Source organism: Lytechinus pictus, unplaced genomic scaffold (assembly GCF_037042905.1).
Source record: "Lytechinus pictus isolate F3 Inbred unplaced genomic scaffold, Lp3.0 scaffold_34, whole genome shotgun sequence".
Lineage (NCBI taxonomy): Eukaryota > Metazoa > Echinodermata > Echinoidea > Temnopleuroida > Toxopneustidae > Lytechinus > Lytechinus pictus.
The window spans coordinates 420,220-564,398 of NW_026974154.1; the positions used below are offsets into that span (position 1 = coordinate 420,220).

At 35.7% G+C, this 144,179-nt stretch overlaps 1 protein-coding gene across 1 annotated transcript; it reads left to right on the forward strand.

Moving 5' to 3' along the window:
* The first annotated feature begins 19,580 nt into the window (after positions 1-19,580).
* On the forward strand, positions 19,581-118,903 carry LOC129262742 (gamma-aminobutyric acid type B receptor subunit 2-like). Its single transcript, XM_064115401.1, has 19 exons — positions 19,581-19,743; positions 92,971-93,108; positions 93,625-93,795; positions 95,759-95,860; positions 98,466-98,531; positions 102,406-102,594; positions 103,011-103,244; positions 103,944-104,004; positions 106,422-106,511; positions 106,821-106,971; positions 107,633-107,765; positions 108,175-108,282; positions 108,421-108,543; positions 109,224-109,334; positions 109,873-110,097; positions 111,197-111,361; positions 111,905-112,031; positions 112,835-112,913; positions 116,035-118,903. The coding sequence occupies exons 1-19, from the start codon at positions 19,684-19,686 to the stop codon at positions 116,600-116,602; spliced, it is 2,901 nt and encodes a 966-aa protein (XP_063971471.1). The 5' UTR covers positions 19,581-19,683; the 3' UTR covers positions 116,603-118,903.
* The last annotated feature ends 25,276 nt before the right edge of the window (positions 118,904-144,179 follow it).

The following is a 144,179-nucleotide window of genomic DNA, read 5'->3' on the forward strand; positions in this document are numbered from 1 at the left end:
AAACACTCAATGTGATGTGACACATTTGTAATTCAAAACGATAATGAATTACATCTTCTTTTGATCTAGCCTTATGGAAGGTATGTATTTCCACCTGTATGTATATATCCAGTCCGTCAACCTTGACGAAATATTGAAATCAAAATCATATCTTGATATTTTGCCTTACTTAAAAACTATTGCGATTAAAAGAATGATATCTTGATAATCATCTGTAAGTAAATGTTTTACGATACAGCGATGCGGAAATATTTAGCGAATCATCCGTTAAGTGCTTTAAAACTATGGGGATGACAATAATATCAAATCATCAGACTTTGGGAAAATAATGAGAATTGAAGTTAAATCTTGATATTTATCTTACTTAAAGGTATTGTTTAACTTTGTGAGCAGCCGATTTAAAAAATTCTCAAACCAAGATGAAACATGTGTACAAGTGCATGTATTAGAACTAATAAACCCTGAAAGCAACCATTATTGAGAATGAAAAGCTTAAACTACAAGGCAAACCCATAATTTGTAAATAGGTGTCTTATAGATGCCTAAATAGTACACATAAGTTTATGGGATGGAATTAAGATGGTGTTTTCGGTCACTTTATAGTTCACTTTTTGAAGCACTAAATAATGATTTCTGGACGCGATTTTTTCTGGGCTTCATTTTTGTAACATATCACAGACACAGGTGACAAGTGTGACCTTATAGCTCAGATTTTTTAAAAGTCAAACCAATGTTAACCAATCACTTTAAAATGTAAGTGATTCAAATCACGATGCATCCGTATTGTGGAACTGGAAAACGATAACAATACATTGTTATCATATTTCATTTGTATTTGTTTATATTTATAATGTATGTTTGATTTGTATTTGCTTATAATGTTGATAATGGAAATGGAAAATAAACTTGAACTTGTGTATAAAGCAATAAGTGTTTATGTGACAGGTAGATATAGTTATGATATGCACGCATACTAAACTTAAGAACGACATGGCAATTTGAATGGTGTGTAAATAATGTAATCTCCGTTAAAAAGTATAATTAAACTTGTGTAAGACACATCCATGAGAGCTGCGATATTGATGAATTCAACTGGGAAGTGTTGTCTTGAGATATACCCATGATTTTGAAGGTTCATAAATTGATACGTGATGCATTCAAGGTCAGATTTCATATCATTAATGTCATTTAGCTATAAGTAACCCGATAACAACCATCCTTGCCATTCCAGTCACAGGCATTGTGACGAACCCAAAGCGACACTGCAATAACAAGTATACATGCAAGTGGAATGGTGTGTAAATAATGTAATCTCCGTTGAAATGTATAACTAAACTTTGGTTTAGCAGTCTTTCACCTTTACTCTTACTTTGCCTCATTATTTTAATGTTATCTATGCTTTTTTTACTTAAGATGTTTTTTTTAATGTGTTAAATTTTGGTAATTTATAATAAGTATTATATGCAATTTTGATTAATGAATTAATTAGATATTTAGAATTTATAATGAAATTTATTTTCCTCATAATGTTTGTATGTATATAATGGTATCATGCTATAATTATCTGTATACTGTCTTTTAACTTGAAATGTAATATGTTAGACAATTATTGTATATGTAATCATGCTAAAATTTCAGCCATTTGGCTGCCATGTATGCAATTGAACTTGTCAAATAAATACCATTATTGAATTGAATTGAAGTGGAGGTATGTAAGGGCGGACTAATTTTTTTTTTTTTTTTTTTTTTTTTTTTGGGGGGGGGGGGTGTTTGTTTAGAATGCCCTCCAGCCAAACATTTTTTTTTCCTTTCTCGATGCAAGCACACTCATAGGCTAATTCATTCTCTCTTTTATTACTATTATCTATCTCCAAATGTTATATTTTTAATGACTATCTATTGATAAGACACAGTCAATGAGATACTGCACAAAGTGTTGATCAGTTCGCTCTCAAAGCAAAGCATCGCTCCCTTTCCATCTCATCTAGGTCATGAATGGGTTTTGTTGTGATATCTCATCCCAAATACCCATGCAAGACTAGGTCTAAGTCATTAACAATGTGTGTCGTTAGAGATAATTATGTAATAAAATCGGTCGCTCGTACCGACAGGCGAGGCTGGGTGTCATGAGTTTTAAAAGGGGCGTGATGAAAATTAATGAAGCGTGTGCAGAAAGCGGGAAGCCGGTAAGCAAGGATTTATAGATTGGAATTAAGGTCAAGCTAAGGCATGATGGGAATGATGATATGATAGGTGTGAAGCTGGTAATTGATGGATGATGATAAGCTTTGAGAACATGACGGGCCATTGCATGCTCGGTAAATCATTGTGATATAAGGAGCTTTCGATTTCTCTTCCATGACAACGAATCTTCTCTGGCCCGTAACACAAAGTTTATAGCAATCAATCGCAGAACAATTTTATACGATTGATTGCATTGAATATAACGTACAATCGATTGTAAAAATAAAACATACGATTAATTTTTAACCTCTGTGTTACGGAACACTGATTTAGCATGTTCATATCTACAGTAGATAACAAACATTAATATAGCATCGTCTATTTCTCTCTGTTTGTCCATATAATTTCCTTGACTTTCTTTCTGTCTTCTTCCGTTTTTCCCCTTTCTCTTCCTTTTCCCTCAATCACAAGGGCAGCGGAACGTAATTTTAAAGGGGGGGGGGGAGCTGACCATGGACAAAAAAACCCACAATCAAATGGTCAATTTTACGTTTTTGCACATGGTTTTGGGAAAAAAAAGTAGGGAGGGGGTGAAATTACCACGGTGCTAAGAGTCACTTTTGTCTCAATGTGGCCCCTCTCCATATGTCCCCTCCCTCCCTCTCTCTCTAATTCTGTCTTTCCTCATCTGTCTCAATTTCTCGATCTTCCTTTTCGTTCACTCAACTGGTTCTAAGAACCACCTTTGTCGCAATGTGTTCCTTTTCCATCTGCTTTCTCCCTCTATTGCCATATCTCTCTCTCTTTCACTCTCTTTTCCTCTCTAATTCTGTCTTTCTCTCTCCTCATCTATCTCTATTTCTCTTTCTTCCTTCTAGTTTACTCAACTTGTCACCTTTGTCGCAATGTCAAGCGTTCTCCCCATCTTTCTTATTATATCTTTCTCTCTCCCCACCCCCTCTATATCATTCCCCCCAATTCACTCAACACTAGTTATCAGAGCCACCTACATGTATGTTCCAATGTGGTTTATAACGTCTTTTCTCTCCTTACCCCCACTCTCCCCCTCTGTCCCCATATCTATCTTTTTTTTTCTCTCTCTAGATTACTCTCTCTCTCTCTCTCTCTCCCTTTTCATTCACTCGTCTCATCTCATGAGCCACCTAACCCTCAATGTAATCGCGTATAATGTCTAGATTCTCTGCCTAATGCGCTCTAATTGATAACGCACTAACTTAATTAGACACGTGCAGCTCCTCAGCAGGCTGGTAAATACTCCTGTGTCATACTCAACGTCATGAATCTGTTATAATGGAAGACATAAAAGAAAAGAGAGAGGGAATGAGAGAACCATCTTACCAACACTTGACTATCTACAGCATGCATGAGACCCAAAAACTGTATTCTATATACATCAAATTTTGTTGAGAAAATTTGTTATTTGTTGATTGAGTTGTTATCTATCTTTTAATTTATTTATCTATCTACTCCTATCTATTCTTCCCTTTTATTCCTTATTTATCATGGATTTATATGATTCTATATCTTAGTATTTCATTATTAATTTATTAATTGATTTATTCATTTATCTAATCTTATTCATTTATTTACCGATTATTATTATTTTTTTTTTTGGGGGGGTGGGACGGCTGCAATAAAACGATGTTTTTAGCAAGGTTGTTTTAGACAAAAATAAGATAAGATAGACTAGGAAGGACAAAAACATGAGTAGCGACCCTTCTAAAAGAAACCGAGCCAATCAGATCAGACTATCAATTTAAAAATTAAATTTGATTGTTTTCACCAACTACGGTAACACTATTCTTATAACCATACTTGCTTACAATGTCTGCCAAACCAATTATATAAATCAAGATGGCAGAAATCGTCCACTTTGCTCTGTTCCCAAATCATAAGGAAATCCCCAAACTGCTCCTCGCTTTCATGGGAGGGTTAGAGCAAATTAGGACAACGGTTTCCTCGAAAGCTCATCATAGTACTGATTTCATAATATTACATGTAACATTTTGCGGTGTATTTTAGTGTAAAGAATCACATTTCAGTTCATATTAGAACGAGGTTATTTATACTAGACGATGCGAAGTATTTTGGTAAGAATTGACTAAACGCCCCCAGTATCATAAACCTTGACCATGTAGATAAATGCGGGGAAATATGATAATCATTTTGAGTGGAAACATTTAACGGATTATTATGATTTGGAACAAATATCTAGCGACCTAATCTTGAAAAGGTATGAAATTGCATTATTTATGAGATGGGAATCGGAGAGAAACTTTTTTAAGTCATCAGAAGTTTATATTTTCAGCATATTTAAAGATAAATACCAGTTGTAACGAACTCAAAATGAGTTCGAACAGAATCCAATGAAATTACCACCAAAGTGTTTGTATGTTTAAATAAAAGAATATGAGTCACATGATACCTCTGGAAGAAAATGCGTAATTGCTGAGAAATTAGCAAAAAAGGCACGGAATTTTTTCCAAATAATGTCTGCTACATGTAGTTTTTGAAGCAATATGAATACACTGTCCCACACATGCTTTCCTTTGTTAGCGATCATAAAGATTATCGATCTTTAGCTAAGATTTCATGATTTTAACAAAGATAAGTCTCCATTAATGTGCAAGATCTAGATGTAAGATAGTATCATATCAATTAACCCGATTAAGAAGACATTCTCATGAAATAGTTGTTTGCTGCAATTACTGTATTTTACCTTTATGCTAGTCAATTATCACTGAGCCTGACATACATTCCACGTGTACCAGTGACGTTAGGAGTAAAAAATAATAATAATAAATGAAGGGGCGAAAATTACATATCCATGATATCGGGCAAAATCTATAAAAATAACTGCGAGTGAGCAAAGCGAGAGAGAAAACATTCCACATTTTTATATACAGATCCAATTATGTTCGATTTGACATAATATTCAGAAAATAATATTATATTTCACCCGTCTCTTTTTTCAATCTCTGTCTCTTTCCTTTTCTTGGTCGTTTTTCTTTGTGTTTGTTTTTATTTTGGTGGGAGGGGGGGGGGGGGCTAGGGGGTCAAGCCCCCTGTCTGTTCGCCACTGACGTTACCTCATTGGTATGACTGAAGTTCAATGTTTGTCATCCAATATTACATGATAAACCAAACTGCTATACGTAACGTCTTAACATCTTCCAGATGGTGAATTCTATTAATTGTAGTCCGTTATCTCCAGCCTGTCATGATGAAAGATTTATCATCCACGTGTCTATTTCAATAAGATGTCATTTGTGTGGTATCGTTGAAACTAAATGGGAAGGAGGTCGTGTACTTCCCGAGTAAAAAAAAGGGTTCTTTCGGGATGATATACATTTATTGTATCCATTAATCTGTTTAACTCCCCCTACCTTCATTTCTTTTCTATCTATATATCTATCTATGTGTATATATTGTCTATCTATCTATCTATCTATCTATCTATCTATCTATCTATCTATCTATCTATCTATCTATCTATCTATCTATCTATCTATCTATCTTTCTATCTTTCTATCTATCTATCTATCTATCTATCTATCTATCTATCTATCTATCTATGTGTATATATTGTCTATATATCTATATATCTATCTTTATATATATCTATCTTTCTATCTATCTATCTATCTATCTATCCATCTACTATCTATCTATCTATTATCTATGTATCAAACTCATGTATACCTCTATTTATCTATACCGATATGTATCTGTTGTAATTATTTTACTAGTTTGTTTATTTGTTATTATGCTCAGCGGATTGTTTCTTTTTTATTCGTTTACCCGCTCCAGCCTGCCGTGAGATAGTACTCAGTGCTACCTTATTTATGCTCATTAAATGTTTGACAGTCCCAGCATTTCACCACCCCCCCCCCCCCCCCCCTCTTGAACATGGAAGATGAATTTCTCATGAAAACAGTGAAAGACAGTTTCTCGCCTCTCCGTAATACGTTGATTCACTCTCCAATGCTCGTCTATCAGCTTACAGTATGATCAGAATGATGTTCACATTGATGGCGTTAAAACGGCTGGTTGTTTCATCAAGAGTAATTAGAGTAAACGACTGTTGGCATGAGACTAATTGGTAATCAGTGTCTCAGACATGTCTTAGCATGGCATAAACGTCTTAACCAATCAGAGTATGTATTAAATACTGCCAGGACATAGCATGGTCTTGCAAGTCCTAAACTGTTCTACTGATGTCGCTGCAATCATGATGATATGCATGTTAAACATGGCCCTGGGCAGTGCTGGGAAGCGTGGGTTACCAAAACCTTTTTTGTTTGCTTCTCAAATTTCTCAGGACCAGTTTCACTTCTATTTGTAGTAAAAACCCCATTTTTCTTTTCAATTTTGTCTGGATCAATTTGACTTCCTTTTTTTAGTGAAATTTTTTTTTTTTCAAATTTACATCACCAACCCCACTAAAAGAAAATCGTTCCCAGCGCCCTGATGTTGAAGTGTTATCAAAATATATTCAACATGTAGTTGGCTTATATGCTTTATGATGTTTTAATCAATGTTCTACCCTTAACCCTAACTTATGGGGGTGCCTTTTTAGCCCCTCGACATTTTTCGCGATAAATCCGCTGTGCGATTTTTTTTACGTGCAGCACGCTGATTTTTACCTTCATGTTTCGCGCAACTTCTCAGACCAAATTTGTGATGTCCGGGTATATATGCGATTATATATGCGGAATATATGCGGAAATTACGCAACAGTATGTTAGTGCATGTCGGACCGAAATTGCTCAAAGATGTATATCATGTACAAAGTTAATACAAAATCCGTTTCATCTGAAATTCATAAATGTGTTATTATTCTCACTTTTATTGACAACCGTCATTTCATTATATGCTATTAATGACTAAAGTAATTTTCCCAAATAAATTTGATCGAAAAAACAATACAAAGAAAAAAATATTGAAAAACAGAAACATATATGCAAGATTTGAAGAAAAAAAAAAATATATAAGAAATTAATTTTGTTACCGGTTTTTTTTTCTTCATTATTTTTTATAGTTGTTAGGAAAGCCATAAATAATATTTGCACCAAAATAAGCTTTCTAGGCGGTTTATTAAGTGAATAAGATCAAAAAGTATTATTTCGTGAATTAATTAACATAATTAATTCATAGTTTATTCATATAAAATATATATGTCTTTGTTCGTTTGCAATTTGCCTATGCAGTGTCATAGATCATTCTCTACCTTCGTGCAATTTTTTATTGTCCCGATCGCACGATCCGCGGCCGAGATCTAACAGCCCCCCCCCCCCAGGACTTGCATGTCGCAAAATTTCATTGGTAAGTCGGGGTTAATATCCTATGCCATTTTCATTAACCCTTTGAGTGTTGATGATGCAATTTTGCACATTCGTACAATTAAATTCAATAATCGTAATAATTAGTTTTCTCCCCTACCATCAAATTAGATAAGCTAATAAAAGGTAATAGTTCTTGGATAGCATCTATACAGGCCTAATATTAATAAGTATAAATGGTGCAATATGGATATCTTGAATTAAATAAAATAACATGGAAACAATTGTCATTATTATCCCCCAAATCGATTCAGCGTGCAAAGAGTTAATGAGATGCAGAGAATTTACAGAAAGAACATGTTAAATAAGGACCTTACAGCTAAGATTTTGTAAAGTCTAACGAATCTGTCTTCAGGTAGTGCAGGTCACGTATCTCTATCATGTATAGATCTCTAATGCGATGCTTCAAGGTTCTTGATTGATTTCAACCCTTTACTGTCTACAAGACAGGTGTTTGTATAATCAAACTTTTATGTGCTTCTTTGGCAATCCATAAATCACGGATTTTTTTTAAAGATGTCTACTGACGTAGGCATCTGCTTTATTACGTCATAAGTTTTTTAATGGTACAGAGTATGCAACCTAATCAATCATGAATGTTAATAGTTAATGATATTTGTTAACAATAACGCTTGATTATACACATTCCTCAGCCCTGGCATAGGTTTTATGTCCCCTCTCTATATTTCCACTTCCCTGTATTGATTCCTTCTCATTTTCTCACTTGCTATTTCTTTCAGCATTTCTTTATTTCACAACTCTTCTCAAGCTATATCCCTCCTCCTCCTCCTAAACTCAGTTTCAAGATTATATTTGTATTTACTTTTACAGCCATGAAGGCTAAATTAACATGACATTATATGCAAAACTTATAAATTGCGCGTAAATGAGGATACCATTCTCAATTACAATATTAGTACTAATTTTAATTAATACGATTCAAAATAATAAGTGCAATGTTCAGTAACAATTTCATATAAACAAATATATTTATAATTTATGTTGAGTGTGTAGACAATCCGTAAACACGTTTGTGTTTTCGGTGCAAGAAAGTCTTTACCAAAACATCTATGCGCCACTCCATCAATGCAGAAACGCCCTTGTGGCATTCTCTTATGCATGCTGCTAATGGCGTTTTTGCTCGCATGAGATGCGGTGTTTAGGGTTTTCTATGTGACGTGCTAAGTCTCTCTCTTTCTCCCATTTTTTTACTTCCACCTTTTCTTTCTCCATCTCTAAAGGCTTTCACAGCAGTGATTATATCGTTGGTGTATTTCAGTCTCACCATTTGACCTTCTTTATTTCTAGAAATGATTGTTATTACTACACGTTGTGACTTTAATGGAAGGTCAATAAATAATAAAACAAATAATTAAAGGTTTTTAGAGAACAATTATCTTCATGATTGAAGGAGAATCATTACTATCAACATTGTATCAAGTTAAACGTCGCACGTGGGCGAGTTAAACCAACAAAAACAACGGGAATATCCCTTTGGGTATGTTATTTATTTTCAAGATTTTTCCAACAGCTTCAATTTTTATTCTTTTTTGCAATGTTGAATTTCCTTAATTGATTCGTGATTATCATTTCTGGTATTACGAGTGAAATCTAAGGAAGTATTGAATTAAAAGAGAGGGACAGAGAGAGAGAGGAAGACAGAAAGATTCAAACAAGTAGAGATGGAGAGGAGTGCGCATGCGCAAGCTGAGGTGCAAATTGATCTTTTGAGGAAATGTTTGTGCATGTAACGAGTTAATGATTATAATAACTCTTATTATTTGACAAAATGTAAATATCAAACCCTTGAGAAGAAGATAATGTGAACAATAAAAATATTCGTCTTGTTGCTGGCAGTATACTAGTCAAATTGATCGGGAAAAACCCCGTATAGTTTAGTATCCTCAGCAAGAATAACCTTGTTATTGTTTTCTCCATCTTTATCATGATATTCGGTCGTTGAATCATTGCAATAGCGATGACCTCCGTCATACGATAGGTAATACCAGAAATACACGAAAACCTGACTGACAAACAACGATAAAAGATATCAAGAAAAATCGAAATAGAAAGGTAGGTAGAGTACATTTCAATGAAATTGAATGATTGCATTCTGATGAAGAAGCCAAAATGTGATTTTTAAAGGTTTTTGTCAAGATAAGTGAATTCCCTATTTTTAACGATCCGTTCTCCACTTAAGATTGTTACTAGTTTTGCTTCATATGTTTCTCTTTATATTTTTACTTCTATCTTACCATTAAAAGGATTGAGTAACTTTGAAGAAGCTTCCATAAATCTCGGGCCCGTCTTACAAAGAGTTGCGATTGATTCGATTAATCGCAACTATGGACGACCGGCAACATCAACATCTATCATGCATGTTTGTTAAAAATATATTCTAACTATAATTTATATTCATGCATTCCATGTTTTCCTGAGAAATTCACTGTGCTTCTATTTGTTTACAAAGGACATTGAGCAAATTTCCTGTAGAAAAAAAATATGACACTAATGCATTTCCATAGAGTTGAGATTGATTGGATCAAAGTAACTCTTTGTAAGACGGGGTCCTGGTCTATGGGGTTCTACATGCTGTCGGTGGTTGTAATATTCATTATGAAACCCTGATTTTTTTAAATAATTTTCATAAGCATACTCTTCGCAATTTGTAAGAGAAATTGAACATATTCCTCCATCACCTATCGTTTGACTGAGGCCATCGCTATTGCAATAGTCTCGGGCGATTCATGTCTGATCTTAAGATTTTTAGTTATGATTAAACCATTATTAGCATTAAAAGAAATATCTTTAGATTCTGAATGAGGTTTAAAAAAGTCAATTTATTATATAAACACGATGTTTGTGTGTATGTGTAAGGGTCGGGGTATGTGCGTGAGTGTGGGTGTGTGTGTGAGTGAGTGAGTGTGCGTGTGTAGGGGATAGGGGATGGGTGGATTGCCCCCCCCCCCTCCCCTCCTGTGCTGCCATCCTGTTTACCTCCAATAACAGACCATGAACTTCAGTTGCACACCTCTGCGGTACCAGAAAGGCGCCGCGGCAAACGCCGAAAAGCGTATCTGACGATTGCATTTACACACGCGTCCAACATGGGCGTGACTCGTATATGAAAGTAGGTAGATGAAATAGGGCATTCTTCTCATCTCACACACGACTTCCTTTTTACGTGCAAACTGTGAGAATGAAAGGTAAATGTCAACTTTGTTTGAAGGAGGCGACCAGAAAATAAGAACGGTAATCATCGTATGATGAAAGGAAGATTAAGTTTGGCAAGTATGGAGAGAGTGGGAGCGAAAAAAATATTAAGGTAGTAGACTGGAGGCAGGCGGGTAAAAGGTGATGTGAGCTAAGAGAATGTGACGAAAGCAGTGTGAAGAAAGGACATGGGAAGGATAAGGAAAAATAAAGAGATTGAGGTGGAGAAAATTACTTTAATGAAGGAACAGCGCATTGGAAATGATCTTTTAAAGAATGAAGATGGGCGGGGGGAGACTTATAAAAAAGGATGGAGATTCAGAAGTAAAGAGAGCAGTACGAATAAGAAGAAGAAGAATAAGAAAAAGAAAAAAAGAAGAAGAAAAAAAAGAAGAAGAAGAAAAAGGAGAAGAAAAAAAGAAGAAGAAGAAGAGGAGGAAGAATAAGAAGAAGAAGAAAGAGAAGAAGAAGATCTAGACGAAAAGCTTTCGGCTGTAGGAGGAAGAGAAGATTAAGATGAAGAAGAAGAAGAAGAAAATGAGGAAGGAGGAGGAGGAGGAGAAGAAGAAGACGACGAAGAGAAGCGGGGGGGGGGGCGAGGCAGATCAGTATGACAATGTGTAATTCCAAGGCTATCACTTAAATGTCAAGTCCACCCCAGAAAAATGTTCATTTGATTAAATAGAAAAAAATCAAACTAGCATAATGCTGAAAATTTCATCAAAATCGGTTGTAAAATGAGAAAGTTATGACATTTTAAAGTTTCGCTTATTTTTCACAAAACAGTGATACAAATACAAATACATATGGTCAAACAGCCCCTTCTTTATCTGCCGCTGTACTCTGGAATTCTCTACCTTTAAATATAAGAACTGCACCATCCTTCCCCATCTTTAAATCAATGCTCAAAACTCACTTATTTTCAAAATAGTATTTTTATGATGATAAATATATTATGTTGTTAAATATTGTAAGTTTTCATTTCATTGGTGATGTAACTTTATGTATTGATTAATTTGTTCGAATTTGTATTAAGTATTTTGGGATTAAGGTTTAGGTTTATTGTATAATTCAGATAAGATTTAATGTATTATTTATTAAATATATTTTGTAAAGCGCATAGAGAGTCTTTTGACTATTATGCGCTATATAAATTTCAAATATTATTATTATCATTATATGCACAACTTAGTAATATGTATATGAGACAGTCGATGATGTCCTTCACTCACTATTTCTTTTGTTTTTTATTGTTTGAATAATACAATATTTCATTTTCTTTCAGATTTGACAATAAGGACCAAATTGACTGAACCATATAGTATTAAACAATGTAAATTCCAAATGTTTAGGGAGAAATTAATCGTTGATTCACTTGACAATGAGGGAAAACTTAGAATATTTCATATAATAAAATACAAAATAAATAGTGAGTGAATGACGTCATCAGTAGCCTCATTTGCATGCCGACCAGGATGTGCATTTAACTATTTTGTGAAATTAAGCGAAAATTTCAAATGTCATAACTTTCTTATTTTACATCCGACTTTAATGAAATTTTCAGTGTTATGCTTCGTGGATTTTTCTCTTTTTTATTCAAATAAACTTTTTGTCAGGGTGAAATAGTATCATTATAATACGAAACAACTGAATTGAAAAAAAAATAATACATGTCCTTTACCAAAGAATAAAACACTTATCAAATGTTCTGCACTCTTTACTTTTACCTTAAAGAGGAGAGAATGAAGGGGCTCATGTTCGTGACTTGGTGTTGGTGAAATAATAAGTGAAGATTCGAGGAAGAAATAGCTTTGTGAAGAAAAAGAATGTCTATTGATGGTAGCGCGTAGTGCAAATATTAGGCATATACCATTGAGAATGAAGAGTTAATGTAATATCATGGGGGAGGAATGGAATTGCATGAGTACGTGATGTGATGAAAGTACCGAGGATTGTCACGTGGTCTCCACTCACTTGGTCTACTCCTCGTTTCATCTTATTCATCATAATTTATTCTGATTTATAATTCGTCTATAACCAGGCCGTCAGCTTACTGTTTTGCTTAATAGCCATTCAGTTCATTCACGACTTTATCGAATTTTCAGTAGGCCATCTCCATGCTACATATCCACTTGGTCTAACTCCAGGGGGCCGTTTCATAGAGCTGTTTGTAGGTTAAGAGCAACTTTAAGAACGATTGGTGATCCTTTCTATACGCGCTAAGCCATCGTCAATTCAATATACCACTTACCCCAAGAAGGGATAACCAGTCGCTCTTTTTACAGCCAGTTATTCTACATGATTGGATGATCTATTAATGAACCACAGTTTCATTTGACGAAACACAAAAGAAAGTGAAGTGGAAATTACACCTAGTGAATATAAGAATAAATGAGAATTAGACTGTGTTGGTATGAGAACAAAGAAGTTTAGACCTAATGGCAATTATACAGTGCGTATCAAAATAAAGTTTACACTTAGAAATAATCCTGTAAAATTTAACATTTGTAATATCCTGAAGATTTTTTCCACATTTTAACATTGGTACAGATCCATTTAAGCAAATGACGATATAACTGTCGAAAAATATTTCCGCTTGAGTGAGCACCACTTACTTTTGAAAAGTTAGTGAAAAATTATTTGCGCAGAACTTTGAAATAGTTATGCGAATAAAAGTAGACCTTAATCCTGAAGAACACGTGGAGTTTAGCTAGTAAAATTGATTTGAAGATATCTTTTACATTTTTTTAACTTGTTTCCTTGCCCAACACACTTCGAAGAGTGCATTGCGCCCCACCCCACCCCCCGACACACCGAGGCCATCGTGACGATATTTGCTTTACACTGAGCTGTGATTTACATGAAATGGCTTAGGCTTGATTTTCAATTTGTTAATCATTGTCCAGGTTGGAAAAAGTGTAGAGAAACAAGTATTAAATGAAAAATGAAATGTAAACCCATTTTAAATGATAAAAACTTAGTGAAAAAAAAGCTGGAGATGTCTGATATAAACTTTTGTTCAGATTCAGTTATGTCATCAGATCAAGCTGGCACAAAAAGGGTAAAGGTTGCGCTCACTAAGTGTTGAAAATTTCAATTTGGGTGGCAAAATTGTTACAAAATGCTTGAATGTATCCGTTTTTATTTCAATTGACTAAAAGTGCAAGGAAAATGTATGAGAAATGTTTCGCAGGATAAGTTTGATTACGCCCTTTTCCCCTTGACACAGACGTGAAAACAACCATTTCTGCGCAAACAGATATATGCAAGCTTTACAAAAATGGAGAGTACTCACTCAAGTGTAACATTCTATCAAAACTTTTACTTTCATTGGATAGATGAGACCCAAACCCAAGATTATATGTGAAAAAATTACCCACATGTTGTATATTTTTTAATTCCAAGGGCTTTTTCAAAGTGGTTTTTTTTTTTATACGCACTGTAGACTAAAGAGAAAGTAGGTCAAATGGGTTTTCCAATCAGGTATAGACTATCAGAGAAGTTGACCAAGTACTTATCGACGAAATGAAATTAAAGTCCAGGGCTCCGCAACACAAAGGTTTGCGATTAATTGCAAGTATGAAAAAACGCACTGATTGGTTTCAGGTCAGTATTTTAAACAGAGTGCGCATGTAACGATGATTTTGATTGGTCATTGGTATTTAGCGATTGATTGCAAACCGTCGTGTTACGGAGCCCAGGTCTGTATTCTGAAGTCGGGTTGAACTTAGACCATGGTCTAACTCTGAGCTAAAATTATGGAAAGCCAAAAGTGTCAAAATGTTGATTGCATTGTATGTTTTTTATGTTTACTGTGCTCTTTCCTGGTTCTTTGATTGTAAAGACAATTCATAGTTATTAGACAATTGGGAATGATTGAGAGTCAAATGAGCTAAAATATTATATCTCTACTGCTAGTTATTTATGTCACAATTGGCTTTCCATACTCAAACCACAACTTTAGACCTGAGTTTAAATGAAATCCTACTTCAGAATACGTGCTCCAGGGTTTACTTAAAACAAGGCGATACCACCTCCTGCTTAAGAGCAATAATAAAACAAATAATGCATAAGTATATCTCATCTTTTCGAGAATAACAACACCCCTCTTTTTATACTAGGCTTTATAGATTGATAGGCACATCTTTCCAAAATGACGCCGATCCCTGTTTGGCCATCAAAAACAATTTTGAATAAATCGATTAACTGAACCCCTCCTATTTAATGAAAAGATGTATCTGCCGTGGCATTAACTAGTCAAGATTAGACTGAGAGGGTCAAGATTGGAAGAGACAGAAAAAGAGAGATAATAACAAGTGAGAGAGGGACAGACCGATAGAGAGGGGGAGATAGTAAGAGAGAGAGAAAAAAAAAGAGAGAGATATGTATCGAGGGTTTGCATATGTGAAAGATAATACTGAAGGATATGGAGAGAGGGTGAGAGAGGGAGGGAGGGGGATTGAAAGGTGCATCTCTTGTGCATTTTTTGTGGGTGTATAATTTCATTTTAATTAGTTAAAATTGAGAAGGATCATTGGACAAAATGAAGGATTTGTCTTTTCGATTCGGCCTTAATAACGGGGATATGTAAGTAATCAATATTAATTATATTACAGAGAGAAAGTTGAGTTTAGAAAACAAAAATGAAAATCCAGAATACCAGATATTTAAGTCCTCAAAGTAGATAAAATATGCTGTTCCCTCTTAGAATTTAAAACAACAATTTTAATTGCATTGGTTAGTTTCAAACAGAGTTCAACATTTTAAGGAACATGCTGCCAGGGTGTGCTTACAACTATGTTTTAGCCCTAAATCCTATGATGTTTATTACATTATTATTTCTGAATAAATTTATAATCTCAGTTAACCAGTGATACCAAAATATAATGAATTGTTTTCCTAAAAGTCAGAGCTGAAAAGGAAGTTAAAGCAATATGGGTTTTGCGAAATGCCATCGGTATGGATTGATAAATTAGTAAGTATAATATTGTAGAAAGCTGTATGCAGATTCACTGGCGATTAATCCATGTTTGCTTTATGTCCTATTGACTGTTGATGGAGTTCTTCACATCTTTCTTTGATGTTAATTATTTAAATAAGTATCAAATTAACTAGACAGAATTTAATTGATGATTTCGTCATTCCAATAATTCTTTATCATTTTCTCCTTGTATTTAGGGTTATGATATCTTTAAAAATACGTGCATATATTTGAGTCTCTACCAATGGGGGGGGGGGGTATAATGGTCAATGGATCTTTATAGATTTAAAATACAGCAAGCCTCTTTGAACATGGGAGGGGTATATGGGATTCACAGAGCAAGCTATCCTCTACCAACAGGGATGTGGTATAATAAATTCAATAGAGCAAGCTTTCCTCAACCAATCATCGTCCTATTGACTTGTTATTATCTCAGCCCAATTTGATAGGTATGGAAGTGAATGGAGTTATTGACTGGGAAATAAAGGCGGAGAAAATTGAAGTGAAAGTAGGATCGAAAAAAGGGCTGGAGCCTGCACGTCTACGAACACGGCGAACCTAATCAACTTTCCAAACCCCCCATTTCACATTTAAAAAAGGTTTCTTTCTTTAGTCTCGTTACATACAATAAATGATATCAAACCTTTGTCCATCTTTTAGAATTTGGTGAATAAGGTACTACGGTAGAATTTACTGGAGCTGTTTCATATTATTCATATATATATATTTATGATAATGCTATTTATTTATAATGTAGGCCTATTCATATTACGACTAAGATCGTCATACGGTAACTGTAACCTGGTGGTATCTATCTCATTGCGCATGTGCGCTGGTTCGTGCGCTATGCTGACTTGCATCCACAAATCCATGCCATTTCTTATTATAAGATGTTATTAACACCAAAACTCTGCACTATGATTCAAATTCGGTTTATTGGGATTTTGAGGCAAGGATAAAAAATAATAACTTTGATAAATTATGTAGAAATTGATAATAGGGGAGGGGGGGGGGGGTACCATCACTCAGGTTATTGAAATGTGATACTTTGCAATTTTAAGGAAACAATAAAAAAGATCCCCGCCCTTCACTAAACTTTGAAAGCTTGGCCTGTGACCTTCAGCCGGTTCCGTCGGAAGAATATTTAATGATTGTTTCTGTTATTGGTCTTGTTATGAAATAACGTCATGATGGAAGTGGAGACATGATGTCTGGCATGTTCTGCATATAACAACCTCGTTTATACAAATATTTAATCCGGGTCTATATAATATCATAATACAATGACCAGGTACGTATTATTGATGTTTGGCATATAATAACCTCCTTTAAAGTAATAATCAATCCGGGTCTAGGACCATCTGAAGACACAATAATCGGATACGTATCCTTGATTATCGTCATAATTCTGATAACCTCCTTTACACTGATATCTAATCCGGGTCTAAAACCATTTGGAGAAACTATAAACGACAATAATTGTAGGTATTCTTGATGTTCGTGATAACAGAAACCCGTTCACACTAATATTTAGATCAGGTCTAAGACCGATACAGGGATGTTTGCTCACATGCATCTGTAAGAGGAGAGGAGACCCCGTGGCCTACTTTTTCAGGGTGGTGGATAACATGAATGCATCAAGGGCATACCTAATTAAAGCTAGTTAATAACATGACTAATAAAGTATTTGCTATATTACCATTATATTAACAAGCCTTATATTAGTATTATTATTACTGTTATTATTAATATTATCATTGTTATTACTAATTGTTTTGTTATTGTAATGCTGCTGATGAAGATGATAATGATAATGATGATGATGATGATGATGATGATAATTATCGTTTTCATTACCATTTATGATGCTATCATCACTTTAATTATTTTCATAATTAATATCCTTTTTGCCATTTTCTTTTTTATTCTTATTATTATTAGTATTGTTGTTATTATTTATTTATTTATCTATTATTACTTTTTTTTTTGGGTGGGGGGACTCGATTTATCGGGTTTTTTCGGGGGTGGGGCTCGGCGAATGTGGAAAATAGCAATTTCCAGTGTACTGGGGCCCGTGACACAAAACTTAGCAATGATCGTAGACCATTTTTCTACGATTGATTCCATAGACTACAATGTACAATCAATCGTCAAAATCAATCGCTGTGTTACGGGACCATGGTCTCATCTCAATTGATGATATAAACAATGTCTCCATAGTTCATAGTAGAATATCAAATTGATGAATTCTAATCAGAATATCAAAATTGTATGATTAAATATCAGGTTACATTCCATTTGAATAGAATTAAATATGCGGGAAATAGCAATCATGATTAGCTATATTACTTCGTCAAAATACTATCTGCCTCTGAACCAATCCAAACTTCAGAATACACTTCACCGTTTCATAATTGTATTTTCCCATCGATGCACTAAGGAATAACATATCCATTCAGCCTTACTTTATTGGATTTGTTTGCTGTTGCAAAGTCTCCTGCACAGAGCTTTAGTATGTAATCGGACTGAGAATTTATCCATTGTCATTCAGAAACAAAAGTATTTGATATACCACATAAAATACACCATGACAACCATGCTCAATTAACTGCAAATATGTGAAATACCAATGCACATTTTAGGTTAATAGTCAAATAGTATTTTGCCTAACAGATACAAACACCAAACCTCAATATTATAGGAAAGTAGGTGGCAACACGAATGTATTGAAAAAAATATATGAGAAAAACTAAAGAGCATAAATTTCAAGATTAGACTTCAAGATTAATTAATGTTGTTATTAGATTTTTCTAAAATTATTTCTGACATCAATTGTATCAAACACCAACCCCTACATATTACTCAGAAAAATAAGCTTCTTTAACAATTGTAAAGAGGTTTAAACATCCTTCGTAGGTTACTTGAAAGGTAGACTAAAGGATAGATCTTATATACCCATTTGATGCGTCATCTCAAATGTCATGATAATGATAGCATAACAAATGTTGCAACACAATCTTGCTTATGGTTACAAATTTGAATTGTAACGATTCCTATTCAGTAATCGTTCCTACAACACTACAAAGTTATATGCCCTGATTTATGTTATTTGCATAGCAAATGTTAATAGAATAATTGATTAGTGGAAGGAGCAAAAAAAAAATCAAGGAAAGTTGAAAAATACAAGGTAACCTATATACTTACTGTAACAACTTTCATGACTAATCTGGAATAGTATAGAATAAATAAGAAGTAATAAAGAAGCGAAGCAAAACTCTCTCATACGTTTATGAGATCTAGTACTTTATCACAAAGATGAAGAAATTATAACACAAAAATAATGTCTATGATTGGAATACCTGAACTGAAATGCATAAAATAAAACATTGACGTTGATACCTTGATATGAATGACAGTCGTAATTAATACTCTATATTTTCTTGAAAAATTTAATATTCTGTTTTCTGATTGATATGTTTACGTAAATAGATTACAATTTTACATGATTTTTGAGAGAAAGAGGAAAAACTGGAGAAGAAAAAAAAGCCATTATTGCTTGGTCTTTTGGCGACCTTTCGGCCGCGTAGTTCCCGCCAATTTCAATATTTGGCTAGAATATTTGTTTTAAGTGTGGGGCTTTTAGTCAAGAAGAACTCAACGCCGCAAGCCACTGTCCTTTCTAACCAAAAAAGGAGAATGCATAAACCCTGGTGGTATTTGTAATTCCGTGTTCTTATTTCGATACATTAAGGTAATGGGTTCGGAGGTAGATATGTGCATTTTATGTAAATTATAGCTTCTGATAGAAGCACTTAAATTGCTCGCTGAATACACATTATGATTTGGATTAGCGGTGTTGTGCTGGGAAGCATTTTTTACAGCTTTGCTGAAGAAATAAATGTCATATCAATTTCATATGTCTGCTGTGATTATCTTTAGTGCATGTTGAGTAATGGTGGTTGCAAATGGCGGTCTTTTAACTTTTACCTGAATTTTAGTCGAGTAAGTCTTGATCATATTTTGAAGGGGGTTTTATATGGGAATATTTGATTGATATTTAACCATTAAAGTGTTGAGCATGTAAACACATGTGATTATTTCCAATGACTACTTTTCATTCAAACCATTTCGTTATCGAACGACGAGTAGCATTATGATTTTACACATAATTTCAACCATTTTATGTGTCAGTATATGGCACACCAAACATAATTTATTTTTTACTTAACACTTTCAATTTCAAATAAAAAATAAAATTAATTTTGTTTTTACATTTTTCTCTTCTCTCTTTCTCCCGTCTTTACTCTCATTCTCTCGCGGTCCCTCCCCTTTTCTCTGTGCCCCTCTCTCTTTCTCTCTCTCTCACTCTGCATTATACTTTTTTATGAACTTTCTTAAACCGGAATGAATCTGTGACGGACGTGGTCGCTTCTCATTCTTTATTTGGCCTAAACCAGGTAAGTTGTCATCAATGTTTCCTATTGGTTAATAATTTCACGTGAGTTCAATCAATGTTTCCTATTGGTTAGTACGAAGTTACGTGATACTTGAATATTCAAATTAAGCTGCAATCAATGTTTGATAAAATAATGATGTTTATGAAATTAACGTGATATCTGAATATTTGCGGCGATGTAAAACGAAGTTTGCTTTGAATTTCGACCTTGCAGTAATGTGTCTAGAGGGGCGAGGGGGGCATGTGCGCATTTCTTTAACCTGTCTAGAATCATATTTCTCACCCTTATCCTGAAAAAAAAAATAGGAAAAGGATGCATTTATGCAATATAAAGAGTATTCATTCCTAAGTTTTCAACGGTGCTCGCTCAACCATGAAAGTGTAAAAAGCTCGGAAAGTGTGTGGTCATAAAATGATGAATGATAAAAACAACAGCAAATAAGTCACATTTGAAACGGAATTTGCCGCCATATTTCATTTCATAACCCTTCAAAATAAATCTGTGATGTTAAAAATGCTTTCCCCTTTTGGCGCGTGCTCACTCATTCATAACTTAACAAATCGAATTCATATTTGCACAGAATTCTGCCCATATGTTGATGAACATTTACTGCCAAATTACATTGCTAAAGACAATTTTGAAAAAAAAGATCCACCGTTTTGAATGAGGGGTTACTTATTCTTAAACTTATGCACCCAAAGTGTACATAATATCTGTGAGAGAGAAAGTAAACATGTTAACAAAAGTTTGTGACGGATATCCATAGTAAGAAATTGCATTTTTCGAATAACGTGAAAGAAAGCGATTTATTAATTTTTTGTTGTGTACAGATTATGTTTTCAGACCATGACTTCATCGCAAGCGCCCTGTTTTAGAAAAGGTTATTTTTATGGTAACGTTGCCCTTCAATATTAAAGGTAAAAGAGAGTAGTTGCAGAAAACAGGTATTTCATAAAAAAGTCACTTAAATCAAGGTTTCAATTCAATTCAATTCGGTTTATCATGTATATAACAGAATACGATGCTGTATTCCGAAGACTAATTGTGCGATGTTTACATTGAATATTATTTACATTATTTTGAAGATTGTATATCCACTTAAAAAATTATTCACATTTAAATGAGAAACAATTGGTTGATTGAGTCATGCATAAGTGAGATTTCACTAGCATGGGATTCTGATAATTGTGTATTAATTGGGGGAAAAAACCTGTTTTAAACTTAAAATTATACAACAAAAAGGTCAGAAATATAATTCAAATTTGATTTTCATTATGAAGTCATGAAATAGAGATTTAGAATCAAGTTATTGCAACAGAATTAATCATAGTTATAGAACAATTAAATAAAAAACACAACCTTTGAGATATGAAATCCATTAAGAATGGATCAAAGATTACTTTGAGATGTGGGATTGAAGCTGATAAAATAATTCATAATAATTTAAAGAAAATCAAAATTAACAATTAATGAGAACAAATACATGCATATAAATTAAAAATCATTCACATAGCTAAACATTTACAACTGAGAATTTAACAGTTTGACAGTTTGACAAGGTTAATAGGTTAAAAGTCAAAATATTATCATACATCTAGATCTGGTACATTAATGGAAACTTATCTTTGTAAAATCATGAAATTTCAGCTCAAAATCGATAGTTCTAATGATCCCTATCACAGAAAAGTACATGTGGGACTGGTGGATTCTATTCATTGGATTCCATTCGTACTAATTTTGAGATCGTTACCACTAATTGTATTTATCGTTAACTAATATGGTAATAGGTTGTATCAGCCAATCAAAATCAAGCATGTTCATGTGATTTGTAATATAGTAATAACATACTACAATACCCTTTTACATAACGGACCCATACTTTTTACTGTTCTTCTGCTTAACCCGATTTGACCTTCAACAGGTAAGTTTCTGTACAAAGCATATGAGAATGTCAGAAATCAGTGTTTTAGGGGTTAACTTTCAATCTCTATCCCACTAGATTCACGTGATACAGGTGTATGGCTTAAACTATAGTCAAGACCACGTACAGGTGAAGTGAACGTGTGTTAAGCAATGTGTTCCAACAGTCAACACCATTAGATGTGTTTACACATTACCTATGCGCAAGCAACGTGTATCAATGCTAGGCTCTTAGTGAACGTGACGAGGGTTTTAATATCGTGGTATTAAAGGGGATACGACTGGGGTAAGGTTGGGTTCCAGGGAGGGGGTTCACCGGTTTGTTCTGGAGTGTTAGGGTTTTAGTAGGGGTACGGCTGAGGTTGGGTGGAGATACCAGGGCTGGGGTAGAGGAGTATACGGATGCTTAGCAGTCCTGGTGTTGTTTAACAAATATGACAAATATTTAAGTATGACTTAAGTCGCACTTAAATGCCGACGCGTACATGATATGCAACGCGCGACTTATTGATAGATATGCAGTAGTGCACGTCCTCATGACACGATCTGACCAATGTGGTCAAGCCTTTCATACCTTTCATAATCTTTGTGAAACACCCCTCGGGGGTGTTTCACAAAGATTTAAGTATGACTATGACTTAGAGTCGCACTACAATTCAGAGTTGCTTATGGTATGAAAGGCTTGACAGCATTGGTCAGATCGTGTCATGAGGACGCGCACTACTGCGTATCTATCAATAAGATCGCGTGTTGCATAATCATGTACGCGTCGGCATTTAAGTGCGACTTAAGTCATACTTAAATCTTTGTGAATAACCCCCTGGTATCTTTTGTATTGCAAGGGTTTATGAGAAATTGGTGTGTATACAGGACTGGAAGGGGGGGGGGGGTCAGAACGGAGCTAAACTGGTATGCTGAGGGTGATTAACGGGTATAATTTCTATTACTGCGCAAAGGGATTAACTTATGATACTAAGGGGGTAAATAAGGGGGTGAATACCAGTGCATGGAGGGGTACAAGATGGTTTGCTGAGGGAAGTTAGCACGTGCATGATGTCGTTTGGAGTGATAATTGTTTTAACTTCGCGATTTTAATGGGCAAATTTGTGAATACCAGTGCGAGGGGTTACACGGTGATCTGTTAAGAGAGGGTGGTTGGTAGGCCCTAAATGCAATCATAGTATCTCTTGGAGTTTCACTGTGTTTGAATATAAAGGAGCACAGCTGGGGTTGGGCGAGAAGATCAGGTACGGGATCTGCTAGGAGGAGGTTTAATGGTAGGTAATAAGATAATGACAACATATTGCTTTTGGTGGACTTTACCATTGATTAATTACACTGTTAAATAATTATGTGTCCAACCAAGTTTGGGCAGTATGCGGGAAGTGTATTGTCCTGTAAGGTTATAAATAAGCAGCAATTACTTTAGAATGGGCAAAATTGTAATCACACTGGATAAAAAAGAAATGCCCAATGTTGGCCGGACACACATTAACCCTCATGGAGCTTTAATACCCAATATTCTTTAAAGTGTAAGCGATCCCGAAAAAAAAATAGTGGATTAAATTTTCACGCACTAAGAGATCTAATTAAAACAAGTTAATAATGCTGCAGTAATAAGTCAGCTTCCAGTTTTTAAAGGAGAATGAAACTCTTGGAGCAAGTTAGCTTTTGTGAAAGCAGAAAAATCAAAGAATAAGATCAACAAAAGTTTGAGTAAAATTGGACTAGCAATAGAAGAGTTATGAGCATTTGAATTTCGAGATCACTAATGCTATGGAGATCCTCCCATTGGCAATGCGACCAAGATCTATGATGTCACAGATGAACAACTCTCCCCTTTTGGACACTGAAAATATACCCCAAAACATGTATTTTTGCTCATTCTAATCATATGACAAATGATTCATTAATGATATAATGTTGTGAAACCTCTGTACTTGTCCTCTCATAAAGAGAACACCTCACCTTGTGATACACTCTATAAAAGTGAGAATATAGGTGAAATAAGTACTAAAGTAATGAGGGAGTTGTACGTGTGTGACATCACAGATCTTGGTCGCATTGCCAATGGGAGGATCTACCTGGCATTAGTGATCTCAATATTCAAATACTCATAACTTTCTTATTATTCATTCAATCTTCCTCAAACTTTCAACAATATGTTTCTTTGATTTTTCTCTTTGATATGGATTCAGCTGGTTTCAAGGGTTTCATTCTCCTTTAAGCAGGCTTATCAGGGGCGGATCCAGCTTTCGCCAATAGGGGAGGCCGACGCATATTTTCCCCGATTGGCCGCTCAAATTTGATTGTTATTTGTGAAGGGGTAGTCCTAACAGTCACTTATTAGCTTTATTCTCACAAAACATAAATAAATAATGTCATATAAGCGCTAATTAGATAGTACGAGCGCGAGCTAATTTTTTACGGAAATATCATGTATTTTGTCCTTAAAAATTTAACCTGCTGAGCAATGATTGTGATCGTGAACGAATTGCTAGCAGAAATTTTTAATATACGTTCTGGCCTGAAGGAAAACAGACCGTAAGAACAGTTTGCAGTTACTCATAAAAACAATAAATATTTCAAAAATCAAATAATGCGAGCGCGAAGCGCTAGCTGAAAATCTATGACATTTCGACCTAAAAATTGGACATTCTAAGCACTTTTTGTAATCAAAATATAGATAGAAATAGGAATAGGTATATATAACTAAACATTTCGCGCGAGCGCGAAGCGCGAGCGAACAAAAAAGAAGAGATTTCGTCCTAAAAACGGGACACACTATTCATGTTTCGTAAATCACAAAACTGATGACCAATTGGGTATTTTCCTACATTAATAATGCTAGTGCGAAAACAAAATATTTGATATTCTGATATGAAACTGGATAATTCAAGCACGTTTTGAATTAAGGAACAAACTGCGTGTTTTTGAGACTTAGACCAAGAATCTGCATTCTAGATACATTTCTTTTATTATGAAAATCCATAAAGCGCAAGCGCGAGCTGAAAAAAAATTGAAGGCGCACTGAAGAGGGTAATTTTAAGCACTATTTAAAGCATCGTAGGAAAATTGTGATGTGGATATGGATCGTTCTTGAATGATGCGAACGAGAAGCGCGAGCCGATTAAACAACAAATTATTTATACCAAGCACCCGGGGAAATTGCAAGGACATTTTGTCATCATATGAAAATGACTATTTTACCTATCCTTTTTCCTAATCGCGAGATGAAACTTGTCGATATCGATATTCTTATTCTGAAAAAGGGACAATTTCATGATTAGGAAATCATGAAACTGTAACCTTATTTTTCAATCTTATATTGATGAGAGCTCGAATCTGTTAATATTAAGGCCTGAAAACAGGACATTTAAAGCATTTTTAAATACTGTTTTACAGCCTACTTATGCACATACTTATAGTAATCCTCCTATATGCAGAGCTAATCGGCCGTTGGTGGAGTGCAGGGGGATGTTTTGATGCGTGCAGTGCGGTAGCGTGGTTTACCTACATTTTATGAACTAACAGTAACAGAATGCGGTGCCACTACAAGTAGGTCCGGGATCGGGCCGGCCGTTACGAGGCTGTAAATAAAACATGGGTATAATACCACCTTCGTACTTTTCTTTCTGTTTTTTTTTCAGCGTTTCTATCAAGTTAAAAAGACATTTTTTGGGGGCTGCCAAAAAATAGGGGGGCTGGGGCCGGCTCGGCCCCCCTTGGATCCGCGCCTGCTTATGATGACAAATGATTATTAAACACTAAAGTGCTAATCGAGCTTTTGTCATACTAGGGTAGTACAGACAATGAGAAAAGTACCCGAACTGACTTCATCTCCCCCCTCCATTGAAACATGCAATCGACGTCAATATTATTCAGTTTAACGTCTTGTATTCAAGACTAGATCATAATAGACGTAAGCTGGTTGTGCGTACATAGTTGTTCAAATATTTAATTTATCCGTTTCCTTGCCAGGAAAGCAATACTCAAAGTATCAGGTTTTAATTTACAGCCATATAGCGTAGATATCGAGTTTCATTCTCTAGAGGGGCGATATGCCTAGAGCGGGATAGCATGCCTAAAGGTAGTGTGGATGGAGTCGTTGAATTAAAAGAATGTGTTATGTAGAGAGAGAGGATGGTGTTTCAAAGTGCCAGTCCATTATGTGAGCAAATATTTGGTTTAATCAAGTTTCAATATAATTTATCAGACTCCTCTATCACTTCGTCTTTCAACCAGTGCTCTATCCTTATAATATGACTCTCTTTCTCTCTCTGATTCTTCTACTGCTCTTCCTATCTCTGACTTTCTCTCTAAAGCGCGCACACTATGCGATTCGTTGTCAATTTCAAAGAAACTTGTACATTTGAGATGAAAATTATAAAGTTTTAGCGATCAGAGTTCTGAATAATGGTTAGAACTACTGAAATTCAGTCTAGTTCGAGCCTCCCAGTAGGAATAAAAGCAAAGTCAATTTCAAATCGAAATGACGTCATCATCGGCTGCGACTTGAAGTAGATTTGGACTTTACTCCGATCACAGGGCTTTCCGCAAAGCAAAATTATGATTTTATTTTCCCTAACATAATGCCGACAAATAGAATAATTGTACATCTTTGAACCCTCACATTTAATGCAAAATGCGATTTATCTATAACATAAAAATCGCGTCGTATCGGATCGCATAGTGTGCGCTTGGCTTTACACCCCCCTCCCCCCCCCCCCCGCTCCCACCGTTAAGCGCGCGCACAGTCACCCCTAGTTTTCTCTCCCCTTCTCTTACTTTATAACACTAACTTACACTACATTTCCCATTTCCATTGTCAGTTGTTACCCGCCAAGCTGCTTTTTAAAGATTTATTTGAATGTCTTACTTTTCTTTTCTTTGATTATTCACCCCTCTCCCTAGTTTCCCCCTCTCTCACCCTCCATATGCCCCATCTCTCTTTCCTATGCATATGGCATGTAAATATTTAGTGTAGTATATCAGATGAGAGGAATGATTGAGCTGATTGTAAGTATACTTCCATGGAATATACATGTAATCTAATACTGTAGTTTACTGAAATTCAATAACAATCAGGCTCAATTAAATAATTTGTTATATTTCATTTTCGTTGAAATATAGTACAGAACAATGTAAATCAGATACAAACTAAAATATTAATATTGTACAGAAAATCAAAATCATTCTGAAATAGAGCGTATGAAATTAAGTAGATGGTTCGGAGGGCCTATCTTATAAAATATAACCCTCAATCAAAGTTTGCCAACCCCGAAAATATCACTCAAAAATGTAATTACTAATAAAAATCAATTCTAACATTTTCATTCAGCTATAAAAATCAGCTCCTAAGCTTAAAAATATAAATATGATCAGCAATAACAGACACATGATCTTGATTTAAATTAAGAGGAATTTCAATGGAAGCTTCGAAGAATATGGAAATGAGGTTGATGTTTGCATTTATTTAAACACGACATGTGCATTACAGGCTTCGTTTAACTTCTAACAATCTAGAAAATTAAATTAAAAAAAGAGCCCTGTATTTCGATTTTTTTTTTACAGAAAATTAAAGAAAGAAAGAAAGAAAAACAAATCGTTCATTTTTTCTCCTAATTTTGATTGTTGGTTACCTATTTAGTATTACTTTGGAATTTCTTGTTGGTCTTTAAGATAGAGATTCACAAATGCATTGAAATATAGGTTCTCAAACCACAGATGACGGACAAAATGGCGGACAGGAAACGAAAAATGGTCAAAAGGAAAAACAATCTAAATCTACTCATACCAATACGAAATCATAAGAGAAAAGGGTTTAATAAATGTCATCCTTAAGGCCGCGATGCTTCAACCTATATATCTGTAGTTTAAGCTGGCATATTGAGGAATAACCCCCGGGCGATATACCATTCTATTACACGATATGCGAGGAAATAGAACTAGAACAGAGGTTAAAGATTAATCATTGTTTTATATTAGAAGTTATATCGATTTAGACTTAGCTTGATCGATTTGCATGAGACGATGGGTCTCGCGTTAACTTTATAACATACTTTCACAAGATGAACTATTTTGGAAGCTTAGGCAGAAATAATTACTGAGTAAAGCTTGTTTGTTTATCCTGGAAAAATCTAATGTATGCGCTTGAAAAATCATTCGTTAAAATAGTTAGTGTCCAAATGAAGCGAGCAGAATCCATCGTAATTATGTTTGCATTTGAACCCATAAACTATTGAATTACGTTATTCCCATAGACTTTAGGGTCCTTGGAACGAGTTTTAGTAAGGGATGCTGGTTTGGAAGTACAATTTAACTAGAGTAGAAAAAAGTTTTCACACCAGAATGAAGGTGATTTCGTCAAGGAAGACTTGACAAGAAATATTAAAAAGGAGTTCTTAAAGCAAAATAATGGTTAGCCTAACATTTTGGTTTAGTTTACTTAGAAGTGAATGACGAAGTCATACTTGATTATATTGTTCATTCATTTTGTTTATTGATAAGCACAGTTTGTATTTCCCCCCTCTCATAGGCCTACACTGCAAAAACTCTGGTGTTGATTTAAAACCAGCCCGGAATCTATATTTGTCCACACCAGAGAAGTGTTAAACAACACCAGTTTCGTTTTGGTCGAAAACCAGGAAGGTGTTTATACAACACCAATTACTATTAAAACAGCATCGGTTTGATTCCGAACTGGTGTAGTTTCAATACTTCTCTGGGGTAGACATATATAGATACCGGGCTGGTGTTAAATCAACACCGGATTTTTTTTGCATTGTACTAAAAAAAAGTGGAAGGGGTTTCGAAAGTCAGATTTGTCATCATGTATTTTCCTCTTTTTTTTGCCAGTCGACAACATTCCCGGACTTTTTTTTCGAAAGGTAATTTTGTACAATAAGTGTAGGAGGCGTTTTACCGAATCAGAAATTAAATAGATACATTTACGCATAAACAAATAAATAGCAGTTTGATATACATGTATGATTAAGCAAAACATGTTCGTTTGTGATATTAACTTTAGATTTAATTATTTCAAGACATGATAACGTGAAGGAATCCAAAGAGAAAGGAAAGAACGAAAGAAAGAAAGAAAGAAAGAAAGAGGGAAAGAGAGAATGAAAGAAATAAAGATAAAAAAGAGAGAACCCCCCCCCCCGTTATACTAGAGAGTTATTTGAAAAGATACGGAAATTGATAAATGTAACTAAGAAAACATATTATGAGTCAGAAATGTTCAATATTTCATATGATTTTCCTAAAGGTATGTAAATAAGTATTCCCTTGTATACAATTTTTTTCTAATCCATCACTCTCTCTCTCTCCCTCGCCCTCTGTAAATATTTATTGATATTTATATTCCTCTCTCTCTCTCTCTTTCTCTCGTTCACTTGAAGTATTCATTAATTTTAGGTTTCTTACTTTCTCTCCCTCTTCGTCTCACCATCACGTATATCTATGTATTCATTAATTAATTTTCTGTATCCCTATCTCTTCCTTTCTTCCTTTATTATTATTATTATTTATTCGGCAATTCACACAAAATATAACTTCCTTTCTTTCTTTTTTTTTATTTCTCTATTTCTTTCTTTATTTCTTTCTTTTTCTTTCTCTCTTTTTTTCTTTCTTTCTTTCTTTCTTTCTTTCTTTCTTTCTTTCTTTATTTCTTTCTTTCTTTCTCTATTTCTTTCTTTCTTTCTTTCTTTCTTTCTTTCTTTTTTCTTTCTTTTTTATTTATTTATTTCTTTTTTCTTTCTTGTTTCTTTTTTCTTTCCAATTCTGTGTTAGTTTTGGTGAGGGTGTGTGAGTGCGCGGTAAGTAGTTTGCCAATTTGCTATTTTACAACCGATCCCTCTTCTATTTCATCTCCTCTACTCTCACTCTCCTCTCAACCTTACATGTAAAGCCCCTTTCACAATTGACGTACGACCATTTGCGACCTTTTGGTCGTGCGACAGGCTGCAACAGGCATCAATCGCTAGTCATCTCATAAGATCGCACAGAGGCTTTCACAGTTGCAACAGCTGTCGTACCACAAAAACAACCAGTAAACCCCGTTGCACGAGTAAGTCGCATATGCTCTTATTGTGCTCGTACGATCACATGCGAGTGTTGCACGAGGGATTGCGAGTGGAACGGTCGCATACATGCGAATGAAACGGTAGTGCAATGTTGTAAGCCGTTGCGATCGGTCTTGCAACAGTCTTATGGCCCATATTATTATCGCAACCAGTCGCAAGACAGGTCTCTGTACATGTAGGTCGCTTGCATATGTGCAAGTGTTGCACGACCTCCAGTCAAGTAAATGCGACTACTTAGTTGTGCCACCTCTCGCACCAAGTCGTACAACGTTGAACAACACTCGCACGATGATCGCCCGACCGATGGTACGACCCCGGGTACGGCCTGATGCGAGTGAATCGATCGTGTTTGATCGCGTTCGGATTTTGAACATGTTCAAAGTTCAGATGTGACCAGTCACGACCACCTCGAGTTCGTGCGACCGTCTACAACGACTGCGAGTGCTCGCAAGACACCAAGAGATCGATCGTGCAACAACAAGAAAAAAACTGTTGCAGGCGGTCGTAAACTGGTCGGACGTCAATTGTGAAAGGGGCTGAACGGTCGCATACATGCGAATGCAACGGTAGTGGAATGTAGTAAGCCGTAATTTCGATCGGTCTTGCAACAGTCTCATATTATCGCACCCAGTCGCAAGACTGGTCTCTGTAGGTCTCCAGCACATGTGCAAGTGTTGTACGACCTCCAGTCGACTAAATGCGACTATACTTAGTTGTGCCACCTCTCGCACCAAGTCGTACAACGTTGAACAACACTCACACGATGATCGCCCGACCGATGGTACGACCTGTTAGGAGTGAATCAATCGTATTTGATCGCGTTTGGATTTTGAACATGTTCAAAGTTCAGATGCGACCAGTCACGATCACCTCCGACCACCTCGAGTTTGTGCGATCGTCTACAACGACTGCGAGTGCTCGCAAGACACGAAGGGATCGATCGTGCAACAACAAGAAAAAACTGTTGCAGGTGGTCGTAAACAGGTCGTACGTCAATTGTGAAAGGGGCTTAACCTACTTTATAATCCACTCGACCTAGTTATGTTCATTTACGTCGAACACGAGTTGGTTTAGCGCTTTCTTTGTAATGCCCGACTTATATCCCTTCAAATAACTTGACGACCTTCATAAAAACAATTCTTATCAGATTTTTCTTCAATTTATGCGATGATATAGTCCCGAACCCAATTCATACTAATGAAACTTCAAACAACATTACAATAAACCGCCAAGCTTCATAATTTAACATGGATTTCTCTTTAAAAAAACAACAGACGATACATGTATGCTTTCCATTTTTTGGATGTAGAAACGAATAATAAATGAAGTGATTAATACAATACTCCATTTAGCAATGGTTTCTGAAAAAAAGGTATTACAATATAAATAGGAAGAAGAAATCATGATGCATAGACATATGGAGAAAGAGGGTAACGAGGGAGAGAGGAAAAGACCGAGAGAGAAAAAAAGAGATGGCGGGTGGGGGGGGGGGGTTCAACCTCAAATCTGACATGCAAATATGGTTTCAATCAAAATAAAATTTGGTCGAAATTCAAGATTGAAGAAAAGAATAACATAGGTAAGCTTGCCTTACATTGGCAAGCTATTCAAACCTGAAATATAAACAAAACTAAAACTACGAGGTAAGGGATGTGGAAATATAGGCTAATACATTTGGTGACGGAGGAAAACGGTTTTAATCAACTTTAAGTGAAGCAGGAGTTACCATTCATAGCAAGCCCCGAGGGGAAATACATTTATGGTTATTAACAAACATGTTCGGTCACAACAGAAATGTCGATACATCGGACTACAACAAACTATTCCCAGTTCGACGTACAAAGATTGATGTTGGTTGGAGTTTTTGATGAATTACTTTGCTTTACTGTTATCCCCTCCCAAGGGAAATCACATTTAGTTGAGCTCGGCTCAGCCACTATGCAAAGACAGGAGATTGCACTGATCGAGGAAACAGATTATTCCAAATATTTGCTTTTCATTTGACTAAGATGTCCAGTGAGATGAATCTGTAAGCTCGTTGAAGAAACAATTCTGTGGATCAAGTGTTTTCGAGCGCTTTCTCGGGCCAGGCATGAAATCTTTGTAAACACAAAGAGATCTTATCAGAGATAGGAACTCAGATGGGAAGATATCAGCCAAGTTTGTCTTATAAAAGCATGAGAATGATTTAAAGAGTGAATATTACACAGTTTAATGATAATCGTATCAGACTATGCTGATAGCGTGATAAAATTAATTTGTTATTTGACTATATAATAATAATAAATAATATAGGGTATTTATATTACGCACATATCCACCTTGTTAGGTGCTCAAGGCGCTCCTATATTACCCGGCTAAGCTAGGCGTTCACAGCGCACACAGCTTCTTGAGGAATTACTTCCTACCGGTACCCATTTACCTCACCTGGGTTGAGTGCAGCACATTGTGGATCAGTTTCTTGCTGAAGGAAATTACGCCATGGCTGGGATTCGAACCCACGACCCTCTGTTTCAAAGTCCGGAGACTAATCCACTTATATCCATTTTCTCCAAACAAAACAGAAAGAAAAACGAAACAAATAATAATAAAAAATCACTAATGTTTTACAAAATATTTGATAAAGTGGTGTTGCCTGAAATACCCAACTTTTACCAATGGTATGTTATTTAAGCAAACTTTATTATAAAGTGTTTTCAATGATTGAAATTCTTTAATATTATTATTTTCGTTAAAAGTGTACTATACAATGACCATCACTTTTTTCCTTACCACATTGTTGTCATTGTTGTCATTTCTGGTCGTGTGTGAGGTAGTTGAGCTTTGTTAACATGACCAAGAGAGAGAGAGAGAGAACTAATTTCAAATCAACATTAACAAGATAATGCAACATCGGTAAGTATAAACGAATGCAAAACCGTGTTGTAAATTTACAATTGATCTTAAATCGTTGACTGACGGGGGACTCACTCATGACTTTAACAATGTCTTGTGATAACCATGTCATGTTTGCTGAGATATAGCACGTCCTATGGATATAGCTTGTCCTACGATGGATTTAAAGTGTTGCTGATTGGCTGTTCAATTCTGACATACTTAATCTCATCTTATCAAACGTCCAGTCCTCCCTCTCTCTCCCTCATTTTGTGTACACACACACACACACACCGTCTAACAAACACACACATATATATATATATATTTATATATATATATATATACATATATATATATACATATATATATATATATATACATGTATATATATATATATATATATATATATATATATATATATATATATGTATATATATATATATATATATACTGTATATGAAGAGTTTTGTTAAAAAAAGGAGCTACAAATCCACTCTTGGTATTTTTCTGTAAATCAGGTTTTTTAATTCACCACCTTCCCCACTGCTGTTCTATTTTGATATAGATGATAGTACTACCATATTAGAGTAGTTATACCATGATTTCAAAATCTGGCATTCATTATCAATTTTTTAAGATTTTTTGAAATCTTATTTTTCATGGATTTAGCTCCTTTAGAACAAAACTCTAGTTAAATGTCAATTTTTACCAATTTTGATATTGGAAATTGAACACGAAACACAAACATATGGCTAGCAGAGTACATTTCACATCTTTTCCGATGTTTATCCATTGAAAATTACAAAGAGAAAAAAGTAATATTTTGTCATCTTTTCTAAGGACGTGGACTTTTCGATATCTAATTCCAAAAGGAGCTAAATCCAGAAATATTAATAACAAAAGTAACATTATATTAGAACATCTAGTTGATTTATCTCTTCAAACCTCCCTTTCTCTGTCTCTCTCATTCCTTCATTACATTAAAAACGAAATTATAATAATGCATCGTATTCCTAGACCACTATACATATATGTGTATATATATGTATATATATATATATATATATATATATATATATATATATATATATATATATATATATAAATATTAAGCAAAGCATGACGTAAACCTTGAAATTATTTATTTGGTCACGTTGGTGAATAGTACCGTTGAATATGGAAGAAAACACACGCTTTTTTAGAAAAACGAATTACCAAAAACATTTTGGTGTGTTTGACAAAAAAATCTAAAATTGAAAATAATTTCAATCCCTTAAGACAACACCAACTTTTAAGACACGATAATATGATTATAGTAATGTTCAGTTCTCTACCAATAACGTGGCTGTACGCTTGCTAAAATACTTATTTTAATGTTTGTTAAGCATGAAATAAAACACGAATGGTGACCAGGTCTTTGGTACCACAAACTTGAAACTAAAATCCGATATTTGTTGACATAAACCTGTTTTGTAATCGTCGTTCTTCCCCTTGTCATGCTTGTGAACTGGTATTTTGGACATCGCGATAGACATGATAGCGGGATAGAGACAGGGAGAGAGAGCGCGCGAAAATAACTTATGAATATAGTTAGAACAATATTAATGTGAAGTGGTTGGTTGCGCCTGTGTGTGCGTGTGTATGTGTGAGGGAGTGCAAATGTGTCCAGTGTTTCAGCATTAATCTACGCTCGTGACTCCTACATCCGATGTCAAAAATGTGTATTTAGACAGCGGGTTTGTGTATCTTAGTTATTAATGTACGTCAAACATTGTTAAGACTATGACATTGATGGATTAGTCAGGAATTCCAGTGCGTCTATCTCATCTGATCTTTTCTATGGTTGCCATCGGGAAACGGAGGATTGACAGGGGGAGGGGGGGTGCGCACTCGCGTAAAATTTGACTTTATCATATGAGTTAATAATAAAAACATTTTTTAAAGGAAAATATATCGTTATGGACATACCTTTAAAAATACCACATTTTAAAGTCACCAGGCCCCTCTCATTTTCCTTTAAGAATTCCCCGGAGCTTCACTTGGCTAAATATAATTCACTAGATGTTCCATGTAGTGTAATTACTTATTTGTAAAAAATGAATGAGTGAAACTAAACAGACGGTTTGTAAAAGTAACCTGTTAAAAAATGAGCAAGACTGTTGAGATTAATCCAATGCTCCAAGGAAATTCTTAAAAATGATTTTATTGGTGATATTAATGTTTTCTTGTCACTATAAAAGACAGAAGGTTTATAAAGGTATCAGGATGGGGGGTACAGGCAGGTCGTCCGAGAACCACTATATCTGTACCTTCACATGAGTAAATTTGGCGGTTCTTGAAAATAAAACCCCAAATCCTCAGGGTTTTCCATGCAGCACCTTACATCACATATGTTCAAAGGAGAAGACATTTTCTTAATTGTGATTTAGCTTTCACATGTTTTAAAAAATCCTTTTGAGAAGGATCTGAACAGCTCGCAATGAAAAACTTATCGATATTCATATTTCTTTTCAGATCAAAATCAACTACTGCTTTTTACATTTATTTCTACCGGTTGAAATATATCGATTCTAATGTGCCTCAAGCAGTAATTTATAATAATATTCTTCATGCTATACCAGACCGTTATCATACAAGTTATGATGAGCACTAGTAGACCCTAAGGAAAGAAAAGCAATCATTTATTAAAGCGGCTTTGTGAGCTCGTAGGATTAGAATTTTTCATCCCGGATATTAAAAACATGGCACTCTTCTTAATAGCGATGATGAATTATTCCTTGACTTTAAAAGAAGGCAGTTGCTTTTAATAGCTCGTCTCAGTTGACCAGTAGCCGCGTTCCATCCCTTTGAAAACTGCGTGTTTCTCCTTTCTTCTGTTTTTTGTGTTTACAATTCTTTGCTATTTTGGAATCAAAAGCTCTCTTTAATAAATTATTTCCTCCAGACATTAATATTGTTGTCTTATTTCTTTTTTTACCAGTTTCTGCCTATCATTTCTAAAGAGATATACACCATTTAATCATCACAATCATCGTCAGTCGTGTACAGAAAGTACATTATGTATTTCCTGATATATTTCATAAAATACCGAATGAAATACGATTCCCGTGTTATAGTACGTAGTTTACCTCACCGCATTATTCACGTATTCACCACATTGGAGACAAACCGTCTTCTCAGGGAACATACAAACAGTGGCGTTATGAGCAAACTGAAATTGAGGTAAAATCAAAAACTGAAATGAAACTTTGCAAATACAGCGAAAATGTTGACGATTTAAAAAAACAGGTAATATTTTGAACCAGATTAAGCAAATATTCACAAAATGAAAGCAAATCGTACAACTAGTTTCTCCTTCAATTTTCTCCTCTTGTCCATGGCACTTTTGAGGGTCATATGCTCCAATTGATGCGAGTATATCATCTTGAAACCCTTAAATGCAGGACACTGGGAACGATTTTCTTTTAGGAAGCTGATGTAAATTTGAAAAAAAAAACATAGGTTTCATTACAAAATATAGTTTACTTTGCTAACATTCTCATTTTTTTAACACCTATCGAAATTGCTGGGTGTATACACGCAACACCCCCAGGCCCATACACGCAACACCCCCAGGCCCAAGCACGCAACACCCCAGGCCCATACACGCAACACCCCCAGGCCCATACACGCAACACCCCCAGGCCCAAGCACGCAACACCCCCAGGCCCATACACGCAACACCCCCAGGCCCAAGCACGCAACACCCCCAGGCCCATACACGCAACACCCCCAGGCCCAAGCACGCAACACCCCCAGGCCCAAGCACCCTTGCTTCTCAGGACCATGCTCAAATCCATCCAAATGTCCCCTAAAACCCTGGAATAATGCATGATAAAAGAAAACTTTTAGAAATGCAATTGGTCGAGCACATTATGGTTTCGTGAAATCAAAACGATGACGCCTGATGCGACCCATATGTAAAAAAAAACATAACGAAGACAAAGTGGTATCGCTTCTGTTTCTACCGCCTAGATGTCTGTTTTTTGCTCCTTTTACCAGATGACTGCTCCTGAAATGTAATTCCCTAAAGCAAAGCGGAAAATGATTAATGATATTTAGATATTTTCACACATTTGTATTTCATGATAATAATCGCTGTTCACACGTAAGGGTTTAATATCCCCTTTCCGAGAAATCAATCAGTTAATAGCACATTAGACGCTAATTTCAGATACAGATACAGGTATTAATGGACACATGGTGAAATCAAAACACGGTTCTTTGACAAAAAATACCTTCCTGTTTTTAGCATCTCCCTCTCACTGTCGGTGTTTTTCGTCATATAGTTTGTTCCCTAACGCTATCTTACAATATCATGATGCATAAGACTAGTGTGCGATTATAATCTATGTGTAGACTACCTTCAATAAAAATGGTTTATGGAAAGTCCTTAAGGCATATGCCATGTTTCGCTAAACATTAAAATTTGGGAATACATGTATAACCGATCAAACTACATTAAATTATGTAAAAAATATCTTAATAATGAATGTGAACTAGCAGGTTTCATCAGGTCATCAAGTCTGGCAAAGATCCTTAGCCATAATGCAACATTATTTTCCTTTTCTGCATTAATTATTCAAATAATATGTTATTTTATTTGGGTAGGCCGTACATAAGGTTGATTTCTTTTTGGCTGCTACCCTTTCAGTATAATACTTTATTTATGCTATGTCTCATTTATTTCATGTTCATACTATATATATTGTTCTTTTTTTAATACTAAGACAGCTTTCTTTCTCAAGAAAGCTAGTCCAAAAATCCATTTTACCTTTGAAACCAGCAAATGGAATATGAGAATGTCTGGAGCAGGGATTGTGATTTCATTTGCATCACGAAAGCATGACTATGGCCTTCAGTACAGACACAATACCCCATGTTTGCTTCTTCAATTACACACCAATTTCATTGGCCTGACTTCGTTGCATCCCTTTGCTCCCTAAATTGGCATCTGCTCTCCACTCGTTAGCCCTCAGGCGATAAATTCATACCGCTTATCCGGTTGGGATTGTACATGGTTCTGCAGTGAAAATAGGAGGACAATTTCCAATCTAAAGGATGATAGCAATGTCTGTAATTCTTGGAGATGCCTGGGAGGGGATTAAAAGCAAATGGTTAGGGCAAGGATAGTGCAACCTGCAATGGAGAAATAAATAGAGGAAAGGATTCGATGTTTTTTTATTTAGAGTGGGACTATGTTTTTCCGCCAATGATACATTTAGCCCCTTAGGCGATTGAAGAACTATATCTTAGTTTGAACATTTATTTCAAGACAAATGCTCGCCTTACTTTAGAAACGATTTCTTTGTCCTCATTTTCCATTTTAAAATCTTTATAATATCAAAATGTCATATTGGCTGTAATTTGGCTGGTATGGGCAAAAGTATTTCTTTCGTATATCAACTTTGTCCTGTTATTACTCACATATGTATAATATTTTTTTTACATGGTTAAATAACACACTATATTAAAAACAATATTGATCTCTTCATGCCCATATTTATTTTTTCTTCGTTTGCCTTCTACTTTCAACATATGAGTATTTGTCTTTGTTATTATCAAATGATTTTTACAACTAAGTTAGCCATTGAAATGAGTCCTTTTTAAAAATAGAATGTCAATTTCCTTGGTTAGGTAATTGCTCTTTTAAAGAGAAGTAATTATTGTATTTCGCATACGCCCCCTGCCGTTGTTAAGTGGGTAGCAATCATTAAAGCTGTGTGTCATCTAGACTCTCTCACCAGGCTATTTACCTGTAATTGCTTCACTGCAAATGAGTTTTAAAGAAATCAAGGACAGAAATAAAATGGTAAAAAAGACAGGATCAGTTGACTATTTCATTTATAATACAATGATTGTAAACGACTGTTATGACCGGTTTGACATATGCTCTAAGCATTGTTAACGGGAACACGCAAGGAATGATAATGATCATCATGTTTGTGTGTGTGGGGGTGGGGGTGTGCGTGAGTGAGTTTATGTACGGGTATAGGGGATGAGTGGGCGGGGGTGTGTGTGTCTATGTACGGGTATAGTGAGTGAGTGGGTGTGTGTATAGTGTGTATGGTGCGATTGGCCCACCAATGTGATGACTGAGGAAAATTGTGATCTTTCTAAAATTATCTGACTGATATCATTAAATAATTTATTCATTTTGTTCATTTATATTATTGTTATTATCACTAATTACTATTATTATTATTCTTATTACTATTATTATTATTATAACTCATAAGATGCAAACCATAATAAACTAGGTTACTAGCTATAAGATTGGAAGGCGAATATCCAGGAAGGCTTCTTGTTTCAAGTAACTCGCTTGTCTGCCAGTTCGTGAAACAAGTGATGAAATTAGGCATCCCTTTATAGCTTTTCTTAATGATTTGTAGTGCTTTTTTATGTAGAAAGGGGTTTAACACACATCTGGGCTTAGATCTCCTCTTGATAAAACCTGAAACCGACACTGCTTGTATTTTCGTAAAATGATTTATGATTTCTGTGCTGACGAGATTACCATGATTTATATCGAATTACAAGACTGATATATGCTATAAGCAATGTTTCTTCTTCTTCCTAATTCCTTACCTTATACTACGCATTATATCTGCGGGTATATTTCATATTGTTTTAAACTGTGTCATTCTTACCACGCTGTGATTTATCGAGCTCTAAATTATTGGCATAAAAGTCAATTGAGGGCTAACAGGAATAGACCGCCATAATTCGCTGGGTCATATGCTTCTAAGCAAAGGTGATAAATGGTATGTGATCTAGTTAGCTACTGCATACCAGCGAAACTTGATTAGCTGCTATGTCGAGGAGAGAATAGATCCAACGTCACGGAACAGCTTAATGGATCACTATGCCACATAATTTACATATGGTGGAAAAGTAGAAATAGAGGTAGCAAAGCGACCAAGTTTATAAAAGGACAGAGGGTAATGTCCTTTCATTGAAAATAAACTAGGGGTTGAACCTTTAGTAGTTCGTGAACGGACCTAAAATAACCTTTCCGTGAATCCATAGTTCCTCTTCAAAGACACCATGCATAACTTGGCAATACATCTATCATGTTATTTCCCCTGACCTTCCTTTCTATATATATTTGTCAGTGCGCTATAAATCTCTGGAGGTACCAACCAATCCTAAACGTCTGATAGATGGCCCTTGTCATCAATAAAATGAGCTGAATCTATCACACTACCTATGGTTATTACACCAATCATAGAAATGGATGCTGTAAGATACAATAAACTATTCAACCTAATACCAAGGTTAAAGGTCAGTCGATGGTGACCAGCCAGAGTAAATTGAATTGAATATGTGGACTTAATGATTTACCGATATCTAAAAATGCTTTTCTCATAAATATATTTTATTTCGTGGCCAAGTACTTTGGAATTCTTTGCCGGTTTGTAACATCTTGTTCATTTAATATTTTTCAAACGTAACTTTAGAAATGTCATAATTGATAATTAAACTTGTTTGTAAATAATCTAAATTTTACCACTTATGTCTCTGTGCCTTTGTAATGTCTTCTATTTTTATATATATTTTGAAACTTTTTATATTTCAAATAATTGTCATTATATTTAAAGTAAGTTTGGACGGCCGTTTTAGGATATTTGTTTCCTTTTTGGCTGCTTTCCTCTCAATGCTTTTTGTAAACTTTTGTGTATTTGATGTTATGTTAACTTTGATCCCCTGTATTTTATCACAATTATGCTCATTTTATGCAGAGAGCAAAATAAACTTGAATTGAAATTGAAATTAATGCAATGTTAAAATCATAGATTTATATGTATCATAAGCAATGATATGAAAATCAACGCTTAAGTCAGTTAAATCATACCGGGAAGAACACGTTGTACCACAGTTTGATTTACATTGGTCAATATGTGAATATGTTCCGATTTAGCTGGTTAAATGGCCCGAACACCATGTTTGCCCCCTTCAAAATGGTTGGTTCTTTGTTTACCATTGTTACTGATTAAGCAATATAAACTGCACGGCTGTGATAACTGCCCTAGAGAAACCATTGAGCATTTGGTTATAGTTCTCGTTAGGGTATGTCTGTCTAGACAGGCAAGGGCAACTAATTGTGCAGGGTTAAGGTTATTAAACTGTCACGTGATACGCTCACCTTAACAGATCACGTGATTACCAGAACCTAATTTTGAAAAAAAATGAATATTGCTAAAATGTGAAATATGATGAAAAATAAAAAAATCCCTCTTTGATATTTTTGGTGATCTTTTGGGAGAGAAAAAACAACTTTTACCAGTGATTAACAGACACATAAATGTTACATTAAACTAATCAAACTATAATAACTGTACAACCATTACAAATAACGTTTGTTTTGTTAGCACGTAATAATATGACATCAAGAGGACATTGGGTGAAAGAACTGTATCCCTACAATAATACAATAAGGAATGATAAATAGCTTGAAAATACGCATGACCAGCCATCTGTGAACTTTAAACATGTCATCTTGTTAGTTTGTGGGTATACATCAAAACCTTTTAGAATGACTTACGAGAGCAATTTAAATATATGATATATAATCGATCACATTCGGATGCATTCATTTTAAGGAAGGAGTCTGTACTTTTATTATAGTACACAGATGACCGGTTAACGGCAGGAGCTTGGATAGATATATTGCTTGGAAGATGTCTGGAAATTTAGATACTGCATCAATCATTTACATAGATGACTGGTCTGGTAGGATGGGGCGTAGGGAATGTAGGGGGGGGGGGGTTCAATATATCTAATATAGACTACAAATGACAATTTTATTTTCTTTCAAGGTGATTTCCCCATTGTTATTTTTACATGATTTTTTTATGGATGTCGTTTATTTCAACACTATATATGCACCAATATATTTGTCTATTATCCATGTGTCTATACATTCAATTCATTAATTTGTTTTAATGATTTGTGTCTATTATTGTTGGTGTAAAGTTTGTAACGTAGATGGGGTATCAAATGATTGCTTATACTTACAAATCCTATCACAGCTTCACTTGTTTACGTTCTTTCCCTTTGCATTGATTTTCTTTTATTATTTTCCCTTCAACTTTACCTGGCTCTTGTTTTACTCTTTTCCATTCCCTCTCTCCCAAATTAAAGACATTATTGAGTTTTTCATGTCTTATGATTACGTTTTTTTTTTCTTCTCAACCATATCACCAAAGTCAAATCCTCCTACTCCTCCTGCCACATTCAAGGTAACTTGAAATATAATGTTTTGATTTGTTCACTTTCCATTATACTTGGCCATTTGTTATTCTTCATCGTTTTTTTTTTTTACTATTTACGTCTGTGTTAACGTTACAATGATGTGTTCATCTTTTCATCTTTTTATTATTTGCTTTCGATATGTTTTTTTTAATTATTTTCCTTATCATATTTTTTTCTCTCCGTTTGTTTCGATATGTCTCTCTCATCTTGTCTCTTCATTCTTTATTTATTCATCTGTCTCTTCATATATTCTTCCTCACTTCACTTTGATTTTATTCAAATTCGCATTCCCCAGTGTGTTGATGATGCACATGAAAACGTGAGAAATGCTTGGTATCCATGGCAACAAGAGATGTGGTATTAGGACCATAAACCCAGGAGACTATGGAGGAAATTAAAGCGCTTTGAGGTTTGCAAAGGGGTAATATTTGACTTTTTAGTCCCGATTGCACATATTTGTGTAGGCAACTAACGCGAGTACCTGACTAAAAATAGACCCGAGTCTTTCATTTATCTCAACTCTCTTTCACAATCTCTTTTGAATACATTCTCTTTCCCTGGTCTCTGGTTATTTAATTACACCCCTTCTGTATCTCTCTCGCTGGTTTTTTCTTCTCTCTTTCTCTATCTTATGTTTGTTATTCTGTCACAGACTCTCCAATCATTTTACGGACTCGCTAATTTGGTTCTAAGTTAATCAAGTTATCAAGTCGTCCATTCACCTAGACAATATCAAATTTCAGGACCCATTTTTTTTTATTTCTCCATCAATTCAAATATCAACGTTATAAACATGAAAATATTCACATACAAAGGGCAACTTCGAGGAGACAGAAAAAATATCTGCGATATCAAAGATGCTTTGTTAAGAAATGAAACGGAATTAACATATGGATTACGCTAAAAAACCTGTGTGAATCTAAAAAATGTATTGATTAAAGGTTATTATTTTCCAAAGAATTGCACATAATTCATTGACATAAGGAATTTAGAAGACGTATTCCGTGTCTTAGGCATAAAAAAACCCTTCTCACTGATGCTCAAATCACACTAACAAGAACAACTAAACCCGGCCGATGGTTTCCAATAGCAAGGAGCTTTTAACACAAAGCTCCTATGCGAATAGGAAATATCGTACTAAGCTTTGATCGGATTACAAAGGGTTTGGCCGATGTGACTAAGGCATCGCTGACTGTAAAAAACATCACGGCAGTGACAGGTAGGCTGGCGTACGCATCGACCACCATCACGCGACTACCGCCCCGTCACGTGTCAAAAGTAACACCCATGTTCCCCGCCATTTAGGCCTTTAGTCATTGCACTTTCTCATGTCATTCCCAATAGTAGGATGACGTCATATGATACGCGTCTCAAACTGTCATGTGTGGAATCAATGATGGACGGATGCTGCTAAATCTCTGTTCCAAGTTTCCACTACTTGCATCGTATATACCCCCTTTAAGTGCTGAAAATACATTTCGTAAAGTAAGGATTCATTAATAGTTGTCCATTTTATACATCATACACAGTTTACAGTTCAAAGTATAAATAATCGGAAGGGAAGACTTCAGAGTTATAGTTTTTTTTTTCCAGGAAGATTTGTGACTGCGGTTAAGGGAGTTTTAAATAGATGATAAATGGATTATAGGGGTGGTGCCAAAGCGGGGGAGGGGGCAAGGATCAATATGATTTAAAAAAGGGCGTTGTGTGTGTGGGGGGATAGGACCATCTTTAGTTGTGTAATTCATGCTATTCAGAATACATGACGTCACCTTTGAGTCAGCTTGCTCCCTAGCAGAACAACCCAGCTTCGCCCCGGAATAATGGTGATGCCAAGAAAAAATATTGGATAGAGCATGCTGTAAGATTTTTTTTGGGAAAACGTGTACAATATATTGCAGTCATCAAGAGACATGACGCGCAAAGGGCTTCAAATTAATCAATTCGCGCTTCTTTTATTACCACACAACTGAAACTGAAGCTAGCGCTCAATTTTAGAGGTAGGGTGGTCACGTGATGGGGTTTAATGTTGACTGACGCACTGCAGGGGGTCTTATGTTTCATTCATTAAATCGATATTCAGGTTTTGATGCTGTTTATAGAAACCTTCCACAGACACCCTTCATCATCACCAATGGGGGATCTGCACTTTGCGTCTCCGTGATTTTATATATTTTAAGAATGGACATTCGAATGAGCAGTTTTAGTTTCCTATAAGTTTCGGTTTATTTATTTATTTATATTTTCAAATAAAAAACATAAAAAAGTGTTTATGATTATGCAAAACACAATCAACGTCATGAAATATTTCAATTATAACTATAATAGGAGCATGATCGGAGTATAAACAAAGTTATTTTGAACACAATAAACGTCATAAAATTAGCCAATTATGAAAAAGATCTGAATTTAGATAAAGTGTAGCTAAAATATACCTATAGATTATCAAACTAGTTACAAATCCAATTATCTTGGAAAATGATAATTGGGGCCTTTTCACACTTGAATCTTGAATCATCATTGTAATGACATGAATGATGATTGCTATTGTTATCGTGACTGTGATTAGCGTTTGTGATTCTCATCATGTTCTAGTTTGGTCTTACACTGTACATGTGCTACATATTCGTGATTAGCCGTATTCTTTACTGAAATCATCATTCAAATTACGATTTTTTTTTACCGTGAGAAAGGGCGGCAAGTCATTTATTTAAAAACAGAGCTTATATTTGCATGCCCATTTGGACATAATCCTAGTCATTGGTATTTGATTACAGTCGATCGTCATCATAAATAGAAAAAGAGATAGTTAAGTGTTTGATAATAGAGAAAAAAGACAATTGACCCCGTAATTGATCGATTGAATTTATTCTTCTTCATTTCAAACAAATTGACAAGGTAAGAACGAAAAAAGACAGAATATGAATTATAGAAATAAAAAAGGGGAACTCACTGCCAAAACTTTTGAAGAAAAGTATATTAATAAACATAAGGGTACAGACGCTTGAGAAATTGGGAAGGTAAAATCAAACCACATCTACCAAATTGACGGAATTCGAAAAACATTTTTCACATTTTGAAAGAAATAAGAATGATTTTAGCGTTTATTATTTTCAGGGCTTTATTTTCATAACATCTCAGATTCCCAAGCGACTTTACAGCTCAGATTATAAAAGTTAAATAAATGCTAACCAATGCCTTTAAGACTTAAGATTTGAAGCTACACATATGAGTCAGTGTGGTGTAGGTTGACGATCGTGCGTGTAATGGAATGTGAAATTATAGAACGCGCAAGTGAGTGTTGAAGAGGAGGGGTGAAGAGGTTGAAAGAATTCAAGGAGGCATATTAAGACGCTCATTAATGTGGATAGACACGATCTATTCTTGAGTGGGAGGTACCGGGTAAGGTGATGGGTGTTTAGAATCTTATTAAACAGTGGATGAGATAATTCCTGAAAGCGGGTTATTATTATTATAATGATAATTTCTTGTTATAGTCCATTGTCTATTACTCTACTCTGCGGGTAAGGTAAATGTGCAATGCATGTGGAATTATAAAATTATTAGTGTTTAATTACATAGCAAATTCAACAAATGGACAATGCAACTCTATAACTGTTATATTTACCAATCAAAGTCTAGTCATTTGTTATTTAGTTGTTTGCATCCTATCACCGAATCTTGTATGTGACATAGAGGCTGATGAGAAATTTGAAAAAAAGACTTGACATAATCCCGATTCTGATGCAGATTTCTAGTAAATGTTAATTTCTTTTACAGAAATTAAAAAGTCTCAGACTCTAGTTGAAAATTATGATTAGGCACACTTAGACCATGGATAGGTTCATGCTTAGACTAAATCAATGAAATATGTTAGAACTATGTTTGCAGTAAGCGAACTCTGCTACGGCCACAAAAATAGAACCATATCCAGACCAATTAAATCAAATATGTTATGTAGACTGGCATACCTTTTGGTAAGTTTGGAGTGGGTTCAGTTGATGAGACTGTGGCCTATTAAAGGAGCGGACCAGTGCCCTGTCTTACAACGAATTGCGATTGATTCAATTAATCTCAACTGTATGGAAATCCATCCATATCATATTTCCTTTTTTCTACAGGAAATTTACACAAAACCCTTAAAAACAAGAAGAATTTCACCGAATCTTCCAGAGAACGACGAATGTATGAATATACATTTTATCTAGAAAATATTTTAACAAATTTACATTTTAGAAGTTGACATTGCTGGCCGTCCATACTTGTGATTGATCGAATCAAACTCAAATCTTTGTAAGACGGGGCCCATGTGTAAGTTATACGTGAAGAAGATAATAATACGACCAATCTGATCGATCAACAACGATTCTCGACGATCGCGAGTGGTAAGTGTATCGTCCATTCCCCGCCATTTCACAGCGTGACAAGTGTGATGAAGATGATCGTGTTTCGTGTTGAATCTAATACAAGAAGTCATTCAGAGAAGGAGAAGAGTTCTTAACCTTCATTGGAGAGGAGTGTACCATATTAGGTTCAACTTTTCAAATGTTAACTGTTCATGGGGAAAAGGGAACATGTAGCTTTCGGTGTAAAATCGTATAAACTAGTGGCCTAATAAAGCTGAGGGGCAAATCGTGGTGTATGGGCAAAATATCTAAGAAGGAGCGAGCGATCTACGCGGGCGACTGGAATCTTTGACCTTTAAAGATTAAAAATCTAATTTTGTGATTAAAATTGACATAATTTTCATAACAAATAATTTATATCTATACAGCGGAATAGATGTTTGGAGATCGGGCTTATTTTGATGAGTTTTATGCATCTCATCAAATAAAAAAAAAACCTCTTGGCCGAGAATATAGGAGTTTGTGCGCATGCTTGAATTATGTCAGTGATTTCCCTACATAAGCAACAAGCATCAAGGCAATTTTTTTTGGCAGCCTATCACATATTTCGCACCGTTTGTTATTTTACCTTATATTTTGTTTTGTTTGATTAAGTTGTATGTTCATTCTTGTGGTTTCTCTTCAAAAGTTAAAGACAGTCGAAAAGTTTTGATCAACGGTTTATTTTCAGCGACATATCAAATTATTAATTTTGCTTTAGAAAGAAGGGTATAGTTAGCTCAGCAAGTTTCTTCTTCTCTACTTGTTCATTGTGCATTTTTCAGGTAGTTCAAAATATGTAAATGACATGTACAGTGTAGATAACACTATTCCTCAAAATGGTAACATTTCTATGGCGGAATGGATATATTAACATAATTATTTATTCATTTGTTTAACTTAACAAATACTGTTTTTAAGAAAGATCTGCTGGCTTAAGATGACCAAGATGAAATTTATGACACTATTCCATTGGTAGAAAAGGCAAAACATCTCGTAAAGTCCTTTAGCGTAAACATAATTCAGCAAGTACAAGTACTTCTCTCGGTTTATGACCCTCTTCTATCGCCTAAGCAATAAGGTGTAAAACCCTCAGGCAAACTACTCATTTTTTGCAATTGACTGATCAGGGGTGCGTCACAAAAAGAGTTGCCTTTTAAACACATTTCATAATTTAAGTTCAGAAAAAATGAGTCTCTAATGCGTGCGTTTGATTGGTCGAAAATCAAGTTAAATTTGAATTATGGAGTCGCTTTTGATCGTAACTCTTCGTGCAATGGGCTCCAATGAATTAACGGTACCGCTAGGTATACAGCCGTTATATTGGCTCCTGCAAAGTGGCGTCAATATATAATTACACGTTCATATATTGTAAAATTTCATCAGATAATATGTACTTACACGTTTAGCAATTGTTTATGGGTTTATCTACGATGATCTATTTCTATTAATGAATTTATTGGTAAGAGCTTTCTCAATTCTTATTCATTTTTTTTAAATATCTATTTAGTTATTTATATATTCATATTTTTGTTATTATTATCATCATCATTATTAATATAAGTATTACTGTAATTTTGTGTTTTATTATAACTATTATTGTTATCATTATCATTATCATCATCATTATTTTTATCATTAATATTATTATTACTATAAGTATTATTATCATTATTATTCCATTCAATTCAATTCAAAATGGTTTATTAAAAATACTTTCTTTGCGGCAAAAGCCGAATTGCAAAAGTTTACATTTCAAACAAAATCATCAATAAGAAGGTAAAAATAACTTATAGTACTACGAACAAATTTCAATATAGACATATATGTATCAAAGTATATTATAAATGAATTTAAATCGATACTCACTGATTAAATAGGAAAATATGCAAAATACATGTAAATATACCTAATGTGTAACAATGAACATTTCATATTTTCTCGTTTGTAAGAAATATGTCAATTTAAACCTGATGTTAGATTATAATATGATACTATTATCATCGTTATTGTTATTTTTACTTTTTGGTTGTAGACGGGATGTGGGATGATACAAATAGAGAATTCATCTTCAAAGGTCAAGTCCACCCTAGAAAATTGTTGATTTGAATGGATAGAGAAAAATCAAATGAACATAACACTGAAAATTTCATCAAAATCGGATTTAAAATAAGAAAGTTATGACATTTTAAAGTTTTGCTTATTTTTCACAAAACAGTTATATGCACAACTCACTGATGTGCAAATGAGAGAGTCGTTGATGTCACTCACTCACTATTTCTTTTGTTTTTTATTGTTTGAATTATGCAATATTTCAATTTTTACAGATTTGACAATTGGGACCAACTTGATTTACCCACAAACTGTTAAGATAATGGTAATTGCACATGTTCAGGGAGGAATAAAAGTTTGTTCCATACGACGATGAGTAGAAAATTGGAATTTTTCATACTTCATATAATAAAATACAAAAGTAATAGTGAGTGGGTGACGTCATCTGTCTGCTCATTTGCATACCGACCAGGATGTGAATATAACTGTTTTGGGAAATTAGGCAAAAATTTAAAATGTCATAACTTTCTTATTTTACAACCGATATTGGTGAAACTTTCAGTAGTGTGTTTGTTGGATTTTTCTCCTTTATTCAAACCTACTTTTAATTGGGGTGGACTTGTCCTTTAAATAAATCTTGAAGTTTATTACACAGTAACACAATGAAGTGCATACACTTTGGGGCTATGTTCTAAAATTTTCAGATATAGTATTTTAATTTCACCCTTTCAATTATCCCAAACACACTCACACTCTTTACCCTCCTATTTTATTAGGAATATTCTAATAATATCAGACGTGAATACGCCCGGGGTAGGACAACTCGGACGATAACAATTCTTAATTGCATATTTCAAACAAATTTTGAGTAATGTGAGACATACACATGTATGAATGAAGTGATAAACATATCGATCATTCAGGTAAACTAACATTTTCCTCATCCATCAACCCCCGTGTTTGTGTTTAGATTAATGAATAAGACAGGATCACAAAGGTTTTGGTAAAGATGGATAATCATGTATGAAATGATACAGATCCTCCTCTAATGGAGTGTTGCAAAGAACTTGCGATTAATTGCACGTCCAGTTTAGGTTCTAAAATCAATTTAAAATCATGCATTTCAGTGCAAATTTGCAATTGATTGATGGTCTTGTCCTTAGATTAACATGTATTAATCCATTTGCTTTGAGTTAACATTTATTTATCAAAAGTAATTTTGCATCTGAAATTTGCAATTGATTACAAATATTTTATTGCAACACCCCTAACACTCCCATCAACACCATTTCAGTCTCGGACGTAAATGTAGCCTTTACGTCTGTTTTAAAAGCGAACATTATGTGCATATATATATAGAAATACGGCTCCTCCAGTAAATTCCCTCCAACCATCCCTCCACTCAACCATCTGACATTCCACAACCCATTACAACCAATGAACCACAATCTAATGCTCCTTACCAACAAACTCACTCTCACACAAATTGAAAGTCAAATTAAATTAGCAAGATCTCAATGACTTCGAATTTCTGCGCTGCTTGAGAGGGAATAGGAGAGAGGGAGGGGAATCAGTGAGAGAAAGGGAGCGAGTGAGACACTGAGAGAGAGAGCGAGAGAGAAAGAGTGTGGATGTGTATGTGCGTGTGTGTGTGGAGGAGGGATAAAGTGAGAGCGAGAGAAAGAAGCGCAGTTAAAAACATGGGTGGTTTTTAATGGACTCTTTACCTAAGTGTTTTCTTTTCAACGAAGTGTTTACGACCTGCACTTTATACTTATTTTGATAAAGATAGAGTAATTTAGTTAGAGAGCGCGAAATCATTTTACATTTTCAGAAAGTGATGATGGTAGAAAACACTTGATCATTTTATTCGTCATTATAAGTTTTCGCTTTGAACTTGTTACGGCATTGCCGACTGGTCTATATTATCTATACTGTCGGTCGAATCGACCGATGTATGTATGTACATGTACATTTTGTTTGGTCTCCTTCCACACAGTCTAGTTATCGTTATTCTTCAACTGGTTAGGATATTTTTATAATTTAGTTTACTTACATTTAAGCCATTTATCATTTTGTCTTGGTCCATTTAGGCTACACCACATTCTTTAATATCATCTTGGTATAAGACCATTTAGTGTATATAGTTATATTTACTCTTTATGAACCTGATTTTCATCTGACAAAGTAAAAATTAGGTTGACTAGGTGGAAATAAGACCAACTAGGTATTAAATAAATGTAAATTATTCTACTCTGTAGAAAATATTGGGGAAATTTAACCACTACAAGCCTGACTATGTGTCTAACCAAGTTGGGGCAGTATTCTACCAAATGCGGGAAGCATATTGTCAAATAAGATACATTGGAATGGGCAAAATTTTTCATCAAACTGGAACAATAAAAATGCCCAAAAGAAATGTGGAATGTTGTTTGGACACATAATTACCCTCATGAAGCACTTTCGCCCAATATTCTTTAGAGTGTAAGTGGTATTAGACCAAGTAAAGTACGTAGGTATTGGACAGGGTTAATTGTAGACCAAAACTGCATCTAAACCAAATTGATATCATAATAATTATGCAAATTGTACAACCTATGTGTTATTAGTCGTTACGACATATCTGCGATTACACTTTAAGTATTGACATGCGTCTATCTTCCGAAGAAGTGTAAAAAAAATTATGTTTCATGAGTCATCAAAATCATGTATTAGATTCTTGGGGACAGTAAATGTATTAAGTTAACATGAATGTCATTTTAAATTACCAACTGAATGGCATGACTGTTATGACGATATCGAGTACTGCGTTTCAAGAAACGGTGTGAGATTTCAAACTACAGAAACTGCAATTCATGTTTTTCCAATTATTTGTGAAAATTTAGTATTTCGGTCTTTTAACTCATCTTGTTTTAAAGAGTTAAGTTTGTTTGTCCAGGATAAATAATAAACGATTGCTTGAAATATCAACCAAGACATTTAAAGCTATTTCTACGTGGCATCAGTATTTTAAAAGTAATAACCTTCAGAGAACAGTCTATAGATTCCCTTATACATCATGGTCACCATTGTATCAATTTAACAGCCACGTCGATCACACCGACTCTGGATCGACCGATGCTATTACCTTATTACCTATGTCATATCACTAATCGATTTGAATAAACTTCTTTGGTGTGACTGTAGTAATATGAATTCAATATTCCATGACGTCATTGCAGACATAGGGCCACTTGAGAGATGTTATATTCATATGTGCATTATTCAGAGGAAGAGTCGACATTGGGCGTCCCCAGGGTCCATCAAAACAAGTCGCTGATTTCAGCTCATGGCCTCAACGCCACCTTATATAGTTCAGTGCCCGTTCAACTAGCTAGCTTCAAATTTATTATGGCAAAGGCGCACACTCCGGAACTGTGCATTGAATAATCCTTATAAGATGCTACTCATTTCCAAATTATATGTGTTAGAACTTGATACATCCATGGTATTCATACGATTGCATTTGGTCGATTTCTTGAAATGTATGCAATCTTTCGAAAAAAAAAAATATCAACCTTTTTCTTACGATTGTATTACCCCCAATGAACGATCAATAAATATCCTTTAGAATGTGCATGGTATGGTTTTGGAGATGGATGGGAGATTACGCACGATTGACGATAGTCTCAACACGTACAGAATAAACAACACTTCGAGAAGGATAACAATCATATTTGGAGATGGAACAACTCCAAAACCTGTTAATTACAGTAATTGTTATATTTTTTGCAATGAGCCTTGAACATTGAGCAGTTCCCGAACCCTGGGTCCTGTAACACAAAGGTTAGCGATTAATCGTACGCTTGATTTTCACGATTAATTGTACATTGTAGTCAATGCGATCAATCGCAGAAAAATGTTCTACAATCATTGCTATAAACTTTGTATTACGGGCCTCTGGTAAAAAAACGTCAATAGTTCGCCATGTTCATGTTATTCAACAGGCATGTCCATCTCTTTTATATTTGCCTGTTTGTATGTTCTAACCATATATTATTCTGTTGTTCTGTTCAACTTACCATGTCTTACCCAATACGGCAACACCTGAAATATGTCTTAAAAGGACAATCAAAATATATTAATCTACATGGCATTTCTTAGATTTACCATGACATTTGTGAATTGAAGGCTAATGTCGGATTTTTTTTTCATTCTTTCTCTCCCTCTTCTACCTCGATGAACCGATAAATGACGTCATCTTAGGTGAGTAATCAAGCCTCTTATCTTCGTTTAACTCACATTTCAAATGAAAATGATTTTGTACCATTAACAAACCGTTACAACCTACATAAACAGAAGGACCTTTAAAATGTAAATGCATCATAAAAAATATCCCACTTTTGCTCAGGCGAATTTGATGGAAGACAGCAATATTAGTATATCACGTGACAACATCATTTAAACCAAAAACACTTACAATATAGTGATCTATTACGCGGCTAATAGCAATATCACCCCGGACTATGAAAGAATAATGGTAACCGCGGTGTATGTTTCAATATTGAAATGGGAATTGGCGCCTCGATGCTTTTAGTCAAAAGAACAAGAGTTCTTAGCGCGTAACTTATTGAGGTAAACCTCGCCGATCATTTACTTAGCTTTTTATTTTTTAACGAAATGTAAACAGATTGAGTGCTAGGGCCTTTTATTTTGTTTCTTTAATGCTTTTTTTTTGTTTGAGCTGCTCTTCCACACCACAATACTTTATCATATTTACGGACACCCTCAAAAGCGTGCAGGTCTATTATTTTAGCCGATTACTTTTCATAAAACGAGGACAACATCATACGAAAATGTTCTCAATTACCCTATTCAGTATTATTGAAATGCAGCCAATGGGTGTGACCCTTTCCCTAAATGCTAACATGATCAATGCCAAACGAAATTATTCTTATCGCTCTCATCATCATTACAGCGAATGCATTAACAACGTACAAGTAAATCAAATCACAAGAATTCTATGTGGAGGGCCGGCCAATCGGAAAAGAAGTTTCGTCCAACGTTTCAAAGCTGACGAAAAATCGCTAATAAGTCCCGTCTAGACTTAAGGACGAAACTGCAGTTTCTATTCACCGAGCCTTGCCAAAATACTTCATTGTCCTAAAGGGCATATGACAATAGGTTCACTACGTTCCAGAAAGCGTTTGCGTTTCTGCTGTGATAACTCCCTTGTGACTAAATCTAAGTCGACAGTTTCTTGAGGTCCAGTCGTATAGAATGAGGTCGTTGTCCCCCTAAGTTCGCCTGGTTTTATTCTATCTCTACATAGAGTCAAGTATTACGTCTTATAATCATTAAGGTTGATGGATCACACCTAAACGTTTTGAAAAAAAAAGCTCTTAGCTGATAGTTGTTATTAGCTCATTGCCTATACATCCGTGTCTGGTGATATCTGCATCTACCATCGGTAAACCAGTTAGTAATAGTGTCTTACTCTTGAGGTAAAAAGATAATAATAATAATAATAATAGCGGTATATTTACCCAGGGTAGCCGCTTCAGTTCCGAAAACTGTTCTCCCAGCGGGCCCTGCTATTATTATATACAGTTTCAGTCCACTTGATACTATCCCCCCTCCTCTCTCCCCTCCATCTTTATGCATGTCTCTCCGTTCTTTTTTTCTTTATTTATTTCTTTCTTTCTTTCTTTTCTTTATGTCTTTCTTTCTTTCTTTTTTCTCTCTCTTCTTTCTTTATTTCTTTCTTTCTGTTCTTTCTTTCTTTAGGTCTTTCTTTCTTTCTTTCTTTTTCTCTCTCTTCTTTCTTTATTTCTTTCTTTCGTTCTTTCTTTCTTTCTTTTTGTCTGTCTTTCATTCTTTCTTTCTTTTTTTCTTAATTTCTTTCTTTCTTTCTTGTTTTCTTTATATCTTTATTTTTTTCTTTCTTTTTTTCTCTCTTCTTTTTTTTTAAATTTCTTTCTTTACTTTTATATTTTTTTCTTTCTTCCTTCTTTCTTTTTTTTTTCTATTTTTCTTTCTTCCTTCCTTATTTCTTCTCAATTTTTTCTTTCTTTCTTTCTTTCTTTCTTTCTTTCTTTCTTTCTTTCTTTCTTTCTTTCTTTCTTTTTTTCTTTCTTTCTTTCGTTCTTTCTTTCTTTCATTATTTATTCCTTACGTCCTTCTTTAACTTTTTTTTTTATTTATCAGTCTTTCTCTCTTTCTTTCCCCTTTTTCTCTCAGCCCCCCCCCCCCTCTCTGTCTCTTCATCTTTCCAAATAATAATTTAGGTTCAACAATGGAATCGACCGATTTATTTAAGTACTTTTTTTTTAATTTTGAGTTTCGAGTTTCGTTTTATTTCAATTTCAACTTCATTTCAATTCAACAACATTCATGCACATGAATAAACAGTGTATTTCATTTATTTTTTTTATTTTAAATTATGGTAAGATCATGATAAATACATTGAAGATATATATAGAACGAACTCTATAAATACAGAAAATAAAGAGGAAGAAAGGTAACTCTCTTTTTTACTGAAGACTGCAAGGGATCCTTATAAGTCTAGTTTCTAGTCTGGATTATCAATCCAGGTAAGAGTGATACACCTTGTTTTTAATTTTGAGGTAATTTAGAAAACAAATATCACACCGCTAGTCAGGTAAGGAAACATATTGAGAATTAGTTCAAGAATTAGGGCAATGATTATACCACTGTGTGTACTTCGAAATCTGGGGCCGGTTTCAGATAGAGACACAACTTTAAGAATCAATCACAAGTATCTAATACAAGCATTCCATTGTTTATAAGGCAATTTGCATTTAATCCCAAATGTTTGTGCAATAGACCCCTGCCACTGAATGGTATGATAAGATAATTATCTTGCTCAAACCTAATTTTCGAAATACGCTAAAAGTGGTTAGGATTGAAGCATAACTCCTGTTAGTAGCATTATATTGGCTAGCTAAGTTTCATGCCGTGATTAAAAAATGACTGCGATTTTAACTTAATAATAAAATATAAAAAAACGGCAACAACAATAATCACCATCTAATTCGCTGGTAATTCTTGCAAAATAATAGTTTCAACATCATTTATGGGACCTTGCAAGAAAATTTTAGCAATAAATTGCAAATCTTAGTCGCGAATTAATAAAAGAGCGATAACCTAATTCCAACCAAAGCAAATCAAATTTATTATTGATAATTCAAGAAGTAGACCAGGGGCTCATTTAACAAAGAGTTCGATTAATGTGATCCATCGCAATTATGGAAAGTCAGCAAAGTCTACATACAAAATGCATGTTTGTTCCAGAAAAAAATTCTAGATATGAATGCATATCCATAAATTCATTGATTTCTTGACAATTTGGTGTGTTTTCCCTTGGTTACAAAGGACATTTTGCAAATTTCCTGCGGAAAAAATTATGACACTTATATATTTCTAAAGAGTTACGATTAATTGGATCAATCGTAACTCTTTGTAAGACGGGGTCCTGAAATCAATTAAAATATATAAGATTGACTTGATATCGATTGTTATTAAGGGGTAAAGCTGAAGAATTGGGTGATTAGATAGACACTGACTCTCACCTCTTCATCATCAGACATTAAACCATTATATTCATCAGGGGCCCGTTGCAGAAAGAGTTGCAATGAATCGCAACTAGAATCATGCGTAACTTGATTTTCAACCAATCAACAGCGCGCATTTGGGACTTGCAATTGATTTTTTAAACTGCGTTTAAACGCAACACTTTCTGCAACGGACCCCAGGACAAGAAAACAGAAGATCAACCCAAATACTCTACCTCAGAATTGATTTCCCCAATCTTACACACCTGCTATTACTTGCATAGGAAATAAAGAAATTTGTACATTTCAGCATTAGAAGCTTTATTATGGCGACACTGAGAACATTATGAAACCTGACAAAGATGTCAAAAGAGGAGATGAGCAAACATTGAAGCATTGGTCTCTGCCTTTTAATACAAATGCTTGTACATGACTGTATTTTTTAGATTAATTGTATTTATAGATTCATGCTTACAAGTGATTTTTTTCATATCAGTTCGTGATTTAGTGTTACACCCCTCCCCCTCCCCCCCCCCCCCTCTCCCTCTCTCTCTCACTCTTTCTCTCCGATGACTATTTGTTTTCCTCCAAAACCGTATAGGGTTACCCTTTTGGTCAAAGTTGTTAATTATAGGGTCATTTCATAATGAGCACGAAGGATATGATGACAGTATTATGGACTATATACTTAAGGAGCGTTTGGAATCAGGACAGTATCGATGAGGACTGCACACGAGATGACGTCACTATGGGCACAGTACACACAGCGCACTTATTTCATATATATCATAGAAGTACATAGCGACATGAAATATATGCGACAAGTCGTTGAGATGTCGGCTGATGCCTACAGTCACACCAACGATATAGACTGAGTACCTGCAGTAGCCACATTATCTTATGCATGTGCATAAATAATTGCATTTAACATGTTTAAGCACAAGTGAAAAAAGTCAAGCGAGATTGATGATCTTTGGAAGTCTAGTTTCAAGTCTGGATTATCAATCCAGGTGAGAGCGAGACACCTCGTCTTTAATCTCGAGGTAATTTAGAAAACAAATATCACACTACGAGTCAGGTGAAACAATATATTGAGAATTAGGGCAATGATTATAACACCTTGCATACTGCGAAATCGGGAGCCCTTGTCAGGAAGAGATGTGTGTAATGCAACCTAAAAAGAACAAGCGCAAATCTCTCATACACGCATTTGATTGGTTGAAAAAAGTTGTGAATGGCTTTTAGAGTTGCGATTGATGGCAATCCTTTATGAAACTGGCCATGCGATTATCTTACTTTCAGAGTCACTCACACTCCGTAAATCAATCTTTTCTGACGTTCGTTCATGTTCCCCTTGGGTTTGAATTCAATTTACATGTAAATCAGAATGTCTGCACCTTGTCATCGCTTTGAAGAATGAGGCTTGTTTTTAGCTTTAATGTTGTAGCCTCTATAGATCTCATAATAGATAGTATTTTCTAACAAGTTCGGGTTATCAGGAAGAGCGACTATGAAGCGTTGCTATCCAGGAAAAAAAATGTAATTCTGTATGCATTCGAAGATCGCCTCAAGTAAGGCTGCATTTAAACGCTTTACAATTTACCATGTGCACAAATGCTAAAAGTACATTTAAAAATGTATGAATGGTTTGAAATTAAAAAAAAGGGGGAAAGAAAATTGGACATTAAACGAAACGAGAAAGCTATTTCAAGAGTCAGGTACGAACCCATCTGAAAAAGTAGGGATCGACTTCAACATGAGATGTGGAACTTTTCTTCTCTCAGTTCTATCAGTCTATCGTCAGTGTCACATGGTATGACGTCATTCCATCCTTGCTTTAGGCTGTCATGTCATTGGGGGTGTTGATATAACCCTCCTATGCCTGTCACATAAGAGTGCGTCCATATAATACGAGTGCGTCCATACGATGGAAACATTCCTGATTTTGAAGAAGCGAAATTCCAAGCGGAAATGCTGTTGAAATTTGTTGTACGTGGATTTATCACATTTTTCCTAATTTCAAAGATACCTTCAAAAAAGTGTCTACCCCTCTGAAATTATCGAACAGGGGCTGCGGAACCAGGAGGGGGGAGGTGGGTCCAAAAACGTCACAACGTAGAAATTTCCGTCTAATTGTTATGTTCTGCATGCTCAACCCGACCCCTGGTTAAAACTTATCAAAACTTATCCATTACAAGAGCAAATACTTGATAGCTTGCAAATGACATTATCAATGATATGCATTTTGTATAGAGTCATCTGGTTTTTTTTTCATGGATGTCAAAACGCTGTATTTCTCCTCGTTTAATTGCTGTGCAATATATTGTATTGGAATGGGCATTTGATTTTATCATTTAGAGCATAGTGAGATATTGGTCAATATCAAATTCACAGTTATGATCATCATTATCATTATCTACAAACTGGCATCACAAACTCGATAGAATGAAAATTAGCTCAATAAAAAATTCAATTCAATTTTGACATCTGGTTTTGGTTTTGGTTTTGGGTGGCATGTGACCCATGTCACATATACATGTAGTCTAGTACAGCGCGATATGAAAACCTGAATATATCTCTGTATGGACGCACTCTATCCTAGCTTTAGGAGATGGATGTTAACATACCGCAGGTTATCACTAGAAGGTATGCTGTAAGGCATGATAATATAAACAGGTTGAGAGATGACAGATATACAAACAAACATACTTTATCCTATGCATCCTCTTCCTTTTATCAAACTCGTAGTCTTGTCTGGAACCTTGTCCGCCCTTCTACACTGCAAAAACGCCGGTGTAGATTTAACACCAGCCCGGTATCTATATCGGAAAACACCAGAGAAGTGTTGAAACAACACCAGTTTATAATCAAACCGATATTGTTTTAACACTAACTGGTGTTGCTTTGATGCCTATCTGGTGTTGGGCTAACGCCGAACTGGTGTTGTTTCAACACCGGCGATTTTGTAGTGCAGAGGTAGGGCAATCCGGACTTCTTAATGTATTTTATTTTTCATCTTTCATTTGTTCATTTATTCATTCGTTTCCATCCACTTTAAAACACAGAAAGTAGTATAACTAGCTCAAAGATAGGAGAGACTGCAAGAAAAGCGACCGAGCTTTATCATGTTTATATACATTTATATACGGCTACAGAACAAATAAGATGCGTATATAAAAGCTCATAAGGAATGGATGAAATAATCTATTTTACTATGTAAATTCTAAGGCATTGACATTTTGTTACAAAATGATAATAATGATGATGATGACGACAAATACTACTACTACTAATAATAATAATGAAAATAATGATATTAATAATACTGATAATAATAATAACAACAGTAGTAGTAATAATAATGATAATGATAATAATAAAATAATGATACTATAGCAATAGTAAAAATGAAAATAATAACAATGATAATAATAATGATAATAGAGATAACGCTAATTGTTCTCTGCATTTCAATTTAAATGTCAATTTTGGAAATTACAAGAAACGAGAAGTGTCCATTTGTGTACACACAAATGAATAAACCAAACCTGTATCACTATCTTCATCATAAAAAAATGACCATGTTGTCTATCTAACGCATTTGGCCTGTACACGTTTCAACATCTGAAATTGATATTGAAAGTTTACATGACTGATATATTCATGTAATTGTGAAATTACAACTGAAATACTATTACTTTTTTTTATACATTTAATGAATAACTTTTAAATGTAACCTACTGTTAGATTTTGTCTTCACTGTACAGTTGAAATTTCTTTTTAATGTAGACCTCATCTTTTCATTGACGTTTCAACTCTCAGCACCATTTTGTATTGACGGCGTCTTATTTTCAATTTCCGTCTAATACAGCCGACTCTCTTTGATTAGGTTAATATACCCATTTTATACTGTAAGTCACTTGGTAAGGAGTCAGTCATCGGTGTATGAATTAAGAAATTGCCCCCAATAAGGTTAATAGCCATTAGAGTTAAGTGGATCCGGAGACCTTTCACACGGCATTTAATATCATTTGTGTATATCGCTCAGATTTGTTTGGCGGCATTTGACTTTTCAAAGTGATTGCTGATTCTAAACCGTCGAGGTAGATAGCTTTATGACCGTATTCTGGAATCCAGTTTTACTCAAGCAAAGATCAAAACTCCGTGCGAAAATAATGGGAAGCCGAAAATATCAATTTTCTTTTTAGATTGTGCAGCATGCATGTTTGTGATGTTCACTGTTGTCACATAGTGAGTAGGCATAAAAAAGCTTGACCCCATTAGTATTTTTTTTTCATTGTACAAACCTTTTTGATTTGCGATTTGAATGTCATTGATAAAATTGATTTCATTAACTAATTATTGCAGGGAACCCATACTAACAAGCTCTGCTTTCTAGTGTGTTTCCTTTTTCTCATTTCTGTATAAATTAGATTTTTGTGTTTTGCCTTACATTGTAATTTTTGTTGAATTTTGGAATGAAAAAAAGAATAAATGCAATCAATCAATCTCTTTCCTCACTTTGTTGTGTGTCAAATAAGTTGTACAATTAAACCTGAAATGCTATAGATTAAATAAATCTTTGGTTATTCAGACCATAGATTGTGTGTCTACATTCAATACGGGCTCAATTCGTCACTTTCAAAATTCAAAATCATGAATATAAGTATAATTGATGGGTAATGATAATAATAATACCAACATGCTTACATGTATATAGCGCATATCACTGCCAAATGCGTCCCTATGCGCTTAATTGGATATTATTACTCTTGCTTTAGCCCCGCAGCCTTTTACAGCGCGGTGGCATTTCAAGGAATAAATTCCTGCCAGGTACCCATATACCTCACCTGGGTCGAGTGCAGCACAATGTGGATACATTTCTTTCCGAGGGAAATTACTTCATGGCTGGGATTCGAACTCACGACCATCTGTTTCAAACTCCGAAGACTAATCCACTGGTCCACAACGCTCCACAATAATAATAATAATAATAATAATTGGATTTATATAGCGCTTTTTCCAGAGGATACAAAGCGCTGTTGGTTGCATAAGACAAGTTAAGGTTTATGGTTATATAAGTGTGTTTTGAGATGTTTTTTGAAGAGGTCAAGAGAAGAGAGGTTTCGAAGAGATGGAGGGAGTTTGTTCCACAGACGGGGGGCAAGAGATTGAAAGGAGTTGAAACCGGCCTGTTTTCTGGATTTTGGAATGACATAGGAAGGAGCAGCTGCAGAACGAAGAGAGTATGTAGATCTTTGTTGATGAAATAACGAAGAAATGTAAGAAGGTAGTGTGGTTGACAGAGATTTATAGGTTTGAACAAGTATTCGATAATGTATTCTATCAGAAACAGGTAGCCAATGTAGTTCATTTAGAAGAGGGGTAGCATGACACCATTTAGGTTTTTGACAGATTAATCGTGCACATTTGTTCTGAAGGCGTTGAAGTCTTCCAAGATCCTGTTTACTAATACCCCCAAGCAAGCAACCACCATAGTCGAGCCTGGAGAGCACAAGAGCCCTAACAACATTATGACACGTGTCCTTATCCAGGAAACTTCTAATGCGATTGAGATTATATATTTGCCAGTTGAGAGTGCGACACAAGTATGTTACATGTTCGGTCATTTTCATTTCACTATCAAAAACAACTCCTAAATCCTTAATGGTTGAAGATAATGGAATATCTATGTCATTAAAAGAAAAAGAAAGGTCAAGGAACCTATTAAGGTGTGCAGGAGATGCAGCAACAAAGAACTCTGTTTTACAAGAATTTAATTTCAATTTATTGTCAACAAGCCACGATTGAATGTCAGACAAACATTTTGAAATCCGAAAATACGCGCAGGCTGCATCTCCAGGCTTGGTAGGATCAAAGGTGGTGAACATCTGAATGTCATCGGCATAAACATGATACTGAATTGAGTGCCGACTGATGATCTTCCCAATATTACCGATGTAGTAAGTAAACAACTGAGGCCCGATAATTGACCCTTGCGGTATACCATATTCCGATGGTTTCTCACTTGAAAATGACCCTTTTATGTGTACTCGACTAGACCTGTTACTAAGATACGACTTGAACCAGGAAAGAGCATTATTACCTAGGCCAAAGTCATCAGCCAACCTTTGCAAAAGGATTTTGTGATCTACCGTATCAAAGGCAGATGAGAGGTCAAGCATTAATAAGAAAACAGCTTGCTTATTGTCAATTGCACAATTCAAATCATTCTGTAGACTAATCAATGCAGTTTCAGTGCTATGTGCCTCACGATATGCAGACTGCATTGGATCCAGTAAATTATTCTGTGTAACAAAAGTAGATACCTGTTTGGAAACAGCCTTTTCAATCACTTTGCCTACAAATTGCATGTTAGAAACAGGTCTATAACTACCTAAACTATCTTTGTCCAGAGTAGACTTCTTGAAAACCGGTGTTATAATGGACGATCTAAGACTCTCTGGGAAAACACCAGTGGACATTGACATATTCAGGATACGTGTAAGTACTGGGAGTAAAACAGACAAATGCTTCTTAACCAGCCATGTAGGCATGGGATCCAAAATGCAAGATTTTGAGGAACACTTAGAAATCATACGTTGTAAGACATTTTCACTCACAGTATCAAATTTATCAAGAGTTAAATCAAGTTTACATGCATTTGAAGATACGTTAGATACACTACAATCAGTTGAAACAGTGCCCTCTATATCATCCCTAATTTTAGAAACTTTACTGGCAAAATGATCTGAGAAACTTTCAGCAAGATCTGGAGAGCTGGGAGACACAGGAAGGACATTACTACTGACATTGAGCAATTCGTTGACAGTCTTATACATGTCCTTAGTATTACACGAAGAAAGTTTGTTACGATAATAGTCTTTCTTAGCGGAAACAACAACATCGACTACATTCTGCTGGGCCTCAATATAAAGTCTGTAATTAGCATCTGACTTTGCTTTGCGCCAGCGTCTCTCAGCACGTCGTCTGGTACGTCGGGCTTCATTCACTTCATCGGTGTACCAGCTAGGCTTCACCCGAACAGACATTGACCTTGTTGATGCAGGGGCATGGGTGTCCAGGACTTCACGACAAGCTTTGTTGTACTGTAGCACAAGATCATCTATGTCACTACTATCACATTCCATGATTGAGTTCATCCTTTTAGAAAGATCCTTGGAGAACAGATCATGATCTATGGACTTAAACTTTCTGAGAACACGAACGTCACTAGAAGTAACTGGCTTCTTTAGATCAAGATCAAACGTTATCATAGAGTGATCAGAGTGGATGATCTGATCAACGAAGCATGTCTGGATGATAGTGTCACTGTCCTTAACGATGAGGAGGTCAAGGGTATGTCCAAAACGATGAGTGGATCCTTGAACTAGCTGCTTGAAGTTAAGTGAGGTAAGCAACAAGTTGAAGTTTCTGACCTCAGGCTTGCTTGGACAGTCCATGTGAAAGTTAAAATCTCCCATGACCACAAGTCTGTTCGGTAGCAGATCTGCACAGCTGAGTACTTCCTCGAATTCTTCACAAAATGTTGATGATGGCAGAGATCCAGAAGGAGGCCTGTAGATAACAAGAAAATTGACTTGTGGGTTTCTGAATAGAGCAAACTCAAAAGAGCTTACTTCAGGGAGGGCATCAGAACAATCCTGCAGCTTTACATTGCTGTCATACACTGCAGCGATACCTCCACCACGACAAGAAGTTTTTCGAGGAACACTAAGAACGGAGAAGCCAGGTGGACAAATCTCACCTAGGATGACCCGGTCATCCTGTTGAAGCCAAGTCTCTGTTAGGAAGGCGATGTCAAAGTCATTGTCGATGATCAAGTCGCACAGTAGAACACTCTTGTTGCGAACTGACTGACTATTCCAAAGGCATGCTTTCACAGATCCACACCTACTCGTATTACCTCGATGATTTCCGGCGGCTCTCTCTGAACGATGCTCAGCCTTGTTCTTGTCCTTCCTCCTACCAGCCCTTGTTCCACGCCTAGTAATAGGCTTCCTGTGTATTCCCAATTCCTTGATATGTGACCATACATCACAAGGCAGCTTAAAATCACAGTTCAGTTCAAGAATTTGAGATCGAGTAAGACCCATTATGTTAGTATCCACTGAGAACAATGGATGAATAGGTTTACTTGACCATGTATAACAAAGAAACAAGATTAACAGGGATATATACAATAAAAGTGTTCTGGTATAAGCCAAAGGCTTCTCAATAGAACATGTGTACAATGCATACATGGAAGCCATGGGCATAGCAAATTAAACCAAACTAGACATACAAACATTAAAATATCTATCACAGAAATACATCGATTCTAGAGCACAAAACCTTACCAAAGTGGTCCTGTAAGATCAGTGATATATAATAAACAGGATGTCACAATTTATAAACAATAGAGATAGAGATAAACACACAAATAAACCAAAACTTGCAGAGCAAAATACAAGTGCTGCCTGTGAGGCGCTCTAATGTATTACACAATGCGGTATTAATGCGGTGAACTCACATCTGAAAAGCTTTTTACTTTCATCCCATCATCCCAGCCGACTTTCATGATTGATATTACGAGAAAAAAAAATCAATATTTATCGGAACGGTTTCGGAGATTTTTTTGTCTTGTTTTGTTTAGTTTTCTCCAGATTTTAGGTTTGGTATTGAAATGAAAATGCAATATAATGACTACCATATTGCAAAAAGATGTATCTGAACTTAAAAATAAGAGACTGAAACACGATGTTAAAACGGGAATGCACCAATCTAGGACACCATATAAGTGTAACTGACGTGTGTATATAAAAATATTGGTTACAAACATATAAATAATTGAAACATAACGAGTAATTTGATTCATATTGAAATCATTAATATACATCATCAATATCGCTATCTATGAATTCTTCATTTCCATGAATACACCACTGAATGTTTTTCTTTGATTAACATTTTCCAAACATAACTTTGTCATGCTGAATATCACACATGGAGAATGAGAAATAATACTTCTGTGTCTATTAGATTTTACCTCAAATTTTCCCTTTTAAACTATTGTTAATGGAATATGACCTAATGCCTTAACAACTAAAACTAATGTTTCACTTATCATGATCATTGTCATATGAATTCAACTTCGACTAATTTTATGCGTTCCGAAAAAAATTTGCCATGATTTTGCTTTCCATTCGTATTTCAGGAAAAGTGGCCAAACGACTGACCACGTATTTCTCTTTCCCACCATACACACATCCAAACACACCCTCCCACACACACATACTTCCGGCACTCTCTCTCTCTTTCTCTCTCATGTCATGCCTCTGTCTTGTATCGCTACATTTCCCTCTTCATCTCTCTCCCCCTCTCTCTCGCTCTCTTTCCATTTCTTTAAATATTCCATATATTCTCTCTATATATCTGTGTTTAAGCCGGTATTGTCGGTTTGTTTCATGTTGTTTTTATAGACAAGTGTCAGTCTCCTTGCATTCAAAGTTGACTCGAATGTCATGTGGGATAACAGTCTAGGAGATATTCTGTCCACTCGTCATGAAAACTTTGAAAATCAGAAAAAAAATGCATTGCACCCGCGATTTACTCTAAGTTCAAACAAAAATGATTTTCACACCAATTGAAAATACTTGATTATGCACAAATCCTCACCAACGTATAAACATAAAACACGAAATACAAACGCACCATAGCGATAATTTGAAAATCTGATCATCAAGAAATGATGTTTAATTAAAGGAACGAAGGAATGTATTCAATTTAATTTAGTTCATACTCATTTAACCATTTACTTTACAATGTATATTTACGAGGGAAACGCATACAAACAACTGGAAATTAACACTAAAGTTCAGTTTTTCCTACTGAATTGAAAAATTTGTGTAAATTATAATATTTGGAATATTACTTAGATTCATTGTGTGAGTATCTCGTTCTAGAGTCAACATCTGAATCAAAATGAGATTAGCTTGACAATAATGAATTAGTATTAATCTGCTTTATAATAAATAATCTGTGGAAGTAATTACATTTTTTCCTTCAAATTATTGTGAACAGTGCGGTAAAACGGTGATATTTTGTATGAGCGCTATGTTAATTCATATATTATTATGATAATTATTATCATTATAATTATGATTATAAACATCATCATTATTCCTATTTATACATGGATGCAATACACATTCATATCTGAGCATAGCGGAGTTTGCTTATCATGCCGGACGAGAAACTGTATTTTGAGACAGAATTTTCCATGACATTGGCGAGACAAGTGACCTATATCAATATCTGAACATAGTAGCTAAATTCTAAGTTAATATCCAGTTCACAAAAAGCGGTTCCGCTTTCGAATGTAACTTTGATAATCCTTTTCCCTAAGGCTAACTATTTCTCATCTCTTACTACCTCTCTCACCCCTATATCAATCCATTATGCAGTTATGTGTATCATCTGACATTTACTGTGATGCGATCTTTGTTGAATTTCGAAAATTCATTGTTTTATTTATACTATTTTTGAGCATTCTGCTTGTCTTTTTCTTCACCTCTTTTTTATTTCTGGTTAATCATGGTCTTTCTCTATACGTTTTTTGTTTCCGCTTTCATTCTCTGTATTTTACTTACCCTACTTATTCTACTTACCCTATTATTTTCTACAGTTTTTTCTTTTCTCTCTCGTACCCTTTCTCCTCGTTTTGATTCGTCTTCATATTGATCTAGTTGATATTGGTGTCTTGGTTGCGTGCAATTACATTATTTGAAATGAGCGGGCATTATTAACCAATCATTTCTGCCCTCCCCTTCTCTGCATTTTCCCTTTTTACATAATCATTTGCTTATTTTGATGTCTCTTCTTTCTCGTATCCTTTCTTTTCGTTTTCGTCTTCAAATTGAACTCGGATTCGTAGTTGCACGCAGACTGACTTTATTTGAAATGAGCGCGCACATTATCCATCAACCAGATTAAGCGTTAAACATTCTGTGCGCGTAAGCATACATTCAAGTCAAACTCATCTTTTTTTTATGAGCAGCACTCGTACGAGGTACACTATTACTTCATCGCCGTTCACGTTGTTTAGCTTATTGTTTCTACTAATACCCACTGAGAGAATTAGTCCTGCACGAGGTAGGTCTTCAATTAGCGAACCTACTCACTCTTCTTGATAAAATATGAATAAACACTTCTACCACTGGTCGTCACGTTCTTTTAAAGAGTCTGCGATGATTGATCTCTAATAAAACCCACACGTTAAAATGTTTAACACCTCCATTCCACGTGGCCTCCTAATAGCTTCCACTCGATACATCTCTCACCAATGTGCACTTACTCTTGAGATGGAAACAGAAAAGATCAATTACCATGGCAACTGTCACATCCTTTTATTTGATGATAGACATGGAGAGGAAGCTTTAAACCAGTAGATAGTGAAGTGATAATTTACATTATTCTATGCCTGTTAGACTCTGCTTAAGACAAAGGACGTATACTCCTAAAATATACCTTGTTATCACGCTCTTTGATCTTCGGTTACCGCAGTAGCGCAAATGTGTCATCTACCGTAGATGTTAACCCAGTATTTATTATACCTCAAAACATTACATCCTTATACATCATATTTATTTCTATAAATTATGTTTTACCTTCTTATTGATATTTAGAACTAAAAACGACAGATTTAAAGGAGGCAACCGGAATACTATGTTTCAATGGTTACATGATACTATCTTATGAAGATATGAACAGAGTTGTCTGGGTTTTTTTTTATTCATTGTATTAATCAGAACGGCAATGGATTGTTGATTAATCAACCATTTCATATTGATTATCTAATTAATTAATTGACTAATTTTGTATTATCATTTCTTTTTTTGAGGGTGAGGTGCCGATTAAAAGCATCTTATTAAATAAATTAAATAATCCCTACTGAAAATCTGTCACAACAGCGTCACTGGTAAGAAATTTCCCTTGGAATTGCAAGAATTCATCTAAGAATGAAATTAAATCTCTCTCAAAGACATACATCTTTCGATGTTGTGTGCTTGTGTCCGTTAGTGCATATTGGGTGGGGTGTCCTTAGGGGTTCTATGACATATGATGCGGCGACAAATGCTCCGCTGCAAATTCCACACATGAACGGAATGAGCATGTCAACCCTTAATTTACCATTATATCATTTTCCTAATCTAATCCTAAACATGACATAAAACCTTGATACAACCCTAATCCTATATCTCATATTAAATAAAGCTCGAAGCAATTGTCGCCGGAGCAAGTGTCGTGTCATTGTGATTCGGGTCGGGACTTTCGAACTTTCTTCTTTTGTTGTTGTTGTTGTTTCGGGGGGGGGGGGCGCGAAAATGCATACATGGGATAATGTTAAAGAAAGAGGCATCCATAGCTAGTAAACAAGGCATTGGTTACCCCGTAGGGTCGGCAGGGGCAAGGCTCGGGAAGCCGCTGGGAAGGAAAGCGCGTCGTATTTCTGAAGTGGTCTCAGAAACTAAGAAGAGCATTACGTTAATACATGAGTAGCGTTTAAGAGGAGGGCATGAGAAATCGTATATGTATTTTCTTGCTCAAAGTCTACTTTAACTTGAGGTTCTCTATAGGATGAAGGTGTAACAGAATAGATTCTGAGAATGTGCTCTTGGAAATAACGAGTGTAATAGATAACGCATGCAAAAACAAAGCAAGTGACAATTGTCAGCAGTTTTTTATCTTCCAAATGGTCTTAGTATTTAAATATAGCCAAATACAGATTCGGATTTCCAACGTCAAGTTTATTCCTTCTATTCAGCTTCATAAATATGCAATAGAATCGGCAAATACGAATTAATCGCATAAAATACGAAAGCACTACAAATATACTGTATTCTTTTTAGTGGATAAGAATTATCTAGACGTATTCTTGTTTTCTTCTTGGCGATTTGTCGGAGGCATTAGTTTACTATAGACCACATTGTACTCGTCGTTCAATACAGTACCGAGGGCAGTGAAACCTAGCACATCCTTTAACACTATCACACCTGTAACATATCACAGGACATGCGTTTGTAGAAACAATGACAGGCTGTGGGTTAAATGCAAAGGCGTCCTAGTTTGTGATAGCCAACCGTTTGTTGAAAAGCCCTGGTGTATATGTAACATTGTATACTCCGTGTAAGGCTTCAGGCTTGAGAAGGGGTAGGTTTCTTTGAACAATCCCAATGATACTGTTTTGTAATAATAGTTGTCGCTCGATCTACTTAAGAACTAACCGAGCTTCTTTCACACGTGATATATTCTCATCGGGATTTAAGGGATCTTTTTTATTGTTTTAAGGATGTTTTATTGCATTCTCTCAAATCAAAATACACATTCCATTTACAAATTTTACAAATGATTTGAAATACGATTATAAATTATACAATAAATCCATATCTCATATATTATAATTATAGAAATTATACATCAAACTTCAGAGATACTGGAAATCAATATTTTATTGATTATTTCGTATCATCGATAGAATAATTATAATGAAAGGCATAATTCTGACGTTACCCTACTTAAATGGGATATTACAGATGATGGTCATTAACAAGAAAGAAAAGAGGATCAACCTATTTACTGATGTTCCTCAAAAGTAAAATAAGTAAAATGTTAAATCGTCCTGTAAGTTTTAATTAAAAAAAAAATGAGCTGTTGGGGCTAGTGAAACCTGGACATCTGTTCAGTGATACTGATACATCCTGTAATTTAATTTGAGGGGAAAATGATACTGCTTATCGATTGCTCGATACTGTCTATCGATTGCTCGATAACATGAATTGGGCTTGTTCCCTATTGCAGCCGATAGTGAGAGGACAATAAACTATGTCTGAAAGTACCCCCTTAAACGAAGACACCGCTCGCTGTATTGCTTCAGGGATGATCAAATTACATGTAGGTTATGATCGATATTCATTTAAATACAAGGGATTGAAAGAAGGCACGACTGGGTACGTATTGTGTGAAAGATTTTACACTTCTGGAAGATTGTACTTGTCCGCTTATTAGGGGCCATTTTTCACAATAAATAACTTTCAGATGTATACATTTACAGCATTAGGTTCATTCAGCTTAGAAATATTATAACGTTAATTCTGCCGATGATTTTATTTCGGTTATGTAAATTAAACGTTTTGAAGGCGTCTCTAAGGGATGCCCGATAGGACCCGACTAATTTGTTGTAGTCTTGTTGTTCTGAATCTCGTATTTAAAACAGAGGGTTGTGGGTTCGAATCCCAGCCATGGCGCTACTTCCTTCAGCAATAAATTGATCCACATGGTGATGCACCCAAGGAAGATGAAATAGTACCTGCTAAAATTATTTCCAAAAGCTGCATTTCCCAGTTAAAGCCGGGGTAACATATTACACTATTGATAGGAAAAAGGAGAGTTGGCACTTCATAAATGCGATATTTACATGGCTGTTAAGAAAATATATAACAATATAATGCTGAAAAGAGTCAGCTTTTGGTCCTGTCTCATTTTCTACTTATTTTCATTTTTTTTTTTTTTTTTTTTTTACTTATTTTCATTTTTTAACTCTGGTGCAACTGTTTAGATTTCCGACGCACACCAAATTGATTAAAATAACAATCGCCAGTCGTTATCGATTTAAAATGTTATCAATCCAAAGAGAGAGAGAGAGAGAGAGAGAGAGAGAAAGAAAACAAATCTTAAAATCTTACTCAGTACTTTTTAAAATCTCATCCGTACTATATTTGATGAAGAGAACGTGCATGTTTATTGTGGGACAGCTATACCTTCTTTTACTGCCTGGCAGGGTAACAAGTCAAAACATATCGAATACGTATTGATTTTGTAATGAAAACTGAAACTTGAGGGCGCTATACAAGGTCAAGTCAAGTGTCTATTACTCCAGCCAATCGATTATTACTGTCCCTCAAGATTTGCCTGAGATTGTTTATCAGGAGTCCGTTTCACAAATTTATGCGATAGATTCTACTAATGACTTGTACTTCTGATTACACATAATTACAATCGTATGGAAACGATTAGTTGCTAAATAGACTTAGATTGACCTGATTTTAGAATGTTGGTTGTATTTAACTCCGTATTATTATGAGTTCGAGGTCATCCTTGATTGATTTAGATCTAAACGCCGACCAAAACGACAAAAAATAAACAAAATCAACCACTCGTAAAAGTAGGGCAATATAAATGGCGTACGGCTGGTGAGTGTGCCCGTATTTGTCACAAATCGGTTAGCATTTGTTAAAAAAATTAACGTCTAGGTAAACATTTTTCTATGTTTTAGAATGGAATTTCTGCCAGTTGTTTCCTCTAGATAAAAACAGAGTAGAGTTGTACCCATGGGAATTTCCTTTAGTTGTCTTCTGAAAGGGCTACATGAATTGTATGAAGAGTGACAGCTGTTTCTTATGTTTAATTAATGCTTAATTATTGAAGTCCATTTGGTCGAAAATAATATTCATGACGTCATAATTAGAGTGTGTGGGCTGTGTGCGTGTGTGCTTACTTGTGTTATATTTGGTGTATGGTGTTTTATTTGGCGTATAATGTGGATAAAAAGACTTTTGTATGGAGAAAAAAATCTGGGGTGGAAGTTGTTTTTTCATTATTTCCTAAGTTCAGTTGGGGGAGGTTAATTTTTTTATGAGATTATGAAATGAAAAAGATAAAAAGTAAGTTGAAGATTCCATCGTATTATTTGGAAATGCTAGATGCTTGGCAAGAGATCGATAATTTAAGACATTTTAATGGTTCTAAAATCCAATCATTTTCAATAATAAGAATATTTGTATAGAAAATAAGATGATATTTGATATAGATTTATTAGAACGAGGGTTAATTAAGGTGGAACATATCATTGACAATGGACATGTTAAACCAGTCGCATACTTTTTTAACATTGGTATGGGAAGTGATCATTTGTTTACAATAGGTGAAATATATCATGCAATTCAAAGTGATTGGAGAACTGATTTAGGTTCGATACAATTTTGTGAGATAGACTTAATTAACTATAATATAAACTTGCTTCTGTTGGGGAGGGAAATTAGCTTTAAGGAAGTACCATCAAGAAAAATATATGATTATTTTATTAAAGAATTGCAAAAGTCATATGATTTACAGATAAGAGATGGACAAAATAATTATAATTATACAGAGAAAGAAATTGGTGAACGTTTTTTTAGACCAAGAATAACATTATTGATTGGGAGACAGAGAGAATTTCAATTTAAGCTACTGCATGGGGCAATTTACACTAAAGTTAATTTGTTTAGATTTTGATTTGTTGAAGATAATCTCTGTTCGTACTGTAAACGGAAACGTAAACATATTCACATATATTTTTGTCTTGCTTAAAGGTTACTGATATGGTAAACTTTGATACAGCGATTTGAATTAGAAGAAATAAAGGACTTGAATTGGCGGGATATATTTGTTGGTCTGTCAGGCAATACAAATAGAATAAAAAGTTGTTATACTATTATCTTTATGGTAATTATATATATTTAGAAAGGAGGGGGTATTACCAACCATTGACGATATACATACACGTATTTTAGAATATAAGGATCAAGAAAAAAAATAGCTATTAAAATGGGGAAATTAGGGCGGCACTTGCAAAAATGGAAAACAGTAAAATTATGACAAGGTTAAGTTTGTAAGTCTTTATTTACTTTCAATATATGTAATGCTTCTCCCGTGAGCTTGTTATATTCAAAATTGTTCATCGAATTGTTTGTACTTATAGATATATATGATTCATGATTATATTAAGTTAGTGAAAAAAGTGAAAATATGAAATGTAAAGTATATGTGATTTGAAATGTTAAATTGTTATGTAACTATTTGTTCATGAAATCAGAATGAAAAAAAGTATTTAAAAAAAAGTATGGTTGTATCGAGTGCTATCTATCGTAAGGATGCCCACGTATTGATATTATTTTACTAACCTTATTTTTTCATTAAAGGTAATTGGATAATTATGACACAGGTTTGCGGAGACAACTTTGGTTTTACTAAACAATAAGGAAGACTTTGAAGATTTTATTTTTTCTTCCTAATCTCTTGGTTGATGTTATAAGGGTAAAATCTGTTTCATCCTTTTTAAATGGCCTTAAGTGAAACGCCCAGACCGGATATTAACTCTAAAAATGGAAGCGCTGTGGACATTGAAAAGTTCATCACCTTTCTCCTTGTTACTCTCATTATAATTTTATTTCGTTATATAATGCTTCTTCTTTGATGCATTGTCAGTTATTCTGCCCCTCATCTTTCCTTTTCTCACTTACTAGCTTGCCTTAATCTTTCCCCTCATTATTCCGCTGAAGCTCCCCGTCATTCTTTTTTTGTCTTTGTTCTTTTGATTTATTCCTCTTTAATTCCGTTTTCCCTTCTTCTTCTCACTCGTTTAATCTTATTCTTCTTTATTTGTCCTCATTTTTTAAATCTTCTTTTCTTCTTTTTTCCCCGGTAGTTACCTCAGTTCTTTCCCTTTTCATTTCTTCATTTCTCGGTTACTCTTGTTATAAGACTCCTTCCATTCTCTTCTTATTGCCTCCTTATTCCTTCGAAAAAAACTGTATGCGCACTCCTCCTTATTAGACTGAAGACAGTCATGTGATCCGCCATAGCGTACTTGAGGCAGACGGCAGTGCGCACTTGACTTTTTGTCATCACTTATCGCGCGCTTTTGACTTTTTTCGTTGCATGCCTCTCGAGTAGGTCTCCCATAATTAATGGAGCGTTTACCTCCTATACACTCTCGGCGAAATTACGAAAACGAACCTAGTTACATTCACCCAACACATTCATTTACGACAACCCTCCAGGAAATCGCTATGAAATGAAATATTAAAGAGATAATTAAATGCTTCATTCACTATTGGGGCTTAAATTACACATGTGGACCGTAACACAAAGCTTAGCGATGATTGAAGATTTTTTTTCTACGATTGATTCCATTGACTAAAATGTACAATAAATCGTGAAAATCAAGCCTACGATTAATTGCTAACCTATGTTTGACGGGACCCAGGTGGTCTTTTGTGTGGACCGCACCATTTCTAATTCTATCCTGTACTTTTATCATCCTATTTTGTTATCAGTATTTGTTGTTTGTTATTAACAGTTTTGAATTATATGAATAAAAAAATGATCGAAAAAAATAATCATATGTTGACATGGCAAAGTATAATCATTAAAAATTACAATTCTCTCTTTATTTCAGATTTCTCTTTCGAACTATTTGATATCAATTTTTAAATTAGTGAATGGTTTCAAATAATTTATTGTTGTGAATCCGCTGAGTAAACACCAAGTTAGTGCAGACACCAACTGGAGCAGGAAACATTGTCCTTTAATAAACATCAAGTTAATGTCTTCACTCAATTTACAACTTGCTGATTAAAATCGACTGCCTCTTATACAAGATTGTTTTAGCAAGCAATAAACCAATAAAGTGGTTCATTTAATCAAAACCCTGACTGGGTAAGAATTAAGATTGCCATTCCATCTTACCTAGACTGGATAATATTGACTTCAGCTGATACTTCTCCCACGTTCTGACTCAGAGACGATATAAGCTTCATCTGGTCGTACAGTTTATTTCCAATTCGTCTTATGCTAATTCGTCCAATTGCCAACACGTCTATTATCATTTGGTTTACCATCAGTTCGTCAACTATCCAAATGGTCTAATTGCCAATTCGTCCACTCACTATTTTGTCTAATAACCAGTTGGTCCAATAGCCATTTAGTCCATATACCATAATTGGACTCAGTGTTTATTGCGCAAAATGAATAAAAATGAAATGGATATTAGACCAACTGGTTATGAGACGAATTGGTCATAGCCGAAATGGTGATTAGATAAAGTGATAATTGGACCAAATGGTTATTGGACCAAAGGGTTGTTAGACGAAATGTTGATGGACGGAATGGCATTAGACTAAATGACCGTAGACCATTTGGTGAGTGGACGAGTTGGCAATATACGAATCGGCAATTTACCGGTCGGGTTCGTATGTCGCATACAAGATGATGCAAACTTCAGCAAAATTAATTTGAATATATCATTTATTTGTTTTTTATTTTTATTTCATTTTTAGCGCAATAACGGCAAGTTAAATATAGCTTTTACAACTCAAAATCAATTAGAAAAAATATGGTTTGAAATTACGTTTAAAATAAACATGAACAAAATCCAATAAGTATAAAGAAAGTAGTTTAATCATTATTACCGATCAGAAAACTTAACAAAAAGCTGTATTGCCAAAAAAAAATTGCGAAAGTACCCTTTTTTTAGTCAGGTCACCTGAAAAATGTAAACTTTTAAATCTGCCATACCAAGGTGAAAGAACAACATAATAATGCAGACCTGATTTCAAGTATGGTTATGCACAGTTTTGTATTGGGCTCGTTGAACCAGATACATGTATTTTTTAATAGAAATATTTGATATTTGGATATTTTGTGTTACCTTCATCCTTTCTGTATTATTATTGTTATTATTGTCAATATTATTATATTTGTTGTTATTATTATTATTATTATTATCATCATCATCATCATTATTATTATTATCATTGATATTATTATTATTATCATCATTATTATTAGTTATTATTGTTATTAGTATTTTTACTATTATCATTATCATCATTATATCTATGTTTTGTTGTTCCATTATGGCTGTGGTAGTGTCAGCATGTTTGATTTATCATCATTATATCTTTACAACAAATCGATTGTCTCTTCAAAAAGGAGCTTTTGCTCCAGAAGGTACGGCAGATACAATTACATAGAAAATGCCCTTCATGACAATGAACAACTAAGAGGTCTGTCGAAAATCGGTGAATCAAAAGAGCAGTTTCGTCCTGTGGACCCCTTACCAACATGACCAACGGTAAATTTGCATTTTTTTGTTAGTGCCAAAACGTAGGATGAAACTGCTGTTCCGGTACACCAATTTTCGACAAAGACCTCCTAGCTGTTTATTGTCATTTGATGGGCGTTTCAATACATTTACGGAGTTCTTGAATCCGTCATGCGTCTCGGAGCAAAAATTCGTTATCATTGCCTAAGTTATCGTCCGACTTGAAGGACCACAATGCCACAGTGCGCTGACATAGTAGACTATCTGATTCGAACTGATAAAAGACACCAATTTAGCAATGTTAAGATAATTTACACAGTGCTCTACACTGTGGGCACTATTTATGCTCAGTTCCTATGATGATGATGATGATGATGCACAGCATTTATATAGCGCCATATATTTGTCAAAGACATTCAAAGGTGCATTGGAGGAGCCAGCCAATCTGGGTCGCCTATACAAGGGCGCGCACACAAAACTGTGACCCGCATATCTCTCCTCCCGATAACTGGTTGGGGGAATGCAGGTGGACCACTACGCCGGGGTTTCCCCCTACTCTTATTCGAATAGTGCAATGGGTTCTTAACGTGCAAAGGTGGTGATTCTCCTCTACACGGGGCCTCCATTTAACGTCCTATCCGAGGGACGGAGTGTTTTCCACTGTAACATAGCCTGCATCTATGAAACAGGGGAGAGACGTTTACACACAACGCACTGGCTTCAGTCATCCGCCCGGGGTGGACTCGAACCCACGATCTTTGGTTCGACGGGCAGACGCTTTACCGACTAAGCCAACTTCGCTCTCTATTGTATTCTATTGTATAGTATAATGATAATTATTCTCAATGTAACATTATATTCTGTCAATTTATTTATTTGGTTTTATGCATGGTGAAAAAGAAAACAAACAGTGTGGAAATCATCTTGCACTGTACCATAAACTATCAATAATTATTACGGTTATGGTAGTTATCCCCATCCTAGCTTCATGTTTTATAATGCATTTATTAGGCCTAATCGTGGCTAATTCAAATTACATGAATTAAGACAATAAATGTACACGAAACAGGCCTTTGATATTATGTTCTGAGCACTTAGGTGTATTGCCAAGTAAGTATTCACTATTTCATCCTATCTGGCCTCTCAGTGCAATGTGCATTGTAGAGTGAAATGGTGTAGGGCAACGGTATCAATTATTCATTGATTGCATGAAGGCGAGGAAGAAGAAAGTGATCACAGTCTCACCCATCAGATTACACACAGTCCATAGGTTGGGGATTAAGGAAGGGGTACTAAGGGGTGAGAGATTATCCACTGCACCGCTCTTCATTGCATACTACATACCGTAAGACAGCTGTCTGGGCAGATAAACAAATCAAACAAACAAGCAAAATATACAGTGAAAAATCATTTCTTCCATAATATGTTCATTTTATATTGATTGGGAAACGGAATTGTTTTTTTATTGTTTTACTTGCTTTATGTATGTGTAAAACATAAATTTAAAAAGATCAGTAAACAGCGAATTTAAAGGTAAATGCTAGTTTTGGTAACGATATCAAAATGAGTTCGTACAGAATCCATCGAAATGACCACCAAAGTGTATGTTTGTATAAATAAAACGTATGTGCCAAAGGATTCTGGAAGAAATTGTGTAATTGCTGAGAAATCAGCAAATAAGCACAGGATTCGGGTAGAGCGTCGGGCCCGACATTCGAAGCAATAATTATACACTGTCCCACGTGCGCTTATCTGTGTTGGGGATCTTCAGTCTGAACATTTTTCAGCGTAGATTTCAAGATTTCACAAAGTTAAGTTTATATAACTGTACCAGATCTAGACCCTCGATGATATACTGACAATTAAGCCTTGTTTTACAGACTTTCTCATGAAATCAGTGTTTACTGCAAATACTGGAATTTCTCTTTAGGACCTAACATGAAACATAATACAAATCGAACTTGCATATACGTGTAAATGCAAGAGGGTGGGGCCAACGCGAACTTTTAAACTTTGAATAATTTCAAATTAATGCATTTTATTCAATTAAATAGATTCTTGTATATTTTGATATCATGAAAGTGGGTGAAAATAGTTACTGATAAATACATATATTATGTGATATTTTGCTCACGACCCATCAAAATCGCCTTCTCATTATCTTACTGCCTGCATGGTATGCCTTGTAATTGAACTTTTATCAACAATCCAACAATTCACGATAGGGAAATTAGCACCCCGCCGAGTTTTTTTTATTGATTGTTTTTATTTTATTTCTGCATTCTAGATAAATATGCAACATAACATCTAGGTTAAACATTTAAGTTTTACAAAACAATAAAGCAATAGTCATAATAAAGCAATGAAAAATAAATATCAATAAGAAGCAATATTCAATTAAAAGAAAATAACAGTTTAACGAATGCAGGAGACCGCCATCGTGAGCGATTAAGCTTGAAAATGATGGCGGCCTCGTAAAAATGGTACATAAATTTCTTTCTTCATTGATCAAGTGGGTGCAATTCAGGTGCAGGTGCGGGTGAAGTAAAAGGCAGTTGATTAATTAACTTGAAGAGGTGGATGAATATGATTCGATGGTTTTTCTTTTAATAGTAGCTTAAAATGAGTATATTGTTGAACATGACTTAATATTGTCTGGAAAGTTGTTCCAAATATGAGGACCATAATGTCGATTTGATTTATGAGTTATTAATAACTTAGGGTCGGTGAGATGGAGGTTTCCTGATGTGCGGGTTGGGTAAGAATGAACAGACCTGTTAAACCTAAACATATTATTAAAGGACGGAGGAAGTTGATAATTAAGATATTTGAACATAAAGATAGCCACTTGAATCGTATTGATTCAAGTAGCCATATTACAACTTTTCAAAACTGAATTTGCGATTTCATTGTAGCGAGATTCAGAAACAGGTTTCCAGCCCTATGCACGCTAGGGTAGAGAAGTCTGTAACCGCCACTTGTATTACTGGCAAGATGAGGAGGGGGGGGGGGGGAGTCATTCTGCTCGATCGTGTTCTAATCAAGCTGAAACTGAGATGAACCGTTTAGTAAATGCCACCCTTATCATAACTGTTATCCCACAAGTCAGGATAGGTAGGACCTACTTTGTAAATTGAGTGATGATTAATGCCATAAAGCCACATGCCCATTCAACTTATCACTAAATATTGAAGCTATATCTTATCCTTCAATGAATATACATATATGATATGAAGCCTACCTAACGCGGTTTGTAAATCAAATACTATAAAAGTTCGTCTTGCTTCAATTGGGCATTTTACTGTTTCAAAAATATTAGAAAGAAGTATCATTTTGAATATTGGTGGTTTTACGACCATTTTCCTATCAAGGCCCAAACGCATTACTAAATTGATCGATCTCATGATTGACAAGCACTCATGCATTGCAATCATCCAGAAAGGTAATGGCGTGAAACAGATATCAAGAAAGAATTATTATTATTAGTATTATTATTATTTATTTGACCAATATAAAAAGTACATTCACATTACATTAGAATACAAAAATACAGTACACGAACATGCAAAGAAATACGGGAACGACATGTGGGTCAGGGGGCACAAAAGCGAAATCCATCACTGTTGCCCGAAGGCATGAGCCCCCACACATGCCGCTCCCAAGACATAAATAAAATATATAAATACTCTTACACAAAATATTGCACGTTAAAAAAGGTAATACTGAAAAGGGTGCCAAAATAATTAATTAGATAGTCTTGAGATGCATTAAAAAAATACCACTGCAAAATTGTAAAAATATAACATAGTAAAAAATTAACACCTCGGTGCTGAACAGTAATATGAAAAGGGCATTCTAAATAAACTTGCAATAGAAATTGGAAATTCAATTAACATCGTGATACTTCAATCCGACAGCCTCTCTTTCTATTTTGTCCATGTATTCAACTAAATAATCATTAATCGATGCACTTACTAATATACAGTGCGTCCCAAAAAAAACTATACACTTTTGAAATGGCTGCCAAATAAAAAATGTAGCACTTTGGGGAAAAAGACTTACATATATGGAAAGCCAATAAAGTCAACTTTCAAATGACACCAAAAAGTTGGAAAACTATTCATGCTTGAGCGAGCACTGCCCACTGAAACAAAGGGTATGAAAATTAGGGTGGGCTGGAATTAGCCTTCCGATTTATGTAAGTTTTTGAGAGGCAAATCCTTTCGAACTTGCAAAGTTAAGGGCGATGTGATAAATTAATGATCAACCATGACCAGTTTTGGTTGCTCAAGCAAATTTTATAAATTATTAAATTGAACTTTAATGCATGAGTGAACACAAGTTACACTTTTTGGGGAGCATTTAAACTTTATAATTTGGATCTCTTTTTGGGCAGCATTTCAAATTTATCATGTGGATCTCAGCAATGTGTTCATGGGCGTCGGGAGAATAGGGGGTGAGATAGGACTTAAGTCAGAGAAGTAGGTTGATGGAATAAGGGTCAACAGAACATTCAGCCCCCGCCCCCTCCCTCTCTCCCGCCCTCCCTCCTGTTGAGAGACTGATGGCTATTGTCATGTACGCGTGAAGTCCAGAGCAGAATGTTGATTTAATGATTAATTCTGAATTGGGACATCAACTTTTTCCGATCAATCATTTAATCAACAATTTATCAGTAAATCAACTTATTCAATGTGCAATGTGATCAATCAAACATTCAGTTTTTTTCAATTAATTATTTCATTAATCATCATAATCATTAAATTTCTTGGTAATCATTAAAAAAAAAACTGACCATCAGCCACCGGTCACTTGGCAGTTAAGTTTTGAATAGGCTACAAATGATGCAGGAAGTGAGACAGAGAGAGGGGGGGCTGGGAAATGGAGGTGGAGAGGGGAGGGTACATATGACTTTTAATTTGTAAAAGGAAAAAAAAGAAGAGGAATGCCCTTTTAACCAAGTCTTAGCATATATCGCCCTCTTGCTTGTAACGGGTACCATCACATTACTCTGACTCTCACGAACACACTTCTGAGGTTCACAAGATGAATATGCAACAATAAAATTACAATTCCTGTTCACTCATGCATTAAATTTCAATTTAGTAACTCATGAAATTTGCCTAAGAAACCAAAACTTATCTCACTCATTAATTTAGCTTAACAAGTTCCAAAGGACTAACCACTCAAAAAAACTGTAAGGCTAATTCCTGCCCATCCTACTTTAGCTGAGCTTAGTCTCTCAGGAGGAGATAAGCGGGGGGGGGTGAGATTGAGAGAGGGGTTGCTAAATGTTCTGTTGACCTTTATCCCATCAACGTACTTCACCTACCTAAGTCATATTACCCCCTCTTCTCCTGACTGTCGTGAACACATTGTTGAGACCCACATGATAAGACAAAATGCTGCACCCAATTCATGATCACTCATGCATTAAATTTCAATTTAATAACGCATTAAATTTTCACAAACAACAAACTGATCACAACTGATCTTTAATTCACCAAATAACAATCAACTTTGCAAGTACCAAACAAAAAAAACTGAAAGAAATTGGAAGGCTAATTCCAGCCCACCCTAATTTTCATACCCTTTGTTTCAGTGGGCAGTGCTCGCTCAAGCATGAATAGTTTTCCAACTTTTTGGTGTCATTTGAAAGTTGACTTTATAGGCTTTCCATATCTATACGTCTTTTCCCCCAAAGTGGTACATTTTTTTATTTGGCAGCCATTTCAAAAGTGTATAGTTTTTTTTGGGACGCACTGTATATCATTCTCTACATGAATTTTACATTCATCTCCCTTTTCATTCATCTTTTTTTATGTTTCGTATTAAGGGCGGATCCAGGATTTTCCAAAGGGGGGGTACATTTTCCGAAGAAAAATATGACAAGCCCCAAAAACATAAAAATAAAGATTTTTAATAAAAAATTGCGGAGATTTCGTCCCAGAAAAAAATTACACGCAAAAAAGGTCTTCACTTTCAAGGGGGGGGGGGGGGGGGGCACGGGCCGGCTGTGCCCCGTTGGATCCGCCAGTATTTCGTATATTTCTTGACTTACTAAGATATCTTTTTATGAATGCATTTTCTCTGTTCTATCTCCCTCCGCCATCACTCTCTCGATCCCTGTCTCACGTTCTCGAATTTGATATTAATAGTACAGGTAGATGTTTGTGTCTGAGCGTTTTTTTTTTCACTATTTTTGTTTCTTACCCCCCCCCCCCCCCCCCTTTCGTTATTTCTTTCTGCCTATTTTTTTTTTCTTCCTTCTTTCTTTATTTCTTTCTATTGTGTTTTATTAGTATTTGTGTCTGAGCGGGGTTTTTTCACTATTTTTTGTTATTTCTTACCCCCCCCCCCCCCCGTTTCGTTCTTTCTTTCTGCCTATTTTGTTTTTTGTTTGTTTGATTTTTTTCTTTCTTTCTTTCTTTCGTTCCTTCGTTCCTTCCTTTTTTTTTTCTTTCTTTCTTTTTTCTTTCTTTCTTTCCTTTTCTTTCTTTCTTTCTTTCTTTCTTTCTTTCTTTCTTTCTTTCTTTCTTTCTTTCTTTCTTTCTTTCTTTCTTTCTTTCTTTCTTTCTTTCTTTTTGTGTCCCTTCTCTTCTCTCTTTGTTTACATGTATGTTTCTTTCTCTTTCCTTTTTGTTTTCTTATATATATGCTTCTTTCTTTGTATTTGTTCTTTCTCTCTATTTTAGCACTGTTATAGGTGTATAAGCCATATCGTATCGTAATGTCTCCTGTATCTTTGAATTTTGTTGATTACATAATATGTAGGGATACAAATAATTTGAAACATAATTTACCAACTCTCATGTCAGATTGCGAAGCCTGGCTTACCATTGTTGATTCATTATCGGATGCGTCCGATTTGTAGTGCGTTGAAGTATCTTTGTTCTTAATGTCTTTAATCTGCAGAAGAAGCAAGACTAGTAACTACCACCACTGCTACTGCTTCCACTACTAGTATTATTCTACCCCCTCCCTCTCTTCCTCTCTCTATCTCAAATTCAAACTCACATAATCCAACCTTCTATCTATTCCACCCTTACCTGTTGCAAAATGTCGTTTAGGTAATAAAGTTATGTCATTGATTTCATCCATTGAGTGGTCGGTGAGTGCTCGATCGATAAGGTTCAATGTTCTTCGCTTCTTGCATGTTATTAACCTATCACATACCCCACGGGTCCACGCGCACACATCGTCATCACTCACATCTACGCACGCGCACACTCACCCATGTTCAATGTTCTTCTTATTTGCACATTATGAGCCGATTACGCACCCCAAAGGTCCAAACGCACATATCATCACACACACACACCCTCTCTCTCTCACACACACACAAACACCCTCACCCTTATATCTCCACACTCACTCAAGTTCAGTGCTCTTCCAATCTTGCTCATTACTAGCTCATCACACACCTCACGGATCTACATGCGCCCATACACTCAACCCTACGCACCCCTCTTACGCACATCTGAAATACCATTATCTTCCCTATTTCAAAATTTACACTGAGAATAGAATGATGGTTTACAATGCATAGTATTGTATTAGTTTTATTATCGTGTTGCGACTGTGTAGCTTAAATGTATTAAAGTAGAATATAAAAAAGCCCACGCATCGACAAAAAGTTGCTCTCTTCAAAATCCATCTAGCCATGTTTTCGTTATTTTCTTCCTCCTCCTACTTCTTTTCCTTTATGCCATAAAACACGCTTCTGAAAGTTTTCGTTCCGTTTATTTTTTATTTTTTTATTTCACTACGTTTCTTAGGTGGTTTGGCGTTTTATTTATGAAGGAAAAGCACAAGGGGCAACTTTCAGGATAAAGTCAATGATAAGGATTAAGCTTCAGACGGAATTGATGCTGAACGAAGTCTATACAATGATCTTATCATGCGCATGAAATAATAAAAAAAATAAACGGAACGAAAACTTTTAGAAGCGTGTTTTATGGCATAAAGGAAAAGAAGTAGGAGGAGGAAGAAAATAACGAAAACATGGCTTAAAGAGACAGTGTAAATTAAAGCAAAAAAACGTAGCTTCTTGAATAGTGAAGAGGGGGGGGGGGGCACGAAGAGAAAGGGTGATAGGCATGATATGGGATAAGGCACAGTGCGTGTGTCGGGGGGGGGGGGGTGTCAGCGTCCTTGGCTTGATACATCGACAATCAGTATTCCAATCCCAGAGGCGAAATTCGACCAAAATAACTGCGGAAAACTATAAGTCTTATTCCTGCATCAAATAATTCATGAAAGGGGCCTCTACTCCAAACCTCATGTTCACTCACATGACGTTAAGTCTTTCAATCTCAAGCGTCCGGTGACCATGGGAAGTATCACAAAGTGATTGCGGATTTCCAGTGTATGGGTTAATGCTCCATGAATTAAGCACGGCAGATGTTTTTGAGGTTGGTGATATAAGTCCATGGGGCCTTTTAAAGGAATGTATTAATCATCTAGAGGCAGGGATAGTTGCAGTCAAACGTAGTTTTAGAAATCAAACAAAAATTGATTTCGTCTAATCAATTTGGAACCTCTGCTTGTTTTTATACTTGCGTTAAAACGCGACGCTTTCTGTAACTTGCTCTATATGATCGCTAATAGGGATGATAGTATGTTCTTGAATAGAACATGCGTGTAAGTCTATTGGACGTGGTGAACACGACTTAAAGGTCCGAGTCCATCCCAGAAAAAAATGTTAATCTATAGAGAAAAATCAAACAAGCAAAATGCTAACAATTTCATCACAATCGGATGTAAAAAAAAAAATTGGCATTTTTAAGTTTCGCTTATTTTTCACAAAACATATGCAAATGAGAGAGTCGAATAAATCCCTCCCTCACTAGTTCTTTTGTTTCTATTGTTTGAAATATACAATATCTCATTTTTTCTACAGATTTGACAATAAGTCCAACTTGACTGAACCTTAAAATGTTGAAACAATGGTAATTCCACATGTTCAGTTGGGAAAACTTTCTGTTTCATAGGACAATAATAATAATAATAGCTGGATTTATATAGCGCTTTTGCCTAAAATTCAAAGCGCTTGCTATTATTACCCCGGCTTTAGCTCGAGCTACCATCACCGGCGATCAGTGCATGCAAGGAATTAATCCTACCAGGTACCCATTCACCTCACCTGGGTCGAATGCAGCACAGAGTGGATATATGTCTTGCTGAAGGAAAACACGCATGGCTACGATTCGAACCCTTGACTTTAAATATTTGCATGTATAACATACAATTCCATGAAATAATAATAATGATAGTAATAAAAATGATACTAATAATATATGCTTATATAGCACATAATATTCGACAAAATCTCTATGCGCTTTACATGTACATAAAAAGTAACAAGTATATTTACCTAGAATAACAAAAATAATAAATGAAAAAAAAAACATTGTAACGGATACATACAAAATAATTTATTCCTTGCAGAACTACTAGATCATTGCTAGAAATTAATGCATTTTTTCTTTTCTTATATTCTTTTCCTGGTGATTGTCTGGAAATATTAACGACAGATTTTGCAACTCCCTCATGATGATTTAAGTAATTATATTATCTTCAGAGATTACGTTGTATTGTTTTCAATTTCCTATCTGCAAATTTTGGATTCCATTTCTCCTTTTTTTAATACAATCAATACATGTACTTTTTTTTCATGAACGTTTTTTTATTTAATTTTGTAATGAATGTTTTCTTCTTTTAATTTCATATTTTAGCCTGGTACATTATTTGCCTCCCTTCTCTGTCCCTGTCTCTATATCACTCTTTCTGCCTGTCTCCATATCTCTAAAAAGATAGAGGTACAGAGTAACTGAATATGTGATAATATACGTTTGTGGTGACGTTGTCATGCATTACAAATTTCTATTCTCTATACATTATGTCATTCTGGTGTTCATAAAATCGAACACCTTATTTTAACAAGTTGACGGACATTTTTGAAAAAAAGATAATAATTTATATTCCCTGCTCTTTCTTTCTGCATCCATTTATCACCTCTTCATAATATCTTCATAACTTCCATGTTTTCTGAACCTTCAGATTATACATTACAAAGAAAATGTATAAGTATATTTATTGCTCTTTATGCATGTTTTACGTGGATTAAAAACATTCGCAATACATTTTCGTTTGAATTTTACTTGTACAGGCAAAACGCATCCCTGTGTATAGGTATTCATCCTGATTGTCTTATTAATCACACGTAAAGAATACAGTATTTGAATTTCACGACATAAAAGTAATGCGATGTTTCTTTTGAAAGATAAAATGACAAAATTAATCACTTATTCTCCATGGTACTGATGTGTAAGATTCAAACACTACACCGCGTTCTTACAAGTCTTAAGCGTTAGTGAAACCGCGTTCTTATCATCTTAAGCGTTAGTGAAACCGCGTTCCTATCAGTCTTAAGCGTTAGTGAAACCGCGTTCTTATCAGTCTTAAGCGTTAGTGAAACCGCGTTCCTATCAGTCTTAAGCGTTAGTGAAACCGCGTTCCTATCAGTCTTAAACGTTAGTGAAACCGCGTTCCTATCAGTCTTAAGCGTTAGTGAAACCGCGTTCTTATCAGTCTTAAGCGTTAGTGAAGCCGACATCCACCTTAGCCTTTCAAGAAATAGCAAATATTGGATTGAAATTCAGCCGGCCAAAGAGATTTAAAATAATCCGTTGAATTGGATATGTGCCTCAGACTCATACCAATAGGATTACATGTGTAATGCAGTATGGGTTGTGAGATAAGGTGATTAAACTCAAAACGAGAATATTCCAATATACTCTCGCTCTCAAAAAGGGGGAGGGATTTATCATCTTTAAAGTAAGAATGAAGTTATCTTATAAGGCTTCCTGGGAAGGCTAATAATGAACATCTTTAAAGTTTCATTATTTCAGAAAATTGAATTTCTGTGAAATAATTCAAAGAAAATATCATACAGGTAAAATACAGGTTTTGTGAAAGGCTCGATCTTACATTTTTGACATTGGTTATATTTTTACCAGTTAACATTGTTAAGGACAAGATGTGAGGTTTTCAGAATGGTATCACTAGTCTTTAAGCAATAAAGGCGGTGAATTGGGGTATATTATGCAAATGTTATATTCTACTTTATTACTCCCGTATTTAAAATATGGCATTCTAGCCTGGGGAAATTCTAGTAAGCTTCAACTTGATAAAATTTTGGTTATCCAAAAGAGAGCAATTCGTATGATTTCCAATGCCCATATTCGGGCTCATACAGGTCCTCTCTTTTTAGAAAAGGATGTTTTAAGAGTTTCTGATATTTTCTATCTGCAGTTGGGTTCTTTTATGTTTCAATTGAACAATAATGACTTGCCTCCGGCACTTAATTATATGTTCATAAAGAAACAACCAGTTGCATGACTATCCAACACGCCAAGCATTTTCATTTCATCTTCCAAAAACCAGAACAAAATTTGCCCAAAATACTATTATTTATTCAGGTCCCAAATATTGGAATTCTCTTAATCTCGATATAAAAAGATCTGTTAGCTTAACTGCATTTAAAAGAAAATTGAAAACGTCTCTTTTGAGACAATATTACCTCTCGTAGAACCCAACTGTACGCTTTAAATACACAATATATATTTATCCATTTGTACTCATTTGTGCATTACTTTTAGGACGATCGGAGAGTGGATTGGGCACCTGGTAGTCAGGGAAGCTCTTTTATCAACCTCATACCTCTTCTAAGTTTTGCTTCCTTTGATACTTTTTTTCACCTAGCAACTATCAAGTTTTTTTTCTTTTCCTCGTCTGCCAGGTGCTCCATCCCCTCACTATGTCCGTATGTGTTTGTCACTGTAAATAAATTACATGTATTCATATTTACAGCTGCAGATACCCTTACAAAGGACCCGCCTACTATTTTCTATTTCATTGGCATACGACCAATTCTGTCAAAATATTTCATGTCATCCTTAAAGCTGTGGTCACATCCCGTCGTACTTGCACGTGCGCGCAGTCTACGTGCGAAAACGTGGGCAAAAATGGGGAAATTCGTACGTCACGCACGTGGTGAGTACCGACTCGGTACGGATTTGGCAGTGCGCAGACACGACGCAGAACTTTTAGTGCAGGAGGAACTTTCGCTGCGTGCAGGCTACGTTTGAGCTATGGATTTGCCCCACGTGCGCGCACGCACGCTCTCGGTACTGCCAAAGTACGCACAACGCACCGACTCCGTGAGACTTTTTAGATATTCGCCGCGGCCACTTCCTGTACCGAAGGTGCACTTAGCAAGTGCGCGTTGCCGCACGGATAATTGCGTGGCCCGTGCTTACTCGGCACTTTCCCAATCTAATTATTCAAATGAACGTGAAGAACTCACGTGCACGTGCGGAGTAAGCATGTGATCAGCACTTACAACGCACGTTGTGCTAAAATATAAACAAGAAAACACAAAGTCATATTCTATTACCATGTTCCACATAATGACCTTATTCTTATTTATTCACACACTATATAATACATGAATTTCATGAACTATGTCCAAAATTTATTATCATGAGTGCTTGAAGAGGTCGTAGAATGTAAAAAATGAAATCGAATCGTGTATCATGAGTTCAAACAAAGACAGTGGGAAACTGTATTAGTCCGCCAAATAAAATAAAAACAAGAATGAAAAAAAATGATTTTTCATAGATTTCTATGAAATGAAATAATCCTTATTACGAGTTCCTGCGTTCACACAACGAGATCCTGCCATGGTATTCGTCCGCGCGGGGAACTGTAATAGTTCGCGAAGTAGTTCCTTAGGGGTTTTCCTTCCCTCGCGGCCCGTTGGCCGACCATCTGGTCGGGTTCGGTCATCTGTACATCATTCCTCCAGGCCCCGGGGATTACCTTGCCATCCGCATCCTCACGGTCCACATTCACGTCAGTTTGTCCGGGCCGGTGCTTTCGAAGCAAATTGTGAAGGATGATACAACCCAACAGGACGCAAATTCCGTTGTTAGGCTCCATCTGCAAGGTAGTCAAGAGACATCGCCATCGATGAGCCAATATCCCGAAACCGTACGACACGATGAGCCCGAGAGGTCCGATAGTTCATTACCCTCTCTTTGTGTATCAGGGCATGGCGACAATATGGCTTCATCAGCCACTTTCGAAGGGGAAACGCGTCGTCACCCGCTAGGAAATTAGGAAAATTCTGGTCGTCACCTGGCAGTGGATCCGGTGGTGGAAATCCAATGGTGGTTCCCTCAAGTGCTCCCGGAATTTTCCCCAAAACGTGGACTGGTTGAACACGCCTGCATCTGAAGAGGAGCCGTTGGCCCCAATATTGCACCACAAGCATGACAAGAAGGAATAGTTAGAATCCACGATTGCCATGAGCACCACAGAGCAGAACCACTTATAAGAGCGATCCACTCATCCTGGGTAGAGGGCATGGTGCGCATCTATCTCCTTATATTCCTCGTATAGGGCGGTGCAAACTTCCGATACGAACATGGATATACTATTGTGTGCCACCCGGAAGTCATATGCAAGGGACCTGCTTCCCGTTGCCAAAAAAGCGAAGAGTGATGGCGAGTTTCAGGCCAGGTTCCAAGGCGCGGCGACTCCTGAAACATTGAAAGTATCTACACCATTGATATATAGTCAATATGTGTAATCACACGTAAAGACAATTCCTCCTTTTTTCTAAAAGGAAAGGCAATCCCCCTCCCCATAATGGAGAATATAAGTTTTAATTGGCATTATAATTGCAGTTAGTTTTGCCCAAACCTTTCTAATAGTACATGGACCTTTTCTATTCAAGAAGGATTGCTTCAAAACTGTCAATATTCTTTATTACAAAATTAAGGAGTTAGAAGTAGCGAATGAAATAATTGTTTATAACACGTCAAGTAATATTTGCCGTCCAAGTTATCGATTTTTATAAAGGTGCCACGTCTTGCTCATGCCCTGCCACTTGAAGCTGCTCTTGCAGTATCAGAAGTATTTGGAGTCTCTGTGGTAGAAGAGGCGGCATTTTAAAGGACGTCAGAAGATCAATCTCTATAAATATACCCCACCACATAGGGGGGGGGGGCTTACGTTCATCGCAAGTGCATGCAGTTGCAACCTGCGCGTAAGTAAGGACGGCGTACGTGAGCAGCACGTGTAAGTACGGCCTCCGTTCCAAAATGTGTCGAACGCACGGAGATCGTACGTTGTAAGCAGGTACAACTCACTCCACACGTGCGCGACGTACATTGCACGCAATCGCTCACTGCAAGGCGTGACACGCGGGCAGCGCACGCACTACGTACTTACACCTTGCGTAGTCGTACGAGTGACGTGCGTCGATGCACTTGCTCCCTGCGTTCGCCACTTTTCCCTACGTTTTCAGAAAAACGCAGCGACCGTAGCCTCCCCCAAAAAACGTACGGCCAAAGAAACCGTACGGCGGCTTGTGACCAGGGCTTAAACGTCGCAATCGTGAACAGCAATATAATAGACGGGTCTTCTTTCCTTTTTTCTTTCTTTTATGTTTTGCTTTGTCTTCCTTGTCTTGTCTAGTAACCTGTATGTCCCTGTTCTTTGTAACGTTCTCTGTTTTCGTCCTTGTCCATTTCTGTAACTTTCTCCGAGCTCAGCTCTATTTTTTCTGTAACTATTTTTAGCTATCAATGATTACACATTAATTATTTGTTAAGGGCCTATCCACAACAAGCTTTTGCTTTACTTTAGGTCCATCCACTTTGAATCTACATTTATATTGTAATTATGCATACTATTTCGGAATGAGTTATATGTTTTTGTATTTTGAATGATTTGTGGAAAATAAATGCAATGAAAATGAAATTTTCAAGGATACATTCTTTTTGTATTGCGGGCAAAGAGTTTGAACGATCATTATTTAGAAAATATATACATTTCTAAAAATCTGGTGAATGGAAAATTTCGAACTGAAAATCATTTCATGGAAGACATGCAAGGGTTGTTAGCCTTTTATAGGCAAATATATATATATTCTCATAAATGAATCATTATGAAAGCTTTAGACAGGATTTAAAACCAGCCTCGTGTTATAAGAGCAGTAAAACTTCGTTTTTTGTGTTCTATAAAGAGCCATTAGTCTTAAGGTTTTAGATATGGAACAAAATGCTTATGTAAATCAAATGCAATACTGATAATAAATTTCATTTTTCGAAAAATGAAATTATTGGTCTTTCTTTCGACATGGGTACTAGGAAGAAATAAACCTATACTAATTGTCATTTGCGTCTCCAAGAAGAGTATGTGATATATCTGACCTACTTGAAAGTTGCACTGGAACACCAAGATTGATATCTGATATATCAATTAGTCTGCATATAGAAACCCCCAAGATATCTCAGAATGCAAAGGATGTTAATAGTAGTATGTTATATAAATTTGGATTTGGCCGTAAAACAGTAACGACATTTATTGAAAATGCTATTACAAATTTTCTGAAGGAGACATGTGTTGAATCAAATGGCTGTCAAGTCCTATAATATAGTCCATTTTATCCTGGCGAATTTGCTTTACGAACTAAAATCAGGCAGGCATTCCGAAGTTAACGTTTGAACCACTTCATATCATGTATTTGAGATTCATAATTTTATTTGTAAAAAGGTCAGTATTTTTACCTGACTTAGGAGCTATTTGTTTGGCATTTCCAGGGCTCCGTAACACAAATGTTTGCAATCAATCGCTGAATACCAACGACCAATCAAGATCGTCGTTGCACGCGCACTCGGTTTAAAATATTGTCCGGGAACCAATCGATGCGGTTCTTTCATACTTGTAATTCATCGCAAACCTTTGTGTTACGGGGCCCAGTTCTATTCATTTGAAAATATCACCTAGTTGACGTGAAAATGGGGAAACCTCGTTTCGCGTGATACTGTTACAGGAGTAGTCTTTAATACCTTCAGGGATTTAATGATATTTTAGCTTATCAGCTGATAAAATGCATTTCGTAAAAACCATTATACAATACACGTCACCGTCATCAATATTTCAACGAAAACTCTACATTGTTGATTGTTGGAATCCCAATTCACCACATTTTCTTTTACACATGTCTCCAAACATTACTTATGATGAATTGCCCGCGGTTATCCTACGTTTTATATTACCACCCTGTACATCAATGGTGAAATAGGATCCTACGTTTTGAAACCTTAGAATGTCATTCATAGTAATGTCACAACACGTAGGTTGGTTTACACGGGTCCATATTCATTCTTCTAAACTACCTCGTGATGAACACACCGAATTGTCAACACTGCCAATTATCCTATTAAAAGTAAGGACACAAAATTGAAATACGTGACGGGGTATTGACATTGTTGAGCAGTGAGTTTTTGGATCATTGATATAAACATAATAATATATCCCTAACGTTAGTAAAGCACTCTCTGAAACTCAAAAGCAGGTGGCACTATTTAGAAATGATAAACAGTGCTATTTAATTAGTCTCATTCTGTCTCACATGTTGAATTTTAACATCTTTATGCATTGTTTTTTGTTATGATTTTCAAAATTTTGCCTTTTGCACTCATTTCGTGTATTTTGATTGTTGAACATTTAAATGTTTCATTTTAGTGAGGTATTCCAGTGGATAATAGTGCGCCAACTGTTCGTAAAGAAATATTTTATTTAATATTTTATCTTTACACACAGTGTGACATGGCCACAGGCCTGAAGGCTTTCTTTGAATCTCTGGCAAGACCACCGAGGAAATTCATGGTGTTCGGAGGGGCGTGTCCTAGTGTGACGTCACCAATTGCAACGTCCGTTCATTGGTGGAATCTTGTACAGGTAAACGTTTCTATTCAGTGACTGTCATTTCAGTGACTGTCATTGAATGAGAGTAGTAGCCGTAAAAGTAGTAGTATTTGTAGTAGTAGGAGGAGGAGGAGAAGTAGTAGTAGTGGTAGTAGAAGAAGAACAAGAACAATAAAAAAGGAAAAGAATTGAACAAAAACAAGAAGAAGAAGAAGAAGGAGAATAAGAAAAAGGAGAAGAAGAAGAAGATAAGGAAAAAGAAGGAGAAGAAGGAGGAGGAGGAGAAGAAAAAGAAGAAGAAGACTGAAGAAGTATGAAGAAGTAAAAAATAGCTAAATATAAAGGACAGCGGAAAAAAGGAGAAACATATCAGTGGAAACAGAAAGAGGAGCCAATAGTTTTTTATAGAAATTGTTTTACTTTGGCATTGTTTGAGATGGACCGGTATATAGTAATATCAATTAAATACTTCCATAAAAACGACAACCAATGTACGCTTTCTTCATATACTCACTTTACATGTCTCATGTATTTCTCTCTCCCATCCAGTTATCGTATGCTGATACCACCCCGTCTCTCTCTCAGCGGGATAAATACCCACATTTCTTTAGGACCGTTCCGTCAGAGAATGATATCGGTGCTGCTAGGGTCAAACTCTTCCAGCTGTTTAACTGGACTAAGATTGCTACCCTTCATCAGGACTATCCTCGTTTTTCATATGTAAGTAGGTCTATATCATACCCTCGATTCGTGGACCCTTTGCCACGCCACCGGAACCATAAAACAGCCGACGAAGCCATTCCGCAGCACGAATGTTTAAACTGCGCTGCTCGCCCCTGCTTTACTTTTACTTTTACTGATCAAACTCAATGTACGACCTTGTATCATTAAATGGATAATAAGTTTTTTGGAAAATCGTCAACAATGTGTAAAATACCAAGGCACTTTGTCTAATTACTTACCCAATCACGCTGGCGTGCCCCAAAGGACTAAACTAGGTCCTATCCTCTTCCTGATTATGATTAATGATGCTTGTGAAAACACATCAGTCGATTGCTATAAATATGTAGACGATCTTACTTTGTTGGAATGTCATAAAGAAAATTATCCTTCTGACATACAATCTACATTATACAATCTGGATCAGTGGTCCTCCCTAAACCACATGAAGTTGAACCCTTCAAAATGTTATTCACTAGTTGTGACATTCTCCAAATATCCTCCTGCTGAGCCAAGATTTTATATTGATAACTTACCTCTACAAAAACTTCAATCTGTTAAAATTCTCGGTGTAATCGTCCAATCCAATCTAAAATGGGACCTACATATCATAGAAATCATCAAAAAATGTAACAGGAAGTTGTACATGTTTAGGCTTTTGAAGCGATATGGGCTGTCTCTATCAGATCTGAAATTGGTATACATGGGCTACATTCGTCCTGTTATGGAATATTGCACCCCAGTTTTTAATGGTGGGCTTACAAAGAAACATGTAAGAAGTTTAGAGCAAATTCAAATACGAGCTTGTAGAATCATGTTGGGCCCAAACTACACAGATTATGCCAGTGCTTGCCTATCATGTGAAATTCCTACTCTGGAATACAGAAGGGAGAAACTCAGCCTGGATTTCGCAATGTCTTTAACCAAACATCCAACATTCAGTACCTGGTTACCTCCTCCAAAAAACTTAACCATCAATCTCCGACATACTCCTAGATATCAGCAATACAAATGTAAGACAAATCGATTTCGCAATAGCCCCATACCATATTTCATAGATCTCCTGAATAAAGACATGCCCAATCAATAAACCCATTGCTCATTTGAAAGAAATACCAGCCTACTTGCAATATCAAGTTTTTTATGAATGAGGAAATCAACTCTTTTTATTGATCTTTTACAGCTTACTTATTTTGTTTTTATTATTCTTAATTTACCTTTTCCTCATTATCTTATGTACATGTATGTAAATTTTCATTGCCTAAGTATTCTTGCCTATACACATATTTCTCATGTCAGTTTTTACAAAGGTGTACTGCTTTTTAATGTTTGAAATATGTAATGAGTCTTTTAATTGTTTTTACTTTGTATACATGACCAATTCAGCCATTTGGCTGCGACTCATGTTTTTAATAAACCTTGAATTGATTGAAAGTCTTGCACAACTTTTGAGACAAAATTGTTAAAAAAACCATATGCCTGTATACAGAGGATAACTTCGTATAACACTGAACTTTAGGGGGGGTGGGGGATCTGATGTAAATTACAAAAAAGTACTGCATTTTAGTGGCGTAAATAGGCCAAAATGTTTAGGGGGCGAGGAAATGTGTATTTGGCAAAATATATAAAAAGCAAAATCGAATAATGATGACATCTTTACAGCTTGGTTAAATTTTTTAGGTAACATGACAAGTCCTATTGTTTAGTTCATTTGAAATTACGTTAAAGATTCGTTATCATGAAAGTTATCGAAATAGCTCACACTAGGTTATTAAGCCATACAAAATAGATCATCCTAAATAGAAATCGTTGTTCTGTAACACAAAAGATGGAACGTGCATTTAACCTTTTTTATGAAAAAAAATCTGTCTGACATCACCCCCCCCCCCCTCCTTCCTTACCTTGAATCACTATTAGATTCATTCGCATTATCTTGATCGTTTTCATGTCTCACCTGTCACAGGCCCAGAGTAAGCAGGTCAAGATGGCGGAAGAAAACGGTATAACGACAATAGTTGAAGCGACATTCGCTGATGATCCGCGACCAGCCTTAGATCAACTGAAGGTAAGGGTGATACATGTTAAAAATCATGGTATTAAATAAAACAATGATTGAAACCACTTTATATTTTTAAGTGAATTTGCAAGTCAAGCGAATAATAATATATTTAATTTCGTTCACAAGAATATCAAAAATATACCATTGTCTTTCATTAATATTGCATTTAAGTGTATCTCAAATCATTTGAAGCAAATTACCTAAATGTATTTTGTAAATAAAATACACTGGAACAAAAAATAATGATTGTGTATTTATTGTCATTATTTTTTTTCTTTTAGTATATATCAAATTTATACGTGTATAATTGTATATACACTACTCAAAAAAAGTTAAGGACCACTTTTTAAAACGTACATAAAGATTTTATACAAGGTGTTTTATTTCTGGAAATACCTCAGTACAACTGTCCTAAATGTCCTTAAACACGCTGTAATCAATTTCACGCATGGGTGGTTTCAGTTGTTGCACAATGTCTCTCGCATCACTGCACATCCTGAAAAGTGGGCCCCGAGGGGTATCAGCTACCGACATGAAGTGGTAAAAACGAATGTCTGAGTGTCTTTCAGGCAGTTCAGTAACGAGTGTGACCACCTCCTGCAGCAATAACGGCTTCACAGCGCTGTCTCATGGAGCTGATGAGGCGATTGATGTCTCTGACGTCCAGTGCATCCCATGCAGCCTCCAGAGCCACACCCAGCTGCTGCAGTCCAAGTGGATGGGCTTCGAGCTGCTCGAGACTCCTCCCCATCATGTCCCAGACGTGCTCTATCGGGTTTAAGTCCGGGGACCTCGCTGGCCACTCCATACGCTCAATCCCCTGGCCCTCAAGGAACTCGGTCACCACCCTAGCTCGGTGGGCACGGGCATTGTCATCCATGAAAATGATGTTTTGTCCCACATTTTCTGCAAATGGCACCACTATAGGTTCAAGGACCTCATCCCTGTACCTCACTCCTGTCATTGCTCCCCCTGGGACCACGTAGAGACGAGTACGGTTGGCGTAGGTGATGCCTCCCCACACCATGACGCTGCCTCCCCCATAACGGTCATGTTCTGCAATACAGGGGTCTGCAAATCTCTTTCCTGGTCGCCTCCAGACTCTCGAACGTCCATCATTGTGGTCAAGGGAAAATCTGCTCTCATCTGTGAACAGAACTCTACGCCATTGCTGTCTGGTCCATCTGACATGCTCCCGGGCCCAGTTGAGACGAATTCTTCTGTGAGCAGGGGTGAGTGGGACACACTGAGCTGGCCGTCTGGCATGCATATTGGCTCTGTGAAGTCGGTTACGGATTGTTTGAGTGGAAACAATCACTCCAGTTGCTGCAGCGAAGTCATTGTTGAGGCGGCGTGCACTGTGAAAGCGGTTGCGGAGGCTGAGATTCGTCAAGTAGCGATCATCTCTAGGGGTTGTCGAAACTGGTCGGCCACTGCGGGGTCTCTCGGAGTATAGCCCTGTCTCTCGGTGTCTTTGATTTGCTCTGCTAATGACACTGTGTGACACGCCCATCATTCTGGCTACTCTTCGCTGACTGAGGCCAGCTTCCAGCATCCCTAGGGCTCTGGCTACATCTGTTTCACTTAGGTGGTGTCTTGGCATTGCTGTTGTAGGCAAGTTGTTGATTGTACAGACTAAAGACGGAAAATGCTTTGGAAGACACTTGTCTTATGGCCCACTGCAATGATGCCAGAGACATCATGAAAGAACTGCATGTGTGAAATTGATGTCATTGTGTTTGATGGCATTCTGGACAGCTGTATCTTGGCATTGCTATTGTCAGCAAGTTGTTGATTGTAGAGACTAAAGACAGAAAATGCTTTGGAAGCCACTTTTGTACGGGCACATTGCAATGATGCAAGAGACATGAAAGAACTGCAGGTGTGAAATTGATTTCATTGTGTTTGATGGCATCCTGGACAGCTGTATCTTGGCATTGCTGTTGTCAGCAATTTGTTGATTGTAGAGACTAAAGACAGAAAATGCATTTGAATCCACATTTGTACCACTTCACAATGGGCCCACTTTTCAGGATATGCAATAATGCGAGAGACATCATGCAACAACTGAAACCACCCATGTGTGAAATTGTTACAGGGTGTTTGAGGAGATTCAAGACAGCCATATTCGGGTATTTCTAGAAATACAACACCCGGTTTGAAAATTGTATACACACATTAAAAAGTGGTCCTTAACTTTTTTTGAGTAGTGTATTATTTATGTTTCACATGGCATGCATGCAAAAAATATTAATTTTCAATGTAAAATGTATTGGGTAATATTTTAACCTACATGAGGGTAATTGTGTATCCAACCAATTTTGGGCAGTATTTTACCCGATACCGGAAGCAACTTGTCCAGTAAGGTTAAGTATAAGGAGCAATTACTTTAGAATGGGCAAAATTTTAATCACACTGGATAAATAAAAATGCCTTAAGTTGGTTGGACACATATTTAACCTCATGGAGCATTTTTATCTAATATTTCTTAGACATGTTAGAGTATACATCAAGACACACGAGCTCGATCATCCCAACACACACTCACACTCTATCATACATACAGACTTAATCGTGTGTTCATCCTTTCTCTCTCTCTCTCTCTTTCTAGGAGAAAGGAGCTCGTATCGTGATGGGTTTCTTTGATGAGGATATGGCACGAAGAGTATTCTGTCAGGTGAGTTCATTGTACGTCTAAATAAACTGATGGTCCTGTGTGAAAGCTTGAAACGTACGTACATTCTTCTTATTTTCCAGCAAGCCTGAAAGTATTTCAACGAGACTTAAGTGTTGTTGCTTGGAAGAAATCAAGTCCATTTAGGAAAAAAAAAATATCTCAATCCATGACCATTATGAACCTGTGACGGCCACACACACCATTGTTAGCCCAACCAGGGGCGTGTTATACCTTGGTCACATTATCTACGGCGGCCGTACGGCGAGTCGAAAACAGCCGTTGTAACATTTATTTGTCCAACTACATATAGGTGGTTTGAATTAAAATTAATAAAACGGCTGTTTTCGACTCGCCGTACGGCCGCCGTAGAGCAAATGTGACCAAGGTATTAGGAAGGATAGGAAACTCAAACACAATGCATTTGAAATCTATCAGAATACAAAGGCATTTTAATCACTAACAAAACATTCCACGTAGGATTGATATCCCATGTGGTGTGCCGATGTTAACCCTTCTGATCCGACTGGCTTCTGCAGAAGCAAAATATAAGTAATTACTACTTTTGCCTCGAGAACAGTTGGTTTGGATCAATTTCTTTTGCAAATTTCATATAAGTTATGGACAACAAAATAAAAAAAAACTGTGATATATGCATGCCAAAATAATACAAAACATTCGTTAAAAAGACATATAATTTTTTTAAACTACTTGTACAATAATGTCAGCATCTTCTGACAATTTGGGCTATTTTACAGCTCACTAATTATGAAAGATGTATAAGCATAAGTTTGAACATAATTTGTACAGTAGTTTATGCGTGTTCTTGCGTGAATCTGGAATAATTAACTTTTGATATTACTTGAATTTTTGTTCTTTCTGTTGGCTGATACTCATTATGCCATTAACGTAATTAAGAACTGGACAAGCCAATTCGAATCTGACTTTATCCTGTTGCTCCGAGAAACTGTCGCCTGAAAAAAAAGTCCTATTATTGAAATATCAGTTTGACAAACATTTTATTGTCGTCGGCTCGCCACATAGGGTTAAAGCAGGCTGGTACATTCCTATCCTTCTATCACATCCCTAGACAACAGAGCGCTAACAGTAAGTCCAGTCAGATCTTTCGGATTATCAATTCATACCTTTTATTTATATGTGTAAGTAATGCATTGTTGTATCTTCTTCTTCTTCTTCTTCTTCTGGAAACAGTACAGTCCACCGTCTGGTGTATTGTCGTACTGGTGAAGTGCAGCGTGCAAGTGTATGTACATTATTCGATAAAAAATTGCTTACAGCGTGCAAGTAAAAACAACCACCGTTATTAACGGAGCTGGGTCTGTTGTACCTCTTGTTTAAAGATGTATAGAGAGGTACAATTAACTGTGCTGTTGGGGAGGGAGTTCCAAAGTCTTATCGAATCTGGGAAGAAGCTCCTCTGGTAGACAAGTGTTCTGGCAAAGGGAACAAAGATCTTCTGAGAATGACCTCTATGCATGGATGTGGATGGAGTGAGGAAGGTAGGTGGGATGTCAATGAGTGAGTTGGTAATACAGTAGATCATCACCACCTTGGCCTGTGCCCTACGCTCTTGTAAAGTTGGCCATTTGAGCTGGTTCAGCATGGCTGCTACACTGCTTGTTCTGCGGTGGTCATTACAGACGAAGCGTGCATAGCGTCGCTGCACCATTTCAAGCTTTTTTATATTTGCTTGAGTGTGAGGGTCCCATATTATGCTGGCATACTCCATGATTGGTTGCAGGAGAGCTTTGTAGCACAGTTCCTTGACCTTTCTTGGACATGGCCGGATATTTCTCTGGAGGATGGCACGTGTGGAGTTGGCCTTTTTGGTTACAGCATTTATATGTTGATTCCAGCTGAGGTTCCTCTGCAGCTCAACTCCAAGATACTTTGCTGTATTTTTATCAGATATAGTCTGTCCATGGATGAAGTAAGGCTTGATGATAGGTTTGCGCTTATTTGTGACATGAAGTACTTGACACTTCTGTGGATTGAATTCCATCAGCCAATCATGCTCCCATCGTTGCAAGGAGTCAATGTCCTCTTGGAGACGAATGGCATCTTCCTCTGTCTTGACGTTGGCATAAACCATGCAATCATCAGCAAAGAGCCTTACTGTTGAGTTGTTGGAGAGATACTCTGGCAGGTCATTGATGAAGATGAGAAAGAGCATTGGCCCGAGGACACTGCCTTGTGGAACGCCTGATGTTACTTGGCTGGTGTTGGAGATGGATCGGTCCAATACAACGCGTTGGGTCCTATTACTCAGAAAGTCAGCTATCCAATGGTGAGTGTGATCTCGGATTCCATAAAATTGAAGCTTGTGTAACAGGCGTCCGTGCGGTACTTTGTCAAATGCTTTAGAGAAGTCAAGGAGTATCATATCCAGTTGACCCTTGTCATCAATGCTTCTAGCAAGATCTTGGACGGCAAGAATCAGCTGAGAAATACAGGATCGTTTCTTGCGAAAACCGTGTTGAGCATCAGACAATACATTGTGATCTTCAAGGTGGGTCATGACGTCACTAAGAACGATGTGCTCTAGAATCTTACAGGTCACAGATGTCAGAGAGATAGGACTGTAGTTCTCTGGTTTACTACGGTCGCCTTTCTTGAAGATGGGGACAATGTTAGCCGTCTTCCATTCAGCAGGGATGATACCTTGATCTAGGGAGGCTTGAAAGAATATGGAGAATATTGGTGTCAATTCGGTGGCAAGTCCCCTCAAAAGTCTGGCAGGAATTTCGTCAGGACCAGATGCCTTATGGATATCAAGCTCAGACAGAATCTTATGGACCCCTGGGGAGAGATGATTATATGATCCATTGATGGGTAAGCACTAGGCCCTTTGTCTCTCAGGATGGTCATATCTTCATCATGGTTGAATACCGATGAGAATTGTTGGCTTAAGATGTTGGCCTTAGAGAGACTGTCAGCAGTAGTCAGACCATCATGAGACTTTAATGGTGCTACACCTGAGGCATCATGGCGCTTGCTGTTTACAAAACTCCAGAAACGCTTTGGATTACTTGTGGTGTCTGGACTGACAATATCTGTCAAGTACTTGTTGTAAGCTTGTTTGCAGGCAATTCTGGAATGTCTCTTGACCTGCTGGTACTTCTCAAGGTCAGCTTGGTCATTGCTGGTCTTCGCTCTGTTATAGTACTTGTTTTTTTTTCTTGAGAGCCGTTTGACAGAGCGAGTTATCCAGGGCTGGTTGTATCTAGTTGATGACATCTTTGAAGGTACATGCTTATCCAGCAGCTTTGTCAGAGTTGTTTTGATGTCAAGCCACATGTCTTGTACAGAGCTAGAAGTACAGTATTGACCAGTAAAGCTGTTCTGGAATACAAGGCAATCCTTCTTCAGGTTCTCTAAGTCTGCCTGCTTCTAAAGGTAGATCTTTCTCTTCACGGGTTTGCGTCTGCTAGCTTTAATAGAGGACACCACAGACACAATATCGTGATCACCAAGCAGCGTATCATCAGGCAGCGCAGGTTGCTTGCCGTTTATAACAGGGCATCTGTTTTTTAGCGCATTGTTAGCGCTAACAACGTTTTGGTGCGATCAGTAGTGATGCATAGTAACCTATTCCTCTCTCAATATACTAAAACCTCTGTATACCACAATTGTATGTCACTAACACCTCGGTCACATTTGCTCTACGGCGGCCGTGCGGTGAGTTGAAAACAGCCGTTTTTAAATTTTATATGAGCTACATATAGGTGGTTTGTTTAAGAATGAATAAAACGGCTGTTTTCGACTCACCGTACGGCCGCCGTAGAGCAAATGTGACCGAGGTATTAGTTAGAGGGTTATTTACATACCATCTTGGATTTCTTTGGTTTATATGCAGGTTTATAAAGCCAAACTCTATGGTTCTCGTCATGTATGGATCCTTCCTGCTTATCAACAAGGCTGGTGGAAGAAAACTGATAATTCAACAGAATGTAACGCTGATCAACTTGGACGAGCTCTGAAAGGTTACATAGCAACTGATATCCTCACACTGAGTGCCAATGAAGAACAAACGATATCCGGCAGGGTACGTTTTAAAACGATTATCATTTCAGTTCTATACCCATGGACCTGGCCACGGAGAATTATATATTGTTATTGGAGGTGCTGTGACAATGCTCAGCACCCCAAGTAACAATACAATAATCCTCCGAGGCCAGGTCCCTGACTATATATACTCCTAGTTCTATCAATCTAGATGTTAGTGTAGCATGTTGAGTAGAAAGCGGAGATAACCGTTGTGTAATCAATTGTCAGTGACTTATCTACGGAGGATTAGTCTATTGTAACTGGAGGTACTGAGCATTGTTACAGCACCCCCAGTAACAATAGATAATCCTTCGCGGACAGGTCCAGGTCAATCGTGTGTTTCATTGATCTAGTTAACACAATTATTAAAGCTAATTACTTAAATAACAATAAAAAATATGCATTTCTATGCAGACACCGGCAGAGTATGAAGCCCTCTATGACGCAGCAAGGAAAGGAGATTACTCTGATTACCATGGCTACGCATACGATGGTATCTGGGTGATGGCTCTAGCTATTAATCACGTGATTAAGATGTTTGAGAAGGAGAATAATCTTGATGCCTTCTTTGATTTCAAGTATGATGATCAGAAGATGTTGGATCATTTTAGTAAAGCTATGAACGAGACAAACTTCCCTGGAGTGACGGTGAGGATTATTATTTTCTTATCTTATTATTAATATCTCATTTATAAAGCGTCTGTGACACCTCAATGAAGATTATACACCTTGCCTAAAAGGACCCGCGTAAGTGCCAGGGTGAATTTTAAACCTAAAGGGGGTTTCACACCGAGATCTGCGTAGAGTTGCGTAGAGACTACGCAACACTACGCCAAAATAATGGTTCTCATTTTTTATTCTGAATGGAAGGTATGGAATGCCTGAAAATCATATATCAATAAATCGAGTGAACTTGTTAAATAACGATGGGCTGTTAAAATGCAAAAAAAAAGAGAAAACTGTAAAAAAAAAAAAAAACGACACCATTTTAACATTCATTTAACATGAACATCGCCATTGATTTACACGAACCCTATTTATATGATAGATGCACTGCAATCAACGTAAAAACACGACATTTCCATTGGTATTTTTACAAAGATTATTATATTCTACTTTAATTTTTCTCAATTTGTCGGTATAATATTTTTGCCAGCCTGGAGAACCCCTTTAAATTTGGTGTACTCATGCTTGATCATACTGTTTCTTATCGGTTTTTGTCTTGTCATTTTACAGCCGGTTAAAAATGACTTATAACGACATAGTAATATCAGAGGACTATTATGCAATATTTCGATTTATGGTATGACAATAATGAATATATTACGTTTGTTTCGTTTATTACAGGGAGTAGTTCAATTCAGAGAGGGAGAACGGCTTGGATGTACCATGCATAAACAGTTACAAGGTTTGTACCCCCCGCCCGACCTTGTGGGCATATCGGTGATATTATTCGTTTTAATATCGTTGATACCCTTGTTCCTCATCCAGATGACAGCCCTATATGGCATCTCACCGACGATTTCTAATTTTGATAAACGGGCTAGAAATAAGTGGATGGGGTTACTTGGATACACGGAGGGAAGGGGCGGGGGTGACATTATACAGTGCGTCCCAAAAAAAACTATACACTTTTGAAATGGCTGCCAAATAAAAAATGTAGCACTTTGGGGAAAAAGACTTACATATATGGAAAGCCAATAAAGTCAACTTTCAAATGACACCAAAAAGTTGGAAAACTATTCAGGCTTGAGCGAGCACTGCCCACTGAAACAAAGGGTATGAAAATTAGGGTGGGCTGGAATTAGCCTTCCAATTTATGTCAGTTTTTGAGAGGCAGCAAATCCTCTCGATCTTGCAAAGTTAAGGGCGTTGTGATAAATTAATGATCAACCGTGACCAGTTTTGGTTGCATAAGCAAATTTTTCAAATCATTAAATTGAACTTTAATGCATGAGTGAACACTTATTACACTTTTTGGGCAGTATTTCAACTTTATCATGTGGATTTCAGCAATGTGTTCATGGGAGTCGGGAGAATAGGGGGTGAGATAGGACTTAAGTGGGAGAAGTAGGTTGATGGAATAAGGCTCAACAGAACATTCAGCCCCTGCCCCCTCCCTCTTTCCCGCCCTCCCCTACTCTTGAGAGACTAATGGCTATTGCCATGTACGCGTGAAGTCCAGAGCAGAATGTTGATTTAATGATTAATTCTGAATTGGGGCATCAACTTTTTCCTATCAATCATTTAATCAACAATTTATCAGTAAATCAACTCATTCAATGTGCAATGTGATCAATCAAACATTCATTTTTTTTCAATAAATTATTTCATTAATCATCATAATCATTAAATTTCTTGGTAATCATTCAATAACAAAACTGACCATCAGCCACCGGTCACTTGGCAGTTATAAGTTTTGAATACGCTACAATCCATGCAGGAAGTGAGACAGAGAGAGAGAGGGGGGGAGGGCTGGGAAATGGTGGTGGAGAGGGGAGGGTACATATGACTTTTAATTTGTAATTTGTAAAGGACAAAAAGAAGAGGAATGCCCTTTTAACCAAGTCTTAGCATATCTCGCCCTCTTGCTTGTAACAGGTACCATCACATTACTCTGACTCTCACGAACACACTTCTGAGGTCCACAAGATGAATATGCTACACTAAAATTACAATTGCTGTTCACTCATGATTAAATTTCAATTTAGTAACTCATGCAATTTAGTAACTCATGAAATTTGCCTAAGAAACCAAAACTTTTCTCACTCATTAATTTAGCTTAGCAAGTTCCAAAGGACTAACCACTAAAAAAAACTGTAAGGCTAATTCCTGCCCAGCCTAGCCGAGCTTAGTCTCTCAGGAGAGAAGCGGGGGGGGGGGGTTGAGATGGAGAGAGGGGTTGCTAAATGTTCTGTTGACCTTTATCCCATCAACGTACTTCACCTACCTAAGTCATATTACCCCCTATTCTCCTGACTGTCATGAACACATTGTTGAGAGCCACATGATAAAGACAAAATGCTGCACTAAAAATTGCAATTCATGATCACTCATGCTTTAAATTTCAATTTAATAACCCATTAAATTTTCACAAACAATAAACTGATCACAACTGATCTTTAATTCACCAAATAACCCTCAACTTTGCATGTACCAAACAAAAAACCTGAAAGAAATTGGAAGGCTAATTCCGGCCCACCCTAATTTTCATACCCTTTGTTTCAGTGGGCAGTGCTCGCTCGAGCATGAATAGTTTTCCAACTTTTTGGTGTCATCTGAAAGTTGACTTTATTGGCTTTCCATATCTATAAATCTTTTCCCCCAAAGTGCTATATTTTTTATTTGGCAGCCATTTCAAAAGTGTATAGTTTTTTTTGGGACGCACTGTAGTGTATCTCATGGCCAAACTCCTTTGCTGATTCAAAGTCCTATATTTCCATGCGTTCTTACAATAGATTAAAAATTAGATCAAAATAATAGTTTTTAATCTGCTATGATATGCTGACCCCAAATGCATTAAAATTATCCATACTTTTTACCAAAAAAATATGAATTAGAAATTTAGGATGCTTCTTTCTTCGTTTTACTGTTTTACTGAAAGCTTCAGATAGTACAATAGTAAAGCAATGGCATGATTATTCTATCGAGCTCTACCATGTCTGCATGTTTAAGGAAACAATCAGTCAGTTCATACAGTGGAACACTTTCGTGCATGTTCTCTTTACTAAAATTTGTGACAGACAGTTATTTCATCCGCAGATGTGAATTAATTTGTTTCGTTTAGCTCGTTTTGCTTTTGATTTCAAACTTTATTTTTGATAGATGGAGAAATGTTAAAGGTAGCCGAGTATTACGCAATCACCGACTCTCTAAATCTGTCTACTAGATCAGGAAACAACTTCAAGTGGGAAGGTAATCTATGGATGTAATTGTATATAAACAACTCCATACATTAATTACTTTGTTAGGTTTGTTGCTGTTGTGTCCCCCCCCCAAAAAAAAAAAAAAAAAAAAAAAAAAAAATCCCTTTGTGATTTCCTTCTGTTAATTGAGTCTAAAAGAAAAGATAGACCTGTTCTAGTTACCAAAATTATTTGAATGATTTAGTCTTTTTCATGAGACGCAAACTAAATTATGATTTTTTTTTGTAATCAATGCGTATGAATTCATGATTATTCCAAAAGTAATCCATTCTCTTTTTTTTTTTTTTCGGAAATAAAGGTGATGGCCCGCCCTCTGACGTCCAGATGCAGGAGATCCTAAACCTTCGTGTATCTCGGATAGTATTTGCTGTACTCGCTACCATAGCAACGGCTGGTATCATCATGGCATTTGGTTTTCTAATATTTAACATGAAGAGCAGAAATCAGAGGTATTTTATCTATAGTTAAATGTTATTATTTCAACACGAAAAAAAATCTCTCTCCCAGGAGATCACTTACATTGATACTTCCTGCTTTTTAAATTCCATACATTTTAAAATTCCATAAATCTTAATAATAAACCATCCCATTCAGTAGATGTATGAATGAACTGTCACTCCTCCCTGGCGACGCCCCTTTATATTTTGTTGTAGGTTAGTGAGGGGCGGTTATGAAAACATTAGAAATTCCACTTTCAACGCAATTTGCGTCTTCTAAAAGCTAAGATTTTATCTTTCATGCACGACTCTACACATCACGGAATGATAGTTTTCGACACTTCTTTTAGTAAGAGTGTGTCATATCGAATGCATACTAAAGTCAAGAGTTATATTATGTAATTGATTTAAATATACACGATGACCTTTACAATTACAGGTTTTCGTAAAATAACTTTAAAACGGACATACGCTTTTCGATATGCACTCATCGGAGTAAACGCTAGAGCTAAACGATATAATTATTACAAAACCGAAACTAGACAATGGACAATGATGGACCGAAATTAGACATGCGATTTTACTCCGTTGAGTGCATGTGGTAAAGCTTCAGTATTTCCGTTTCTAAAGCTATTTTACGATTTTGCGGTACCAAACACTTATTTAATTTCAGGTTTATAAAGATGTCTAGTCCATTCTTGAATAATCTTATCATCATGGGTGGTATATTGACCTATGGAAGTATCTTTCTTCTTGGTCTTGATCATGGAATGGTCGGTGATTACTCATTCAAAGCTGTCTGCACGGTAATTATTATTACATATCTTGTAAAATTACCATTGTCTTGTGTTCTTACTACTATATTGAACAAATTGAAAAGTAGTTTCTGAAAACTTAACAATTTATTATGAATATATTCTTATTCTATTGAGCTTTAAATAAAAAAGACGTATAATGTTTATTCACAACTGAATTGATTAGCAAAATTTCTTTATCTTGATCTTGACATCCAGCAGGACTACCAGTTTAAGATTAAAAAAAGCCTCCCCAAAATGCAAATAAATGGGTAGGTACAAACAGATAAATTTAACAAATACATGTAGTAATCAAACTATTATTATTATTCTTAGTTTCAATATAAACGTGTACGAATTGCTCTTTATTTTAGTATTAATGTGTATGAATATTGTTAGCAAATATCATTTTTTATTTCAGGCCCGTGGCTGGTTTCTGTGTATCGGATTTACTTTAGCATTTGGAGCTATGTTTAGTAAAACATGGAGAGTACATAGGATCTTCACTAATATCAAAATGAAGAAAAAGGTAAGTCATTGGTGTATTGTGTGAAGTTCGGATCTTATATGTAAAACAGTCCATCATTAAGACATTTTGCTTGGCAAGGATTACGAATAACTGATCATGCTGATAGTTCATTTTTATTACCTCTTGTAATCGTTTCAGGTAATTCGAGACAATCAGTTGTATGCTATTGTAGGCGTGATGCTCGTTGTCGATCTCATTATCCTCATCACGTGGCAAGTCGTTGACCCCGTCGAACCAAGAGAAGAAAGACTCGATGAAAGGGTAGGATTATTTTGTGATTCAGTTGATAAACTTGAAGGTCTCCTACCCTCAAGTTTGTTCAGACACACCTTTTAATTAATGTCACACTGTCATAGTAGCATTAAGCTTACAAGACATTGCAACATCGTACTTTGGTAGTTGGGGTTTTCTTAACCAATTCGATCCATGTTGTTGCATTATCTTCTTCTCGACATTTGTTGATATTTCATATATTTTAAACACTGTTGCCTGTTAGAGAGCCAATAGTTAGCTCTGCATGTACGTGTCCCTCTCAAATGTTGACAGTATGAAGAAAGGGTCGTGTGATCAGCATTGAACTCATGATCACAAGTTTGTGAGTTCGAATCCGAACTCTGACATTTTCTCTCCACTTTGATAAAAAAAAATACCCTAGACTAATATCTGTCTATTACATCAGTCACTATGACTGATATTAAAAGGACTATGACTGATATTAAAAGGTTTCCTATGGTAATTTTCTATATACCATATTGGCGTTTACTAGCAAAATTGTACTGCCGAGTTCATACGGGAGTTACCACAAATAGAAACAGAATTACTTTTCCAACATTGCTATTTTGTCAATCATTTCTATATAAATAGAACCTTCTCTGGATCTCGGTGTTGATATCGGGTGGCAGGTTACACCGTTTATGATATTACTTTTCTTCTGATTACAGCAAGATCCCAATGGCCGTGACGTCATCTTGATACCAGTGATGTTAAACTGTAAGAGTAGGAAGACAATGATCTGGCTTTCAATCATCTATATCTATAAAGGAGTTCTCATGGTAACTAATATTTTAGTATTCTTGGATTGCCCTAAAAATAAGTTTGAATTCATTCAGAGTTTTGAAATATGTTAACATCTCTCTGGCATAGCTGTTCAAAAGATTGACCGTTTTCCATATATTATTATTATTTTGTATGGAATTTTTAAGGTTGTGTCGGTTGTTGTTAAAAGTCGTTAAAAAGCATTTACATACATTTTTTTTTCTTGGTCCAAGGGGTGAATTGTGCTTGATACCCCCTCCCTTTGTCAACTTTGCTGTCGAATGGGCGTTTGTGATGGGAAAACGGCACTCACGAAGTAGTGTTTACAAATTAATGCAGTTAATGGAAAATGTGTTCTAGTTCACTAAGGCATATTCAACGACAAAAAATAACATTTAAGAGTTTATGTGCTGAATTAAGTAATTTTGGCATAATGTGCCTTTTTCAAGAAATATAGTATTTATCTGTTTATATGCGTAAGAGTTCATGTGATTCATATTGAAGGAATACATTACTATATTCATTTTATTTTCTTACCATTTAAATTTCATTCAGATTTTCGGGCTTTTCTTGGCATGGGAAACTCGTCATGTGAGCATACCCGCCCTCAACGACAGCAAATACATAGGGATGAGCGTATACAACGTAGTAATCATGTGTGTATTGGGTGTATCTCTATCATTTGTAATCAATGATAATCCCAATGCTTCATATGGTCTTGTATCAACCTTCATACTCTTCTGTACGACCATCACGCTTTGTCTCGTATTCGTACCAAAGGTAAGAAATAAGAGTGCCGTCTGAATACCACCTAATTAACAACCCCTATACTTTCAGCAAGAAGAATAAATTGTATACCTCATCCATAATGGAAGAGTCAAAACCTATGTATATGACTTATATGTCGCAAGAAATTACATTTTGCACCCCGAAAAAATATATATCATTTGCTTTAGGTAATATGCCATTATTATAGCCAGCAATTGTGGGACAAAAAACACATGTTATGATTAGACCGTCATAAATATATTGTTTTAAGTTCCCTTTTCCCCACAGTAGAGTGTTTTATTCGATAAAGCTTCAGTTTACATTTGCTTTCACAGTCATCAGACACTCTAAAATATTGGGTAAAAGTGCTCCATGAGGGTAATTATGTGTCCAACTAACATTGGACAATTCTTTTGGGCATTTTTATTTATCCATTGTTGTGAAAATTTTGCCCATTGCTGCTTTTTTTTTTTTTTTGCCTTACTGAACAATATGCTTCCCGCATTAGGTAAAATCCTGCCCCTTATTGGTTGGACACAAAATTACCCCCTCATGGTGGAAGAAATTTCACCCAATATTTTGTGATAGTATGCAAAATACAAAAAGTGTTTAACAGTATCATTAGAATAACTGATACAGTCTTGCCATGATATAAAATATTTACACTACCAAAAAAAAGGGAAAACAGACCAAAACATAAATACAATTTATGTAGAGGACCAGAGATAAAGATGCAAAATCGCATGTAGCATTAGCAAACCGATTAAAATATTTCCGACATTAGTTGAAAAGATTAATGAAATTTGACCAACTTTTTGCAAAAAATACCTGCTTCAAATTATTACATGAAATGCTCTCTCGTACAAAGAAATAATTATATTTAAAAATAATTCATATTTTTAGAAACAATCCTTAGCAACTGATAACGATTAAAATGCAGCTAAAAATGTAATTTTACAATAAGAGTTTGTAATTTTCGCACATTAAGTTGTTTGGAAAGAGGCCCATAGGCACTCCCTTTCCGATTATTAAGTGAAGTTCGGAAGAATCCTAATGCTAACATTAAGATGCAGGTTGCCGTAAATTTAATGACATTTGAAATTCACTTCAGGTTGTCGAACTCCGAATAAACCCGAATGCCAACGAGAGGATCCGAGTTGTAGGAGCTTTGGATAAAACCCGAACCTGTTCTACTAATGCTGGCACTATGGATTCAGATTGCAGGTTACGAGGCCTTGCTATCGAGAAGAATGAACTCGCTAAGAAACTCTCAGATGTAAGTAAACCTTTGTCATATTTTCCATACCTTTTTCATGGATATGAAAAATACATAGAGCACGTTCAATAGTTGATATAAGTTTTAAAGATCCTCAAGAAATTTAAGGTAATTTCTGCAATATTTGGTTCGCGTCCCAGATAATCACTCTTACAAGCCTTGCTATACCTTATCGGGCTGTAACTTGTGAGGTGTGAATTTACCTCCTGATAACACTTCTTGGCAGAACTATCCACTACTCTGCAATAAAGTTACACTCTAAACAACGAAATGCTAATATAGGTCGTAAGGAGCAGTGACTGCAATTCGGAGTGCTGATTTGTCTAGTTCAAATTCGAACGAGAAAAATCAGCACTCCGAAGTGCAATCACGATACACGCTCTTTAAGAGCTAAATTAGCTCTTTGTTTTTAGACTGAGCTCCCTTTTAATATGTTTTAATTTTGAAAGCAATGAGGTCGGCCATTTTCTCTTTTCCATCGTAGATAACCCCTAATTGAGACAATCGCAATAACTTTATATTCAAAATACTTTCAACTTACAGCAAACCAAGATAGTTCAAGATCTGGAGACACAGTATACAAAGATCGCCCCAGAGGACGCACCATTGCTGTTTAGTGAGGAATGGTCGTCAGGCATTGATAACTCTACATTGTCAGCAAGATCAAGAGGTATTTTGCTTTAAAATAGTCAAGATTGATTTGCTAGCAATCAATTGATGATTGATTAATTAATTTATTATTTGAATGATTGACTGATACATTCATTTAATGGTTTAATAGATTATTTGATCAATGTATTTCTGTATTGATTGATAGTTCGGCGATCGATTAATGGGTTGACTGAGCAATTAATTAATTGTACGATAGTTCGATATATCTATTGGTTGATTAATTGACTAATTTGAATGAATGGCTCATTGATTTCCTGATTGATGGACCGATTGATAGTTCTATCAATCAATCAATCAATGAATTGATTGATTCTTTGATCGATGGATAGATTGACGGGTGAATTGGAATGATTAAGTAATAACCTGAAGAGATCCGTTCAGTGACAAGTTGTTTTCGTATGCAGATGTGTCGGCATTGTCAGCTGTGGATATAATATAAAGTATCCTGTACGGTGCTTTTTAATTTATTTATTTATTGATTTATTGATTTATTTATTGATTGATTGATTTATTTATTAGAACGTACTAATTCAGGTCCAAAAGATCAGCATAAAACTTTTTTTCATCAATGACATGATGAAAACCAAGAACAGCAAAAATCATCATATCATACATGAAAATAATGTAAAAATCTGAGTCAAAGATAACATTGCTTGGTAACATAAATAAATATATTTTACTTCAATGATAATATGACTGAAAAGTATATGTATTACATTGATTAGTTTGTTGATTGAAGGATTTTGTTTGACTATTGAAATACATGTAAGATATTTCACCCTTTTTTTAATATCTGTACAGCTGAAAGTAATAGAACAGCGACATCTCCAGTCAGTGTGACGTTTAATGTTCATTCGTCAAAAATCAACCACACAAAAGAGTAGGTCATATTTTCTTCTCTTTTTTTTTTTTTGGGGGGGGGGGTGTTCCGGGGTTTGGATTGGGTTAATTATATTTCCATGTATTGAGTATTTTATGATAAAATATTTACTAAATTTCAATAGATGCTATTCAGATATTTTGGAAAATGTGATCTTTTTCATACTTGTTCCGATAGAAGTGGGAAATTATATTTAGCTGGTCAAATCTTTCCTTCTACATGTTATTAAATCGTCTATCCAGACAAAAAATAAGTTAGGCTTAGAAAGGATGAAATGGACCAAAATTAATCGCGTTTAGTCTGCTCTAGAATTTAATTATTATATTTAATTGTTCAATTATAAACACTAAATACGTATTCCAAACAAAATATTATGTTTATAGTTGTGTTTATAGTTGTGTAGCTGATATGTTTGTTATTCACTTTGGAAAATATAATTGTATTATTAGTGATTATATCCCTGTATTTCGTTTACCTTATATCTTTTGTCCAAAATTTATTATATTTGTTTTTATGTTATAATTTCTTTCTCGTTTGCGAATTATGTTTCAATGTTGTTCTCTTTAAATCCAATTTATTACTTTATTGATTTATTCTGAGAATTGAATGTAAATGTAGATTATTTGCCTGTTTTATAAACTAAGCAATCTTCGGTGAACAGACACAAAAAAATAAACGTTCGGTGACTAAACTTGCCCCTCCTACCTTGCCAGGAATACGTGTTGTTTCTTATTGTTCTAACTCTGTGACTGCCTAATTACTTAACCCATTTGCTATGCAGGGGCGGCGGAACGGGGGGGGGGGTGCATGCGCGGGGCACTTGCCCCCCCCCAAAAAAAAAAAAAAAAAAAAAAATAATAATAATAATAATAATAATAATAATAAAATTAGAGATAAAGATAAAAATAAATAAATAGAAAAAAAATAAAAATAAAATAATCCCCGTAAAAAGGCCCTTTTTCAAAATGAAATGTGCCCTTCTACAAAATAAAATACCCTTTTCAAAGTAAAACATAATACGTTTTAGGTTAAAACAAAATCACATATTGTTTGGCTCGCGTTTTGCCCTCGCAACATTGTTTTGTATTTTATTTCATTTTGTATATAATTTGTATAATGAAAATATTTGTTATATGTATATGAAGTTATGAAAATAAAAAGTAAAACATTGAAAGAGAGAAAAAAAGCTTAGAATGTCCAGTTTTCAGGTTGAAATGTCACAAATTTTCAGCTCGCGCGCCGCACTCGCATTATTTGATTGGTGAAATATGTATCCTATTCATGAGTCACTAAATGTAGTTTACAGATTCCTTTTCTGGTCATCATATCCAGAATTTCGGCTTGCATTTTGCGCTCGTGTTAATTCCTTAGCAAGATACACATATGTTTCATGATAACAAAACCTGCTCGGAACGTTTAATTTTTATGTCTTTTTTTTCATGTCTTATTGCATGAAATGTCCTAAGATTGGGAGCTCACGATTCGCGCTCGTAACATCTTGTGAGGATGCACTTTAACAGAATTTGGCGCTATAATTGACCAAAAGGCGAGTTTTACAAGTTTAGAGTTGAAAATACGCTCTCTTGCACAAACAAATAAAACGTAAATATTTATCTTATCAATAAAAAATAACTTCAAAAATGCTAAGGTTTGCTCAACTCAATTAATACAAAACACACAAATACTTCACGCAGATGATAATCTCATGGTGAAAATATCTGCTTGCACCAAAATGCCCATTTTGACATATATATATATTTTTTTTGCTTTGTCCCCCCCTAACGAAAATACGTTCCGCCGCCTTTGGTCTGCTATTACATTGGTCTCATTGCGTTTTGGTTAAAGATTTACTAAGAGTCAGGTCGAATATAATACGTATTTTCACCAATTCATAGTTTAATTGCCAAGCTGTCGCCCCCCCACCCTCTTACTTATTTAGTTTACTTGCCAATTTGTTCATGACTGGTTTTTCATGTATAAAAATAAGCCTATATTTCTAGAAATCATTTTTGAAATTGAGTATAAATTATCATAAAAACTATGCTAGCTTTAATTTCACCGAACAAACAAAAAGCCGCATAAGCGATAAGCAAAATAAAGTGAGTGCGAAGCGCGAGCTGAATATTGCAATTATTCAATGTATTAGACCTAAAATTGAACATTCTAAAAAAAAGTTTCCTAAATGAAAATTATTTTAAGACTTCAGATTATATGAGACAAAAATGACAGTTGGCAAATAGACTTAAGACCAAGTGAAAATGTTCCGCTTTTATTTCCATTGCTTTTGTGCTGCTGATATTGAACTCTTGTGATATAAGAAAGTTTGAGCGAACAAAACTACTCAGTCAAGAGAAGCATGACAATAAATCAATATCTTGGATTTTCCTGCGTAATTATGATAAAGAAAAACAAAATGTCATGTAATACATGTAAAATAGTGATCCCTATCGATAAAAGCTAGCAAATGTTTTATCTTGATTTTTTTTTCTTCAATAATTCAATCTGCCCTTTTCCCCAATACTGAAGGAGGTATTTTTCGACTGTTACCCAACACTTCCATGGCAATGATGATGAATTTGTCAGAACGATTGATTGCTTTAGTCATTGTATTGTTTCCTTACATATCTGGACGATTATAATTAAACTGGCAACATTCATTAAAAAAAAACATTGAAAACTAAAGAAAGAGAAGGAAAGGAAGAAAAAAAAGAAGACAGAAATGTTGGTTTGCACTTTTCTTCTTAATTATGTTGACTCCTGAATTCTGTTTGTGCAGGGATCATCAAGTTCCAGTAGACAATTATTAGAGTGCATTGTATGCAAAGCTGACTTCCGTAAAATGCTTACCAATTGTGTTTTCATATTTTCATGTTTGTAACGTGTCTACTAAGGAGCACAGATACGAGATTACGTCAAAAATACCTGTCTTACGCTAATCATATACTGTCTTTATCACCTCTACCTTCATCGGTTTATTCTGGTTTTATAGTCTTGCTCTCAAATATTTGCTAGTTTTTATTGATAACGGACATTGTGTTATCGTGTCATTTGTGAGTTGATTGTATTGTCTGTTTGTTTGTTAAAACCCCTGTCTTCCCTTAATTACTGTAAATCATTGCAGAGCAGTGGTAACACCAGCTGTGACGTCATCACTAAGCCCCGCCCCTCCCTTGATCCCTCGCTGGTCTGAAGAGATTAATGATGATGAGGAAGATCACGAATCTGATTCTATGGATCTGTATGCTAACTTTGGGGGCGTCTACATCGGCCCACCGGATAAACAAGAAGACCCACTTACTGATCCACTGACCTCTGACATCACTTCCGCTGGAAACACAAATTCATTGGATACAATGTGCACTGATGGAATTGCGGAGATTCATCGTCCATTTGATGACGTCATGGGATATAACGATTCCATGGATATCGGTTTGATCGATACTCATATTCCTAAACATTCAGCTGATGTTTTCGATAAATTATCACCTGTTCAAAGTGTGAACGAAAAATTCTCTTCGTCTGGTAGTGTGAACGATACGTTTGGTATGAACGCTCTTCTTTCGTCAAATAGTGGTATGAACGATACTTTTAATGGTTTGAATAAAAAGACATCGTCAAATTGCAGTGTTTCTAATGGTGGGAATGCACCTTCTGTTCAAAACTATCAATATTCTCATTTATTAGATTAAACATGTGCTCCTTTTTCGTAATCGGTTTGTGAAACATCACTTCTTGCGCCATATTCATATTACCGCGTGTTATTGGTATTATTTGGATGAAATTTACAAACATACATCTGTGCACTGAACAATTCATATGATAATCATTTTTCGAGAAAATGACCATCATAACCATCCAAACTATCAATCTATGGGATCCGGTCTGATTGAAGAGTTGCGGTCATTAAGAGATGAATTAATGGTCAGCAAGGGATAGTCAAGAAATTGTCAACAAATATGACATAGTTTGGAAAAGTTATTCGGCAAGAACATTGTAGATCATGGCATGCCCGGAATATATACATGCATAAAAAAATACTTTGTGAAATATTAGCTTCCCGACAATACATGTAATAATACAGGTAAGTTATGCAAAGTAGGAATAAAATCCGATATTTGTTGTCAAAACTCGCAATGTTTTTCTTATGATGTCAAGATTTACAAGTGAGCAGAATTACTAGACATACTAGAACTACTGAAATTTACGAGAACATTTTCCTCATAGAGTTCAGTGCTATTTTAATGTATTACGAAGCGATTTCAAATAAAGCTTCCGGCATGTCCGGGGCGATGCAATATTGATTATCCGCATAAACCAAAAAAAAAACATCCTAAACGAGGATTTTTAAAAAATGCGTGAACCTATTTCCTAATAGACAAAGAAGCCAACTAAAATTTCACTGCTTTTGAAGTTAATCATGGATTTCATCGTTCATGATTTGGATTATCATCTACAAATATTGTGCTCTTTCATCATATTTTCCTTTGTTTACCTTAATTTGATAACCCTTTAGAACTTTTCGTGTTTTGCTTCATGCTATGCGAATAAACTCAAACTCGAAAGTAATTATTAGTTTTCAAGAAGTGTATCGCAATACACAAAGTTATGTTGCACATTGCTAGACGTATATTTACGTATGTTTTTCCGACCCAATCAAATTTTTCAATATTTTAAAGTAATTTCCCGATCAAATTGGGGGTATTCCCAGAGAGTATAAAGTATGAATACTGATTAAATGTTAAACGGGGACTCCATGCTGAACATAGTTATATCTAAATTACAATAGCAAAACTCATTGAACAAAACGCTTCGTTATAAATCAATGAAATTATTACATTTTGAACTTTAGCAATGGTTTGAAAAAAAGGGGGAGTCTGAACACCGTAATGAATACGCAATAAGTTGGCTGATGATATTATGTCCCCAGTTTTCTTTTTCTTATGTTATTACATGAAATTATAATTTTATCATTTTTCTACATGTCTGCATGGTGAGTGTCCATAATGATTTGCATCATTGATTATCTTACACGTTTAATAGGTCAATCATTTCTTTTTATTTTTGGAATACAAAATCGGAGTAAATATAATTTCAGATAATAAATACACATAAATAAGTGGGGATGTGATATCAGCATGCTCACTACATTTTCATAAAGACAGGCATATCGATGTTTCACCGAAATAATATCACGCCTAAAAATGCCATAGCCCTGTGATTCAATGTCCTATTTTGATGAAATTATCGGTGTTCTGTTTGTCAGGTTTTAGTTTTATTTTGAGCCTGGAGTACTCATGCAACTTTTGAAGAAATACCCCCAACTATTATTTTGCTATTCAAACAACCATTTTATATAAATATTGTGTGTCTGATCGTTATTTAGTCTTATCGTTATTCGTCAAGTCACTAAGATCGATTTGTTATTTGGGACTGATTTTGCCATTATTAAATGATGAAAACTAGCTTAGCAAAATAAGTTTTCCAATGGGTGTCCGCGATTAAAATCCGGTTAGTTTAAGATGACGTTTTTACTCATTTCAAATGATGCCGGTCGTGGAACAATCACAAACCAGATACCGTTGAACCAAAATACATTTTGGGGGAGAACCAGAAATGCTTACAAGATGGGGTACACAAGCTCATGATTTTACAAGCAAAAGAGACCTATTTTTCCCCAAAGGTGGAGGGACACTTTTCCATTGTTGGAAGGTACAATAACATAATTTATACCTGTTGGGATGTAGTTTTCGTGAATGCAATTATAAACATCTGAATCTAAAATGTTATATTCAATGTATTCAGCGTAAACAAAATGCATGTGTGCTGAAACATATATTATAACAGACTAAGAATTATTTGACCTACATTGTTGTGGTGTACATGTACTGTATATAATAAGGTAATAAATATATTATTCAGACTGTCATGATGTTAAGATTATATATATTGTCTATATCTTATTGATGATAATAAACTGTCTTTAAAGCTACAAAATATTTTAATGTTTTCATTATTTGTTCCTTTTATATTTCACTTGGTCTGTTTGACGGCTTACCAGCGCACGTGTCTTTGATCATAATATCACAAATACGTGTTTACATCTTTCAGAGTACACTAGTAATGCCATTTTATGGAATTCCACCTATATATTTCCTTTTTGGTTTCCAGAATCCACAAGGTCTACACTATACTTACAAATATGTTATAAGTATATCTAACCAGCAGTTCTCATTTGATTTAGTCTAGCGTGATTTTCATCTACCATCCGTGCTCTCTACCGAACGTGAGTGCTTGTTGCAGCCAGTAATGGGGATTTTTTTTCTCTCAAACACTTCATAGACACTTAAAGGAACGCTTATAATTTGGCTGTAAAAATGTTACACGCTAATAAAACGTGTGGATGTTAAAAGAATCACCGGCTAAATATTCGTGTTAACTTCGCGGCTTCTCCGAGACATTTGTAAAACGTTAGCGATCTGAGTTTGCAACCATAACGTACACGCAGGTATAGTGCATACAATTTGTGAAATGTGATTTATGGATATGTTTTTACATTTTCCTCCGCACAAAAAGTTTCGTAACGCACCCCCCCCCCCTTAAAAAAATGCATCGTACCAGCAGAGAACAATTAAAACACTATTGATTCAGGGAAATCATGATGCTTACAGAATTTGAAGACGCCTATATTTTTAATCATTACTTATCAAATGATTATGGTAGGTCTCGTTGGCAGATATGAGACTCCTCTAAAGTCTGGACACGTGTCATTCAATCAAACCTTTATCGTGCATGTTTTGCAGCCTATCTTCTTTATTCACAATGCCTTTTATCTCAAACTGAATCACGGAAAATATCACGCATAGCTAATCTTTGGACGTGGCATCTCTGACATGTGCTATCAGGCAGAAGCAAACAATACATATCAATTTTAATGTAGTTTAAAGTTCTTTCAGCAACGGAAAAACATGCCAAAGCAAGTGATACAAAAATTGTCAATATTTAATGTAGATTAAAGTTCTTTCAACAAAGATCGGCTAAAGGAATAAAAATAATCATATAGTATATTTGATGTAACTTAAATTTCGTTCAGCCAAGAGATGAATTGCAAAATGGAAGGAGCAACAACTAAATATTCAAATAAATGAATCGTTTATTCATTCCGACTGACATTTCATCGAATTTCATCTAAAATATGCAAACTAATAATACGATAATCAAACAAATAAATGTGAATGCAAAATTTCATTTATGTACATGGAAGTCGTAGAAAAACAGAAAGCAGATGCTTGTGTAGGGCTACGCCTATAAAACGTATAACTATTAACAATTAATATAGAAAAGGGCTAAGAGAAGGAAAGGGAATGGAAGAGAGGGGTAGAGACGCGAGCACGTAAAAAAGGAACGGGCATGTTTTACTTTGCATGATACAAAATGTATTAACATGATTAAATAGTTTTACAGTAGGCAACTATGATACATAAAGTAGCAACTTCAAATATATAGTTATTGTATTATTATACATCTTTTATAACATCATGTTAAGCAGGGCCCGCTGACAGAACAGCTTTCAGATCTGAAGTGGCTTCTTTGGGTATAACATGACGTTATCATTGTTTATTTTTATTATCATGTAATGTTGTATTTGATTTTGATTTATTTATTTACCAACAGCATTCCCATGTTTACAGATCACGAAACAAATTGCATAATAGTTCCACTTACATGTAAGAAGCATACAATGATAAAAGGGACTAGAAAATAGCACAAGTGCTAGTCGAGTCATCCCCACAATACTAAAATGCATACATGTATTCAAGAAGAAAAAAACATTGTAAAGGGTTTTCGGTAACATACATCTTTTTAACGGACAAGTCCCCAACAAAAACTTGATTCGAATAAAAACTCACTCACTATTTCTTTTGTACTTTATTATGTGAAATATGAAATTTTCAAATTTTATCCCTGTTGTAATTGAAACAACGATCAATTCCTCCCTAAACATGTGCAATTAGCATTGTTTAATGCCAAAATGGTTCAATCAAGTTGGTCCTTATTGTCAAATCTGTAAAAATGAAATAGTGTATAATTCAGACAATAAAAAGCAAAAGAAATAGTGAGTGAGGGAACACCATGGACTGTCTCATTTGCATGTCACTGAGTTGTGCATATCAATGTTTTGTTATAAATATGCGAAACTTTAAAATGTCATAACTTTCTTATTTTACATCCGATTTTGACTAATTTTTCAGCACAACGCTTGCTTGATTTTTCTCTATTTAAATCACAATTTTTCTGGGATGGACTTGACCTTTAAGTTTCATCGATTCGGTAATTAAATACTGTAAAGTACATGTAGCGGTATGAATTTATGATAACAATTTTTTTTGGATAATTCCTAAACCCCTTTTTTCAGTTTGAATTCAACAGGTACTTTATTCCAGAAGAACCCGAAAAAGACATCAAAACTTGACCCTGTTCTTAGTCTTGGAAAAACTACTAAACTGTATTTATATAGAAATGTCATTATAGAAATAATCGTTGCACTGTAGGCTTGGTACCGAAATTCTACTAAGGGGGTTTGGTAAAGATCTGTTAATTTAGAAGAAAGAGCTTGAGGAAAAGGCCAAACACGCTTTAAGTGAATGGAGTTTTTAAACCTTAAAGGAGAATGAAACTCTTGGAGCAAGTTAGCTTTTGTGAAAGCAGAAAAATCAAAGAATAAGATCAACAAAAGTAAAATAGGACTAGCAATAAAAGAGTTATGAGCATTTGAATGTCAAGATCACTAATGCTATGGAGATCCTCCAATTGGCAATGCGACCAGGATATATGATGTCACAGATGAACAACTCTCCCCTTTTGGACACTGAAAATATACCCCAAACATTTCTTTTTGCTCATTCTAATCATATGACAAAAGATTCATCAATGATATAATGTTGTGAAACCTCTGTACTTGTCCTTTCATAAAGAGAACACCTCACCTTGTGATAGACTCTATAAAAGTGAGAATATAAGTGAAAAAGGTACTAAAGTAATGAGGGAGTTGTACGTGTGTGACATCACAGATCTTGGTCGCATTGCCAATGGGAGGATCTACATGGCATTAGTGATCTCAATATTCAAATGCTCATAACTTTCTTATTATTCATTCAATCTTCCTCAAACTGTCAACAATATGTTTCTTTGATTTTTCTCTTTGATATGGATTCAGCTGGTTTCAAGGGTTTCATTCTCCTTTAATTGTACATAAGTACCGCATTGTTCATTATCCTCTAGAAAACAGAATCATGATGGGAAAACCGTATTTACATTTATCATTAAAATAATGAGTATGTACCGTAGAATGCATAATTTACTCTTATGAATATGTTTCGAGGAATAAGACATATATTCTGTACATAATTACCATCAAGTTCATTTTCATCTTTAAGAAAATCATGATGGAAAAACAAGAACAAATTTACACGTATCATTAACATAAGGTACAGGCCACTGTTAAGCAATTTCATTCAATTATTGCTTGAATCGTCTGGAACACGTGATGGTAAATCACGTGGAGGCTCTGACTGCAAAGAATGTTGTTGGAACTGATGTGGCAATGATTGTAAAGGGGTATGGTGTGGATACTGCTGCTGGACATTGTGATGTTCTGTGTAGGGATGTCCATATGGGTGTGATACTCCAAAATAGGATTGCTCTCTTTGTTGCTCGTACGTGGGCTGACCTTGTCTTCTTGTTTGTGGAGGTAGCTGCTGTGAATTTTGTCGGGGCGACAATGTGAAACATTTGCCCGAGGGTGCTGAAAGATCTGCTGTTGACTTTGCTGTTGGTAGATGTTAACTGACGACGGAAATGATGAATGAGCGGGTCTGGCATACAAAGGGTAACTACCGTCTGATCGGACTGGTGCCCCTGATCGTGTCCATTGGGTTTGTGAATACAAATGTGCCATTTCTTGATGTGGCTGGGTGGGCTGTGATGAGTGCATTATCGTATCATTTCCCCATTGCCTATTGTTACCATGTTCGGTGAATAGTTGCGAGTTGATTTGTCCTGCTGATGATTGTAAGTAGGATGCAGTAATTGATTCTCCGAGTGTTGGTGATAATTGAGTGGTATGTTGATACTGGTTGATAGTGAAGTGTGATGTACCCTGCAATGCTGTTGCGCCGTATATTGAATGTCCTTGTGATGAAATTGGCTGATAAGCGTAAGTTGAGTTTTGTGATGACATGAATGGGTATTGTGGTCTTTCATCTGTATGAAATTGTAGATTTGGATCAGTAGCATGTACACCATACGCAGTAGACATTATACATTGTCTTGCGATTTGCTGAGAGGCCTCGTTCGGTGGCGCACTCTGTATGATATACCTACCCTGTGTAATGTCTCCTTGATTTTGACTAGCCGATGATTGTCGCTGAATAAACGGTTGAACGAATCTGCTTTGGTGTGCAAATTGCCCTGTATCTACTGGAAAATTAGTGTAACAAGGAACCTGTTGGTATGCGTGCGCTGGCGTGCGCTGGCATTTGCGACTGGAGGAAAGCACATTGTACTTGCACTGACCCCGATGATGGGAACCAATTACTAGGTTGGTTTCCTGACTGCGTGGCCGTCCACTGTGGATCAGCCAGAGAGTTCGGATCTCCGGTTGTGGATTGCACTGATAGCTGAAGAGAGTGCTGCTCACCTGTTCTGAATCCATGAGCTTGATGATAATAATGCAACACTGATGGTCCCGTCTGATTCGTGTATGATTGCAAATGGAATAAACCCTGGTCCTTTGCGTTGGTCATGTGAGAAGGACAAGCCTGGTATGATACATCAGTATGGGTTGGTTCTATGGCAAAATGAGTAACTGGCACTAGAGGTGATTGATAATTCAGCAAGGGGGACATTTACTCTGGAGGAACTGGGGGTATTCCGTACCAAGTAGCTTCTTCGAACTGGGATGGGGATATTTCACCAACTCTTGTTGAGGGCAATGTTGGAGGAGCTACCTTCTCGTAGTATGGCAACTGCCTGTGTTCCTCTGGCAATGCTTTCCAATTAGAATTGTTAGTGAAGAAAGGGTTCTGGAGTGGAGACAAAACAATAAAACATCACAATAAATGACAGTAATTCTGGATACGCACAATAATGCAAATATACAGAGTGAGTCAGAAAAAATGTCCCACTTCGGTAAAGTTAAATTGTTTAAAATATGAATATTTAATCATTAGTTTCATGATATGTCTTGATAGAGGTATCCTCCAAGTGCATTCAGGTACCATTTTCATTTGATCCCGTGCACGCATGACTGAACTTCGGACAATCTTTAGAAGACTGTCGGATCTCACTTGCGCCAAGTTACTGGGTGATGAATAAAACAGTGCTTTAGACAAAGACAGTCAGACAGACAGACTGGCATGCTCACAAACACACACACGTACGCACACACAAACACACACACACATGCACACGCACCCCCAGACCCACTCAAACATGCACACACAAGCCGTTGGGCTGACTCCTTGCTGTTCTGCGACGACCTGAATGCCCTGCGTTGAGGTTGGTACTCGTTCCTGTTCGGTGATATTTCTGAACATTCCGGAGAACAGTCTTTCTGCTGGGACACCGAACATCTGGGTAACGGCGGCGAAACCCTTGCAAAACAACTGCTACACTCTGAGTCTTTGCATACTCGGTGACTCGGTGACCATAAATGACCTATGTTGTGGTGTGAATTGAGGACGAACCATGATTCGTGTACTTTTGCTACTGTAAAAAGAGGCTCAAGTGACTGCTGCCAAATCAGGCAAGCCCTTTTATAGGCAAGTGCAACAAAAGCACAGACATCCATTGTAAATTTTCATTGTTAACCAACAAAAGACATAACCAGCATATTGGATTTATGTGCACTTGATGATGATGATGAAGATCAAGATGAAGATGAAGATGATGACAATGAGGATGATGATGATGATATGATGGTGGTAGTGAATGTGTTTTAAGGGGAAAGATTGTCGGGAATTGCCACTTAAACATTCAGCGATCTTGCTAAAAATCAATGCTTAATCAGAAAAGAGAAAATTATGAACCAGTTATTACCATGTGTGTTGTGTGTGTTTGTGTGTGTGTGTTTCAGTCTGTCGGACTGTCTTTGTTCAAAAGAGTGTTTTATTCCCCACCCTGTAACTTGGCGCAAGTGAGATCTGACAGTCTTCTAAAGATTGTCCGCTGTTCAGTCATGCGTGCAGGGGATCAAATGAAAAAGGTACCTGAATGTACTGGGAGGATACCTCTATCAAGACATATCATGAAACTAATGATTAAATATTCATATTTTAAACAATTTAACTTAACAAAAGTGGGACATTTTTTCTGACTCACTCTGTATAGAAAATAACAGAAGAACCAGCACTCAACTGTAGTTCATTCTTCCCATAGTATCATTAACAATATCAATTCAGTTTAATATACAAATCATGAGAGTTTATTGCTCTTCCTGGTATATCCTGGTATATCCAACATGCTAAACGTGTCATGGAGGAGGAGATGGAATAGCTCAACCGGCATCATGTAGTAGGGTGAAATAGGTTATATTCTTTGATAGATTATATTTCTTAAATGACACATTCACTCGAACTATAAAAAAAGTTGTCTTGAATGAAAAGCGCAAAATCCAACAAGCTCAACACTGTAAAATAAGAAAGAAATGACATTTTAAATGTTCGGATTAGTCTCACAAAACAGTTATGCGCTCATCCTGTCCGGGTTGATATGGAAATGAGGGAACAGATGATATCATCCACTCACTGCATTTCACTTTTCCGTACAATAATATAAATAAAACATGTTAATTTTCTCCTCATTCCCATACGAAAAAACAATTATCTCTCTCGGAGCATATGGAATTACCATGATGTTAACGTTTTGTGGCTCAGTCAATTTTATTGGTCATTGTCGTCAGATGTGTAGAACTGAAATATTTAAGCAATAAAAACAAAATGTTGTTTGTTCTTCCTTTACACTTTTACAGGGTTCCTTAATTGAAAACCTCACCACCGTATAATGTCACAAAATGTAAACGTTATTCCATAATTTTTTTAAAAAGAAAATAAACTTTCAAGGTGTAAAATGGGGGGGGGGGGGGAACACAATAGATTCATGTAAAAAAAATTCACCCAGAAAGTAAAAAAATTGTTTTACATATACTTTTTCCATATCATAATACGATTTTCTTTCTGACAAATTTGATGAAAAAAATTGGCAGACGGTGTTGGCATTTGGCTGAAAAGAATGCATTTTCCAATGGTTATTCAAATTCAGTTGAGGGCACCATTATCATTTCCATAAAATCTGAATAATTTATTATGTTTTAAAATTTATATGTGTAAATTATTACGAGAGAACCAAAGGTAGAGATTTTAACCATATATCACAGACAAAAAATATACATTATCCCTGATAGCAGAAACTGGTAAAAAAGGCGGATCTTGCACCCGTGAATAACGTCATTATGACGTCGTATATTTACGTCATTATGACGTCTCCAAGATTGACTTCGACGTCTTAATTACGTCTTTGCAACGTTTTTATAACGTTTTCCTGACCAGTATCAAGGGCCAGATTGACGTCGTGTATTGACGTGATAATAGTCTTCGAGAGTCGATTACAACGTCTGAATGACGTCCGTGCAACGTATTCTTGACCGCTTTTAGACGTCATATTGATGTAATTATGACGTCTTTAAAAGTCAACTACGACGTCTTAATGACAACTTTGCAACATATTGCTGACTAGTAATAGACGTCATATTGACGTCCCATATTGAAATGAATAAGACGTCGTTTGGAGTCAACTATGATATTTTAACGTATTCTGACGTGATGACATAAACATTTACATTAAATACATGTAATGTACACACACCACTTCAAATACCTTGTCATTGAGGATTATATATTGTTGGTGAATACTGAGGTGGTCTGACAACGTCCAGTGTTCCCAGTACCAATATAATGATCCTCCATGCCAGGGCCTTGCATAACTTGACCCCCCCCCCCCCCCCCCAGAAAAAGAATATACACAAAAATGGAAAACGAAATCAAATACATGTACGCATTTCAATTAGGAAATCATGACAAATATTGTATTAATAAATAAAGTTGCATAACATGATATTACCAGCAAAAAAAAAAAGAAAAGAAAAAGTTTAAAAACTCTAAATAGATAAAAAACACTTTTCTATGAAAATGCAGTATTAGGGTCAAAGGAGTGAAATAATTACAATGTTTGTTATACCAACACATAAATACACATTAATACATACATGTAAAAGAGGCATTATGAATAATAATGATCTCCAAGAATTTAGCTTTTTTGTTGAAATTGTAATTAAATAAACATTCAACTTTAGACAACTATGTAATGTAGGTAAAAATATACTGTATGTACAAAAAAATACCTGAGTTGCAATGATTTCAGGATTTATGGAAGCTTGCATTTGGGTGAAAGAATCATACATGCACATTTTTAAATATATATACTATTTTTCAATAGAAATTAAATTAAGATGGAAATGGAGGGACCCACTAAAAAGCAATGCTTGTACAATGTGGGCCCCTCAAGAAATAGGTAACACAACAAATAACAAAATAACAAAGTATAAATACAGATAATCAAATGAGAAAAGAATGAATAAATGAGAGGGAAATACTCACAAAATAAATACAAAGTAATAAAAAATATACAGTTTGGTGAAGGACAAAACAACCCGTCCTAAAAATATCTACCCTTCCCACCCCCCCCCCCCCCACAAAAACTTGAGAAGAAAAAAAAGGGGAAAAGGGGGAGAATGCCCTGAGAAGATGGATGGGTGCTGCTGTACGTAGATAGAACACATGCCGTCGTGGACTCAAGCAAACTGGATTCAATGATGTGTATAAGAGGAGAAAAAATATATAAAATAACCTGGAAAGAATATAATGCACGAAAAATGTGATTGATGCCGTTAAACAAATAACCGGTAGGAAGGCGGATAAGCGGACTGGAGAGGAGAAAATCGAGGAGAGGATAGACACAATAATGAGCACATCTGAGAAGGACTTGTGTCAGATTTTTTTAATAAAAAAAGGATAATAATTTTATGTTTTAATTTTAGTTTAAAGTAATAATGATGATGACTTGACATAATAATGATGATGACTTGACAGAAATGATGAATTAAAATTAATTTGGGAGTATATTATAAGGTTTTAATAGAGATAATTTGAATTTAGTCTTAAAAGAGTTCAAAGATTTTGCATTTGTTATATCATTATGAAGTGAGTTCCATAACTTCGGTCCATCGTATATAAATGTGTTCTGAGCCCGCAAAGTTCTTAAAAGTGGTAAATGAAATTCACCCAATCGCCTTGTTGGATAGTTGTGAATGGATTGATTTTTTGGAAACATTGAATTGAATACATTTGGGAGGTTGTTGTTGTTATAGTTATACATAAACTGACCGAGATTAAACAAATATAAGTCCTTAATTTTCAATATTCTATGTTAAAAAAATAATGGGTCAGTATGAGACAAATATGCCGTGTGACATATAATACGTAGAGACTTCTTTTGTAATAGGAGTAATTTGTCTAAGAGTGTTTGTTGTGTGTTACCCCACGCTAAAATTCCATAATTTAAATAAGGCAATATAAGAGATGAATATAATGTAAGCAGGGACGATAATGGTAAACAAAATTTAAGCTTGTTAATTATACCAATGTTGCGTGAAATAGTTTTACATATGTTATATATGTGAAATTTCCATGAGAGCTTATTATCGACTGTTATTCCAAGAAACTTAATATGGGATACATTTTCCAAGGGAGTTCCATCCAAAATAATATCAACAGGAAGTGTATTTATGGAGTTGCTAAACAACATGTATTTTGTTTTTTGAAGATTTAGTGACAATTTATTTGCTCTTATCCATTCGGTAACATTTTCTAGTTCAGAGTTGATTATATTAGCAAGGTGAAGAGGATTTTTATGTGAAAAAAATAAGTTAGAGTCGTCCGCAAAGAGAATGAAAGAAAGAACGTCTGATGATCTACAAAAATCATTGATATAAACTATAAACAAAATCGGGCCTAAAATACTACCCTGGGGAACTCCACAATTATTTTTTTTCATTTGAGAATTGCAACCGTTTAAAAAGACATATTGCTTCCTATTCAAGAGGTAGCTCCTGAACCACTCCAAGGCCTTCCCACGCACTCCATAATGATGTAATTTGTTAAGTAAAATATCATGATTAATGGTGTCGAAGGCCTTGGAGAAGTCCAGGAACAAACCAATTAAATGAGAAGATTTATCGATTGAATGTGCCGCTTTTTCAATGAAACTCAATAAAGCATGTGTGGTGCTATGCTTTTCCCTAAATCCAAATTGGGAATTTGAAAGAATATTATTTGATTTGAAAAAATTTACAGTTCTTTTATAAATAATCTTTTCAAGTATTTTCGACAATGTAGATAACAAAGAAATAGGGCGATAATTATTAACATCTAATTTATCACCCTTTTTAAACAAGGGAATGACTTTTGCAATTTTCATGCTCTCGGGGACAATGCCGTTAAGAAGTGACAGATTGAAAATATGAGTTAGGGGATCCGCAATTGACGATATTACCCCCTTAAGAAGAAAATTATTGATGTCATCATGTCCTGTACTTTTTTTAGAACTAAAATCAGAGACAATATTAATTATCTCCTGATTATAAGTTGGAGCGAGAAACATTGAACTAGAATTTGGTGGGCCTAAAAATTCAGAAAAGTGTTTTGTTGCGGGAGGAATATTACTTGCAAGATTTTCCCCAATTGAAGAAAAGTGATTATTCAGGATACTACAAATTTGGTGGGAATCTTCAAAAATAACATCGCCAGATCTAATTTTTGTAATATTAGATTTGTTATTTGATATATTCATTGCTTGTTTTAAAACTTTCCAAGTATTTTGCATATCACGCTTGTAAAGTTGTAACTGGTTAGTAAAATATCTTTTCTTTTCTAAACGTATAATTTTTGTCAATGTATTTTTGTAAGAAGTATATTTAAGTTTGGATTGCTCAGAGCGTTTCATTTTATGTTTATAATACAAATTATTCTTCCTATTTATCGAACGCAAGAGCGATTTGGAAATCCATGGGAGCTTCGGTGATTTTTTGTAGTTAGATGTCTTATCTCTAAGTTTTGGAATATGAGTGTCAAAGTGTAAATTAAAAATGTTCATAAAATTTTCAAAGGACAAGTTTACGTCATTATTATCAAAGACACAAGACCAATCAACATCGTCTAAACTAGCACCCAGACGAGCTATATTTTCGTGTGTTATTCTTCGTTTTAATAGACGGCTATATATGTTATTGTATCTGTCTTTTAAAGAGAAATTAGTCGAGACAGGGAAGTGATCAGTGATATCAGAGAGTAATATGAAGGAATGAGAATTTTCTCATGAAAAGTTTGTGATTGTATAACATTATCAATTAGGGGTAAAAGACAGTAGTTGCAGCAAATAATCATTTCTTGAGAAAGTCTTTTGAAATTAAGGTTAATTGTAAAAATATTGTACATGATCTAGATCTGGTACAATAATGTATACCTAAAATCAATAATTATGATGATCACTAACACAGAAAACATATGTGAGACAGGACAGTGTATTATAATAGATTTGAAAAATACCCGACATTTGATAGATTTACATGCTTATTTTGCTCATTTCTCAGCAATTACGCATTTTCTTCCCGAGCTATTTGGCACGTATCTGTTACATACAAACACTTTGCTAGTAATTCTATTGGATTCTGTTCGAACTCATTTTATGATTGTTACTACAACTGGGAATTTATCTTTAAGGGGGTACTTGTATATGATCCGGGATCAACATAATTATATCTATTATGAATAAAGTAATTTTTACCATGCAAAATAGTGAAAATTTTATCAAAATCAGAAAAAAAATAATTACCAAAAATTGATAACAAAAATATTGGTCATTAACACATGCAAGTAGATAAGTTTATGATATTATGCCATCATTTTTATTGTTCTGTTACCAGATGAAATAATAATTATTTCATGTGTGTAATAAGTATGTCTTCCAATCCCATGTAGCGAAAGAACTTCCAGCAATAATTAATACAGTTGAGTCACATCAATACAGTTTACAATCCAATTTAAATACACAATTTTATATACAAAATAATAAGTTGGGGATACATGTACGTGTACGTCTGTATGACATCACATCATCAGCCTGTTACTTGCATACGCTTAGAGGTCTTTTACTAAAATAATGCAGAGCTGAGAATGTCATACATTTCTCTATTATCCCTTGTCCTATTTTTATGAATTTTTCAGTTTTGTTAAAAAGTAATCAAAGGCCATATCCATGGTTACCCTTATGCTTGACCTCAATGCCTGTTCGCTTTTACACAACACATTATTGTGTGAGATACAAAGAGCTTTGAGATGCCATCCTAGTCAGCAAATGAGAAAAAAAATTCAAATTACCAGGCAGTGACAGTGCTGTTCCAAGTTCAGAGCAAAGATGATCAGGAATGTGGTAGGTCTTCTCAAATTATATTGATCCAAGGTTGTTGACAATTGGATGAGAGGATGGAGCTAATTCCATGGCCTTGGAGCAGTAGTGGAGAAAGTTGCATCACCAGTAGCTAATTTGTAGGTGCATGGTAGACTAAGGATCACAAAAATAAAAAAGCAAGTGCGCCTAGAATGAAAATGACGCACAAGGCATTCCTTTTAATACATGTAATCTGGACCCCTGTCATTGACTTTGAAAATCAGTAGACGGACACTGGTGTTTATGTATTTCCTTTCCTAACCTCTTGTCGAGGCCCTGGCGGCTGCTTCCCGAGCGAAGCGAGGGATTTCCTTATTTGCGAAGCGAATTAGGCCTGGCGCGAGCCAGGGCCTCTTGACATCTGAGCTGAATTACATATTTATGAGGAACGTCTTCCTAATGAATATACATGAGTCATATTACTGGTCACCTAGTAAACCAATGAAATGTCAAAGCTGTTTCGTCAGCGGGGTTCGGAATATTATAGTAGTCCACTATTCTGCAGGGGATTCATTTAATTGCGGGACACTAAAGGGGATATAACCAGTAAAATGCTACAAGTAGTAGTACTACTACTGCTACTACTAGTACTGGCCGTAACAGACCCATCACCGCCCCGAAACTTCCCGGCAGATACTGGTCAGCCGCTGGTCAGACGCGAGTCAAGGGGAGGCTCCACTCCAGCATTACATCACTGCACAGCGGAGATCGATAATCGACGCACAGTGGAATCGCATGAAATATTACATTTTTTCCATATCCTGTGAATAGATTTACAAAAACATCTCGTCCTTTCAGTGCAAATTTCATTTCATCGACTTGCAAATCCTTAAATCGGTCAATATTTAGCATTTTAGAGGCATATTCAATGCTCTTTGATATTTCGTCGTCACTCTTCACCAAGAATCCACGGGTCGCCATTTAAGATGAGCTCATGAATATTCAATATGACGTCATAGCGGCCCGCGCTCTCATTTGATGATTTTCAACGACCAAGAACATTGGTAAAAACAATAAAAAAACAAAAGAAAGTCGGTGAAATTCGGGTCAGATGTCAAGAGGCCCTGTCTCGCGGCGCTCTGCTTCGCTGTCTCCCTTGCTTAGCCATGTTCGCTCGGAAAGCAGCCGACAGGGCCTCGACAAGAGGCTAATCCTTTCCTTGACTTGCAGCCAGCGAAGTGGGCGTATAGCAAATGGCACAATGGATGCAGCATTCTGTACTATCTGCAGTCGGCCAGATCGCCCTAATTTAAGCATGAAGAGCATTACAATAGTCCAGTTTAGATTGCGCTAAACCACGGACAGCTGTGTGGCAAGTAGGGGTATAAAAAGCACTTCCCATTGGCCTTTATTCTTCCAATCTGTTCGATGTTATACTGGTTGGGAGCAGGTTCCAATAGCGCTATAAAAGGTGTTACGAAACCAGATGACTGGGTGCAGATTCAGGACACATTCCATTTCAAATTACAGCATCTGCAAAAATAACAGAAGAAGAGAAACATAAAAACCTTTCCTACATTAACTATTTAATATTCATTAGAAACTAAATGGTTCCAATATCAATTTGCAAACTTTTTAAAAATTTATTAAAAAACAATGTGGGGTGTGTTACATATTTTATACTTCAAATATTAACATGTAAAGTCAAGTCGGTGGAGGAGGGCGGGGGGGGGGGGGCTTGATGCCCTCAAGATCTGCACCTCCAAACCATCTCTGTATAGGAAAGGACATTTTAGAGTAAATTTTTTTGAAAAAAAAAACATATTTCTTTTTTTTAATTAATCATGATTTTAATTCATGCTTTTTTGTGTGTTTTAAATGGTTATGGAATAATTCCATAAGTTTGAATAAGAAATTACAAGTTGCCAATTTCACAAGACCAAGATCAATTCTGATGTAATCATAAATGCACATGTTAGGTGTGGATGTTTCACTTATGCCTATCTATTATGTTTGAATTGACAACAGCATGAACCTTGTAGGAGCATTAGGTTACACTTCGTAATTCCGAAGGTTCGTGATTCCGAAGGTTCTTTATTCCGAAGGTTCGTAATTCCAAAACACGTAAATTGCCTATACCTCGATGTTCGTTAATCCGAAAACGTAAAAGGGTTCGTTAATCCGAACATTTGTGGCGTTATTCTGAAGGTTCGTTATTCCGAAGGTTCGATAATCCGAAAACGAAATAAGGTTCGATGTTCCGAAGGTTCGTTAATCCGAAAACGAAAATAAGGTTCGTTGTTCCGAAGGTTCGTTAATCCGAAAACGAAATAAGGTTAGTTGTTCCGAAGGTTCGCTAGTCTAAAAAACGAAATAAGGTTCGTTAATCATTTCGTTTTCAGACTAACGAACCTTCGGAATTACAAACCTCATTTCGTTTTCGGATGAACGAACCTTCGGAATTACGAACCTTCAGAAATACGAACCTTCGGAATAACGAACCTTTGGAATATCCGAACCTTCGGAATAACGAAGCTTCGGAATTACGAATGTATGCGGGAGCATTAGACAAGCTTTGTATCAGAGTGGTTAAAAAAAAAATTAACTGCATCTCATGTTCATGCACATGTAAATAATCAAAATAACACAATAATAATAAAAATCCCTTCCAAAAAGGATAAATTTGTACTCACCATTATATCTGCATGAATATTGTTCTTTTAGTCCACCTATAATGATACAGCTGAGAGATGAGAGTCTGGATGATGGTATCAAGATGGAGATGGTGATTCTACAAGGGCTGCAAAAAAGAAAAGAAAAAAAAAATTTTAATGTTAACCACAATCATGCCAATAAATTGCAAAATCTACAAGTACATGTCACAGCCATGGCACATGCACAGTAGGTAAGACGTAAAATATATGGTGTAGTAAGCCTAAGCCCTAAGGGTCCTACAAGTAAATCTTTGCATGTGCTACTCATTAATGTGCATGCAATTTCAATGTTCAATTTCTACATTGAACTGTGACAGCAGTGTCAGTGTGAGGAACCTATTATGCAAAGAGTATCCAGCAACTGTTTGCAGTTTACTTTATGTCACTTCAATTTTAGTCTTTTTAACAATAATATGAATCTTTTAAAGTGCATAGCTTTCGGAAAAGGCAGGAGGAACCCTTTTAAATATGGCTGGCAAAATGAGGAATTTGGAAAACTCTGTAGGATTTTTCAGGTAAGTTATGGTATAATTTTCAGATCTGATAATTCTAGATCTAATCATCATCTTGATTTTTAACTTCCACAAATTAGTAAGACAATCTGTTTAAAAACTTTGAATATTACAATAGTAATAGGCCCTAAATGTGGTTAAGTGAGGCCTTATATTTGTATTCTTTTTAATTTTACTATCGGTATTAATATATTATTATTCTTACACTTAATCTTTTTTTTTTTTTGCTGGATTTTCTGCATTTATTGGAATATATACAAAACAAATTTACAATGCTTGAGACATAATCATAATATAGCATAAAGTACATAACCAAGTGACAATCCTATATGTAATGACTGGAGAAAGACATAAATACAATATATAAAAAAATGTATATAATAAGTAAAATGCAGAGGCAAACTATAAAAGCAAATATATGCTTGAAGCATAGCAGCCAAAAAGGGAAGGGCTACATGGAAACCTAAGAAATTAATTGTCTGTAAGGAAAACAAAAATTGTCACGAATCATCAAATAACGGGAAAAAAAGTAAAAATTGACAAATGAAGTGTGTGCTAGTGGGTGCAAGTGCAGGTGAGAGATTTATAAATATCTGGATAAAAGTTATTTTTTTAATGAAGCTTTAAAAGAAAAGACAGATGCAGTGAGTTTAATATGATTGGGTATGTTGTTCCATATATCTGGGCCGTAGTGTCTAATTGTTTTCTGTGCTAAAATTATTTTCGGGTTTGTCAAATGAAAGTCTGATGAGTGACGTGTACGATATGAATGAATGTCCCTATTGTAAGTAAAAATGTTTTTAAAGGATGTCGGTATAGCATTGGTTGAGAATTTGTACATAAAAATGGCAGAATGTAAAGTATGGATATCGTTTATTTTCAACGTTTTGAGTTTCCGAAAAATGGGATCAGAGTGAGCTAAATATTGCGAATGGGAGCAAATACGGAATGCCTTTTTTTTTTGAAGGCGCAGAATTGAATCTATTTTTGTTTTATTGCTATTACCCCACAATATATTGCAATATGAAATATGTAATAAAATAAAATAATTGTACAACATAAATAGTGATCTTTGGGAAAGACAATATTTGAGTTTATATAATATACCAATACCTCTGGCAACTAGTGTGCTAACATTATGAATGTGGCTGTTCCAAGTTAAATTAGAATCGATTATTACCCCTAAAAATTTTGTCTCTTGTTTTTCAATGAGACTGATGTTATAAATTGAATGGAACCACGAAATGTATGTTTAGAATTAAGGTGTTTAAAGTATATGAAATTTGTTTTGTTAATGTTTAAGGAGAGTTTGTTTGATTTAAACCACATAGACAATTTATCTAATTCGTGATTAAGTATTGTTTCAAGCATGTCTAAGTTTTTGTGAGAATAAAATACATTAATGTCATCTGCAAAGAGAACATAGGTAAGCAAAGGTGATGCATTAATTATATCATTCATATAAATTGAAAATAACAAAGGGCCTAGGATGGAGCCCTGTGGTACCCCACACTTAACGGTACAAACTTGGGATGATTTATAATGAAAGTTAACATACTGACGTCTGTTGGATAAATAATCATTAAACCATGATAAAACAATACCTCTGATTCCGTAAGTCTTTAATTTACACAAAAGAATATGGTGATCCATAGTATCGAATGCCTTCGATAGATCCATAAAGACCCCCAACGGTGTGTTCATTTTTAGAAAGTGAATTTATCATTTTATCATGTAATTGTAAGATTGCATAGTCAGTTGAATGATTTTTCCTAAAGCCATATTGATTTGAGATTAACAATTTATTTGTGTCCAGAAAAGAGTACAATCGTTTGTAAACAATTTTTTCAAGTATTTTGGATATACCTGGTAATAATGAAATGGGACGGTAGTTAGAGATTTGGCAAGGGTCTTCTTTTTTGTAAATAGGAATTATTTTTGCAATTTTTAGTTGATCCGGAAAAATTCCATTTGAGAGAGATAAATTGAAAATATATGAAAGCGGAGAAGCTAAAAAAATGAATTATTTCTTTAAGTAAACATACACTGATACCGTCATGGCCACTGGATTTAGTAGATTTAAAAGACCGAACAATTTATATGATTTCATGAGTATTGGTAGGGTTAAAAAATAAAGAATGTTCGGCATGATTACCTAAATATGTAAAAAATTATTGGCATTAGTTGCAATTTTAGATGCAAGGTTAGGACCAACATGGGTAAAAAAAGAATTAAATGCATTAGCAATTTCTGAAGGGTCTTGCGTTTTATGCCCGTTTAAAAGGAACTCAACATTGTTAAAATCACGCGTATTTTTATTTAACATTTCATTTACTGTATGCCACAATGTTTTGTTATTATCCTTATTGTTTTCAATTTTATTAGAAAAGTACGATCTTCGAGCCAAGCGAATTATTGAGGTTAATTTATTATGGTATTTCTTGTATTTTCTTTTATGTTCTTGAGTTGGTGATTTAAGCGATATCTTATATAATTGATTATCTCAACCCAGACAAAATACACGAGAGGCGAGTAAATGCAGTTTCTGTGGAGTTTAATAAAAAAAAATTGTTTCCGAAGAGCATCTTCCAAATGATGTATACCGAAATGTAAAATGATATGTTGTCAAATAAAGCCAAAATAAATTATTCAACAATCAAAACATAATAAATATAAACGTAAAAGCCTCCTGAGATGTGTCATATGCGAAAAAATTAAACCAATCTCCTCAATTGTCAATTAAACCAGTCCATCCACATCCATGACAAAGGCACCAGTTTGTCATGTTGGCCAATATGTGGGAAACGTAAAATTCCATCTGCAAAGCTACGAAGCAAAGATTCCCGTTTGCAACACGAGCTTATGCAGGAAAACTTTTATAACAGAAACTAGTGCTCAGAAGCCCCACCAACGGCCCTGAACTAGAATGTGAACGAGGCGACGTTAATGTTCGCTCCAAAATGGAATTCGCTGGTGGCCTCATCCAAAACGGGTGACGAACCAAGCCCCGTTCACATTATAACCTGAGGAGTGGAATATCAATATACGAAATTGGTCTAAATAAATGAAAAGTATTATCTCAGGAAGCCCAAAATAAGTTAAGAATCATAATGGGTAGGAAAAGGCCGAGCTTCAGCAAGGGCGAAAACACCCCCCTGAACACCTGATGATAAATGAATTAAACTAACCGGTAAACCAACGTAAAATACAAAAGGTATCCAAGAGTAGGTGAACAGGTTGGATGGAATTACCTTGCGGCCCACTTTGGGTGTGCGACCAGGCTTAAGGCCCGAAGCTCGAATTCAGGTTAGAACGAATGACATGAAAAAAAACAAAACATCTTGACATTGAAAAATTAGTGGTGGTGAAAAGGGGATGGAGGAGGGAAAAATACAGGAAGTATGTTGCACAAAACAGGTGAATTGATACTCTTCAATCGACTCCACGAAGAAGAATGCTAACTTATTAGAATTTGGATTTCGCCCCCTCCCGAAATTACCACGCCAGCTATAGCGACGTAGCATTTTTTAGCCACGCCTCCTTGCGATGTCCGAAAATACAAAAATTCGCAACGCATCATTTTTTAGGCCACACCTCCTCGTGAAGTCCGAACAAATACCATATTTGGCATCGCAACATATCTCTTAATGTTCGCTCCGAAATGGAATTCGCTGGTGGCCTCATCCAAATCGGGTGACGAACCAAGCCCCGTTCACATTATTACCTGAGGAGTGGAATATCAATATACGAAATTGGTCTAAATAAATGAAAATTATTATCTCAGGAAGCCCAAAATAAGTTAAGAATTATAATGTGTTGTGGCAAAAAATGGAATGCCGCCAAACGGGATGACTCATCGTCAGCCCGCCGCCACAACACAATATGATGTGCAATAGCTCAAACCATGTTGTATTTACAAAGTCCACGCCGCGAAGAAGCGGGGATAGGTGGGGGGGGTGCATTAAGCTAGAAGAGCCCCCCACATACGTATACCCACTACTATTGGGAAAAGCTCTAGAAAGGCGATGGAATAATTCTTCTCCAGTATTTTAGCTGGCCATCTCCCTTGAGCCCACTTATCCCGGAAGGATATACCAAAGCCAATGCTACCCGCAGGGTCAGTAAAGAACTGAAAATGAGCATTAGTTACCCATGTTGAGTGTGAAAACATAACCGTGCCATTGAAATCGGACAGAAACGTAAGCCAGGCCTGCATGTCCTCTTTCGCGCCGCGCGAAAGCCGTATCCGATGGTTGGGGGTGCGAACCCCATTAGTAAGATCGATAAGTCTCCTTAGGAAAGCTCTTCCGGGAGCCACGGCTTTACACACAAAATTGAGGCTGCCAATTAGCGAATGCAACTGCCGCAACGAGAGTTTATCTTTCTTAACAAAATCAATGAGCATTGCCTGTAATACGTCTACTTTCTCCTTGGGTACCCGGACTCTCTGCTCAGCCGCGTCGATTTCAAGCCCTAAAAATGTGATAATGGGAACGGGCCCCTCCGTCTTCTCCTCCGCTATCGGCACGCCGAACACCTCGCACATTGCCTTAAAATGATACATCAAGGAACGACATTCCTGTCGTGTTACGCCAACGAAAAAGAAATCATCCAAATAATGCAGAATTTGCTCTGAATTCGCAATTTCGCGGCAACATGACTCAAGAAAAGTGCTAAAACGCTCAAAATGGGCACATGAAATTGAGCAGCCCATTGACAGGCATTTATCAAAGTAATACGCGCCATCGATGCAAAACCCCCGAAGGTCAAAATCGGAGAGATTTACTGGTAGTAAACGAAAAGCGGATTTGATATCGGTTTCTCCCATGGGAGCATTAACTCCCAAGTGAGCAACGAGATCAACCGCCTTGTCAAATGAAGTGTAATTCACGGAACATAAATCGGAATTAATGTGATCATTATTCTTTGATATTGACGTTGACGTTGACATCACCTACTCGGAGACTGCGATCAAAATATATACTTCAATGTCAGTACGAAGTGAAATTGTATATATATATCAACAGCTTGGGACTTATAGGAACATTAATGCTTCTATCTGATAAGATTATCATGGTTCCGATGATGGAATAAGGACGTAAAATGCATAGTGAAACTTCCAGAAATTGCTACATGACCAAGGAATAGAGACAGCGGATTCACGCACACACCCCAATGGGCCAAGGACGGCTTGAAATCCCACGGTAAATGGGCTCACTTTCTTTCTTGGGGCACTTAATTGTGTATTGTTAAATTCACAGCCGAGTGAGTATTACATTGATTATACGTACGTTGACTATAATGTACTACATGTACTTCGACTATAATACTACACGTACTGTATACTATGATTGGTATATTGCATTGAGCCACATACTATTGACCTTGTACGGATCCAACTTTCATTCTTTGAACTTTGAAGATGGCTGGTAAAACCTCAAATGTGGGTATCAGACAGATCCGTAACTCCCAACAGGCGTCTGAACCATCACAAAATAGTATTCTAGTGGGAGAAATTACCAAACAACAGGAGTTTGTCGAGTTAGTGAAGAAAGCGGTAAAGGATGCAGTGCGAGAAGAATTTAAGATAATACGCCAGGATCTGTCTACGCTTACGAAACAGATTGAACTAAATGAATCCAAAATTCTATCCTTAGAAACAGATAGTGAAAGTAAAAACAGTCAAATAATCGAACTAAAGAGTAAGATAACGCAACAAAGTGAGAAAATTGCTACGCTACAAAATGCAAGGAACGAGGCCGAGCAATATTCGAGACAAAACTGTATCAGGATATTTGGTGTGCCTGAATCTTCACGCGAAAATACTGATAATATTGTATTAAATGTCGTGAAGGAGAAGTTGGGAGTCACTATCGGCATGGGCGACATCGACCGAAGTCACAGAGTTGGGCCTATCCGTAACATCCAACATAGGAATGAGAATGTCCAGGGTTCGTCGTCTGCTGCTAGTGCTGTTACTGACACCTCAATGACATCTTTGAGTTCTTCAACTTCTTCTTCTACGTCAGTACCACAGGAGAGTCAACTTGGAGGTGGCAGGTGTACCAGAACGACCGGGAGAGGTTCCTGAAAGGATCATACTCAATATTGCAAAACACATCAGCCCAGAGCTTGCAGCATCCGACTTCGATGTGGTTCATCGGCTGGGTTCCAAGCGCCAAGCTGATAACAGAGCCCGTCCAATCATCGTGCGATTCACCACAAGACGTGCTCGGAACATCATGTATGATGGAAGAAGAAAGCTGAAGACCCTCAGCACAAAAGATCTTGGATACAACAGCGATGGCAAGATCTACCTCAATGAAAACTTGATCGCTTCCACTAAGGAGCTAATGAAAGATCTCAACAAGGCCCGCCGAGATGCCGGATACAAGTTCTTGTGGACCCAGAATGGCCGAATCTATGTAAGGAAGGATGAGAAGTGTCAACCCATCATCATTCATTCCAGAGAGGACTTTTCCAAACTGTAGTAGGACTATCCTTCATCCATTCCATGTTATTCGATTTTCCAGTATTCTTTTCATTTATTATGAAATTCTCGTCCCAAAATTTTTCGCATTGTTCAATATCTGTGTTATTTTCCGTGGTATATTTTGCATTCCTTCACTGCCCTTTCAATAATGTTTCAATACCAGACATTTTATGGAGGTCATTTTACTTATTTTTGTGTGCAAATATTCTTCATCGCCCGTTAATAATTGTATTAGATAATCTTTATTTTGTTAACTATTACAACTGTAGTATTTTCCGAACTCGAATTTTGGGTCATGATGGTATCAAATCTAAAAAATGCTTTATATGCTTAGCTTACAAAGATTTTGTTTTAAAATGGCAATATATTATATTTCATAATGGTGGATAATATGCGTGATTTCCCCTTTTATCATCTGAATAATGATGATTTCTTATTACTAAATCATCAAGATAAAAGCAATGTTATCTCAAATCATCATACTCCATTTGATAGATTTTCTACTGATATTCTTACAAATAATTTTGATGAACTTCAAGTTGAATTCGATATTCATGATAAAGCATACAATCTTTCCTCTTCTCCATATTATACAGAAATTCATTCAAAGACTATGCTAAATTGATTGGAGAAGATGATGTTTTTATTTTGCATTTGAATATAAGAAGCGCTAACCAAAACTTCGAGAAATAACGATTATTATTAGAAAATACACAATTTGCCAATCCCCCAATTATTGCTCTTACTGAAACTTGGTTCACGGAAACCCCGAATTCCTTATGCACCCTCCCGAATTATGATATTGTTATAAACAATAGGAAAAATAAAATTGGAGGTGGACTAGCATTATATATTCCGTCTTCATTTGATTATGCAATTAGACATGAATTTGAATATATGAATGAAATCATCGAATCCTTATTTGTAGAAGTAAAAATTCAAAAAGATAAGAAAACTCTAATAGGTGTCATCTACAGATCTCCTCAAACTTCTTGTATAGAAGATTTTTTACTTGCTACTAATGAACTTTTGCAAAACGGAGAATTGATAAATAACAATTGTATCATCACTGGTGATTTCAATATTAATCTCTTGACCAGTAATCACTCTTTAACAAATGATTTCCTTGAATTAATGTTATCTTCTACTTTTTTGCCTATTATTTCTAGACCAACCCGTATTACTGATCATTCTGCTACGCTTATAGATAATATATTCTGTAACTCTCATCCTCTTCCGAAAGCTGGCATTGTAACGACAGACATATCCGATCACTTTCTTATTTTTACCCATATCCAAACAATGCAATCACTCGCAAAAATGGAAAAGAAATATAGGATCTGTCGCAACTTTAGTGATAAAAATATCACTATCGGCATGGGCGACATCGACCGAAGTCACAGAGTTGGGCCTATCCGTAACATCCAACATAGGAATGAGAATGTCCAGGGTTCGTCGTCTGCTGCTAGTGCTGTTACTGACACCTCAATGACATCTTTGAGTTCTTCAACTTCTTCTTCTACGTCAGTACCACAGGAGAGTCAACTTGGAGGTGGCAGGTGTACCAGAACGACCGGGAGAGGTTCCTGAAAGGATCATACTCAATATTGCAAAACACATCAGCCCAGAGCTTGCAGCATCCGACTTCGATGTGGTTCATCGGCTGGGTTCCAAGCGCCAAGCTGATAACAGAGCCCGTCCAATCATCGTGCGATTCACCACAAGACGTGCTCGGAACATCATGTATGATGGAAGAAGAAAGCTGAAGACCCTCAGCACAAAAGATCTTGGATACAACAGCGATGGCAAGATCTACCTCAATGAAAACTTGATCGCTTCCACTAAGGAGCTAATGAAAGATCTCAACAAGGCCCGCCGAGATGCCGGATACAAGTTCTTGTGGACCCAGAATGGCCGAATCTATGTAAGGAAGGATGAGAAGTGTCAACCCATCATCATTCATTCCAGAGAGGACTTTTCCAAACTGTAGTAGGACTATCCTTCATCCATTCCATGTTATTCGATTTTCCAGTATTCTTTTCATTTATTATGAAATTCTCGTCCCAAAATTTTTCGCATTGTTCAATATCTGTGTTATTTTCCGTGGTATATTTTGCATTCCTTCACTGCCCTTTCAATAATGTTTCAATACCAGACATTTTATGGAGGTCATTTTACTTATTTTTGTGTGCAAATATTCTTCATCGCCCGTTAATAATTGTATTAGATAATCTTTATTTTGTTAACTATTACAACTGTAGTATTTTCCGAACTCGAATTTTGGGTCATGATGGTATCAAATCTAAAAAATGCTTTATATGCTTAGCTTACAAAGATTTTGTTTTAAAATGGCAATATATTATATTTCATAATGGTGGATAATATGCGTGATTTCCCCTTTTATCATCTGAATAATGATGATTTCTTATTACTAAATCATCAAGATAAAAGCAATGTTATCTCAAATCATCATACTCCATTTGATAGATTTTCTACTGATATTCTTACAAATAATTTTGATGAACTTCAAGTTGAATTCGATATTCATGATAAAGCATACAATCTTTCCTCTTCTCCATATTATACAGAAATTCATTCAAAGACTATGCTAAATTGATTGGAGAAGATGATGTTTTTATTTTGCATTTGAATATAAGAAGCGCTAACCAAAACTTCGAGAAATAACGATTATTATTAGAAAATACACAATTTGCCAATCCCCCAATTATTGCTCTTACTGAAACTTGGTTCACGGAAACCCCGAATTCCTTATGCACCCTCCCGAATTATGATATTGTTATAAACAATAGGAAAAATAAAATTGGAGGTGGACTAGCATTATATATTCCGTCTTCATTTGATTATGCAATTAGACATGAATTTGAATATATGAATGAAATCATCGAATCCTTATTTGTAGAAGTAAAAATTCAAAAAGATAAGAAAACTCTAATAGGTGTCATCTACAGACCTCCTCAAACTTCTTGTA

Excerpts from the sequence above, each read along its gene's own strand:
- LOC129262742 (XM_064115401.1), top strand. The coding sequence starts at position 19,684 with ATGTTGAGTAATGGTGGTTGCAAATGGCGGTCTTTTAACTTTTACCTG. Across the intron at positions 93,109-93,624 it reads ATTGGTGGAATCTTGTACAG|TTATCGTATGCTGATACCAC; the intron begins GTAAACGTTTCT and ends TCTCCCATCCAG. Across the intron at positions 108,283-108,420 it reads ATATCAAAATGAAGAAAAAG|GTAATTCGAGACAATCAGTT; the intron begins GTAAGTCATTGG and ends TAATCGTTTCAG.